The sequence below is a fragment of the Salmo salar genome, unplaced genomic scaffold (genome assembly GCF_905237065.1).
Source record: "Salmo salar unplaced genomic scaffold, Ssal_v3.1, whole genome shotgun sequence".
NCBI lineage: Eukaryota > Metazoa > Chordata > Actinopteri > Salmoniformes > Salmonidae > Salmo > Salmo salar.
The window spans coordinates 15,340-140,905 of record NW_025547608.1 but is presented as its reverse complement, the minus strand read 5'-3'; the positions used below and the strand labels follow the sequence as shown (position 1 = coordinate 140,905).

Below are 125,566 nucleotides of genomic sequence, written 5' to 3'. Positions count from 1 at the left end.
ACCAGTCCTCTACTGACTGTACTGGGTAGAGAGGAACCAGGCTCTGAGGGGTGACCAGTCCTCTACTGGCTGTACTGGGTAGACCAGAGGAACCAGGCTCTGAGGGGTGACCAGTCCTCTACTGACTGTACTGGGTAGAGAGGAACCAGGCTCTGAGAGGTGGCCAGTCCTCTTCTGGCTGTACTGGGTAGACCAGAGGAACCAGGATATGAGGGTGGCCAGTCCTCTACTGACTGTACTGGGTAGAGAGGAACCAGGCTCTGAGAGGTGGCCAGTCCTCTTCTGGCTGTACTGGGTAGACCAGAGGAACCAGGCTCTGAGGGGTGGCCAGTCCTCTTCTGGCTGTACTGGGTAGACCAGAGGAACCAGGCTCTGAGGGGTGACCAGTCCTCTACTGACTGTACTGGGTAGAGAGGAACCAGGCTCTGAGAGGTGGCCAGTCCTCTTCTGGCTGTACTGGGTAGACCAGAGGAACCAGGCTCTGAGGGGTGGCCAGTCCTCTTCTGGCTGTACTGGGTAGACCAGAGGAACCAGGCTCTGAGGGGTGGCCAGTCCTCTTCTGGCTGTACTGGGTAGACCAGAGGAACCAGGCTCTGAGGGGTGGCCAGTCCTCTTCTGGCTCTGCCACGTGGAGATTATAACAGTACATGGCCAAGATGTTCAAATGTTCATAGATGACCAGCAGGGTCAAATAATAATAATCACAGTGGTTGTAGAAGGTGCAACAGGTCAGCACCTCAGGAGTAAATGGCAGTTTGCTTTTCATAGCCGATCATTCGGAGTATCTCTACCGCTCCTGCTGTCTCTAGAGTTGAAAACAGCAGGTCTGGGACAGGTAGCACGTCCGGTGAACAGGTCAGTGTTCCATAGCCGCAGGCAGAACAGTTGAAACTGGAGCAGCAGCACAACCAGGTGGACTGGGGGACAGCAAGGAGTCATCAGGCCAGATAGTCTTGAGGCATGGTCCTAGGCCTCAGGTCCTCTGAGAGAAGAGAAAGAGGGAGACCTCACTAATGCTCTTGTGGCTGAATGGAAGCAAGTCCCCACAGCAATGTTCCATCATCTAGTGGAAAGCCTTCCCAGAATAGTGGAGGCTGTTATAGCAGCAAAGGGGGACCAACTCCATATTAATGCCCATGATTTTGGAATGAGATGTGCAATGAGCAGGTGTCCACATACTTTTGGTCATGTAGTGTATAAATCTCATGATTCAATGAGTGTTTAATTATCACTATCTCACTATCTTTATTTAATTTTTACACCAGATGGACTACAAGGACTGCTGAGTAAGTAGTGTGTGTCTGTGTGTGTCTGTGTGTTAACGTGTGTTCACGTTTGTCTGTGTGTGTCTGTGTGTGTCTTTTTGTGTCTGTGTCTGTCTGTCTATGTTCCTGTCTGTCTGTCTATCTATGTTCCTGTCTGTCTGTCTATGTTCCTTTCTGTCTCTCTGTGTTCCTGTCTGTTTGTGTTCCTGTCTGTCTGTCTGTCTGTCTGTCTGTCTGTCTGTCTGTCTGTCTGTCTGTCTGTCTGTCTGTCCGTCTGTCTGTCTGTCTGTCTGTCTGTCTGTCTGTCTGTCTGTCTGTCTGTCTGTCTGTCTGTCTGTCTGTCTGTTCTAGTACCCATAATACATCATGTTTTATCTTCTCTGTCTCCAGATGATGTCACAAGAGAGAAGGGTGAGTTGCACAACTGCATGTATTTCATTGATTTAAGTGAAGGCACTTAACTTAAAAAATATATACTGTATGAATCTCATGATTCAATGATTTTTAAGTGAAAACACTTGCCTTAAAATATTTACACTATATAGTACACTGATTAACTATGCTATATATACAAAAGTATGTGGACAACTATTTAAATTAGTGTATTTGGCTATTTCAGCCACACCCTTTGCTGACATGTGTATAAAATCAAGCACACAGCCATGCAATCTCCATAGACAAACACTGACAGTAGAATGGCCTTACTGAAGAGCTCAGTGACTTTCAACGTGGCACTGTCTTAGGATGCCACCTTTCCAACAAGTCAGTTGGTAAAGTGTCTGCCCTGCTAGAGCTGCCCCGGTCAACTGTATGTGCTGTCATTGTGGAGTGGAAACATCTAGGAGCAAAAATGTGTCAGCCGTTTAGTGGTAGGCCACAGAATCTCACAGAATGAGACCGGCAAGTGTTGAAGGGTGTAAAAATCGTCTGTCCTCGGTTGCAACACTCACTACAGAGTTCCCAACTGCCTCTGGATGCAACGTCAACACAATAACTGTTTGTCTGGAGCTTCATGAAATGGGTTTCCATGGCTGAGCAGCCGCACACAAGCCTAAGATCACCATGCTCAATGCCAAGTGTAAGGTGGAGTGGTGTAAAGCTCGCCGCCATTGGACTCTGGACTAGTGGAAATATGTTCTCAGGAGTGTAGAATCACGCTTCACCATCTGGCAGTCTGACAGATGAATCTGGGTTTGGCGGATGCCAGGAGAACACTACCTGCCCCAATGCATAGTGCCAACTGTAAAGTTTGGTGGAGGTGGAATAATGGTCTGGGGCTGTTTTTCATGGTTCTGGCCCCTTAGTTCCAGGGAAGGGAAATCTTAACATTACAGGATACAATGACACTCTAGAAGATTATGTGCTTACAACTTTGTTTCAACAGTTTGGGGAAGGCCCTTCGCTGTTTTAGTATGACAATGTCCCCTTGCACAAAGCCAGGTCCATACAGAAAGGGTTTGTTGAGATCGGGTGTGGAAGAACTTGACTGGCCTGCACAGAGCCCTGACCTCAACCCCCATCGAACACCTTTGGGACGAATTGGAATGCCGACTGCGAGCCAGGCCTAATCGCCCAGCATCAATCGATCAATCAAATGTATTTATGAAGCCCTTTTTACATCAGCCGATGTCACAAAGTGCTGTACAGAAACCCAGCCTAAAACCCCAAACAGCAAGCAATGCAGATGTAGAAGAACGGTGGCTAGGAAAAACTCCCTAGAAAGGCAGGAACCCAGGAAGAAACCTAGAGAGGAACCAGGCTCTGAGGATTGACCAGTCCTCTACTGACTGTACTAGGTAGAGAGGAACCAGGCTCTGAGGGGTGACCAGTCCTCTACTGGCTGTACTGGGTAGACCAGAGGAACCAGGCTCTGAAGGGTGACCAGTCCTCTACTGGCTGTACTTGGTAGAGAGGATCCAGGCTCTGAAGGGTGACCAGTCCTCTACTGGCTGTACTGGGTAGAGAGGAACCAGGCTCTGAGGGGTGACCAGTCCTCTACTTTCTGTACTGGGTAGACCAGAGGAACCAGGCTCTGAAGGGTGACCAGTCCTCTACTGGCTGTACTTGGTAGAGAGGATCCAGGCTCTGAAGGGTGACCAGTCCTCTACTGGCTGTACTGGGCAGACCAGAGGAACCAGGCTCTGAGGTGTCACCAGTCCTCTACTGACTGTACTGGGTAGAGAGGAACCAGGCTCTGAGGTGTGACCAGTCCTCTACTGGCTGTACTGGGTAGAGAGGAACCAGGCTCTGAGGGGTGACCAGTCCTCTACTATCTGTACTGGGTAGACCAGAGGAACCAGGCTCTGAAGGGTGACCAGTCCTCTACTGGCTGTACTTGGTAGAGAGGATCCAGGCTCTGAAGGGTGACCAGTCCTCTACTGGCTGTACTGGGCAGACCAGAGGAACCAGGCTCTGAGGTGTCACCAGTCCTCTACTGACTGTACTGGGTAGAGAGGAACCAGGCTCTGAGGTGTGACCAGTCCTCTACTGGCTGTACTGGGTAGAGAGGAACCAGGCTCTGAGGGGTGACCAGTCCTCTATTGGCTGTACTGGGCAGACCAGAGGAACCAGGCTCTGAGGGGTGACCAGTCCTCTACTGGCTGTACTGGGTAGAGAGGAACCAGGCTCTGAGGTGTGACCAGTCCTCTACTGGCTGTACTGGGTAGACTAGAGGAACCAGGCCCTTGATGTTCTGTCTATGTTACTGTCTGTATGTCTATATTTATTTTTGACAAGTTGAGTTAATATATTTCCCTCCCTAGATGATCTTCAAAAGCAGACTGGACAGCTGGGTAAGTTTTGACTCTGTGTTTACTATATTCATGTGATTTTCAACATTATCAAAGGACATAGAGGACATGTGTTCTCTGTCTTTATGTTCTAGTACCCATAATACATCATGTTTTATCTTCTGTCAACAGAGGTCAGAATAGGGAGGTGTAGTCTGTCTTCATGTTCTAGTACCCATAATACATCATGTTTTATCTACTGTCTACAGAGGAGGTCAGAATAGAGAGGATGTTGTCTGTCTTCATGTTCCAGTACCCATAATACATCATGTTTTTTTCTTCTCTGTCTTCTGTCTACAGTGGCGGCCAAAAAAGCAGATTGGTGAGTTGTGTGTGAAAGTCTGTCCTGGTGTTTTTCTGAATAAACTAATATAAATAATATAATGGGATTACATACAGACTTTTATAGCTTCCAGCTTCTCCTTAAAAAAATATCATTCAATGATTATTTCATTAAACTGGTTAACTACACTATATATTATACTGATTAACTACACTATATATTACACTGATTAACTACACTATATATTACAATATATATTACACTGATTAACTGCACTATATATTACACTGATTAACTGGACTATATATTATACTGATTAACTACACTATATATTAAACTGGTTCACTACACTATATATTAAACTGGTTAACTACATAGACAGCTATGTTCCTGTCTGTCTGTCTGTCTGTGTTCATGTCTGTCTGTCTATGTTCATGTCTGCTCATGTTCCTGTCTGTCTGTCTGTCTGTCTGTCTGTCTGTCTGTCTGTCTGTCTGTCTGTCTGTCTGTCTGTCTGTCTGTCTGTCTGTCTGTGTTCCTGTCTGTCTATGTTCCTTTCTGTCTGTCTGTCTGATTTGTTCCTGTCTGTCTATGTACCTGCCTGTCAGTCTATGTACCTGTCTGACAGTCTATGTTCCTGACTGTCAGTCTATTTTCCTGTCTGTCTGTCTGTCTGTCTGTCTGTCTGTCTGTCTGTCTGTCTGTCTGTCTGTCTGTCTCGTCTGTCTGTCTGTCTGTCTGTCTGTCTGTCTGTCTGTCTGTCTGTCTGTCTGTCTGTCTGTCTGTCTGTCTGTCTGTCTGTCTGTCTGTCTGTCTGTGTTCCTGTCTGTCTGTCTGTCTATATATATATTTTTGACAAGTTGAGTGAATATATTTCTCCCCCTAGATGAACTCAATCAAAACCTTACTGGACAGCTGGGTAAATGTTGTCTCTGTGTTTTGTTATATTCATGTAATTCTCAACATTACCAACATTATCAAAGGAAATAGAGGAAATTACCCATAATTCATCATGTTTTATCTACTGTCTACAGAGGAGGTCAGAATAGAGAGGATGTAGTCTGTCTTCATGTTCTAGTACCCATAATACATCATGTTTTATCTACTGTCTACAGAGGAGGTCAGAATAGAGAGGATGTAGTCTGTCTTCATGTTCTAGTACCCATAATACATCATGTTTTATCTACATCTGTCTATGTTCCTATATATTGCACTTTATATTACACTGATTAACTACACTATATATTACACTATATATTACACTGATTAACTACACTATATATTACACTTTATATTACACTGATTAACTACACTATATAATACACTATATATTACACTGGTTAACTACACTATATATTATACTGATTAACTACACTATATATTATACTGATTAACTACACTATATATTAGACTGGTTAACTACACTATATATGACACTGGTTAACTACACTATATATTACACTGATTAACTACACTATATATTACACTGATTAACTATACTATATATTACACTATATATTATACTGATTAACTACACTATATATTACACTGGTTAACTATATACACTATATATTACACTGACTAACTATATACACTATATACTACACTGATTAAATACACTATATATTACACTGATTAACTACACTATATATTACTCTGGTTAACTACACTAAATATTACACTGATTAACTACACTATATATTAACTACACTATATATTACACTCATTAACTACACTATATATTACACTGATTAACTACACTATATATTACACAGGTTAACTACACTATATATTACACTATATATTACACTGATTAACTAAACTATATAATACACTGATTAACTACACTATATAATACACTGGTTAACTGTACTATATATTAATTGCACTATACATTACACTGATTAACTACACTATATATTACACTGGTTAACTACACTATATATTACACTGGTTAACTACACTATATATTAGACTGGTTAACTACACTATATATTACACTATATATTACAATGGTTAACTACACTATATAATACACTGGTTAACTACACTATATATTACACTATATATTACAATGGTTAACTACACTATATAATACACTGATTAACTACACTATATAATACACTGGTGAACTGCACTATATATTAATTGCACTATACATTACACTGATTAACTACACTATATACTACACTGGTTAACTACACTATATATTACACTGGTTAACTACACTATATATTACACTACAGCGGAAGTCAGAAGAGAGAGGATGTAGTCTGTCTTCATGTTCTAGTATTCATAATACATCTTGTTTTATCATCTGTCTACAGAGATGCTCAGTAAAGATAAAGGTAAGTTGTGTGTGAAAGTCTGTGTGCTTCCACACCTGCATGCATGTATTTCATTAATGTAAGTGAAAACTGTGTTCCTGTCTGTCTGTCTGTCTGTCTGTCTGTCTGTCTGTCTGTCTGTCTGTCTGTCTGTCTGTCTGTCTGTCTGTCTGTCTGTCTGTCTGTCTGTCTGTCTGTCTGTCTGTCTGTGTTCCTGTCTGTCTGTCTGTCTGTCTGTCTGTCTGTCTGTCTGTCTGTCTGTCTGTCTGTCTGTCTGTCTGTCTGTCTGTCTGTCTGTCTGTCTGTCCGTCTGTCTGTCTGTCTGTCTGTCTGTCTGTCTGTCTGTCTGTCTGTCTGTCTGTCTGTCTGTTCTAGTACCAATATTCATCATGTTTTATCTTCTCTGTCTCCAGATGATGTCACAAGAGAGAAGGGTGAGTTGCACAACTGCATGTATTTCATTGATTTAAGTGAAGGCACTTAACTTAAAAAATATATACTGTATGAATCTCATGATTCAATGATTTTTTAAGTGAAAACACTTGCCTTAAAATATTTACACTATATAGTACACTGATTAAGTACGCTATATATACAAAAGTATGTGGACAACTATTTAAATTAGTGTATTTGGCTATTTCAGCCACACCATTTGCTGACATGTGTATAAAATCAAGCACACAGCCATGCAATCTCCATAGACAAACATTGTCAGTAGAATGGCCTTACTGAAGAGCTCAGTGACTTTCAATGTGGCACTGTCTTAGGATGCCACCTTTCCAACAAGTCAGTTCGTCAAGTTTCTGCCCTGCTAGAGCTGCCCCGGTCAAGTGTAAGTGCTGTTATTGTGGAGTGGAAACATCTAGGAGCAAAAATGTGTCAGCCGTTTAGTGGTAGGCCACAGAATCTCACAGAATGGGACCGCCATGTGTTGAAGCGTGTAAAAATCATCTGTCCTCGGTTGCAACACTCACTACAGAGTTCCAAACTGCCTCTGGATGCAACGTCAACACAATAACTGTTTGTCTGGAGCTTCATGAAATGGATTTCCATGGCCGAGCAGACGCACACAAGCCTAAGATCACCATGCTCAATGCCAAGTGTAAGGTGGAGTGGTGTAAAGCTCGCCACCATTGGACTCTGGACTAGTGGAAATACGTTCTCTGGAGTGATGAATCACGCTTCACCATCTGGCATTCCGACAGATGAATCTGGGTTTGAGGATGCCAGGAGAACACTACCTGCCCCAATGCATAGTGCCAACTGTAAAGTTTGGTGGAGGTGGAATAATGGTCTGGGGCTGTTTTTCATGGTTCGGGCCCCTTAGTCCCAGTGAAGGGAAATCTTAACATGACAGGATACAATGACATTCTAGACGATTCTGTGCTTCCAACTTTGTTGCAACAGTTTGGGGAAAGCCCTTCGCTGTTTTAGTATGACAGTGTCCCAGTGCACAAAGCGAGGTCCATACAGAAATGGTTTGTTGAGATCGGTATGGAAGAACTTGACTGGCCTGCACAGAGCCCTGACCTCAACCCCATCGAACACCTTTGGGATGAATTGGAACGCCGACTGCGAGCCAGGCCTAATCATCCAACATCAGTACCTGACCTTACGAATGCTCTTGTGGTTGAGTGGAAGCAAGTCCCCACAGCAATGTTCCAACATTGAGAGGAGGCTGTTATAGCAGCAAAGGGGGACCAACTCCATATTAATGCCCATGATTTTGGAATGAGATGTTCAATGAGCAGGTGTCCACATACTTTTGGTCATGTAGTGTTTCTACCTAATGTTAGATAATAGCAGGTGTCCACATACATTTGGTCATGTAGTGTATAATTCTCATGATTCAATGATTATTTAAAAATCACTATCTCACTATCTTTATTTAATTTTTACACCAGATGGACTACAAGGACAGCTGAGTAAGTAGTGTGTGTCTATGTTCCTGTCTGTCTGTCTGTCTGTCTGTCTGTCTGTCTGTCTGTCTGTCTGTCTGTCTGTCTGTCTGTCTGTCTGTCTGTCTGTCTGTCTGTCTGTCTGTCTGTCTGTCTGTCTGTCTGTCTGTCTGTCTGTCTGTCTGTCTGTCTGTCTGTCTGTCTGTCTGTTCTAGTACCAATATTCATCATGTTTTATCTTCTCTGTCTCCAGATGATGTCACAAGAGAGAAGGGTGAGTTGCACAACTGCATGTATTTCATTGATTTAAGTGAAGGCACTTAACTTAAAAAATATATAGTGTATGAATCTCATGATTCAATGATTATTTAAGTGAAAAAAACTTGCCTTAAAATATTTACACTATATTGTACACTGATTAAGTACGCTATATATACAAAAGTATGTGGACAACTATTTAAATTAGTGTATTTGGCAATTTCAGCCACACCATTTGCTGACATGTGTATAAAATCAAGCACACAGCCAGGCAATCTCCATAGACAAACATCGTCAGTAGAATGGCCTTACTGAAGAGCTCAGTGACTTTCAACGTGGCACTGTCTTAGGATGCCACCTTTCCAACAAGTCAGTTCGTCAAGTTTCTGCCCTGCTAGAGCTGCCCCGGTCAAGTGTAAGTGCTGTTATTGTGGAGTGGAAACATCTAGGAGCAAAAATGTGTCAGCCGTTTAGTGGTAGGCCACAGAATCTCACAGAATGGGACCGCCAAGTGTTGAAGCGTGTAAAAATCGTCTGTCCTCGGTTGCAACACTCACTACAGAGTTCCAAACTGCCTCTGGATGCAACGTCAACACAATAACTGTTTGTCTGGAGCTTCATGAAATGGGTTTCCATGGCCGAGCAGACGCACACAAGCCTAAGATCACCATGCTCAATGTCAAGCGTAAGGTGGAGTGGTGTAAAGCTCGCCGCCATTGGACTCTGGACTAGTGGAAATACGTTCGCAGGAGTGATGAATCACGCTTCACCGTCTGGCAGTCTGACAGATGAATCTGGGTTTGGCGGATGCCAGGAGAACACTACCTGCCCCAATGCATAGTGACAACTGTAAAGTTTGGTGGAGGTGGAATAATGGTCTGGGGCTGTTTTTCATGGATCGGGCCCCTTAGTTCCAGTGAAGGCAAATCTTAACCTTACAGGATACAATGACATTCTAGACGATTCTGTGCTTCCAACTTTGTGGCAACAGTTTGGGGAAGGCCCTTCGCTATTTTAGTATTTTATTTATTTATTTTTTATTTCACCTTTATTTAACCAGGTAGGCAAGTTGAGAACAAGTTTTCATTTACAATTGCGACCTGGCCAAGATAAAGCAAAGCAGTTAGACAATATACAACAACACAGAGTTACACATGGAGTAAAACAACATACAATCAATAATACAGTAGAAAAATAAGACTATATACAATGTGAGCAAATGAGGTGAGATAAGGGAGGTAAAGGCAAAAAGGCCATGGTGGCAGAGTAAATACAATTTAGCAAGTAAAACACTGGAATGGTAGATTTGTAGAAGAAAGTGCAAAGTAGAAATAGAAATAATGGGGGTGCAAAGGAGCAAAATAAATAAAATAAATAAATACAGTAGGGGAAGAGGTAGTTGTTTGGGATAAATTATAGATGGGCTATGTACAGGTGGAGTGATCTGTGAGCTGCTCTGACAGCTGGTGCTTAAAGCTAGTGAGGGAGATAAGTGTTTGCAGTTTCAGAGATTTTTGTAGTTCGTTCCAGTCATTGGCGGCAGAGAACTGGAAGGAGAGACGGCCAAAGGAGGAATTGGCTTTGGGGGTGACCAGAGAGATATACCTGCTGAAGCGCGTGCTACAGGTGGGTGCTGCTATGGTGACCAGTGAGCGGAGATAAGGGGGGACTTTACCTAGCAGGGTCTTGTAGTTGACCTGGAGCCAGTGTGTTTGGCGACGATTATGAAGCGAAGGCCAGCCAATGAGAGCGTACAGGTCGCAGTGGTGGGTAGTATATGGGACTTTGGTGACAAAACGGATGGCACTGTGATAGACTGCATCCAGCTTGTTGCGTAAGGTATTGGATGCTATTTTGTAAATGACATCGCCGAAGTCGAGGATTGGTAGGATGGTCAGTTTTACGAGGGTATGTTTGGCAGCATGAGTGAAGGATGCTTTGTTGCGAAATAGGAAGCCAATTCTAGATGTAACTTTGGATTGGAGATGTTTGATGTGAGTCTGGAAGGAGAGTTTACAGTCTAACCAGACACCTAGGTATTTGTAGTTGTCCACATATTCTAAGTCAGAACCGTCCAGAGAAGTGATGCTGGACAGGCGGGCAAGTGCAGGCAGCGATCGGTTGAAGAGCATGCATTTAGTTTTACTTGTATTTAGGAGCAGTTGGAGGCCACGGAAGGAGAGTTGTATGGCATTGAAGCTCGTATGACAATGTCCGGCCTGCACAGAGCCCTGACCTCAACCCCATCGAACACCTTTGGGATGAATTGGACCGCCGACTGCGAACCAGGCCTTATCGCCCAGAATCCATCGATCAATCAAATGTATTTATGAATCCCTTTTACATCAGCCGATGTCACAAAGTGCTGTACAGAAACCCAACCTAAATCTCCAAACAAAAAGCAATGCAGGTGTAGAAGCACGGTGGCTAGGAAAAACTCCCCTAGAAAGGCGGGAACCTAGGAAGAAACCTAGAGAGGAACCAGGCTCTGAGGGGTGACCAGTCCTCTACTGACTGTACTGGGTAGAGAGGAACCAGGCTCTGAGGGGTGACCAGTCCTCTACTGGCTGTACTGGGTAGACCAGAGGAACCAGGCTCTGAGGGGTGACCAGTCCTCTACTGACTGTACTGGGTAGAGAGGAACCAGGCTCTGAGAGGTGGCCAGTCCTCTTCTGGCTGTACTGGGTAGACCAGAGGAACCAGGATATGAGGGGTGGCCAGTCCTCTACTGACTGTACTGGGTAGAGAGGAACCAGGCTCTGAGAGGTGGCCAGTCCTCTTCTGGCTGTACTGGGTAGACCAGAGGAACCAGGCTCTGAGGGGTGGCCAGTCCTCTTCTGGCTGTACTGGGTAGACCAGAGGAACCAGGCTCTGAGGGGTGACCAGTCCTCTACTGACTGTACTGGGTAGAGAGGAACCAGGCTCTGAGAGGTGGCCAGTCCTCTTCTGGCTGTACTGGGTAGACCAGAGGAACCAGGCTCTGAGGGGTGGCCAGTCCTCTTCTGGCTGTACTGGGTAGACCAGAGGAACCAGGCTCTGAGGGGTGGCCAGTCCTCTTCTGGCTCTGCCACGTGGAGATTATAACAGTACATGGCCAAGATGTTCAAATGTTCATAGATGACCAGCAGGGTCAAATAATAATAATCACAGTGGTTGTAGAGGGTGCAACAGGTCAGCACCTCAGGAGTAAATGGCAGTTTGCTTTTCATAGCCGATCATTCGGAGTATCTCTACCGCTCCTGCTGTCTCTAGAGAGTTGAAAACAGCAGGTCTGGGACAGGTAGCACGTCCGGTGAACAGGTCAGTGTTCCATAGCCGCAGGCAGAACAGTTGAAACTGGAGCAGCAGCACAACCAGGTGGACTGGGGGACAGCAAGGAGTCATCAGGCCAGATAGTCTTGAGGCATGGTCCTAGGCCTCAGGTCCTCTGAGAGAAGAGAAAGAGGGAGACCTCACTAATGCTCTTGTGGCTGAATGGAAGCAAGTCCCCACAGCAATGTTCCATCATCTAGTGGAAAGCCTTCCCAGAATAGTGGAGGCTGTTATAGCAGCAAAGGGGGACCAACTCCATATTAATGCCCATGATTTTGGAATGAGATGTGCAATGAGCAGGTGTCCACATACTTTTGGTCATGTAGTGTATAAATCTCATGATTCAATGAGTGTTTAATTATCACTATCTCACTATCTTTATTTAATTTTTACACCAGATGGACTACAAGGACTGCTGAGTAAGTAGTGTGTGTGTGTGTGTGTGTCTGTGTGTTAACGTGTGTGTTCACGTTTGTCTGTGTGTGTCTGTGTGTGTCTTTTTGTGTCTGTGTCTGTCTGTCTATGTTCCTGTCTGTCTGTCTATCTATGTTCCTGTCTGTCTGTCTATGTTCCTTTCTGTCTCTCTGTGTTCCTGTCTGTTTGTGTTCCTGTCTGTCTGTCTGTCTGTCTGTCTGTCTGTCTGTCTGTCTGTCTGTCTGTCTGTCTGTCTGTCTGTCTGTCTGTCTGTCTGTCTGTCTGTCTGTCTGTCTGTCTGTCTGTCTGTCTGTCTGTCTGTTCTAGTACCCATAATACATCATGTTTTATCTTCTCTGTCTCCAGATGATGTCACAAGAGAGAAGGGTGAGTTGCACAACTGCATGTATTTCATTGATTTAAGTGAAGGCACTTAACTTAAAAAATATATACTGTATGAATCTCATGATTCAATGATTTTTTAAGTGAAAACACTTGCCTTAAAATATTTACACTATATAGTACACTGATTAACTATGCTATATATACAAAAGTATGTGGACAACTATTTAAATTAGTGTATTTGGCTATTTCAGCCACACCCTTTGCTGACATGTGTATAAAATCAAGCACACAGCCATGCAATCTCCATAGACAAACACTGACAGTAGAATGGCCTTACTGAAGAGCTCAGTGACTTTCAACGTGGCACTGTCTTAGGATGCCACCTTTCCAACAAGTCAGTTGGTAAAGTGTCTGCCCTGCTAGAGCTGCCCCGGTCAACTGTATGTGCTGTCATTGTGGAGTGGAAACATCTAGGAGCAAAAATGTGTCAGCCGTTTAGTGGTAGGCCACAGAATCTCACAGAATGAGACCGGCAAGTGTTGAAGGGTGTAAAAATCGTCTGTCCTCGGTTGCAACACTCACTACAGAGTTCCCAACTGCCTCTGGATGCAACGTCAACACAATAACTGTTTGTCTGGAGCTTCATGAAATGGGTTTCCATGGCTGAGCAGCCGCACACAAGCCTAAGATCACCATGCTCAATGCCAAGTGTAAGGTGGAGTGGTGTAAAGCTCGCCGCCATTGGACTCTGGACTAGTGGAAATATGTTCTCAGGAGTGTAGAATCACGCTTCACCATCTGGCAGTCTGACAGATGAATCTGGGTTTGGCGGATGCCAGGAGAACACTACCTGCCCCAATGCATAGTGCCAACTGTAAAGTTTGGTGGAGGTGGAATAATGGTCTGGGGCTGTTTTTCATGGTTCTGGCCCCTTAGTTCCAGGGAAGGGAAATCTTAACATTACAGGATACAATGACACTCTAGAAGATTATGTGCTTACAACTTTGTTTCAACAGTTTGGGGAAGGCCCTTCGCTGTTTTAGTATGACAATGTCCCCTTGCACAAAGCCAGGTCCATACAGAAAGGGTTTGTTGAGATCGGTGTGGAAGAACTTGACTGGCCTGCACAGAGCCCTGACCTCAACCCCATCGAACACCTTTGGGACGAATTGGAATGCCGACTGCGAGCCAGGCCTAATCGCCCAGCATCAATCGATCAATCAAATGTATTTATGAAGCCCTTTTTACATCAGCCGATGTCACAAAGTGCTGTACAGAAACCCAGCCTAAAACCCCAAACAGCAAGCAATGCAGATGTAGAAGAACGGTGGCTAGGAAAAACTCCCTAGAAAGGCAGGAACCCAGGAAGAAACCTAGAGAGGAACCAGGCTCTGAGGATTGACCAGTCCTCTACTGACTGTACTAGGTAGAGAGGAACCAGGCTCTGAGGGGTGACCAGTCCTCTACTGGCTGTACTGGGTAGACCAGAGGAACCAGGCTCTGAAGGGTGACCAGTCCTCTACTGGCTGTACTTGGTAGAGAGGATCCAGGCTCTGAAGGGTGACCAGTCCTCTACTGGCTGTACTGGGTAGAGAGGAACCAGGCTCTGAGGGGTGACCAGTCCTCTACTATCTGTACTGGGTAGACCAGAGGAACCAGGCTCTGAAGGGTGACCAGTCCTCTACTGGCTGTACTTGGTAGAGAGGATCCAGGCTCTGAAGGGTGACCAGTCCTCTACTGGCTGTACTGGGCAGACCAGAGGAACCAGGCTCTGAGGTGTCACCAGTCCTCTACTGGCTGTACTGGGTAGACTAGAGGAACCAGGCTCTGAGGTGTCACCAGTCCTCTACTGGCTGTACTGGGTAGACCAGAGGAACCAGGCTCTGAGGGGTGACCAGTCCTCTACTGGCTGTACTGGGTAGAGAGGAACCAGGCTCTGAGGTGTGACCAGTCCTCTACTGGCTGTACTGGGTAGACTAGAGGAACCAGGCCCTTGATGTTCTGTCTATGTTACTGTCTGTATGTCTATATTTATTTTTGACAAGTTGAGTTAATATATTTCCCTCCCTAGATGATCTTCAAAAGCAGACTGGACAGCTGGGTAAGTTTTGACTCTGTGTTTACTATATTCATGTGATTTTCAACATTATCAAAGGACATAGAGGACATGTGTTCTCTGTCTTTATGTTCTAGTACCCATAATACATCATGTTTTATCTTCTGTCAACAGAGGTCAGAATAGGGAGGTGTAGTCTGTCTTCATGTTCTAGTACCCATAATACATCATGTTTTATCTACTGTCTACAGAGGAGGTCAGAATAGAGAGGATGTTGTCTGTCTTCATGTTCCAGTACCCATAATACATCATGTTTTTTCTTCTCTGTCTTCTGTCTACAGTGGCGGCCAAAAAGCAGATTGGTGAGTTGTGTGTGAAAGTCTGTCCTGGTGTTTTTCTGAATAAACTAATATAAATAATATAATGGGATTACATACAGACTTTTATAGCTTCCAGCTTCTCCTTAAAAAATATCATTCAATGATTATTTCATTAAACTGGTTAACTACACTATATATTATACTGATTAACTACACTATATATTACACTGATTAACTACACTATATATTACAATATATATTACACTGATTAACTGCACTATATATTACACTGATTAACTGGACTATATATTATACTGATTAACTACACTATATATTAAACTGGTTCACTACACTATATATTAAACTGGTTAACTACATAGACAGCTATGTTCCTGTCTGTCTGTCTGTCTGTGTTCATGTCTGTCTGTCTATGTTCATGTCTGCTCATGTTCCTGTCTGTCTGTCTGTCTGTCTGTCTGTCTGTCTGTCTGTCTGTCTGTCTGTCTGTCTGTCTGTCTGTCTGTCTGTCTGTCTGTCTGTCTGTCTGTCTGTCTGTCTGTCTGTCTGTCTGTCTGTCTGTCTGTCTGTCTGTCTGTCTGTGTTCCTGTCTGTCTATGTTCCTTTCTGTCTGTCTGTCTGATTTGTTCCTGTCTGTCTATGTACCTGCCTGTCAGTCTATGTACCTGTCTGACAGTCTATGTTCCTGACTGTCAGTCTATTTTCCTGTCTGTCTGTCTGTCTGTCTGTCTGTCTGTCTGTCTGTCTGTCTGTCTGTCTGTCTGTCTGTCTGTCTGTCTGTCTGTCTGTCTGTCTGTCTGTCTGTCTGTCTGTCTGTCTGTCTGTCTGTCTGTCTGTGTTCCTGTCTGTCTGTCTGTCTATATATATATTTTTGACAAGTTGAGTGAATATATTTCTCCCCCCTAGATGAACTCAATCAAAACCTTACTGGACAGCTGGGTAAATGTTGTCTCTGTGTTTTGTTATATTCATGTAATTCTCAACATTACCAACATTATCAAAGGAAATAGAGGAAATTACCCATAATTCATCATGTTTTATCTACTGTCTACAGAGGAGGTCAGAATAGAGAGGATGTAGTCTGTCTTCATGTTCTAGTACCCATAATACATCATGTTTTATCTACTGTCTACAGAGGAGGTCAGAATAGAGAGGATGTAGTCTGTCTTCATGTTCTAGTACCCATAATACATCATGTTTTATCTACATCTGTCTATGTTCCTATATATTGCACTTTATATTACACTGATTAACTACACTATATATTACACTATATATTACACTGATTAACTACACTATATATTACACTTTATATTACACTGATTAACTACACTATATAATACACTATATATTACACTGGTTAACTACACTATATATTATACTAATTAACTACACTATATATTATACTGATTAACTACACTATATATTAGACTGGTTAACTACACTATATATGACACTGGTTAACTACACTATATATTACACTGATTAACTACACTATATATTACACTGATTAACTACACTATATATTACACTATATATTATACTGATTAACTACACTATATATTACACTGGTTAACTATATACACTATATATTACACTGACTAACTATATACACTATATACTACACTGATTAAATACACTATATATTACACTGATTAACTACACTATATATTACTCTGGTTAACTACACTAAATATTACACTGATTAACTACACTATATATTAACTACACTATATATTACACTCATTAACTACACTATATATTACACTGATTAACTACACTATATATTACACAGGTTAACTACACTATATATTACACTATATATTACACTGATTAACTAAACTATATAATACACTGATTAACTACACTATATAATACACTGGTTAACTGTACTATATATTAATTGCACTATACATTACACTGATTAACTACACTATATATTACACTGGTTAACTACACTATATATTACACTGGTTAACTACACTATATATTAGACTGGTTAACTACACTATATATTACACTATATATTACAATGGTTAACTACACTATATAATACACTGGTTAACTACACTATATATTACACTATATATTACAATGGTTAACTACACTATATAATACACTGATTAACTACACTATATAATACACTGGTGAACTGCACTATATATTAATTGCACTATACATTACACTGATTAACTACACTATATACTACACTGGTTAACTACACTATATATTACACTGGTTAACTACACTATATATTACACTACAGCGGAAGTCAGAAGAGAGAGGATGTAGTCTGTCTTCATGTTCTAGTATTCATAATACATCTTGTTTTATCATCTGTCTACAGAGATGCTCAGTAAAGATAAAGGTAAGTTGTGTGTGAAAGTCTGTGTGCTTCCACACCTGCATGCATGTATTTCATTAATGTAAGTGAAAACTGTGTTCCTGTCTGTCTGTCTGTCTGTCTGTCTGTCTGTCTGTCTGTCTGTCTGTCTGTCTGTCTGTCTGTCTGTCTGTCTGTCTGTCTGTCTGTCTGTCTGTCTGTCTGTCTGTCTGTCTGTGTTCCTTTCGTCTGTCTGTCTGTCTGTCTGTCTGTCTGTCTGTCTGTCTGTCTGTCTGTCTGTCTGTCTGTCTGTCTGTCTGTCTGTCTGTCTGTCTGTCTGTCTGTCTGTCTGTCTGTCTGTCTGTCTGTCTGTTCTAGTACCAATATTCATCATGTTTTATCTTCTCTGTCTCCAGATGATGTCACAAGAGAGAAGGGTGAGTTGCACAACTGCATGTATTTCATTGATTTAAGTGAAGGCACTTAACTTAAAAAATATATACTGTATGAATCTCATGATTCAATGATTTTTTAAGTGAAAACACTTGCCTTAAAATATTTACACTATATAGTACACTGATTAAGTACGCTATATATACAAAAGTATGTGGACAACTATTTAAATTAGTGTATTTGGCTATTTCAGCCACACCATTTGCTGACATGTGTATAAAATCAAGCACACAGCCATGCAATCTCCATAGACAAACATTGTCAGTAGAATGGCCTTACTGAAGAGCTCAGTGACTTTCAATGTGGCACTGTCTTAGGATGCCACCTTTCCAACAAGTCAGTTCGTCAAGTTTCTGCCCTGCTAGAGCTGCCCCGGTCAAGTGTAAGTGCTGTTATTGTGGAGTGGAAACATCTAGGAGCAAAAATGTGTCAGCCGTTTAGTGGTAGGCCACAGAATCTCACAGAATGGGACCGCCATGTGTTGAAGCGTGTAAAAATCATCTGTCCTCGGTTGCAACACTCACTACAGAGTTCCAAACTGCCTCTGGATGCAACGTCAACACAATAACTGTTTGTCTGGAGCTTCATGAAATGGATTTCCATGGCCGAGCAGACGCACACAAGCCTAAGATCACCATGCTCAATGCCAAGTGTAAGGTGGAGTGGTGTAAAGCTCGCCACCATTGGACTCTGGACTAGTGGAAATACGTTCTCTGGAGTGATGAATCACGCTTCACCATCTGGCATTCCGACAGATGAATCTGGGTTTGAGGATGCCAGGAGAACACTACCTGCCCCAATGCATAGTGCCAACTGTAAAGTTTGGTGGAGGTGGAATAATGGTCTGGGGCTGTTTTTCATGGTTCGGGCCCCTTAGTCCCAGTGAAGGGAAATCTTAACATGACAGGATACAATGACATTCTAGACGATTCTGTGCTTCCAACTTTGTTGCAACAGTTTGGGGAAAGCCCTTCGCTGTTTTAGTATGACAGTGTCCCAGTGCACAAAGCGAGGTCCATACAGAAATGGTTTGTTGAGATCGGTATGGAAGAACTTGACTGGCCTGCACAGAGCCCTGACCTCAACCCCATCGAACACCTTTGGGATGAATTGGAACGCTCGACTGCGAGCCAGGCCTAATCATCCAACATCAGTACCTGACCTTACGAATGCTCTTGTGGTTGAGTGGAAGCAAGTCCCCACAGCAATGTTCCAACATTGAGAGGAGGCTGTTATAGCAGCAAAGGGGGACCAACTCCATATTAATGCCCATGATTTTGGAATGAGATGTTCAATGAGCAGGTGTCCACATACTTTTGGTCATGTAGTGTTTCTACCTAATGTTAGATAATAGCAGGTGTCCACATACATTTGGTCATGTAGTGTATAATTCTCATGATTCAATGATTATTTAAAAATCACTATCTCACTATCTTTATTTAATTTTTTACACCAGATGGACTACAAGGACAGCTGAGTAAGTAGTGTGTGTCTATGTTCCTGTCTGTCTGTCTGTCTGTCTGTCTGTCTGTCTGTCTGTCTGTCTGTCTGTCTGTCTGTCTGTCTGTCTGTCTGTCTGTCTGTCTGTCTGTCTGTCTGTCTGTCTGTCTGTCTGTCTGTCTGTCTGTCTGTCTGTCTGTCTGTCTGTCTGTCTGTCTGTTCTAGTACCAATATTCATCATGTTTTATCTTCTCTGTCTCCAGATGATGTCACAAGAGAGAAGGGTGAGTTGCACAACTGCATGTATTTCATTGATTTAAGTGAAGGCACTTAACTTAAAAAATATATAGTGTATGAATCTCATGATTCAATGATTATTTAAGTGAAAAAACTTGCCTTAAAATATTTACACTATATTGTACACTGATTAAGTACGCTATATATACAAAAGTATGTGGACAACTATTTAAATTAGTGTATTTGGCAATTTCAGCCACACCATTTGCTGACATGTGTATAAAATCAAGCACACAGCCAGGCAATCTCCATAGACAAACATCGTCAGTAGAATGGCCTTACTGAAGAGCTCAGTGACTTTCAACGTGGCACTGTCTTAGGATGCCACCTTTCCAACAAGTCAGTTCGTCAAGTTTCTGCCCTGCTAGAGCTGCCCCGGTCAAGTGTAAGTGCTGTTATTGTGGAGTGGAAACATCTAGGAGCAAAAATGTGTCAGCCGTTTAGTGGTAGGCCACAGAATCTCACAGAATGGGACCGCCAAGTGTTGAAGCGTGTAAAAATCGTCTGTCCTCGGTTGCAACACTCACTACAGAGTTCCAAACTGCCTCTGGATGCAACGTCAACACAATAACTGTTTGTCTGGAGCTTCATGAAATGGGTTTCCATGGCCGAGCAGACGCACACAAGCCTAAGATCACCATGCTCAATGTCAAGCGTAAGGTGGAGTGGTGTAAAGCTCGCCGCCATTGGACTCTGGACTAGTGGAAATACGTTCGCAGGAGTGATGAATCACGCTTCACCGTCTGGCAGTCTGACAGATGAATCTGGGTTTGGCGGATGCCAGGAGAACACTACCTGCCCCAATGCATAGTGACAACTGTAAAGTTTGGTGGAGGTGGAATAATGGTCTGGGGCTGTTTTTCATGGATCGGGCCCCTTAGTTCCAGTGAAGGCAAATCTTAACCTTACAGGATACAATGACATTCTAGACGATTCTGTGCTTCCAACTTTGTGGCAACAGTTTGGGGAAGGCCCTTCGCTATTTTAGTATTTTATTTATTTATTTTTTATTTCACCTTTATTTAACCAGGTAGGCAAGTTGAGAACAAGTTTTCATTTACAATTGCGACCTGGCCAAGATAAAGCAAAGCAGTTAGACAATATACAACAACACAGAGTTACACATGGAGTAAAACAACATACAATCAATAATACAGTAGAAAAATAAGACTATATACAATGTGAGCAAATGAGGTGAGATAAGGGAGGTAAAGGCAAAAAAGGCCATGGTGGCAGAGTAAATACAATTTAGCAAGTAAAACACTGGAATGGTAGATTTGTAGAAGAAAGTGCAAAGTAGAAATAGAAATAATGGGGTGCAAAGGAGCAAAATAAATAAAATAAATAAATACAGTAGGGGAAGAGGTAGTTGTTTGGGATAAATTATAGATGGGCTATGTACAGGTGGAGTGATCTGTGAGCTGCTCTGACAGCTGGTGCTTAAAGCTAGTGAGGGAGATAAGTGTTTGCAGTTTCAGAGATTTTTGTAGTTCGTTCCAGTCATTGGCGGCAGAGAACTGGAAGGAGAGACGGCCAAAGGAGGAATTGGCTTTGGGGGTGACCAGAGAGATATACCTGCTGAAGCGCGTGCTACAGGTGGGTGCTGCTATGGTGACCAGTGAGCGGAGATAAGGGGGGACTTTACCTAGCAGGGTCTTGTAGTTGACCTGGAGCCAGTGTGTTTGGCGATGATTATGAAGCGAAGGCCAGCCAATGAGAGCGTACAGGTCGCAGTGGTGGGTAGTATATGGGACTTTGGTGACAAAACGGATGGCACTGTGATAGACTGCATCCAGCTTGTTGCGTAAGGTATTGGATGCTATTTTGTAAATGACATCGCCGAAGTCGAGGATTGGTAGGATGGTCAGTTTTACGAGGGTATGTTTGGCAGCATGAGTGAAGGATGCTTTGTTGCGAAATAGGAAGCCAATTCTAGATGTAACTTTGGATTGGAGATGTTTGATGTGAGTCTGGAAGGAGAGTTTACAGTCTAACCAGACACCTAGGTATTTGTAGTTGTCCACATATTCTAAGTCAGAACCGTCCAGAGAAGTGATGCTGGACAGGCGGGCAAGTGCAGGCAGCGATCGGTTGAAGAGCATGCATTTAGTTTTACTTGTATTTAGGAGCAGTTGGAGGCCACGGAAGGAGAGTTGTATGGCATTGAAGCTCGTATGACAATGTCCGGCCTGCACAGAGCCCTGACCTCAACCCCATCGAACACCTTTGGGATGAATTGGACCGCCGACTGCGAACCAGGCCTTATCGCCCAGAATCCATCGATCAATCAAATGTATTTATGAATCCCTTTTTACATCAGCCGATGTCACAAAGTGCTGTACAGAAACCCAACCTAAATCTCCAAACAAAAAGCAATGCAGGTGTAGAAGCACGGTGGCTAGGAAAAACTCCCTAGAAAGGCGGGAACCTAGGAAGAAACCTAGAGAGGAACCAGGCTCTGAGGGGTGACCAGTCCTCTACTGACTGTACTGGGTAGAGAGGAACCAGGCTCTGAGGGGTGACCAGTCCTCTACTGGCTGTACTGGGTAGACCAGAGGAACCAGGCTCTGAGGGGTGACCAGTCCTCTACTGACTGTACTGGGTAGAGAGGAACCAGGCTCTGAGAGGTGGCCAGTCCTCTTCTGGCTGTACTGGGTAGACCAGAGGAACCAGGATATGAGGGGTGGCCAGTCCTCTACTGACTGTACTGGGTAGAGAGGAACCAGGCTCTGAGAGGTGGCCAGTCCTCTTCTGGCTGTACTGGGTAGACCAGAGGAACCAGGCTCTGAGGGGTGGCCAGTCCTCTTCTGGCTGTACTGGGTAGACCAGAGGAACCAGGCTCTGAGGGGTGACCAGTCCTCTACTGACTGTACTGGGTAGAGAGGAACCAGGCTCTGAGAGGTGGCCAGTCCTCTTCTGGCTGTACTGGGTAGACCAGAGGAACCAGGCTCTGAGGGGTGGCCAGTCCTCTTCTGGCTGTACTGGGTAGACCAGAGGAACCAGGCTCTGAGGGGTGGCCAGTCCTCTTCTGGCTCTGCCACGTGGAGATTATAACAGTACATGGCCAAGATGTTCAAATGTTCATAGATGACCAGCAGGGTCAAATAATAATAATCACAGTGGTTGTAGAAGGTGCAACAGGTCAGCACCTCAGGAGTAAATGGCAGTTTGCTTTTCATAGCCGATCATTCGGAGTATCTCTACCGCTCCTGCTGTCTCTAGAGAGTTGAAAACAGCAGGTCTGGGACAGGTAGCACGTCCGGTGAACAGGTCAGTGTTCCATAGCCGCAGGCAGAACAGTTGAAACTGGAGCAGCAGCACAACCAGGTGGACTGGGGGACAGCAAGGAGTCATCAGGCCAGATAGTCTTGAGGCATGGTCCTAGGCCTCAGGTCCTCTGAGAGAAGAGAAAGAGGGAGACCTCACTAATGCTCTTGTGGCTGAATGGAAGCAAGTCCCCACAGCAATGTTCCATCATCTAGTGGAAAGCCTTCCCAGAATAGTGGAGGCTGTTATAGCAGCAAAGGGGGACCAACTCCATATTAATGCCCATGATTTTGGAATGAGATGTGCAATGAGCAGGTGTCCACATACTTTTGGTCATGTAGTGTATAAATCTCATGATTCAATGAGTGTTTAATTATCACTATCTCACTATCTTTATTTAATTTTTACACCAGATGGACTACAAGGACTGCTGAGTAAGTAGTGTGTGTCTGTGTGTGTCTGTGTGTTAACGTGTGTGTTCACGTTTGTCTGTGTGTGTCTGTGTGTGTCTTTTTGTGTCTGTGTCTGTCTGTCTATGTTCCTGTCTGTCTGTCTATCTATGTTCCTGTCTGTCTGTCTATGTTCCTTTCTGTCTCTCTGTGTTCCTGTCTGTTTGTGTTCCTGTCTGTCTGTCTGTCTGTCTGTCTGTCTGTCTGTCTGTCTGTCTGTCTGTCTGTCTGTCTGTCTGTCTGTCTGTCTCGTCTGTCTGTCTGTCTGTCTGTCTGTCTGTCTGTCTGTCTGTCTGTTCTAGTACCCATAATACATCATGTTTTATCTTCTCTGTCTCCAGATGATGTCACAAGAGAGAAGGGTGAGTTGCACAACTGCATGTATTTCATTGATTTAAGTGAAGGCACTTAACTTAAAAAATATATACCGTATGAATCTCATGATTCAATGATTTTTTAAGTGAAAACACTTGCCTTAAAATATTTACACTATATAGTACACTGATTAACTATGCTATATATACAAAAGTATGTGGACAACTATTTAAATTAGTGTATTTGGCTATTTCAGCCACACCCTTTGCTGACATGTGTATAAAATCAAGCACACAGCCATGCAATCTCCATAGACAAACACTGACAGTAGAATGGCCTTACTGAAGAGCTCAGTGACTTTCAACGTGGCACTGTCTTAGGATGCCACCTTTCCAACAAGTCAGTTGGTAAAGTGTCTGCCCTGCTAGAGCTGCCCCGGTCAACTGTATGTGCTGTCATTGTGGAGTGGAAACATCTAGGAGCAAAAATGTGTCAGCCGTTTAGTGGTAGGCCACAGAATCTCACAGAATGAGACCGGCAAGTGTTGAAGGGTGTAAAAATCGTCTGTCCTCGGTTGCAACACTCACTACAGAGTTCCCAACTGCCTCTGGATGCAACGTCAACACAATAACTGTTTGTCTGGAGCTTCATGAAATGGGTTTCCATGGCTGAGCAGCCGCACACAAGCCTAAGATCACCATGCTCAATGCCAAGTGTAAGGTGGAGTGGTGTAAAGCTCGCCGCCATTGGACTCTGGACTAGTGGAAATATGTTCTCAGGAGTGTAGAATCACGCTTCACCATCTGGCAGTCTGACAGATGAATCTGGGTTTGGCGGATGCCAGGAGAACACTACCTGCCCCAATGCATAGTGCCAACTGTAAAGTTTGGTGGAGGTGGAATAATGGTCTGGGGCTGTTTTTCATGGTTCTGGCCCCTTAGTTCCAGGGAAGGGAAATCTTAACATTACAGGATACAATGACACTCTAGAAGATTATGTGCTTACAACTTTGTTTCAACAGTTTGGGGAAGGCCCTTCGCTGTTTTAGTATGACAATGTCCCCTTGCACAAAGCCAGGTCCATACAGAAAGGGTTTGTTGAGATCGGTGTGGAAGAACTTGACTGGCCTGCACAGAGCCCTGACCTCAACCCCATCGAACACCTTTGGGACGAATTGGAATGCCGACTGCGAGCCAGGCCTAATCGCCCAGCATCAATCGATCAATCAAATGTATTTATGAAGCCCTTTTACATCAGCCGATGTCACAAAGTGCTGTACAGAAACCCAGCCTAAAACCCCAAACAGCAAGCAATGCAGATGTAGAAGCACGGTGGCTAGGAAAAACTCCCTAGAAAGGCAGGAACCCAGGAAGAAACCTAGAGAGGAACCAGGCTCTGAGGATTGACCAGTCCTCTACTGACTGTACTAGGTAGAGAGGAACCAGGCTCTGAGGGGTGACCAGTCCTCTACTGGCTGTACTGGGTAGACCAGAGGAACCAGGCTCTGAAGGGTGACCAGTCCTCTACTGGCTGTACTTGGTAGAGAGGATCCAGGCTCTGAAGGGTGACCAGTCCTCTACTGGCTGTACTGGGTAGAGAGGAACCAGGCTCTGAGGGGTGACCAGTCCTCTACTATCTGTACTGGGTAGACCAGAGGAACCAGGCTCTGAAGGGTGACCAGTCCTCTACTGGCTGTACTTGGTAGAGAGGATCCAGGCTCTGAAGGGTGACCAGTCCTCTACTGGCTGTACTGGGCAGACCAGAGGAACCAGGCTCTGAGGTGTCACCAGTCCTCTACTGACTGTACTGGGTAGAGAGGAACCAGGCTCTGAGGTGTCACCAGTCCTCTACTGGCTGTACTGGGTAGACTAGAGGAACCAGGCTCTGAGGTGTGACCAGTCCTCTACTGGCTGTACTGGGTAGACCAGAGGAACCAGGCTCTGAGGGGTGACCAGTCCTCTACTGGCTGTACTGGGTAGACCAGAGGAACCAGGCTCTGAGGTGTGACCAGTCCTCTACTGGCTGTACTGGGTAGACTAGAGGAACCAGGCCCTTGATGTTCTGTCTATGTTACTGTCTGTATGTCTATATTTATTTTTGACAAGTTGAGTTAATATATTTCCCTCCCTAGATGATCTTCAAAAGCAGACTGGACAGCTGGGTAAGTTTTGACTCTGTGTTTACTATATTCATGTGATTTTCAACATTATCAAAGGACATAGAGGACATGTGTTCTCTGTCTTTATGTTCTAGTACCCATAATACATCATGTTTTATCTTCTGTCAACAGAGGTCAGAATAGGGAGGTGTAGTCTGTCTTCATGTTCTAGTACCCATAATACATCATGTTTTATCTACTGTCTACAGAGGAGGTCAGAATAGAGAGGATGTTGTCTGTCTTCATGTTCTAGTACCCATAATACATCATGTTTTATCTACTGTCTACAGAGGAGGTCAGAATAGAGAGGATGTAGTCTGTCTTCATGTTCTAGTACCCATAATACATCATGTTTTATCTACTGTCTACAGAGGAGGTCAGAATAGAGAGGATGTAGTCTGTCTTCATGTTCTAGTACCCATAATACATCATGTTTTATCTTCTCTGTCTTCAGAGAAGCTCAAAAAAGATAAAGGTAAGTTGTGTGTGAAAGTAGGTGTGCTTCCACAACTGCATGCATGTATTTCATTAATTTAAGTGAAAACGGTGTTCCTGTCTGTCTGTCTGTCTGTCTGTCTGTCTGTCTGTCTGTCTGTCTGTCTGTCTGTCTGTCTGTCTGTCTGTCTGTCTGTCTAGCTGTCTGTCTGTCTAGCTGTCTATGTTCCTGTCTGTCTGTCTGTCTGTCTGGCTGGCTGGCTGTCTGTCTGGCTTGCTGGCTGGCTGTCTCTGTTCCTGTCTGTCTGTCTGTCTGTGTTCATGTCTGTCTGTCTATTTTCATGTCTGCTCATGTTCCTTTCTGTCTGTCTGTCTGTCTGTCTGTCTGTCTGTCTGTCTGTCTGTCTGTCTGTCTGTCTGTCTGTCTGTCTGTCTGTCTGTCTGTCTGTCTGTCTGTCTGTCTGTCTGTCTGTCTGTCTGTCTGTCTGTCTGTCTGTCTGTCTGTGTACCTGTCTTCATGTCCTAGTACCCATAATACATCATGTTTTATCTACTGTCTACAGAGGAGGTCAGAATAGAGAGGATGTAGTCTGTCTTCATGTTCTAGTACCCATAATACATCATGTTTTATCTACTGTCTACAGAGGAGGTCAGAATAGAGAGGATGTAGTCTGTCTTCATGTTCTAGTACCCATAATACATCATGTTTTATCTACTGTCTACAGAGGAGGTCAGAATAGAGAGGATGTAGTCTGTCTTCATGTTCTAGTACCCATAATACATCATGTTTTATCTACTGTCTACAGAGGAGGTCAGAATAGAGAGGATGTAGTCTGTCTTCATGTTCTAGTACCCATAATACATCATGTTTTATTTTCTGTCTACAGAGAAGCTCAGAAACGAGAAAGGTAAGTTGTGTGTGAAAGTCTGTGTGCTTCCATAACTTCATGCATGAATTTCATTAATTTAATTGAAAACAGTGTTCCTGTCTGTCTGTCTATGTTCCTGTCTGTCTGTCTGTCTGTCTGTCTGTCTGTCTGTCTGTCTGTCTGTCTGTCTGTCTGTCTGTCTGTCTGTCTGTCTGTCTGTCTGTCTGTCTGTCTGTCTGTCTGTCTGTCTGTCTGTCTGTGTACCTGTCTTCATGTTCTAGTACCCATAATACATCATGTTTTATATTCTCTCTTTACAGACAAGGTCATAAGAGAGAGGGGTGAGTTGCACAACTGCATGCATTTCATTGATTTATGTGAAAACACTTTCCTTAAAAAGTATTTACACTATATATTACACTGATTAACTACACTATATATTACACTGATTAACTACACTATATATTACACTGGTTAACTACACTATACATTACATTCATTAACTACACTATATATTACACTGATTAAATACACTATATATTACATTGATTAACTACATTGATTAACTACACAATATATTACACTGGTTAACTACACTATATATTACAGTGTTTAACTACACTATATATTACACTGGTTAACTACACTATATATTACACTGATTAACTACACTATATATTACACTGGTTAACTACACTATATATTACACTGATTAACTACAATATATTTTACACTGATTATCTACACTATATATTACACTGGTTAACTACACTATATATTACATTGATTAACTACACTATATATTATACTGGTTAACTACACTATATATTACATTGATTAACTACACTATATATTACACTGATTAACTACACTATATACTACACTGATTAACTACACTATATATTACACTGATTAACTACACTATATACTACACTATATATTACAGTGGTTAACTACACTATATATTACACTGATTAACTACGCTATATATTACACTGATTAACTACACTATATATTACACTATATATTACACTGCTTAACAACACTATATATTACACTGATTACCTACACTATATATTACAATATATATTACACTGATTAACTACACTATATATTACACTGATTAACTATACTATATATTACACTTTATAATACACTGATTAACTATACTATATATTACACTATATATTACACTGATTAACTACACTATTTATTGCATTTATTAACTACACTATATATTACACTGATTAACTACACTATATATTACACTGGTTAACTACACTATATATTACACTGATTAGCTACAATATATTTTACACTGATTATCTACACTATATATTACACTGGTTAACTACACTATATATTACATTGATTAACTACACTATATATTACACTGATTAACTACACTATATATTACACTGATTAACTACATTGATTAACTACACTATATAATTACACTGGTTAACTACACTATATATTACACTGGTTAACTACACGATATATTACACTGGTTAACTACACTACATATTACACTGATTAACTACACTAAATATTACACTGATTAACTACACTATATATTACACTGGTTAACTACACTATATATTACACTATATATTACACTGATTAACTACGCTATATATTACACTGATTACCTACACTATATATTACACTGATTAACTACACTAGTTAACTACACTATATATTACACTGCTTATCTACACTATATATTAAACTGGTTCACTACACTATATATTACACTGATTAACTACACTATATATTACACTATATATTACACTGGTTAACTACACTATATATTACACTGCTTAACTACACTATATATTACACTGTTTACCTACACCATATATTACACTATATATTACATTATATATTTCACTGGTTAACTACACTATATAATACACTGATTAACTCTGCTATATGTTACACTGGTTAACTACACTATATATTACACTGATTAACAACGCTATATATTACACTGGTTAACTACACTATATATTACACTGCTTAACTACACTATATATTACACTGATTAACTACACTATATATTACATTGGTTAACTACACTATATATTACACTGTTTAACTACACTATATATTACACTATATATTACATTGATTAACTACGCTATATATTACACTGATTACCTACACTATATATTACACTATATATTACACTGGTTAACTACACTATATATTACACTGGTTAACTACACTATATATTACACTGCTTAACTACACTATATATTACACTGGTTAACTACACTATATATTACACTGGTTAACTACACTATATATTACACTGGTTAACTACACTATATATTACACTGGTTAACTACGCTATATATTATACTGGTTAACTACACTATATATTACACTGATTACCTACACTATATATTACACTGATTAACTACACTATATATTACACTGGTTAACCTCACTATATATTACACTGCTTATCTACACTATATATTAAACTGGTTCAATACACTATATATTACACTGATTAACTACACTATATATTACACTATATATTACACTGGTTAACTACACTATATATTACACTGGTTAACTACAATATATATTACACTGCTTAACTACACTATATATTACACTGTTTACCTACACCATATATTACACTATATATTACATTATATATTTCACTGGTTAACTACACTATATAATACACTGATTAACTATGCTATATGTTACACTGGTTAACTACACTATATATTACACTGCTTAACTACACTATATATTACACTGATTAACTACACTATATATTACACTGGTTAACTACACTATATATTACACTGATTAACTACGCTATATATTACACTGGTTAACTACACTATATATTACACTGCTTAACTACACTATATATTACACTGATTAACTACACTATATATTACACTGGTTAACTACACTATATATTACACTGATTAACTACACTATATTTTACACTGGTTAACTACACTATATATTACACTGACTAACTACACTATATATTACACTATATATTACACTGATTAACTACGCTATATATTACACTGATTACCTACACTATATATTACACTATATATTACACTGGTTAACTACACTATATATTACACTGATTAAGTACACTATATATTACACTGATTAACTGCACTATATATACAAAAGTATGTAGACAACTCTTTAAATTAGTGGATTCTATTTCAGCCACACCTGTTGCTGACAGGTTTATAAAATCAAGCACACAGCCATGCAATCTCCATAGACAAACATTGTCAGTAGAATGGCCTTACTGAAGAGCTCAGTGACTTTCAACGTGGCACTATCTTAGGATGCCACCTTTCCAACAAGTCAGTTCGTCAAGTTTCTGCCCCGCTAGAGCTGCCCCGGTCAACTGTATGTGCTGTTATTGTGGAGTGGAAACATCTAGGAGCAAAAATGTGTCAGCAGTTTAGTGGTAGGCCACAGAAGCTCACAGAATGGGACCGCCAAGTGTTGAAGCGCCTAAAAATCGTCTGTCCTCGGTTGCAACACTCACTATACAGTTCCAAACTGCCTCTGGATGAAACGTCAACACAATAACTGTTTGTCTGGAGCTTCTTGAAATGGGTTTCCATGGCCGAGCAGACGCACACAAGCCTAAGATCACCATGCTCAATGCCAAGCATCGGGTGGAGTGGTGTAAAGCTCGCCACCATTGGACTCTGGACTAGTGGAAATATGTTCTCTGGAGTATAGAATAACGCTTCACCATCTGGCAGTCTGCCAGATGAATCTGGATTTGGCGGATGCCAGGAGAACACTACATGCACCAATGCATAGTGCCAACTGTAAAGTTTGGTGGAGGTGGAATAATGGTCTGGGGCTGTTTTTTCATGGATTGGGCCCCTTAGATCCAGTGAAGGGAAATCTTAACATGACAGGATTGTCACGGGTGTCGAAGGGATTAGACCAAGGCTTAGCGGGTTGCGTGCTCATCATATTTTTATTTATAAAGTGAACACGAAAAAACAATAACAAAAGAATGACAGCTAACATATTTGCAGGATAAACAAACAGCAGTGCAAATACAATCTCCCACAAAGGGACAGGTGGAAAACAGTCTCCCTAAGTATGACTCTCAATCAGAAACAACGATGTACAGCTGTTCCTGATTGAGAGCCACACCAGGCCAACAAAGAAATACACAACATAGAAACCCTAGAATACAAAACAAGAACATAAACCAAAACCCCGGAACACATAAATCCAACACCCCTCTACATACACACACACCCCGAACCATATAAAACAAATACCGTTCTACCTAAATACATAGCCCGAACCACACCAAACAAACACCCCCTGCCACGTCCTGACCAAACTATTATAACAAATAACCCCTATTACTGGTCAGGATGTGACAAGGATACAATGACATTCTAGACGATTATGTGCTTCCAACTTTGTTGCAACAGTTTGGGGAAGGCCCTTCGCTGTTTTGGTATGACAATGTCCCCGTGCACAAAGCCAGGTCCATACTGAAATGGTTTGTTGAGATCGGTGTGGGAGAACTTGACTGGCCTGCACAGAGCCCTGACCTCAACCCCATCGAACACCTTTGGGACGAATTGGAACGCCGACTGCGAGCCAGGCCTAATCTCCCAGCATCAATCGATCAATCTAAAGTATTCATAAAGCCATTTTTACATCAGCCGTTGTCGCAAAGTGCTGTACAGAAACCCAGCCTAAAACCCAAAACAGCAAGCAATGCAGATGTAGAAGCACAGTTGCTAGGAAAAACTCCCTAGAAAGGAGGGAACCTAGGAAGAAACCTAGAGAGGAACCAGGCTCTGAGGGGTGACCATTCCTCTACTGGCTGTACTGGGTAGACCAGAGGAACCAGGCTCTGAGGGGTGACCAGTCCTCTACTGGGTAGACCAGAGGAACCAGGCTCTGAGTGGTGACCAGTCCTCTACTGGGTAGACCAGAGGAACCAGGCTCTGAGGGGTGACCAGTCCTCTACTGGCTGTACTGGGTAGAGAGGAACCAGGCTCTGAGGGGTGACCAGTCCTCTACTGGCTGTACTGGGTAGACCAGAGGAACCAGGCTCTGAGGGGTGACCAGTCCTCTACTGGCTGTACTGGGTAGAGAGGAACCAGGCTCTGAGGGGTGACCAGTCCTCTACTGGCTGTACTGGGTAGACCAGAGGAACCAGGCTCTGAGGGGTGACTAGTCCTCTACTGGCTGTACTGGGTAGAGAGGAACCAGGCTTTGAGGGGTGACCAGTCCTCTACTGGCTGTACTGGGTAGACCAGAGGAACCAGGCTCTGAGGGGTGACCAGTCCTCTACTGGCTGTACTGGCTAGACCAGAGGAACCAGGCTCTGAGGGGTGACCAGTCCTCTACTGGCTGTACTGGGTAGAGAGGAACCAGGCTCTGAGGGGTGACCAGTCCTCTACTGGCTGTACTGGGTAGACCAGAGGAACCAGGCTCTGAGGGGTGACCAGTCCTCTACTGGCTGTACTGGGTAGACCAGAGGAACCAGGCTCTGAGGGGTGACCAGTCCTCTACTGGCTGTACTGGGTAGAGAGGAACCAGGCTCTGATGGGTGACCAGTCCTCTACTGGCTGTACTGGGTAGAGAGGAACCAGGCTCTGAGGGGTGACCAGTACTCTACTGGCTGTACTGGGTAGAGAGTAACCAGGCTCTGAGGGGTAACCAGTCCTCTACTGGCTGTACTGGGTAGAGAGGAACCAGGCTCTGAGGGGTGACCAGTCCTCTACTGGCTGTACTGGGTAGAGAGGAACCAGGCTCTGAGGGGTGACCAGTCCTCTACTGGCTGTACTGGGTAGACCAGAGGAACCAGGCTCTGAGGGGTGACCAGTTCTCTAATGGCTGTACTGGGTAGACCAGAGGAACCAGGCTCTGAGGGGTGACCAATCCTCTACTGGCTGTACTGGGTAGAGAGGAACCAGGCTCTGAGGGGTGACCAGTCCTCTACTGGCTGTACTGGGTAGACCAGAGGAACCAGGCTCTGAGAAGTGACCAGTCCTCTACTGGCTGTACTGGGTAGACCAGAGGAACCAGGCTCTGAGGGGTGACCAGTCCTCTATTGGCTGTACTGGTTAGACCAGAGGAACCAGGCTCTGAGGGGTGACCAGTCCTCTACTGGCTGTACTGGGTAGAGAGGAACCAGGCTCTGAGGGGTGACCAGTCCTCTACTGGCTGTACTGGGTAGACCAGAGGAACCAGGCTCTGAGGGGTGACTAGTCCTCTACTGGCTGTACTGGGTAGAGAGGAACCAGGCTTTGAGGGGTGACCAGTCCTCTACTGGCTGTACTGGGTAGACCAGAGGAACCAGGCTCTGAGGGGTGACCAGTCCTCTACTGGCTGTACTGGCTAGACCAGAGGAACCAGGCTCTGAGGGGTGACCAGTCCTCTACTGGCTGTACTGGGTAGAGAGGAACCAGGCTCTGAGGGGTGACCAGTCCTCTACTGGCTGTACTGGGTAGACCAGAGGAACCAGGCTCTGAGGGGTGACCAGTCCTCTACTGGCTGTACTGGGTAGACCAGAGGAACCAGGCTCTGAGGGGTGACCAGTCCTCTACTGGCTGTACTGGGTAGAGAGGAACCAGGCTCTGATGGGTGACCAGTCCTCTACTGGCTGTACTGGGTAGAGAGGAACCAGGCTCTGAGGGGTGACCAGTCCTCTAGTGGCTGTACTGGGTAGACCAGAGGAACCAGGCTCTGAGGGGTGACCAGTCCTCTACTGGCTGTACTGGGTAGAGAGGAACCAGGCTCTGAGGGCTGACGAGTCCTCTACTAGCTGTACTGGGTAGACCAGAGGAACCAGGCTCTGAGGGGTGACCAGTCCTCTACTGGCTGTACTGGGTAGACCAGAGGAACCAGGCTCTGAGGGGTGACCAGTCCTCTATTGGCTGTACTGGTTAGACCAGAGGAACCAGGCTCTGAGGGGTGACCAGTCCTCTACTGGCTGTACTGGGTAGAGAGGAACCAGGCTCTGAGGGGTGACCAGTCCTCTACTGGCTGTACTGGGTAGACCAGAGGAACCAGGCTCTGAGGGGTGACCAGTACTCTACTGGCTGTACTGGGTAGAGAGGAACCAGGCTCTGAGGGGTGACCAGTCCTCTACTGGCTGTACTGGGTAGACCAGAGGAACCAGGCTCTGAGGGGTGACCAGTACTCTACTGGCTGTACTGGGTAGAGAGTAACCAGGCTCTGAGGGGGTAACCAGTCCTCTACTGGCTGTACTGGGTAGAGAGGAACCAGGCTCTGAGGGGTGACCAGTCCTCTACTGGCTGTACTGGGTAGAGAGGAACCAGGCTCTGAGGGGTGACCAGTCCTCTACTGGCTGTACTGGGTAGACCAGAGGAACCAGGCTCTGAGGGGTGACCAGTTCTCTAATGGCTGTACTGGGTAGACCAGAGGAACCAGGCTCTGAGGGGTGACCAGTCCTCTACTGGCTGTACTGGGTAGAGAGGAACCAGGCTCTGAGGGGTGAACAGTCCTCTACTGGCTGTACTGGGTAAACCAGAGGAACCAGGCTCTGAGGGGTGACCAGTCCTCTACTGGCTGTACTGGGTAGACCAGAGGAACCAGGTTCTGAGGGGTGACCAGTCCTCTACTGGCTGTACAGGGTAGACCAGAGGAACCAGGCTCTGAGGGGTGACCAGTCCTCTACTGGCTGTACTGGGTAGAGAGGAACCAGGCTCTGAGGGTGACCAGTCCTCTACTGGCTGTACTGGGTAGACCAGAGGAACCAGGCTCTGAGGGGTGACCAGTCCTCTACTGGCTGTACTGGGTAGACCAGAGGAACCAGGTTCTGAGGGGTGACCAGTCCTCTACTGGCTGTACTGGGTAAACCAGAGAACCAGGCTCTGAGGGGTGACCAGTCCTCTAGTGGCTGTACTGGGTAGAGAGGAACCAGGCTCTGAGGGGTGACCAGTCCTCTACTGGCTGTACTGGGTAGACCAGAGGAACCAGGCTCTGAGGGGTGACCAGTCCTCTACTGGCTGTACTGGGTAGACCAGAGGAACCAGGTTCTGAGGGGTGACCAGTCCTCTACTGGCTGTACTGGGTAAACCAGAGGAACCAGGCTCTGAGGGGTGACCAGTCCTCTAGTGGCTGTACTGGGTAGAGAGGAACCAGGCTCTGAGGGGTGACCAGTCCTCTACTGGCTGTACTGGGTAGACCAGAGGAACCAGGCTCTGAGGGGTGACCAGTCCTCTACTGGCTGTACTGGGTAGACCAGAGGAACCAGGCTCTGAGGGGTGACCAGTCCTCTACTGGCTGTACTGGGTAGATCAGAGGAACCAGGCTCTGAGGGGTGACCAGTCCTCTACTGGCTGTACAGGGTGGAGAGGAACCAGGCTCTAAGGAGTGACCAGTACTATACTGGCTGTACTTGGTAGACCAGAGGAACCAGGCTCTGAGGGGTGACGAGTCCTCTACTGGCTGTACTGGGTAGACCAGAGGAACCAGGCTTTGAGGGGTGACCAGTCCTCTACTGGCTGTACTGGGTAGAGAGGAACCAGGCTCTGAGGGGTGACCAGTCCTCTACTGACTGTACTGGGTAGAGAGGAACCAGGCTCTGAGGGCTGACGAGTCCTCTACTGGCTGTACTGGGTAGACCAGAGGAACCAGGCTCTGAGGGGTGACCAGTCCTCTACTGGCTGTACTGGGTAGAGAGGAACCAGGCTCTGAGGGGTGACCAGTCCTCTACTGGCTGTACTGGGTAGAGAGGAACCAGGCTCTGAGGGGTGACCAGTCCTCTACTGGCTGTACTGGATAGACCAGAGGAACCAGGCTCTGAGGGGTGACCAGTCCTCTATTGGCTGTACTGGTTAGACCAGAGGAACCAGGCTCTGAGGGGTGACCAGTCCTCTACTGGCTGTACTGGATAGACCAGAGGAACCAGGCTCTGAGGGGTGACCAGTCCTCTATTGGCTGTACTGGTTAGACCAGAGGAACCAGGCTCTGAGGGGTGACCAGTCTTCTACTGGCTGTACTGGATAGACCAGAGGAACCAGGCTCTGAGGGGTGACCAGTCCTCTATTGGCTGTACTGGTTAGACCAGAGGAACCAGGCTCTGAGGGGTGACCAGTCCTCTACTGGCTGTACTGGGTAGACCAGAGGAACCAGGCTCTGAGGGGTGACCAGTACTCTACTGGCTGTACTGGGTGAGAGGAACCAGGCTCTGAGGGGTGACCAGTCCTCTACTGGCCGTACTGGGTAGACCAGAGGAACCAGGCTCTGAGGGGTGACCAGTCCTCTACTGGCTGTACTGGGTAGAGAGGAACCAGGCTCTGAGGGGTGACCAGTCCTCTACTGGCTGTACTGGGTAGACCAGAGGAACCAGGCTCTGAGGGGTGACCAGTCCTCTAATGGCTGTACTGGGTAGACCAGAGGAACCAGGCTCTGAGGGGTGACCAGTCCTCTACTGGCTGTACTGGGTAGAGAGGAACCAGGCTCTGAGGGGTGAACAGTCCTCTACTGGCTGTACTGGGTAAACCAGAGGAACCAGGCTCTGAGGGGTGACCAGTCCTCTACTGGCTGTACTGGGTAGACCAGAGGAACCAGGCTCTGAGGGGTGACCAGTCCTCTACTGGCTGTACTGGGTAGACCAGAGGAACCAGGTTCTGAGGGGTGACCAGTCCTCTACTGGCTGTACTGGGTAGACCAGAGGAACCAGGCACTGAGGGGTGACCAGTCCTCTACTGGCTGTACTGGGTAGAGAGGAACCATGCTCTGAGGGGTGACCAGTCCTCTACTGGCTGTACTGGGTAGACCAGAGGAACCAGGCTCTGAGGGGTGACCAGTTCTCTACTGGCTGTACTGGGTAGACCAGAGGAACCAGGCTCTGAGGGGTGACCAGTCCTCTACTGGCTGTACTGGGTAGACCAGAGGAACCAGGTTCTGAGGGGTGACCAGTCCTCTACTGGCTGTACTGGGTAGACCAGAGGAACCAGGCTCTGAGGGGTGACCAGTCCTCTAGTGGCTGTACTGGGTAGAGAGGAACCAGGCTCTGAGGGGTGACCAGTCCTCTACTGGCTGTACTGGGTAGACCAGAGGAACCAGGCTCTGAGGGGTGACCAGTCCTCTACTGGCTGTACTGGGTAGACCAGAGGAACCAGGCTCTGAGGGGTGACCAGTCCTCTACTGGCTGTACTGGGTAGATCAGAGGAACCAGGCTCTGAGGGGTGACCAGTCCTCTACTGGCTGTACTGGGTAGACAGAGGAACCAGGCTCTGAGGGGTGACCAGTCCTCTACTGGCTGTACTGGGTAGACCAGAGGAACCAGGCTCTGAGGGGTGACGAGTCCTCTACTGGCTGTACTGGGTAGACCAGAGGAACCAGGCTTTGAGGGGTGACCAGTCCTCTACTGGCTGTACTGGGTAGACCAGAGGAACCAGGCTCTGAGGGGGTGACCAGTCCTCTACTGGCTGTACTGGGTAGACCAGAGGAACCAGGCTCTGAGGGGTGACCAGTCCTCTACTGGCTGTACTGGGTAGACCAGAGGAACCAGGCTCTGAGGGGTGACCAGTCCTCTACTGGCTGTACTGGGTAGACCAGAGGAACCAGGCTCTGAGGGGTGACCAGTCCTCTACTGGCTGTACTGGGTAGAGAGGAACCAGGCTCTGAGGGGTGACCAGTCCTCTACTGGCTGTACTGGGTAGACCAGAGGAACCAGGCTCTGAGGGGTGACCAGTCCTCTACTGGCTGTACTGGGTAGACCAGAGGAACCAGGCTCTGAGGGGTGACCAGTCCTCTACTGGCTGTACTGGGTAGACCAGAGGAACCAGGCTCTGAGGGGTGACCAGTCCTCTACTGGCTGTACTGGGTAGAGAGGAACCAGGCTCTGAGGGGTGACCAGTCCTCTACTGGCTGTACTGGGTAGACCAGAGGAACCAGGTTCTGAGGGGGTGACCAGTCCTCTACTGGCTGTACTGGGTAGACCAGAGGAACCAGGCTCTGAGGGGTGACCAGTCCTCTACTGGCTGTACTGGGTAGACCAGAGGAACCAGGCTCTGAGGGGTGACCAGTCCTCTACTGGCTGTACTGGGTAGACCAGAGGAACCAGGCTCTGAGGGGTGACCAGTCCTCTACTGGCTGTACTGGGTAGACCAGAGGAACCAGGCTCTGAGGGGTGACCAGTCCTCTACTGGCTGTACTGGGTAGACCAGAGGAACCAGGCTCTGAGGGGTGACCAGTCCTCTACTGGCTGTACTGGGTAGACCAGAGGAACCAGGCTCTGAGGGGTGACCAGTCCTCTACTGGCTGTACTGGGTAGACCAGAGGAACCAGGCTCTGAGGGGTGACCAGTCCTCTACTGGCTGTACTGGGTAGACCAGAGGAACCAGGCTCTGAGGGGTGACCAGTCCTCTACTGGCTGTACTGGGTAGACCAGAGGAACCAGGCTCTGAGGGGTGACCAGTCCTCTACTGGCTGTACTGGGTAGACCAGAGGAACCAGGCTCTGAGGGGTGACCAGTCCTCTACTGGCTGTACTGGGTAGACCAGAGGAACCAGGCTCTGAGGGGTGACCAGTCCTCTACTGGCTGTACTGGGTAGACCAGAGGAACCAGGCTCTGAGGGGTGACCAGTCCTCTACTGGCTGTACTGGGTAGACCAGAGGAACCAGGCTCTGAGGGGTGACCAGTCCTCTACTGGCTGTACGGGCAGACCAGAGGAACCAGGCTCTGAGGGGTGACCAGTCCTCTACTGGCTGTACTGGGTAGACCAGAGGAACCAGGCTCTGAGGGGTGACCAGTCCTCTACTGGCTGTACTGGGTAGACCAGAGGAACCAGGCTCTGAGGGGTGACCAGTCCTCTACTGGCTGTACTGGGTAGACCAGAGGAACCAGGCTCTGAGGGGTGACCAGTCCTCTACTGGCTGTACTGGGTAGACCAGAGGAACCAGGCTCTGAGGGGTGACCAGTCCTCTACTGGCTGTACTGGGTAGACAGAGGAACCAGGCTCTGAGGGGGTGACCAGTCCTCTACTGGCTGTACTGGGTAGACCAGAGGAACCAGGCTCTGAGGGGTGACCAGTCCTCTACTGGCTGTACTGGGTAGATCGAGGAACCAGGCTCTGAGGGGTGACCAGTCCTCTACTGGCTGTACTGGGTAGAAGAGGAACCAGGCTCTGAGGGGTGACCAGTCCTCTACTGGCTGTACCGGGTAGACCAGAGGAACCAGGCTCTGAGGGGTGACCAGTCCTCTACTGGCTGTACTGGGTCAGAGGAACCAGGCTCTGAGGGGGTGACCAGTCCTCTACTGGCTGTACTGGGTAGACCAGAGGAACCAGGCTCTAAGGGGTGACCAGTCCTCTACTGGCTGTACTGGGTAGACAGAGGAACCAGGCTCTGAGGGGTGACCAGTCCTCTACTGGCTGTACTGGGTAGACCAGAGGAACCAGGCTCTGAGGGGTGACCAGTCCTCTACTGGCTGTACTGGGTAGACCAGAGGAACCAGGCTCTGAGGGGTGACCAGTCCTCTACTGGCTGTACTGGGTAGACCAGAGGAACCAGGCTCTGAGGGGTGACCAGTCCTCTACTGGCTGTACTGGGTAGAGAGGAACCAGGCTCTGAGGGGTGACCAGTCCTCTACTGGCTGTACTGGGTGGACCAGAGGAACCAGGCTCTGAGGGGTGACCAGTCCTCTACTGGCTGTACTGGGTAGACCAGAGGAACCAGGCTCTGAGGGGTGACCAGTCCTCTACTGGCTGTACTGGGTAGAGAGGAACCAGGCTCTGAGGGGTGACCAGTCCTCTACTGGCTGTACTGGGTAGACCAGAGGAACCAGGCTCTGAGGGGTGACCAGTCCTCTACTGGCTGTACTGGGTAGACCAGAGGAACCAGGCTCTGAGGGGTGACCAGTCCTCTACTGGCTGTACTGGGTAGACCAGAGGAACCAGGCTCTGAGGGGTGACCAGTCCTCTACTGGCTGTACTGGGTAGACCAGAGGAACCAGGCTCTGAGGGGTGACCAGTCCTCTACTGGCTGTACTGGGTAGACCAGAGGAACCAGGCTCTGAGGGGTGACCAGTCCTCTACTGGCTGTACTGGGTAGACCAGAGGAACCAGGCTCTGAGGGGTGACCAGTCCTCTACTGGCTGTACTGGGTAGACCAGAGGAACCAGGCTCTGAGGGGTGACCAGTCCTCTACTGGCTGTACTGGGTAGACCAGAGGAACCAGGCTCTGAGGGGTGACCAGTCCTCTACTGGCTGTACTGGGTAGACCAGAGGAACCAGGCTCTGAGGGGTGACCAGTCCTCTACTGGCTGTACTGGTAGACCAGAGGAACCAGGCTCTGAGGGGTGACCAGTCCTCTACTGGCTGTACTGGGTAGACCAGAGGAACCAGGCTCTGAGGGGTGACCAGTCCTCTACTGGCTGTACTGGGTAGACCAGAGGAACCAGGCTCTGAGGGGTGACCAGTCCTCTACTGGCTGTACTGGGTAGACCAGAGGAACCAGGCTCTGAGGGGTGACCAGTCCTCTACTGGCTGTACTGGGTAGACCAGAGGAACCAGGCTCTGAGGGGTGACCAGTCCTCTACTGGCTGTACTGGGTAGACCAGAGGAACCAGGCTCTGAGGGGTGACCAGTCCTCTACTGGCTGTACTGGGTAGACCAGAGGAACCAGGCTCTGAGGGGTGACCAGTCCTCTACTGGCTGTACTGGGTAGACCAGAGGAACCAGGCTCTGAGGGGTGACCAGTCCTCTACTGGCTGTACTGGGTAGACCAGAGGAACCAGGCTCTGAGGGGTGACCAGTCCTCTACTGGCTGTACTGGGTAGACCAGAGGAACCAGGCTCTGAGGGGTGACCAGTCCTCTACTGGCTGTACTGGGTAGACCAGAGGAACCAGGCTCTGAGGGGTGACCAGTCCTCTACTGGCTGTACTGGGTAGACCAGAGGAACCAGGCTCTGAGGGGTGACCAGTCCTCTACTGGCTGTACTGGGTAGACGAGGAACCAGGCTCTGAGGGGTGACCAGTCCTCTACTGGCTGTACTGGGTAGACCAGAGGAACCAGGCTCTGAGGGGTGACCAGTCCTCTACTGGCTGTACTGGGTAGACCAGAGGAACCAGGCTCTGAGGGGTGACCAGTCCTCTACTGGCTGTACTGGGTAGACCAGAGGAACCAGGCTCTGAGGGGTGACCAGTCCTCTACTGGCTGTACTGGGTAGACCAGAGGAACCAGGCTCTGAGGGGTGACCAGTCCTCTACTGGCTGTACTGGGTAGAGAGGAACCAGGCTCTGAGGGGTGACCAGTCCTCTACTGGCTGTACTGGGTAGACCAGAGGAACCAGGCTCTGAGGGGTGACCAGTCCTCTACTGGCTGTACTGGGTAGACCAGAGGAACCAGGTTCTGAGGGGTGACCAGTCCTCTACTGGCTGTACTGGGTAGACCAGAGGAACCAGGCTCTGAGGGGTGACCAGTCCTCTACTGGCTGTACTGGGTAGACGAGGAACCAGGCTCTGAGGGGTGACCAGTCCTCTACTGGCTGTACTGGTAGACCAGAGGAACCAGGCTCTGAGGGGTGACCAGTCCTCTACTGGCTGTACTGGGTAGACCAGAGGAACCAGGCTCTGAGGGGTGACCAGTCCTCTACTGGCTGTACTGGGTAGACCAGAGGAACCAGGCTCTGAGGGGTGACCAGTCCTCTACTGGCTGTACTGGGTAGAGAGGAACCAGGCTCTGAGGGGTGACCAGTCCTCTACTGGCTGTACTGGGTAGAGAGGAACCAGGCTCTGAGGGGTGACCAGTCCTCTACTGGCTGTACTGGGTAGACCAGAGGAACCAGGTTCTGAGGGGTGACCAGTCCTCTACTGGCTGTACTGGGTAGAGAGGAACCAGGCTCTGAGGGGTGACCAGTCCTCTACTGGCTTTACTGGGTAGACCAGAGGAACCAGGCTCTGAGGGGTGACCAGTCCTCTACTGGCTGTACTGGGTAGACCAGAGGAACCAGGCTCTGAGGGGTGACCAGTCCTCTACTGGCTGTACTGGGTAGAGAGGAACCAGGCTCTGAGGGGTGACCAGTCCTCTACTGGCTGTACTGGGTAGACCAGAGGAACCAGGCTCTGAGGGGTGACCAGTCCTCTACTGGCTGTACTGGGTAGACCAGAGGAACCAGGCTCTGAGGGGTGACCAGTCCTCTACTGGCTGTACTGGGTAGACCAGAGGAACCAGGCTCTGAGGGGTGACCAGTCCTCTACTGGCTGTACTGGGTAGACCAGAGGAACCAGGCTCTGAGGGGTGACCAGTCCTCTACTGGCTGTACTGGGTAGACCAGAGGAACCAGGCTCTGAGGGGTGACCAGTCCTCTACTGGCTGTACTGGGTAGAGAGGAACCAGGCTCTGAGGGGTGACCAGTCCTCTACTGGCTGTACTGGGTAGACCAGAGGAACCAGGCTCTGAGGGGTGACCAGTCCTCTACTGGCTGTACTGGGTAGACCAGAGGAACCAGGCTCTGAGGGGTGACCAGTCCTCTACTGGCTGTACTGGGTAGACCAGAGGAACCAGGCTCTGAGGGGTGACCAGTCCTCTACTGGCTGTACTGGGTAGACCAGAGGAACCAGGCTCTGAGGGGTGACCAGTCCTCTACTGGCTGTACTGGGTAGACCAGAGGAACCAGGCTCTGAGGGGTGACCAGTCCTCTACTGGCTGTACTGGGTAGACCAGAGGAACCAGGCTCTGAGGGTGACCAGTCCTCTACTGGCTGTACTGGGTAGAGAGGAACCAGGCTCTGAGGGGTGACCAGTCCTCTACTGGCTGTACTGGGTAGACCAGAGGAACCAGGCTCTGAGGGGTGACCAGTCCTCTACTGGCTGTACTGGGTAGACCAGAGGAACCAGGCTCTGAGGGGTGACCAGTCCTCTACTGGCTGTACTGGGTAGACCAGAGGAACCAGGCTCTGAGGGGTGACCAGTCCTCTACTGGCTGTACTGGGTAGACCAGAGGAACCAGGCTCTGAGGGGTGACCAGTCCTCTACTGGCTGTACTGGGTAGAGAGGAACCAGGCTCTGAGGGTGACCAGTCCTCTACTGGCTGTACTGGGTAGACCAGAGGAACCAGGCTCTGAGGGGTGACCAGTCCTCTACTGGCTGTACTGGGTAGAGAGGAACCAGGCTCTGAGGGGTGACCAGTCCTCTACTGGCTGTACTGGGTAGACCAGAGGAACCAGGCTCTGAGGGGGTGACCAGTCCTCTACTGGCTGTACTGGGTAGAAGAGGAACCAGGCTCTGAGGGGTGACCAGTCCTCTACTGGCTGTACTGGGTAGACCAGAGGAACCAGGCTCTGAGGGGTGACCAGTCCTCTACTGGCTGTACTGGGTAGACAGAGGAACCAGGCTCTGAGGGGTGACCAGTCCTCTACTGGCTGTACTGGGTAGAGAGGAACCAGGCTCTGAGGGGTGACCAGTCCTCTACTGGCTGTACTGGGTAGAGAGGAACCAGGCTCTGAGGGGTGACCAGTCCTCTACTGGCTGTACTGGAGACCAGAGGAACCAGGCTCTGAGGGGTGACCAGTCCTCTACTGGCTGTACTGGGTAGACCAGAGGAACCAGGCTCTGAGGGGTGACCAGTCCTCTACTGGCTGTACTGGGTAGACCAGAGGAACCAGGCTCTGAGGGGTGACCAGTCCTCTACTGGCTGTACTGGGTAGAGAGGAACCAGGCTCTGAGGGGTGACCAGTCCTCTACTGGCTGTACTGGGTAGAGAGGAACCAGGCTCTGAGGGGTGACCAGTCCTCTACTGGCTGTACTGGGTAGACCAGAGGAACCAGGCTCTGAGGGGTGACCAGTCCTCTACTGGCTGTACTGGGTAGAGAGGAACCAGGCTCTGAGGGGTGACCAGTCCTCTACTGGCTGTACTGGGTAGACCAGAGGAACCAGGCTCTGAGGGGTGACCAGTCCTCTACTGGCTGTACTGGGTAGACCAGAGGAACCAGGCTCTGAGGGGTGACCAGTCCTCTACTGGCTGTACTGGGTAGAGAGGAACCAGGCTCTGAGGGGTGACCAGTCCTCTACTGGCTGTACTGGGTAGACCAGAGGAACCAGGCTCTGAGGGGTGACCAGTCCTCTACTGGCTGTACTGGGTAGACCAGAGGAACCAGGCTCTGAGGGGTGACCAGTCCTCTACTGGCTGTACTGGGTAGACCAGAGGAACCAGGCTCTGAGGGGTGACCAGTCCTCTACTGGCTGTACTGGGTAGACCAGAGGAACCAGGCTCTGAGGGGTGACCAGTCCTCTACTGGCTGTACTGGGTAGAGAGGAACCAGGCTCTGAGGGGTGACCAGTCCTCTACTGGCTGTACTGGGTAGAGAGGAACCAGGCTCTGAGGGGTGACCAGTCCTCTACTGGCTGTACTGGGTAGACCAGAGGAACCAGGCTCTGAGGGGTGACCAGTCCTCTACTGGCTGTACTGGGTAGACCAGAGGAACCAGGCTCTGAGGGGTGACCAGTCCTCTACTGGCTGTACTGGGTAGAGAGGAACCAGGCTCTGAGGGGTGACCAGTCCTCTACTGGCTGTACTGGGTAGACCAGAGGAACCAGGCTCTGAGGGGTGACCAGTCCTCTACTGGCTGTACTGGGTAGACCAGAGGAACCAGGCTCTGAGGGGTGACCAGTCCTCTACTGGCTGTACTGGGTAGACCAGAGGAACCAGGCTCTGAGGGTGACCAGTCCTCTACTGGCTGTACTGGGTAGACCAGAGGAACCAGGCTCTGAGGGGTGACCAGTCCTCTACTGGCTGTACTGGGTAGACCAGAGGAACCAGGCTCTGAGGGGTGACCAGTCCTCTACTGGCTGTACTGGGTAGACCAGAGGAACCAGGCTCCGAGGGGTGACCAGTCCTCTACTGGCTGTACTGGGTAGACCAGAGGAACCAGGCTCTGAGGGGTGACCAGTCCTCTACTGGCTGTACTGGTAGACCAGAGGAACCAGGCTCTGAGGGGTGACCAGTCCTCTACTGGCTGTACTGGGTAGAAGAGGAACCAGGCTCTGAGGGGTGACCAGTCCTCTACTGGCTGTACTGGGTAGACCAGAGGAACCAGGCTCTGAGGGGTGACCAGTCCTCTACTGGCTGTACTGGGTAGACCAGAGGAACCAGGCTCTGAGGGGTGACCAGTCCTCTACTGGCTGTACTGGGTAGACCAGAGGAACCAGGCTCTGAGGGGTGACCAGTCCTCTACTGGCTGTACTGGGTAGACCAGAGGAACCAGGTTCTGAGGGGTGACCAGTCCTCTACTGGCTGTACTGGGTAGAAGAGGAACCAGGCTCTGAGGGGTGACCAGTCCTCTACTGGCTGTACTGGGTAGACGAGGAACCAGGCTCTGAGGGGTGACCAGTCCTCTACTGGCTGTACTGGGTAGACCAGAGGAACCAGGCTCTGAGGGGTGACCAGTCCTCTACTGGCTGTACTGGGTAGACCAGAGGAACCAGGCTCTGAGGGGTGACCAGTCCTCTACTGGCTGTACTGGGTAGACCAGAGGAACCAGGCTCTGAGGGGTGACCAGTCCTCTACTGGCTGTACTGGGTAGACCAGAGGAACCAGGCTCTGAGGGGTGACCAGTCCTCTACTGGCTGTACTGGGTAGACCAGAGGAACCAGGCTCTGAGGGGTGACCAGTCCTCTACTGGCTGTACTGGGTAGACCAGAGGAACCAGGCTCTGAGGGGTGACCAGTCCTCTACTGGCTGTACTGGGTAGACCAGAGGAACTAGGCTCTGAGGGGTGACCAGTCCTCTACTGGCTGTACTGGGTAGACCAGAGGAACCAGGCTCTGAGGGTGACCAGTCCTCTACTGGCTGTACTGGGTAGACCAGAGGAACCAGGCTCTGAGGGGTGACCAGTCCTCTACTGGCTGTACTGGGTAGACCAGAGGAACCAGGCTCTGAGGGGTGACCAGTCCTCTACTGGCTGTACTGGGTAGACGAGGAACCAGGCTCTGAGGGGTGACCAGTCCTCTACTGGCTGTACTGGGTAGACCAGAGGAACCAGGCTCTGAGGGGTGACCAGTCCTCTACTGGCTGTACTGGGTAGACCAGAGGAACCAGGTTCTGAGGGGTGACCAGTCCTCTACTGGCTGTACTGGGTAGACCAGAGGAACTAGGCTCTGAGGGGTGACGAGTCCTCTACTGGCTGTACTGGGTAGACCAGAGGAACCAGGCTCTGAGGGGTGACCAGTCCTCTACTGGCTGTACTGGGTAGACCAGAGGAACCAGGCTCTGAGGGGTGACCAGTCCTCTACTGGCTGTACTGGGTAGAGAGGAACCAGGCTCTGAGGGGTGACCAGTCCTCTACTGGCTGTACTGGTAGACCAGAGGAACCAGGCTCTGAGGGGTGACCAGTCCTCTACTGGCTGTACTGGGTAGACCAGAGGAACCAGGTTCTGAGGGGTGACCAGTCCTCTACTGGCTGTACTGGGTAGAGAGGAACCAGGCTCTGAGGGGTGACCAGTCCTCTACTGGCTGTACTGGGTAGAGAGGAACCAGGCTCTGAGGGGTGACCAGTCCTCTACTGGCTGTACTGGGTAGAGAGGAACCAGGCTCTGAGGGGTGACCAGTCCTCTACTGGCTGTACTGGGTAGACGAGGAACCAGGCTCTGAGGGGTGACCAGTCCTCTACTGGCTGTACTGGGTAGACCAGAGGAACCAGGCTCTGAGGGGTGACCAGTCCTCTACTGGCTGTACTGGGTAGACCAGAGGAACCAGGCTCTGAGGGGTGACCAGTCCTCTACTGGCTGTACTGGGTAGACAGAGGAACCAGGCTCTGAGGGGTGACCAGTCCTCTACTGGCTGTACTGGGTAGAGAGGAACCAGGCTCTGAGGGGTGACCAGTCCTCTACTGGCTGTACTGGGTAGAGAGGAACCAGGCTCTGAGGGGTGACCAGTCCTCTACTGGCTGTACTGGGTAGAGAGGAACCAGGCTCTGAGGGGTGACCAGTCCTCTACTGGCTGTACTGGGTAGACCGGAGGAACCAGGCTCTGAGGGGTGACCAGTCCTCTACTGGCTGTACTGGGTAGACCAGAGGAACCAGGTTCTGAGGGGTGACCAGTCCTCTACTGGCTGTACTGGGTAGACCAGAGGAACCAGGCTCTGAGGGGTGACCAGTCCTCTACTGGCTGTACTGGGTAGAGAGGAACCAGGCTCTGAGGGGTGACCAGTCCTCTACTGGCTGTACTGGGTAGACCAGAGGAACCAGGTTCTGAGGGGGTGACCAGTCCTCTACTGGCTGTACTGGGTAGACCAGAGGAACCAGGCTCTGAGGGGGTGACCAGTCCTCTACTGGCTGTACTGGGTAGACAGAGGAACCAGGCTCTGAGGGGTGACCAGTCCTCTACTGGCTGTACTGGGTAGACCAGAGGAACCAGGTTCTGAGGGGTGACCAGTCCTCTACTGGCTGTACTGGGTAAACCAGAGGAACCAGGCTCTGAGGGGTGACCAGTCCTCTAGTGGCTGTACTGGGTAGAGAGGAACCAGGCTCTGAGGGGTGACCAGTCCTCTACTGGCTGTACTGGGTAGACCAGAGGCACCAGATTCTGAGGGGTGACCAGTCCTCTACTGTCTGTACTGGGTAGACCAGAGGAACCAGGCTCTGAGGGGTGACCAGTCCTCTACTGGCTGTTCTGGATAGACCAGAGGAACTAGGCTCTGAGGGGTGACCAGTCCTCTACTGGCTGTACTGGGTAGACCAGAGGAACTAGGCTCTGAGGGGTGACCAGTCCTCTACTGGCTGTACTGGGTAGAGAGGAACCAGGCTCTGAGGGGTGACCAGTCCTCTACTGGCTGTACTGGGTAGACCAGAGGAACCAGGCTCTGAGGGGTGACCAGTTCTCTACTGGCTGTACTGGGTAGACCAGAGGAACCAGGCTCTGAGGGGTGACCAGTCCTCTACTGGCTGTACTGGGTAGACCAGAGGAACCAGGCTCTGAGGGGTGACCAGTCCTCTACTGGCTGTACTGGGTAGACCAGAGGAACCAGGCTCTGAGGGGTGACCAGTCCTCTACTGGCTGTACTGGATAGACCAGAGGAACCAGGTTCTGAGGGGTGACCAGTCCTCTACTGGCTGTACTGGGTAGAGAGGAACCAGGCTCTGAGGGGTGACCAGGCCTCTACTGGCTGTACTGGGTAGAGAGGAACCAGGCTCTGAGGGGTGACCAGTCCTCTACTGGCTGTACTGGATAGACCAGAGGAACCAGGCTCTGAGGGGTGACCAGTCCTCTACTGGCTGTACTGGGTAGAGAGGAACCAGGCTCTGAGGGGTGACCAGTCCTCTACTGACTTTACTTGGTAGACCAGAGGAACCAGGCTCTGAGGGGTGACCAGTCCTCTACTGGCTGTACTGGGTAGACCAGAGGAACCAGGCTCTGAGGGGTGACCAGTCCTCTACTGGCTGTACTGGGTAGAGAGGAACCAGGCTCTGAGGGGTGACCAGTCCTCTACTGGCTGTACTGGGTAGACCAGAGGAACCAGGCTCTGAGGGGTGACCAGTCCTCTACTGGCTGTACTGGGTAGACCAGAGGAACCAGGCTCTGAGGGGTGACGAGTCCTCTACTGGCTGTACTGGGTAGACCAGAGGAACCAGGCTCTGAGGGGTGACCAGTCCTCTACTGGCTGTACTGGGTAGACCAGAGGAACCAGGCTCTGAGGGGTGACCAGTCCTCTACTGGCTGTACTGGGTAGACCAGAGGAACCATGCTCTGAGGGGTGACCAGTCCTCTACTGGCTGTACTGGGTAGAGAGGAACCAGGCTCTGAGGGGTGACCAGTCCTCTACTGGCTGTACTGGATAGACCAGAGGAACTAGGCTCTGAGGGGTGACCAGTCCTCTACTGGCTGTACTGGGTAGACCAGAGGAACTAGGCTCTGAGGGGTGACCAGTCCTCTACTGGCTGTACTGGGTAGAGAGGAACCAGGCTCTGAGGGGTGACCAGTCCTCTACTGGCTGTACTGGGTAGACCAGAGGAACCAGGCTCTGAGGGGTGACCAGTCCTCTACTGGCTGTACTGGGTAGAGAGGAACCAGGCTCTGAGGGGTGACCAGTCCTCTACTGGCTGTACTGGGTAGACCAGAGGAACCAGGCTCTGAGGGGTGACCAGTCCTCTACTGGCTGTACTGGGTAGACCAGAGGAACCAGGCTCTGAGGGGTGACCAGTCCTCTACTGGCTGTACTGGGTAGACCAGAGGAACCAGGCTCTGAGGGGTGACCAGTCCTCTACTGGCTGTACTGGGTAGACCAGAGGAACCAGGCTCTGAGGGGTGACCAGTCCTCTACTGGCTGTACTGGGTAGACCAGAGGAACCAGGTTCTGAGGGGTGACCAGTCCTCTACTGGCTGTACTGGGTAGAGAGGAACCAGGCTCTGAGGGGTGACCAGGCCTCTACTGGCTGTACTGGGTAGAGAGGAACCAGGCTCTGAGGGGTGACCAGTCCTCTACTGGCTGTACTGGATAGACCAGAGGAACTAGGCTCTGAGGGGTGACCAGTCCTCTACTGGCTGTACTGGGTAGAGAGGAACCAGGCTCTGAGGGGTGACCAGTCCTCTACTGACTTTACTTGGTAGACCAGAGGAACCAGGCTCTGAGGGGTGACCAGTCCTCTACTGGCTGTACTGGGTAGACCAGAGGAACCAGGCTCTGAGGGGTGACCAGTCCTCTACTGGCTGTACTGGGTAGAGAGGAACCAGGCTCTGAGGGGTGACCAGTCCTCTACTGGCTGTACTGGGTAGAGAGGAACCAGGCTCTGAGGGGTGACCAGTTCTCTACTGGCTGTACTGGGTAGACCAGAGGAACCAGGCTCTGAGGGGTGACCAGTCCTCTACTGGCTGTACTGGGTAGACCAGAGGAACCAGGCTCTGAGGGGTGACCAGTCCTCTACTGGCTGTACTGGGTAGACCAGAGGAACCAGGTTCTGAGGGGTGACCAGTCCTCTACTGGCTGTACTGGGTAGACCAGAGGAACCAGGCTCTGAGGGGTGACCAGTCCTCTAGTGGCTGTACTGGGTAGAGAGGAACCAGGCTCTGAGGGGTGACCAGTCCTCTACTGGCTGTACTGGGTAGAGAGGAACCAGGCTCTGAGGGGTGACCAGTCCTCTACTGGCTGTACTGGGTAGACCAGAGGAACCAGGCTCTGAGGGGTGACCAGTCCTCTACTGGCTGTACTGGGTAGAGAGGAACCAGGCTCTGAGGGGTGACCAGTCCTCTACTGGCTGTACTGGGTAGACCAGAGGAACCAGGCTCTGAGGGGTGACCAGTCCTCTACTGGCTGTACTGGGTAGACCAGAGGAACCAGGTTCTGAGGGGTGACCAGTCCTCTACTGGCTGTACTGGGTAAACCAGAGGAACCAGGCTCTGAGGGGTGACCAGTCCTCTAGTGGCTGTACTGGGTAGAGAGGAACCAGGCTCTGAGGGGTGACCAGTCCTCTACTGGCTGTACTGGGTAGACCAGAGGCACCAGATTCTGAGGGGTGACCAGTCCTCTACTGTCTGTACTGGGTAGACCAGAGGAACCAGGCTCTGAGGGGTGACCAGTCCTCTACTGGCTGTACTGGGTAGAGAGGAACCAGGCTCTGAGGGGTGACCAGTCCTCTACTGGCTGTACTGGGTAGATCAGAGGAACCAGGCTCTGAGGGGTGACCAGTCCTCTACTGGCTGTACAGGGTGGAGAGGAACCAGGCTCTAAGGGGTGACCAGTCCTCTACTGGCTGTACTGGGTAGACCAGAGGAACCAGGCTCTGAGGGGTGACCAGTCCTCTACTGACTTTACTGGGTAGACCAGAGGAACCAGGCTCTGAGGGGTGACCAGTCCTCTACTGGCTGTACTGGGTAGAGAGGAACCAGGCTCTGAGGGGTGACCAGTCCTCTACTGGCTGTACTGGGTAGACCAGAGGAACCAGGTTCTGAGGGGTGACCAGTCCTCTACTGGCTGTACTGGGTAGACCAGAGGAACCAGGCTCTGAGGGGTGACCAGTCCTCTAGTGGCTGTACTGGGTAGAGAGGAACCAGGCTCTGAGGGGTGACGAGTCCTCTACTGGCTGTACTGGGTAGACCAGAGGAACCAGGCTTTGAGGGGTGACCAGTCCTCTACTGGCTGTACTGTGTAGACCAGATGAACCAGGCTTTGAGGGGTGACCAGTCCTCTACTGGCTGTACTGGGTAGACCAGAGGAACCAGGCTCTGAGGGGTGACCAGTCCTCTACTGGCTGTACTGGGTAGAGAGGAACCAGGCTCTGAGGGGTGACCAGTCCTCTACTGGCTGTACTGGATAGACCAGAGGAACTAGGCTCTGAGGGGTGACCAGTCCTCTACTGGCTGTACTGGGTAGACCAGAGGAACTAGGCTCTGAGGGGTGACCAGTCCTCTACTGGCTGTACTGGGTAGAGAGGAACCAGGCTCTGAGGGGTGACCAGTCCTCTACTGGCTGTACTGGGTAGACCAGAGGAACCAGGCTCTGAGGGTTGACCAGTCCTCTACTGGCTGTACTGGGTAGAGAGGAACCAGGCTCTGAGGGGTGACCAGTTCTCTACTGGCTGTACTGGGTAGACCAGAGGAACCAGGCTCTGAGGGGTGACCAGTCCTCTACTGGCTGTACTGGGTAGACCAGAGGAACCAGGCTCTGAGGGGTGACCAGTCCTCTACTGGCTGTACTGGGTAGACCAGAGGAACCAGGCTCTGAGGGGTGACCAGTCCTCTACTGGCTGTACTGGGTAGACCAGAGGAACCAGGTTCTGAGGGGTGACCAGTCCTCTACTGGCTGTACTGGGTAGACCAGAGGAACCAGGCTCTGAGGGGTGACCAGTCCTCTAGTGGCTGTACTGGGTAGAGAGGAACCAGGCTCTGAGGGGTGACCAGTCCTCTACTGGCTGTACTGGATAGACCAGAGGAACCAGGCTATGAGGGGTGACCAGTCCTCTACTGGCTGTACTGGGTAGACCAGAGGAACCAGGCTCTGAGGGGTGACCAGTCCTCTACTGGCTGTACTGGGTAGACCAGAGGAACCAGGCTCTGAGGGGTGACCAGTCCTCTACTGGCTGTACTGGGTAGACCAGAGGAACCAGGCTCTGAGGGGTGACCAGTCCTCTACTGGCTGTACTGGGTAGACCAGAGGAACCAGGTTCTGAGGGGTGACCAGTCCTCTACTGGCTGTACTGGGTAGACCAGAGGAACCAGGCTCTGAGGGGTGACCAGTCCTCTACTGGCTGTACTGGGTAGACCAGAGGAACCAGGTTCTGAGGGGTGACCAGTCCTCTATTGGCTGTACTGGGTAGACCAGAGGAACCAGGCTCTGAGGGGTGACCAGTCCTCTACTGGCTGTACTAGGTAGACCAGAGGAACCAGGCTTTGAGGAGTGACCAGTCCTCTACTGGCTGTACTGGGTAGACCAGAGGAACCAGGCTCTGAGGGGTGACCAGTCCTCTACTGGCTGTACTAGGTAGACCAGAGGAACCAGGCTCTGAGGGGTGACCAGTCCTCTACTGACTTTACTGGGTAGACCAGAGGAACCAGGCTCTGAGGGGTGACCAGTCCTCTACTGGCTGTACTGGGTAGACCAGAGGAACCAGGTTCTGAGGGGTGACCAGTCCTCTACTGGCTGTACTGGGTAGAGAGGAACCAGGCTCTGAGGGGTGACCAGTCCTCTACTGGCTGTACTGGGTGGAGAGGAACCAGGCTCTGAGGGGTGACCAGTCCTCTACTGGCTGTACTGGGTAGAGAGGAACCAGGCTCTGAGGGGTGTCCAGTCCTCTACTGGCTGTACTGGGTAGAGAGGAACCAGGCTCTGAGGGGTGACCAGTCCTCTACTGGCTGTACTGGGTAGAGAGGAACCAGGCTCTGAGGGGTGACCAGTCCTCTATTGGCTGTACTGGTTAGACCAGAGGAACCAGGCTCTGAGGGGTGACCAGTCCTCTACTGGCTGTACTGGGTAGAGAGGAACCAGGCTCTGAGGGGTGACCAGTACTCTACTGGCTGTACTGGGTAGACCAGAGGAACCAGGCTCTGAGGGGTGACCAGTCCTCTACTGGCTATACTGGGTGGAGAGGAACCAGGCTCTGAGGGGTGACCAGTCCTCTACTGGCTGTACTGGGTAGACCAGAGGAACCAGGCTCTGAGGGGTGACCAGTCCTCTACTGGCTGTACTGGGTAGAGAGGAACCAGGCTCTAAGGGGTGACCAGTCCTCTACTGGCTGTACTGGGTAGACCAGAGGAACCAGGCTCTGAGGGGTGACCAGTCCTCTATTGGCTGTACTGGGTAGACCAGAGGAACCAGGCTCTGAGGGGTGACCAGTTCTCTACTGGCTGTACTGGGTAGACCAGAGGATCCAGGCTCTGGTCTTACCTTCAGACCTGTATTAGATCAGGATATAACTAGGAATGACCCATATCCTGTCCATTAGACTCTATTCATTTATACCAGGTTACCTTCAGACCAGTCCTGTATTAGATCAGGATATAACTAGGAATGATCCATATCCTGTCCATTAGACTCTATTCATTTATACCAGGTTACCTTCAGTCCTGTATTGGATCAGGATATAACTAGGAATGATCCATATCCTGTCCATTAGACTCTATTCATTTATACCAGGTTACCTTCAGTCCTGTATTGGATCAGGATATAACTAGGAATGATCCATATCCTGTCCATTAGACTCTATTCATTTATACCAGGTTACCTTCAGACCAGTCCTGTATTAGATCAGGATATAACTAGGAATGATCCATATCCTGTCCATTAGACTCTATTCATTTATACCAGGTTACCTTCAGTCCTGTATTAGATCAGGATATAACTATATATAGGTACCAGTGTGAAGCATGTAGAGCAAAACGGGTGAAATACCTTTTTAGACCCCCAGACACTAAAGTCAGAGTTTAGTTTAGCATTATGCTAATTAGATTACCGAGTGGAACAGACATCCAGGCTTTTAATGATTATTAATTATTATTGTACTTTTTACTATTGTGCTTATACACATTTGTTTTCTTTTGTCTACAGAGGAGCTCATGGTTTATTACTATAATACTGATGGGTCAACTGTTAATCACAGACCTCATGGTTTATTACTATAATACTGATGGGTCAACTGTTAATCACAGACCTCATGGTTTATTACTATAATACTGATGGGTCAACTGTTAATCACAGACCTCATGGTTTATTACTATAATACTGATGGGTCAACTGTTAATCACAGACCTCATGGTTTATTACTATAATACTGATGGGTCAACTGTTAATCACAGACCTCATGGTTTATTACTATAATACTGATGGGTCAACTGTTAATCACAGACCTCATGGTTTATTACTATAATACTGATGGGTCAACTGTTAATCACAGACCTCATGGTTTATTACTATAATACTGATGGGTCAACTGTTAATCACAGACCTCATGGTTTATTACTATAATACTGATGGGTCAACTGTTAATCACAGACCTCATGGTTTATTACTATAATACTGATGGGTCAACTGTTAATCACAGACCTCATGGTTTATTACTATAATACTGATGGGTCAACTGTTAATCACAGACCTCATGGTTTATTACTATAATACTGATGGGTCAACTGTTAATCACAGACCTCATGGTTTATTACTATAATACTGATGGGTCAACTGTTAATCACAGACCTCATGGTTTTGTCTTGTTCTACAGTATATAACTCTACATCTAACCTGACTAGTAATGTCCTCTTGTTCTACAGTATATAACTCTACATCTAACCTGACTAGTAATGTCCTCTTGTTCTACAGTATATAACTCTACATCTAACCTGACTAGTAATGTCCTCTTGTTCTACAGTATATAACTCTACATCTAACCTGACTAGTAATGTCCTCTTGTTCTACAGTATATAACTCTACATCTAACCTGACTAGTAATGTCCTCTTGTTCTACAGTATATAACTCTACATCTAACCTGACTAGGTGATGCCCTGTTTGTGGACAGACACAAGGATCACCTCATTCAGAAGGTTTCCGAGGGGAAATCTATAGCATCTGAGCTGCACCAGAAGGACTTGATCCCTGATGAGATGAACTCTCAGATCAGTGCTGCCGGGACCAGCCAGGACCAGATGAGACTGTTGTTCTTGGCCCTAGAAGAAGCAGAAAACACAACAAGAGTGAAATCAGCATTTTACAGGATTCTACTGGATCTGGAACCTGACGCTGTCAAAGACCTGGGTAAGAACCTCTCTACCTCTGGTTACATATCACTGGAATATAAACCTTATCTAGTCTATCACCTGGGTAAGAACCTCTCTACCTCTGGTTACATATCACTGGAATATAAACCTTATCTAGTCTATCACCTGGGTAAGAACCTCTCTACCTCTGGTTACATATCACTGGAATATAAACCTTATCTAGTCTATCACCTGGGTAAGAACCTCTCTACCTCTGGTTACATATCACTGGAATATAAACCTTATCTAGTCTATCACCTGGGTAAGAACCTCTACTGGCTGTACTGGGTAGACCAGAGGAACCAGGCTCTGAGGGGTGACCAGTCCTCTACTGGCTGTACTGGGTAGAGAGGAACCAGGCTCTGAGGGGTGACCAGTCCTCTACTGGCTGTACTGGGTAGAGAGGAACCAGTCTCTGAGGGGTGACCAGTCCTCTACTGGCTGTACTGGATAGACCAGAGGAACCAGGCTCTGAGTGGTGACCAGTCCTCTACTGGCTGTACTGGGTAGAGAGGAACCAGGCTCTGAGGGGTGACCAGTCCTCTACTGGCTGTACTGGGTAGAGGGGAACCAGGCTCTGAGTGGTGACCAGTCCTCTACTGGCTGTACTGGGTAGAGAGGAACCAGGCTCTGAGGGGTGACCAGTCCTCTACTGGCTGTACTGGGTAGAGGGGAACCAGGCTCTGAGGGGTGACCAGTCCTCTACTGGCTGTACTGGGTAGAGAGGAACCAGGCTCTGAGGGGTGACCAGTCCTCTACTGGCTGTACTGGGTAGAGAGGAACCAGGCTCTGAGGGGTGACCAGTCCTCTACTGGCTGTACTGGGTAGAGAGGAACCAGGCTCTGAGGGGTGACCAGTCCTCTACTAGCTGTACTGGGTAGAGGGGAACCAGGCTCTGAGGGGTGACCAGTCCTCTACTGGCTGTACTGGGTAGAGAGGAACCAGGCTCTGAGGAGGTACCAGCAGGGTTTGATAATAACATGATGGTTTTATGTGTCAACATGTCTCCTAACTGACTTTCTTGTTCTTTGTCTTATCATCCACAGATATATGTGATGACGACATTGGTAAGTAGTGTGTTTGTGTCTGATGTTCCTACCTGTCTGTCTTTGTTCCTGTCCATCTGTTTTGGTTGCAAGATGAATTTATATACCCCCCCCCCCCATCCCTAAATATATACTGTATATTTTATATTCATATATTTAACCTTTTTTAACTAGGAAAGTCAGTTCAGAATAAATTGTTATTGACATAGACGTCCTACCAAAAGGCTAAAGGACTCCTGCTGGGACGGGGCTGGGATTAAAAATACAAAACAAATATAGGACAAAACACACATCACGACAAGAGAGACAACACAACACTACATACAGAGATACCTAAGACAACAACACAGCATGGTAGCAACACATGACAACACAGCATGGTAGAAACACAGCATGGTAGAAACACATAACACAGCATGGTAGCAACACATGACAACACAGCATGGTAGCAACACATGACAACACAGCATGGTAGCAACACATGACAACACAGCATGGTAGCAACACATGACAACACAGCATGGTAGAAACACAGCATGGTAGAAACACATAACACAGCATGGTAGAAACACATAACACAGCATGGTAGCAACACATAACACAGCATGGTAGAAACACATAACACAGCATGGTAGCAACACATGACAACACAGCATGGTAGCAACACAGCATGGTAGAAACACATAACACAGCATGGTAGAAACACATAACACAGCATGGTAGAAACACATGACAACACAGCATGGTAGCAACACATGACAACACAGCATGGTAGAAACACAGCATGGTAGAAACACATAACACAGCATGGTAGAAACACATAACACAGCATGGTAGCACCACATGACAACACAGCATGGTAGCAACACAGCATGGTAGCAACACATGACAACACAGCATGGTAGCAACACAGCATGGTAGAAACACAGCATGGTAGCAACACAGGACAACACAGCATGGTAGCACCACATGACAACACAGCATGGTAGCAACACATGACAACACAGCATGGTAGCATACAGCATGGTAGAAACACATAACACAGCATGGTAGCAACACATGACAACACAGCATGGTAGAAGCACATGACAACACAGCATGGTAGAAACACAGCATGGTAGAAACACATAACACAGCATGGTAGCAACACATGACAACACAGCATGGTAGCAACACAGGACAACACAGCATGGTAGCAACACAGCATGGTAGAAACACATAACACAGCATGGTAGCAACACATGACAACACAGCATGGTAGCAACACAGCATGGTAGCAACACATGACAACACAGCATGGTAGCAACACAGCATGGTAGAAACACATAACACAGCATGGTAGAAACACATAACACAGCATGGTAGCAACACATGACAACACAGCATGGTAGAAACACAGCATGGTAGAAACACATAACACAGCATGGTAGCAACACAGCATGGTAGCAACACAGCATGGTAGCAACACAGCATGGTAGCAACACAGCATGGTAGCAACACAGCATGGTAGCAACACAGCATGGTAGCAACACATAACAACACAGCATGGTAGCAACACAGCATGGTAGCAACACATGACAACACAGCATGGTAGCAACACATGACAACACAGCATGGTAGCAACACATGACAACACAGCATGGTAGCAACACATAACAACACAGCATGGTAGCAACACAGCATGGTAGCAACACAGCATGGTAGCAACACAGCATGGTAGCAACACAGCATGGTAGCAACACATGACAACACAGCATGGTAGCAACACAGCATGGTAGCAACACAGCATGGTAGCAACACATGACAACACAGCATGGTAGCAACACAGCATGGTAGCAACACAGCATGGTAGCAACACATAACACAGCATGGTAGAAACACAGCATGGTAGCAACACATGACAACACAGCATGGTAGAAACACATGACAACACAGCATGGTAGCAACACATGACAACACAGCATGGTAGCAACACATGACAACACAGCATGGTAGCAACACATGACAACACAGCATGGTAGCAACACATAACAACACAGCATGGTAGCACATAGCAACACAGCATGTAGCAACACAGCATGGTAGAAACACAGCATGGTAGCAACACATGACTACACAGCATGGTAGCAACACAGCATGGTAGCAACACATAACAACACAGAATGGTAGCAACACAGCATGATAGCAACACATAACAACACAGAATGGTAGCAACACAGCATGGCAGCAACACATGACAACACAGCATGGTAGCAACACATGACAACACAGCATGGTAGCAACACATGACAACACAGCATGGTAGCAACACATGACAACACAGCATGGTAGCAACACAGCATGGTAGAAACACATAACAACACAGAATGGTAGCAACACAGCATGGTAGAAACACATGACAACACAACATGGCAGCAACACAGCATGGTAGCAACATGCCAACACAGCATGGTAGCAACACAGCATGGTAGCAACACATAACAACACAGCATGGCAGCAACACAGCATGGCAGCAACACAGCATGGCAGCAACACAGCATGGCAGCAACACAGCATGGTAGAAACACAGCATGGTAGAAACACATGACAACACAGCATGGTAGCAACACATGACAACACAGCATGGTAGCAACACTTGACAACACAGCATGGTAGCAACACTTGACAACACAGCATGGCAGCAACACTTGACAACACAGCATGGCAGCAACACATGACAATACAGCATGGTAGCAACACAGCATGGTAGAAACACATGACAACACAGCATGGTAGCAACACATGACAACACAGCATTGTAGAAACACAGCATGGTAGCAACACAGCATGGTAGAAACACAGCATGGTAGCAACATTATTGGGCACAGACAACAGCACAAAGGTCAAGAAGGTAGAGACACCAATACATCACACAAAGCATCCAATGATTATTTCATGGGTAGACCAGAGGAACCAGGCTCTGAGGGGTGACCAGTCCTCTACTGGCTGTACTGGGTAGAGAGGAACCAGGCTCTGAGGGGTGACCAGTCCTCTACTGGCTGTACTGGGTAGACCAGAGGAACCAGGCTCTGAGGGGTGACCAGTCCTCTACTGGCTGTACTGGGTAGACCAGAGGAACCAGGCTCTGAGGGGTGACCAGTCCTCTACTGGCTGTACTGGGTAGACCAGAGGAACCAGGCTCTGAGGGGTGACCAGTCCTCTACTGGCTGTACTGGGTAGAGAGGAACCAGGCTCTGAGGGGTGACCAGTCCTCTACTGGCTGTACTGGGTAGACCAGAGGAACCAGGCTCTGAGGGGTGACCAGTCCTCTACTGGCTGTACTGGGTAGACCAGAGGAACCAGGCTCTGAGGGGTGACCAGTCCTCTACTGGCTGTACTGGGTAGACCAGAGGAACCAGGCTCTGAGGGGTGACCAGTCCTCTACTGGCTGTACTGGGTAGACCAGAGGAACCAGTCTCTGAGGGGTGACCAGTCCTCTACTGGCTGTACTGGGTAGACCAGAGGAACCAGGCTCTGAGGGGTGACCAGTCCTCTACTGGCTGTACTGGGTAGACCAGAGGAACCAGGCTATGAGGGGTGACCAGTCCTCTACTGGCTGTACTGGGTAGAGAGGAAGCAGGCTCTGATGGGTGACCAGTCCTCTACTGGCTGTACTGGGTAGAAAGGAACCAGGCTCTGAGGGGTGACCAGTCCTCTACTGGCTGTACTGGGTAGAGAGGAACCAGGATCTGAGGGGTGGCCAGTCCTCTACTGGCTGTCCTGGGTAGACCAGAGGAACCAGGCTCTGAGGGGTGACCAGTCCTCTACTGGCTGTACTGGGTAGACCAGAGGAACCAGGCTCTGAGGGGTGACCAGTCCTCTACTGGCTGTACTGGGTAGAGGGGAACCAGGCTCTGAGGGGTGACCAGTCCTCTACTGGCTGTACTGGGTAGAGAGGAACCAGGCTCTGAGGGGTGGCCAGTCCTCTACTGGCTGTACTGGGTAGAGGGGAACCAGGCTCTGAGGGGTGACCAGTCCTCTACTGGCTTTACCGGGTAGACCAGAGGAACCAGGCTCTGAGGGGTGACCAGTCCTCTACTGACTGTACTGGGTAGACCAGAGGAACCAGGCTCTGAGGGGTGACCAGTCCTCTACTGGCTGTACTGGGTAGAGAGGAACCAGGCTCTGAGGGGTGACCAGTCCTCTACTGGCTGTACTGGGTAGACCAGAGGAACCAGGCTCTGAGGGGTGACCAGTACTCTACTGGCTGTACTGGGTAGAGAGGAACCAGGCTCTGAGGGGTGACCAGTCCTCTACTGGCTGTACTGGGTAGAGAGGAACCAGGCTATGAGGGGTGACCAGTCCTCTACTGGCTGTACTGGGTAGACCAGGGGAACCAGGCTCTGAGGGGTGACCAGTCCTCTACTGGCTGTACTGGGTAGACCAGAGGAACCAGGCTCTGAGGGGTGACCAGTCCTCTGCTGGCTGTACTGGGTAGACCAGAGGAACCAGGCTCTGAGGGGTGACCAGTCCTCTACTGGCTGTACTGGGTAGACCAGAGGAACCAGGTTCTGAGGGGTGACCAGTCCTCTACTGGCTGTACTGGGTAGACCAGAGGAACCAGGCTCTGAGGGGTGACCAGTCCTCTACTGACTGTACTGGGTAGAGGGGAACCAGGCTCTGAGGAGGTACCAGCAGGGTTAGATAATAACATGATGGTTTAATGTGTCAACATGTCTTCTAACTGACTGTTTTGTCTTATCATCCACAGGTGGATCTGATGACGACATTAGTAAGTAGTGTGTTTGTGTCTGATGTTCCTACCTGTCTGTCTTTGTTCCTGTCCATCTGTTCTGGTTGCAAGATGAATTTATATCCCCCCCCCCCATCCCTAAATATATACTGTATATTTTATATTCATATATTTAACCTTTTTTAACTAGGAAAGTCAGTTCAGAATAAATTGTTATTGACATAGACTTCCTACCAAAAGGCTAAAGGACTCCTGCTGGGACGGGGGCTGGGATTAAAAATACAATACAAATACAGGACAAAACACACATCACGACAAGAGAGACAACACAACACTACATACAGAGATACCTAAGACAACAACACAGCATGGTAGCAACACATGACAACACAGCATGGTAGCAACACAGCATGGTAGCAACACAGCATGGTAGCAACACAGCACGTTAGCAACACAGCATGGTAGCAACACATAACACAGCATGGTAGAAACACATAACACAGCATGGTAGCAACACATAACACAGCATGGTAGCAACACATAACACAGCATGGTAGCAACACATAACACAGCATGGTAGCAACACATGACACAGCATGGTAGCAACACATGACACAGCATGGTAGAAACACATGACACAGCATGGTAGCAACACAGCATGGTAGAAACACATAACACAGCATGGTAGCAACACATGACAACACAGCATGGTAGCAACACAGCATGGTAGCAACACAGCATGGTAGCAACACAGGACAACACAGCATGGTAGCAACACAGCATGGTAGAAACACATAACACAGCATGGTAGCAACACATGACAACACAGCATGGTAGCAACACAGCATGGTAGCAACACATGACAACACAGCATGGTAGAAACACATAACACAGCATGGTAGAAACACATAACACAGCATGGTAGCAACACATGACAACACAGCATGGTAGCAACACATAACAACACAGCATGGTAGCAACACAGCATGGTAGCAACACATGACAACACAGCATGGTAGCAACACAGCATGGTAGCAACACATGACAACACAGCATGGTAGCAACACAGCATGGTAGCAACACATGACAACACAGCATGGTAGCAACACAGCATGGTAGCAACACAGCATGGTAGCAACACAGCATGGTAGCAACACAGCATGGTAGCAACACATGACAGCACAGCATGGTAGCAACACAGCATGGTAGAAACACATGACAACACAGCATGGTAGCAACACAGCATGGTAGAAACACATGACAACACAGCATGGTAGCAACACAGCATGGTAGCAACACATAACAACACAGCATGGTAGCAACACAGCATGGTAGCAACACATGACAGCACAGCATGGTAGCAACACAGCATGGTAGCAACACATGACAACACAGCATGGTGGCAACACATGACAACACAGCATGGTAGCAACACATGACAACACAGCATGGTAGCAACACAGCATGGTAGCAACACATGACAACACAGCATGGTAGCAACACAGCATGGTAGCAACACAGCATGGTAGCAACACAGCATGACAACACAGCATGGTAGCAACACATGACAACACAGCATGGTAGCAACACATGACAACACAGCATGGTAGCAACACATGACAACACAGCATGGTAGCAACACATGACAACACAGCATGGTAGCAACACATGACAACACAGCATGGTAGCAACACAACATGACAACACAGCATGGTAGCAACACAACATGACAACACAGCATGGTAGCAACACAACATGACAACACAGCATGGTGGCAACACATGACAACACAGCATGGTGGCAACACATGACAACACAGCATGGTAGCAACACATGACAACACAGCATGGTAGCAACACAACATGACAACACAGCATGGTGGCAACACAACATGACAACACAGCATGGTGGCAACACAACATGACAACACAGCATGGTGGCAACACATGACAACACAGCATGGTGGCAACACATGACAACACAGCATGGTGGCAACACATGACAACACAGCATGGTAGCAACACATGACAACACAGCATGGTAGCAACACATAACAACACAGAATGGTAGCACCACAGCATGGTAGCAACACATAACAACACAGAATGGTAGCAACAAAGCATGGTAGCAACACATGACAACACAGCATGGTAGCAACACAGCATGGTAGCAACATGACAACACAGCATGGTAGCAACACAGCATGGTAGCAACACATAACAACACAGCATGGTAGCAACACATGACAACACAGCATGGTAGCAACACATCACAACACAGCATGGTAGCAACACATGACAACACAGCATGGCAGCAACACAGCATGGTAGCAACACATGACAGCACAGCATGGTAGCAACACATGACAACACAGCATGGTAGAAACACAGCATGGTAGAAACACGTGACACCACAGCATGGTAACAACACAGCATGGTAACAACACAGCATGGTAACAACACAGCATGGTAACAACACAGCATGGTAGCAACACAGCATGGTAGCAACACAGCATGGTAGCAACACATGACAACACAGCATGGTAACAACACAGCATGGTAGAAGCACGTGACACCACAGCATGGTAGCAACACTTGACAACACAGCATGGTAGAAACACAGCATGGTAGAAACACATAACACAGCATGGTAGCAACACATAACACAGCATGGTAGCAACACATGACAACACAGCATGGTAGCAACACATGACAACACAGCATGGTAGAAACACATCATGGTAGAAACACATAACACAGCATGGTATAAACACATAACACAGCATGGTAGCAACACATGACAACACAGCATGGTAGCAACACAGCATGGTAGAAACACATAACACAGCATGGTAGAAACACATGACAACACAGCATGGTAGCAACACATGACAACACAGCATGGTAGAAACACAGCATGGTAGAAACACATAACACAGCATGGTAGAAACACATAACACAGCATGGTAGCAACACATGACAACACAGCATGGTAGCAACACAGCATGGTAGAAACACATAACACAGCATGGTAGAAACACATAACACAGCATGGTAGAAACACATAACACAGCATGGTAGAAACACATAACACAGCATGGTAGAAACACATAACACAGCATGGTAGAAACACATAACACAGCATGGTAGAAACACATAACACAGCATGGTGAAACACATAACACAGCATGGTAGCAACACATGACAACACAGCATGGTAGCAACACAGCATGGTAGAAACACATAACACAGCATGGTAGAAACACATAACACAGCATGGTAGAAACACATAACACAGCATGGTAGAAACACATAACACAGCATGGTAGAAACACATAACACAGCATGGTAGAAACACATAACACAGCATGGTAGAAACACATAACACAGCATGGTAGCACCACATAACACAGCATGGTAGCACCACATGACAACACAGCATGGTAGCAACACAGCATGGTAGCAACACAGGACAACACAGCATGGTAGCAACACAGGACAACACAGCATGGTAGCAACACATGACAACACAGCATGGTAGCAACACATAACACAGCATGGTAGCAACACATAACACAGCATGGTAGCAACACATAACACAGCATGGTAGCAACACATAACACAGCATGGTAGCAACACATAACACAGCATGGTAGCAACACATAACACAGCATGGTAGCAACACATGACAACACAGCATGGTAGCAACACAGCATGGTAGCAACACAGCATGGTAGAAACACATAACACAGCATGGTAGAAACACATAACACAGCATGGTAGAAACACATAACACAGCATGGTAGAAACACATAACACAGCATGGTAGAAACACATAACACAGCATGGTAGCACCACATGACAACACAGCATGGTAGCAACACAGCATGGTAGCAACACAGGACAACACAGCATGGTAGCAACACATAACACAGCATGGTAGCAACACATAACACAGCATGGTAGCAACACATAACACAGCATGGTAGCAACACATGACAACACAGCATGGTAGCAACACATGACAACACAGCATGGTAGCAACACAGCATGGTAGAAACACATAACACAGCATGGTAGCAACACATGACAACACAGCATGGTAGCAACACAGCATGGTAGCAACACATAACACAGCATGGTAGCAACACATGACAACACAGCATGGTAGCAACACAGCATGGTAGCAACACAGGACAACACAGCATGGTAGAAACACAGCATGGTAGAAACACATAACACAGCATGGTAGCAACACAGCATGGTAGCAACACATAACAACACAGCATGGTAGCAACACAGCATGGTAGCAACACATGACATCACAGCATGGTAGCAACACATGACATCACAGCATGGTAGCAACACATGACAACACAGCATGGTAGCAACACATGACAACACAGCATGGTAGCAACACATGACAACACAGCATGGTAGCAACACATAACAACACAGCATGGTAGCAACACAGCATGGTAGCAACACAGCATGGTAGCAACACATGACAACACAGCATGCTAGAAACACAGCATGCTAGCAACACAGCATGCTAGCAACACAGCATGCTAGCAACACAGCATGCTAGCAACACAGCATGCTAGCAACACAGCATGGTAGCAAGACAGCATGGTAGCAACACATGACAACAAAGCATGGTAGCAACACATGACAACACAGCATGGTAGCAACACATGACAACACAGCATGGTAGCAACACATGACAACACAGCATGGTAGCAACACATGACAACACAGCATGGTAGCAACACATAACAACACAGCATGGTAGCAACACAGCATGGTAGCAACACATGACAGCACAGCATGGTAGCAACACAGCATGGTAGAAACACATAACAACACAGCATGGTAGCAACACATGACAACACAGCCTGGTAGCAACACAGCCTGGTAGCAACACAGCATGGTAGCAACACAGCATGGCAGCAACACATGACAACACAGCATGGTAGCAACACATGACAACACAGCCTGGTAGAAACACAGCATTGTAGCAACACATAACAACACAGCATGGTAGCAACACATAACAACACAGCATGGTAGCAACACATAACAACACAGCATGGTAGCAACACATAACAACACAGCATGGTAGCAACACATAACAACACAGCATGGTAGCAACACATAACACAGCATGGTAGCAACACATAACACAGCATGGTAGCAACACATAACACAGCATGGTAGCAACACATAACACAGCATGGTAGCAACACATAACACAGCATGGTAGCAACACATAACACAGCATGGTAGCAACACATAACACAGCATGGTAGCAACACATAACACAGCATGGTAGCAACACATAACACAGCATGGTAGCAACACATAACACAGCATGGTAGCAACACATAACACAGCATGGTAGCAACACAGCATGGTAGCAACACATGACAACACAACATGGTAGAAACACAGCATGGTAGCAGAACACATGACAACACTGCATGGTAGCAACACAGCATGGTAGCAACACATGACAGCACAGCATGGTAGAAACACAGCATTGTAGCAACACATAACAACACAGCATGGTAGCAACACATAACAACACAGCATGGTAGCAACACATAACAACACAGCATGGTAGCAACACAGCATGGTAGCAACACATAACACAGCATGGTAGCAACACATGACAACACAGCATGGTAGCAACACAGCATGGTAGAAACACATAACAACACAGCATGGTAGCAACACAGCATGGTAGCAACACATAACAACACAGCATGGTAGCAACACAGCATGGTAGCAACACATGACAGCACAGCATGGTAGCAACACATAACAACACAGCATGTAGCAACACAGCATGGTAGAAACACAGCATGGTAGCAACACATGACTACACAGCATGGTAGCAACACAGCATGGTAGCAACACATAGCAACACAGCATGGTAGCAACACATAACAACACAGAATGGTAGCAACACAGCATGGTAGCAACACATGACAACACAGCATGGTAGCAACACATGACAACACAGCATGGTAGCAACACATGACAACACAGCATGGTAGCAACACAGCATGGTAGAAACACATAACAACACAGAATGGTAGCAACACAGCATGGTAGAAACACATAACACAGCATGGTAGTAACACAGCATGGTAGAAACACATAACACAGCATGGTAGCAACACATGACAACACAGCATGGTAGCAACACAGCATGGTAGAAACACATAACAACACAGAATGGTAGCAACACAGCATGGTAGAAACACATGACAACACAGCATGGTAGCAACACAGCATGGTAGAAACACATAACACAGCATGGTAGCAACACATGACAACACAGCATGGTAGCAACACAGCATGGTAGAAACACATAACACAGCATGGTAGCAACACATGACAACACAGCATGGTAGAAGCACATGACAACACAGCATGGTAGAAACACAGCATGGTAGAAACACATAACACAGCATGGTAGCAACACATGACAACACAGCATGGTAGCAACACAGCATGGTAGCAACACAGGACAACACAGCATGGTAGCAACACATAACACAGCATGGTAGCAACACATAACACAGCATGGTAGCAACACATAACACAGCATGGTAGCAACACATGACAACACAGCATGGTAGCAACACATGACAACACAGCATGGTAGCAACACAGCATGGTAGAAACACATAACACAGCATGGTAGCAACACATGACAACACAGCATGGTAGCAACACAGCATGGTAGCAACACAGGACAACACAGCATGGTAGAAACACAGCATGGTAGAAACACATAACACAGCATGGTAGCAACACAGCATGGTAGCAACACATAACAACACAGCATGGTAGCAACACAGCATGGTAGCAACACATGACATCACAGCATAGTAGCAACACATGACAACACAGCATGGTAGCAACACATAACAACACAGCATGGTAGCAACACAGCATGGTAGCAACACAGCATGGTAGCAACACAGCATGGTAGCAACACAGCATGGTAGCAACACAGCATGGTAGCAACACATGACAACACAGCATGGTAGCAACACAGCATGGTAGCAACACATGACAACACAGCATGCTAGCAACACAGCATGCTAGCAACACAGCATGGTAGCAACACAGCATGGTAGCAACACAGCATGGTAGCAACACAGCATGGTAGCAACACATAACAACACAGCATGGTAGCAAGACAGCATGGTAGCAACACATGACAACACAGCATGGTAGCAGCACATGACAACACAGCATGGTAGCAACACATGACAACACAGCATGGTAGCAACACATGACAACACAGCATGGTAGCAACACATGACAACACAGCATGGTAGCAACACATGACAACACAGCATGGTAGCAACACATGACAACACAGCATGGTAGCAACACAGCATGGTAGAAACACATAACACAGCATGGTAGCAACACATAACACAGCATGGTAGCAACACATAACACAGCATGGTAGCAACACATAACACAGCATGGTAGCAACACATGACAACACAGCATGGTAGCAACACAGCATGGTAGCAACACAGGACAACACAGCATGGTAGAAACACAGCATGGTAGAAACACATAACACAGCATGGTAGAAACACAGCATGGTAGAAACACATAACACAGCATGGTAGCAACACAGCATGGTAGCAACACATAACAACACAGCATGGTAGCAACACAGCATGGTAGCAACACAGCATGGTAGCAACACAGCATGGTAGCAACACAGCATGGTAGCAACACATGACAACACAGCATGGTAGCAACACAGCATGGTAGCAACACATGACAACACAGCATGGTAGCAACACAGCATGGTAGCAACACATGACAACACAGCATGCTAGCAACACAGCATGCTAGCAACACAGCATGCTAGCAACACAGCATGGTAGCAACACAGCATGGTAGCAACACAGCATGGTAGCAACACAGCATGGTAGCAACACAGCATGGTAGCAACACAGCATGGTAGCAACACATGACAACACAGCATGGTAGCAACACATGACAACACAGCATGGTAGCAACACATGACAACACAGCATGGTAGCAACACATGACAACACAGCATGGTAGCAACACATGACAACACAGCATGGTAGCAACACATGACAACACAGCATGGTAGCAACACATGACAACACAGCATGGTAGCAACACATGACAACACAGCATGGTAGCAACACATAACACAGCATGGTAGCAACACATAACACAGCATGGTAGCAACACAGCATGGCAGCAACACATGACAACACAGCATGGTAGCAACACATGACAACACAGCATGGTAGCAACACATGACAACACAGCATGGTAGCAACACATGACAACACAGCATGGTAGCAACACATGACAACACAGCCTGGTAGAAACACAGCATTGTAGCAACACATAACAACACAGCATGGTAGCAACACAGCATGGTAGCAACACAGCATGGTAGCAACACAGCATGGTAGCAACACAGCATGGTAGCAACACATAACACAGCATGGTAGCAACACATAACACAGCATGGTAGCAACACATAACACAGCATGGTAGCAACACAGCATGGTAGCAACACAGCATGGTAGCAACACATGACAACACAACATGGTAGAAACACAGCATGGTAGTAACACATGACAACACAGCATGGTAGCAACACAGCATGGCAGCAACACATGATAACACTGCATGGTAGCAACACAGCATGGTAGCAACACATGACAGCACAGCATGGTAGAAACACAGCATTGTAGCAACACATAACAACACAGCATGGTAGCAACACATAACAACACAGCATGGTAGCAACACAGCATGGTAGCAACACAGCATGGTAGCAACACATAACACAGCATGGTAGCAACACATGACAACACAGCATGGTAGCAACACAACATGGTAGAAACACATAACAACACAGCATGGTAGCAACACAGCATGGTAGCAACACATAACAACACAGCATGGTAGCAACACAGCATGGTAGCAACACATGACAGCACAGCATGGTAGCAACACATAACAACACAGCATGTAGCAACACAGCATGGTAGAAACACAGCATGGTAGCAACACATGACTACACAGCATGGTAGCAACACAGCATGGTAGCAACACATAGCAACACAGCATGGTAGCAACACATAACAACACAGAATGGTAGCAACACAGCATGGCAGCAACACATGACAACACAGCATGGTAGCAACACATGACAACACAGCATGGTAGCAACACATGACAACACAGCATGGTAGCAACACAGCATGGTAGAAACACATAACAACACAGAATGGTAGCAACACAGCATGGTAGAAACACATAACAACACAGCATGGTAGTAACACAGCATGGTAGCAACACATGACAACACAACATGGCAGCAACACAGCATGGTAGCAACATGACAACACAGCATGGTAGCAACACAGCATGGTAGCAACACATAACAACACAGCATGGCAGCAACACAGCATGGCAGCAACACAGCATGGTAGAAACACAGCATGGTAGAAACACATGACAACACAGCATGGTAGCAACACATGACAACACAGCATGGTAGCAACACTTGACAACACAGCATGGCAGCAACACATGACAATACAGCATGGTAGCAACACAGCATGGTAGAAACACATGACAACACAGCATGGTAGCAACACATGACAACACAGCATGGTAGAAACACAGCATGGTAGCAACACAGCATGGTAGAAACACAGCATGGTAGCAACATTATTGGGCACAGACAACAGCACAAAGGTCAAGAAGGTAGAGACACCAATACATCACACAAAGCATCCAATGATTATTTCATGGATAGACCAGAGGAACCAGGCTCTGAGGGGTGACCAGTCCTCTACTGGCTGTACTGGTTAGAGAGGAACCAGGCTCTGAGGGGTGACCAGTCCTCTACTGGCTGTACTGGGTAGAGAGGAACCAGGCTCTGAGGGGTGACCAGTCCTCTACTGGCTGTACTGGGTAGACCAGAGGAACCAGGATATGAGGGGTGACCAGTCCTCTACTGGCTGTACTGGTTAGAGAGGAACCAGGCTCTGAGGGGTGACCAGACCTCTACTGGCTGTACTGGGTAGACCAGAGGAACCAGGCTCTGAGGGGTGACCAGTCCTCTACTGGCTGTACTGGGTAGACCAGAGGAACCAGGCTATGAGGGGTGACCAGTCCTCTACTGGCTGTACTGGGTAGACCAGAGGAACCAGGCTCTGAGGGGTTATCAGTCCTCTACTGGCTGTACTGGGTAGAGAGGAAGCAGGCTCTGAGGGGTGACCAGTCCTCTACTGGCTGTACTGGGTAGAAAGGAACCAGGCTATGAGGGGTGACCAGTCCTCTACTGGCTGTACTGGGTAGACCAGAGGAACCAGGCTCTGAGGGGTAACCAGTCCTCTACTGGCTGTACTGGGTAGACCAGAGGTACCAGGCTCTGAGGGGTGGCCAGTCCTCTACTGGCTGTACTGGGTAGAGGGGAACCAGGCTATGAGGGGTGACCAGTCCTCTACTGGGTAGACCAGGGGAACCAGGCTCTGAGGGGTGACCAGTCCTCTACTGGCTGTACTGGGTAGACCAGAGGAACCAGGCTCTGAGGGGTGACCAGTCCTCTACTGGCTGTACTGGGTAGACCAGAGGAACCAGGTTCTGAGGGGTGACCAGTCCTCTACTGGCTGTACTGGGTAGACCAGAGGAACCAGGCTCTGAGGGGTGACCAGTCCTCTACTGACTGTACTGGGTAGAGAGGAACCAGGCTCTCAGGGGTGACCAGTCCTCTACTGGCTGTACTGGGTAGAGGGGAACCAGGCTCTGAGGAGGTACCAGCAGGGTTTGATAATAACATGATGGTTTTATGTGTCAACATGTCTTCTAACTGACTGTTTTGTCTTATCATCCACAGGTGGATCTGATGACGACATTAGTAAGTAGTGTGTTTGTGTCTGATGTTCCTACCTGTCTGTCTTTGTTCCTGTCCATCTGTTCTGGTTGCAAGATGAATTTATATCCCCCCCCCCATCCCTAAATATATACTGTATATTTTATATTCATATATTTAACCTTTTTTAACTAGGAAAGTCAGTTCAGAATAAATTGTTATTGACATAGACGTCCTACCAAAAGGCTAAAGGACTCCTGCTGGGACGGGGCTGGGATTAAAAATACAAAACAAATATAGGACAAAACACACATCACGACAAGAGAGACAACACAACACTACATACAGAGATACCTAAGACAACAACACAGCATGGTAGCAACACATGACAGCACAGCATGGTAGCAACACAGCATGGTAGAAACACATAACACAGCATGGTAGAAACACATAACACAGCATGGTAGCAACACATGACAACACAGCATGGTAGCAACACATGACAACACAGCATGGTAGCAACACATGACAACACAGCATGGTAGAAACACAGCATGGTAGAAACACATAACACAGCATGGTAGAAACACATAACACAGCATGGTAGCAACACAGCATGGTAGCAACACATGACAACACAGCATGGTAGCAACACATGACAACACAGCATGGTAGTAACACATAACAACACAGCATGGTAGCAACACAGCATGGTAGCAACACATGACAGCACAGCATGGTAGCAACACAGCATGGTAGCAACATATAACAACACAGCATGGTAGCAACACAGCATGGTAGAAACACATGACAACACAGCATGGTAGCAACACATGACAACACAGCATGGTAGCAACACATGACAACACAGCATGGTAGCAACACATAACAACACAGCATGGTAGCAACACAGCATGGTAGCAACACATGACAGCACAGCATGGTAGCAACACAGCATGGTAGCAACATATAACAACACAGCATGGTAGCAACACAGCATGGTAGAAACACATGACAACACAGCATGGTAGCAACACAGCATGGTAGCAACACATAACAACACAGCATGGTAGCAACACAGCATGGTAGCAACACATGACAGCACAGCATGGTAGCAACACAGCATGGTAGCAACACATAACAACACAGCATGGTAGAAACACATGACAACACAGCATGGTGGCAACACATGACAACACAGCATGGTAGCAACACATGACAACACAGCATGGTAGCAACACATGACAACACAGCATGGTAGCAACACAGCATGACAACACAGCATGGTAGCAACACATGACAACACAGCATGGTAGCAACACATGACAACACAGCATGGTAGCAACACATGACAACACAGCATGGTAGCAACACATGACAACACAGCATGGTAGCAACACATGACAACACAGCATGGTAGCAAAACATGACAACACAGCATGGTAGCAACACATGACAACACAGCATGGTAGCAACACATGACAACACAGCATGGTAGCAACACATGACAACACAGCATGGTAGCAACACATGACAACACAGCATGGTAGCAACACACGACAACACAGCATGGTAGCAACACATGACAACACAGCATGGTAGCAACACATGACAACACAGCATGGTAGCAACACATGACAACACAGCATGGTAGCAACACATGACAACACAGCATGGTAGCAACACATGACAACACAGCATGGTAGCAACACAACATGACAACACAGCATGGTGGCAACACAACATGACAACACAGCATGGTGGCAACACAACATGACAACACAGCATGGTGGCAACACAACATGACAACACAGCATGGTAGCAACACAACATGACAACACAGCATGGTAGCAACACAACATGACAACACAGCATGGTAGCAACACAACATGACAACACAGCATGGTAGCAACACATGACAACACAGCATGGTAGCAACACATAACAACACAGAATGGTAGCAACACAGCATGGTAGCAACACATAACAACACAGCATGGTAGCAACACATAACAACACAGCATGGTAGAAACACAGCATGGTAGCAACACATGACAACACAGCATGGTAGAAACACAGCATGGTAGCAACATGACAACACAGCATGGTAGCAACACAGCATGGTAGCAACACATAACAACACAGCATGGTAGCAACACATGACAACACAGCATGGTAGCAACACATGACAACACAGCATGGCAGCAACACAGCATGGTAGCAACACATGACAGCACAGCATGGTAGCAACACATGACAACACAGCATGGTAGCAACACTGCATGGTAGAAACACGTGACACCACAGCATGGTAACAACACAGCATGGTAACAACACAGCATGGTAACAACACAGCATGGTAACAACACAGCATGGTAGCAACACAGCATGGTAGCAACACGTGACAACACAGCATGGTAGAAACACGTGACACCACAGCATGGTAACACCACAGCATGGTAACACCACAGCATGGTAACACCACAGCATGGTAACAACACAGCATGGTAACAACACAGCATGGTAGCAACACAGCATGGTAGAAACACATGACAACACAGCATGGTATCAACACAGCATGGCAGCAACATAGCATGGTAGCAACACATGACAACACAGCATGGTAACAACACAGCATGGTAGAAACACGTGACAACACAGCATGGTAGCAACACAGCATGGTAGCAACACATGACAACACAGCATGGTAGAAACACATGACAACACACCATGGTAGCAACACATGACAGCACAGCATGGTAGAAACACAGCATGGTAAAATCACACGACAACACAGCATGGTAGAAAAACAGCAAGGCAGCATCACATGACAACACAGCATGGTAGCAACACAGCATGGTATAATCACATGACAGCACAGCATGGTAGCAACACATGACAACACAGCCTGGTAGCAAAACAGCATGGTAGCAACACATAACAACACAGCATGGTAGCAACACAGCATGGTATAATCACATGACAACACAGCATGGTAGCAACACATGACAGCACAACATGGTAGAAACACATGACAACACTGCATGGTAGCAACACAGCATGGCAGCAACACATGATATCACTGCATGATAGCAACACAGCATGGCAGCAACACATGATATCACTGCATGATAGCAACACAGCATGGTAGCAACACATGACAGCACAGCATGGTAGAAACACAGCATGGTAGCTGCACATGACAACACAGCATGGTAGAAACACAGCATGGTGTCATCACAACATTGTAGCAACACATGACAACACAGCCTGGTAGCAACACAGCATGGCAGCAACACATGACAACACAGCATGGTAGAAACACATGACAACACAGCATGGTAGAAACACATGACAACACAGCCTGGTAGCAACACAGCATGGTAGCAACACATGACAACACAGCCTGGTAGCAACACAGCATGGTAGCAACACATGACAACACAGCATGGTAGCAACACATGACAACACAGCCTGGTAGCAACACAGCATGGTAGCAACACATGACAACACAACATGGTAGAAACACAGCATGGTAGTAACACATGACAACACAGCATGGTAGCAGAACACATGACAACACAGCATGGTAGCAACACAGCATGGCAGCAACACATGATAACACTGCATGGTAGCAACACAGCATGGTAGAAACACATGACAGCACAGCATGGTAGAAACACAGCATTGTAGCAACACATAACAACACAGCATGGTAGAAACACATAACAACACAGCATGGTAGCAACACATAACAACACAGCATGGTAGCAACACAGCATGGTAGCAACACATAACAACACAGCATGGTAGCAACACAGCATGGTAGCAACACATAACACAGCATGGTAGCAACACATGACAACACAGCATGGTAGCAACACAGCATGGTAGAAACACATAACAACACAGCATGGTAGCAACACAGCATGGTAGCAACACATAACACAGCATGGTAGCAACACAGCATGGTAGCAACACATGACAGCACAGCATGGTAGCAACACATAACAACACAGCATGGTAGCAACACAGCATGGTAGAAACACAGCATGGTAGCAACACATGACTACACAGCATGGTAGCAACACAGCATGGTAGCAACACATAACACAGAATGGTAGCAACACAGCATGGTAGCAACACATAACAACACAGAATGGTAGCAACACAGCATGGCAGCAACACATGACAACACAGCATGGCAGCAACACATGACAACACAGCATGGTAGCAACACATGACAACACAGCATGGTAGCAACACATGACAACACAGCATGGTAGCAACACATGACAACACAGCATGGTAGCAACACATGACAACACAGCATGGTAGCAACACAGCATGGTAGAAACACATAACAACACAGAATGGTAGCAACACAGCATGGTAGAAACACATAACACAGAATGGTAGCAACACAGCATGGTAGCAACACAGCATGGTAGAAACACATGACAACACAACATGGCAGCAACACAGCATGGTAGCAACATGACAACACAGCATGGTAGCAACACAGCATGGTAGCAACACAGCATGGTAGCAACACAGCATGGTAGCAACACAGCATGGTAGCAACACATAACAACACAGCATGGCAGCAACACAGCATGGTAGAAACACAGCATGGTAGAAACACATGACAACACAGCATGGTAGAAACACATGACAACACAGCATGGTAGCAACACTTGACAACACAGCATGGTAGCAACACTTGACAACACAGCATGGCAGCAACACATGACAATACAGCATGGTAGCAACACAGCATGGTAGAAACATGACAACACAGCATGGTAGCAACACAGCATGGTAGCAACACATAACAACACAGCATGGTAGCAACACAGCATGGCAGCAACACAGCATGGTAGAAACACAGCATGGTAGAAACACATGACAACACAGCATGGTAGCAACACTTGACAACACAGCATGGCAGCAACACATGACAATACAGCATGGTAGCAACACAGCATGGTAGAAACACATGACAACACAGCATGGTAGCAACACATGACAACACAGCATGGTAGAAACACAGCATGGTAGAAACACAGCATGGTATAAACACAGCATGGTAGCAACATTATTGGGCACAGACAACAGCACAAAGGTCAAGAAGGTAGAGACACCAATACATCACACAAAGCATCCAATGATTATTTCATGGGTAGACCAGAGGAACCAGGCTCTGAGGGGTGACCAGTCCTCTACTGGCTGTACTGGGTAGAGAGGAACCAGGCTCTGAGGGGTGACCAGTCCTCTACTGGCTGTACTGGTTAGAGAGGAACCAGGCTCTGAGGGGTGACCAGTCCTCTACTGGCTGTACTGGGTAGACCAGAGGAACCAGGCTCTGAGGGGTGACCAGTCCTCTACTGGCTGTACTGGGTAGACCAGAGGAACCAGGCTATGAGGGGTGACCAGTCCTCTACTGGCTGTACTGGGTAGACCAGAGGAACCAGGCTCTGAGGGGTTATCAGTCCTCTACTGGCTGTACTGGGTATAGAGAGGAAGCAGGCTCTGAGGGGTGACCAGTCCTCTACTGGCTGTACTGGGTAGAAAGGAACCAGGCTCTGAGGGGTGACCAGTCCTCTACTGGCTGTACTGGGTAGAGAGGAACCAGGATCTGAGGGGTGGCCAGTCCTCTACTGGCTGTACTGGGTAGACCAGAGGAACCAGGCTCTGAGGGGTGACCAGTCCTCTACTGGCTGTACTGGGTAGAGAGGAAGCAGGCTCTGAGGGGTGACCAGTCCTCTACTGGCTGTACTGGGTAGACCAGAGGAACCAGGCTCTGAGGGGTGGCCAGTCCTCTACTGGCTGTACTGGGTAGAGGGGAACCAGGCTCTGAGGGGTGACCAGTCCTCTACTGGCTGTACTGGGTAGACCAGAGGAACCAGGCTCTGAGGGGTGACCAGTCCTCTACTGGCTGTACTGGGTAGAGGGGAACCAGGCTCTGAGGGGTGACCAGTCCTCTACTGGCTGTACTGGGTAGAGAGGAACCAGGCTCTGAGGGGTGGCCAGTCCTCTACTGGCTGTCCTGGGTAGAGGGGAACCAGGCTCTGAGGGGTGACCAGTCCTCTACTGGCTTTACCGGGTAGACCAGAGGAACCAGGCTCTGAGGGGTGACCAGTCCTCTACTGACTGTACTGGGTAGAGAGGAACCAGGCTCTGAGGGGTGACCAGTCTTCTACTGGCTTTACCGGGTAGACCAGAGGAACCAGGCTCTGAGGGGTGACCAGTCCTCTACTGGCTGTACTGGGTAGACCAGAGGAACCAGGCTCTGAGGGGTGACCAGTCCTCTACTGGCTGTACTGGGTAGACCAGAGGAACCAGGCTCTGAGGGGTGACCAGTCCTCTACTGACTGTACTGGGTAGAGAGGAACCAGGCTCTGAGGGGTGACCAGTCCTCTACTGGCTTTACCGGGTAGACCAGAGGAACCAGGCTCTGAGGGGTGACCAGTCCTCTACTGGCTGTACTGGGTAGACCAGAGGAACCAGGCTCTGAGGGGTGGCCAGTCCTCTTCTGGCTGTGCCGGGTGGAGATTTAAACAGAACATGGCCAAGATGTTCAAATGTTCATAGATGACCAGCAGGGTCAAATAATAATAATCACAGTGGTTGTAGATGATGCAACAGGTCAGCACCTCAGGAGTAAAGGTCAGTTGGCTTTTCATAGCCGATCATTCAGAGTTAGAGACAGCAGGTGCAGTAGAGAGAGAGGAGAGTTGAAAACAGCAGGTTTGGGACAGGTAGCACGTCCAGTGAGCAGGTCAGGGTTCCATAGCCGCAGGCAGAACAGTTGAAACTGGAGCAGCAGCACAACCAGGTGGACTGGGGGCCAGCAAGGAGTCATCAGGCCAGATAGTCCTGAGGCATGGTCCTAGGGCTCATGTCCTCTGAGAGAAGAGAGAGAGGGAGACCTCACTAATGCTCTTGTGGCTGAATGGAAGCAAGTCCCCACAGCAATGTTCCATCATCTAGTGGAAAGCCTTCCCTGAAGAGTGGAGGCTGTTATAGCAGCAAAGGGGGGGACCAACTCCATATTAATGACTTCCCAGAAGAGTGGAGGCTGTTATAGCAGCAAAGGGGGGACCAACTCCATATTAATGACTTCCCAGAAGAGTGGAGGCTGTTATAGCAGCAAAGGGGGGGACCAACTCCATATTAATGCCATTGATTTTGGAATGAGATGTTCAATGAGCAGGTGTCCACATACTTCTGGTCATGTAGTGTATAAATCTCATGATTCAATGATTATTTAATTACACTATCCCACTATCTTTATTTAATTTTTACACCAGATGAACAGCTGAGTAAATAGTTTGTGTCTGTCTATGTTCCTGTCTGCCTATGTGTCTATGTACTTGTCTTCATGTTCTTGTACCCATAATGCATCATGTTTTATCTACTGTCTACAGAGGTCAGAAAGGAGAGGATGTAGTCTGTCTTCATTTACGTCATTTAGCAGACGCTCTTATCTAGAGCGACTTACAGTAATGAATGAATACATTTCATTTCATACATTTATTTTCTTCTGTGCTGGCCCCCCGTGGGAATCGAACCCACAAGCCTGGCGTTGCAAACACCATGCTCCACCAACTGAGCTACAGAGAAGGCTGTCTGTCTGTCTGTCTGTCTGTTCTAGTACCCATAATACATCATGTTTTATCTTCTGTCTACAGAGAACCTCAAAAAAGAGAACGGTAAGTTGTGTGTGAAAGTCTGTGTGCTTCCACACCTGCATGCATGTATTTCAAACTGTGTTCCTGTCTGTCTATGTTCCTTTCTGCCTGTCTGTCTGTCTGTCTGTCTGTCTGTCTGTCTGTCTGTCTGTCTGTCTGTCTGTCTGTCTGTGTACCTGTCTGTGTACCTGTCTTCATGTTCTACTACCCATAATACATCATGTTTTATCTACTGTCTACAGAGGTCAGAATAGAGAGGATGTAGTCTGTCTTCATGTTCTAGTACCCATAATACATCATGTTTTATCTACTGTCTACAGAGGAGGTCAGAATAGAGAGGATGTAGTCTGTCTCCATGTTCTAGTACCCATAATACATCATGTTTTATCTACTGTCTACAGAGGAGGTCAGAATAGAGAGGATGTAGTCTGTCTTCATGTTCTAGTACCCATAATACATCATGTTTTATCTTCTGTCTACAGAGAAGCTCAAAAAAGAGAACGGTAAGTTGTGTGTGAAAGTCTGTGTGCTTCCACACCTGCATGCATGTATTTCAAACTGTGTTCCTGTCTGTCTGTCTGTCTATGTTCCTTTCTGCCTGCCTGCCTGCCTGCCTGTCTGCCTGTCTGCCTGTCTGCCTGTCTGCCTGTCTGCCTGTCTGCCTGTGTTCCTGTCTGTCTGTGTTCCTGTCTGTCTGTGTTCCTGTCTGTCTGTGTTCCTGTCTGTCTGTGTTCCTGTCTGTCTGTGTTCCTGTCTGTGTGTTCCTGTCTGTCTGTGTTCCTGTCTGTCTGTGTTCCTGTCTGTCTGTGTTCCTGTCTGTGTTCGTGTCTGTCTGTCTGTGTTCCTGTCTGTCTGTCTGTGTTCCTGTCTGTCTGTCTGTGTTCCTGTCTGTCTGTCTGTGTTCCTGTCTGTCTGTCTGTGTTCCTGTCTGTCTGTCTGTGTTCCTGTCTGTCTGTCTGTCTGTGTTCCTGTCTGTCTGTCTGTCTGTGTTCCTGTCTGTCTGTCTGTCTGTGTTCCTGTCTGTCTGTCTGTCTGTGTTCCTGTCTGTCTGTCTGTCTGTGTTCCTGTCTGTCTGTCTGTCTGTGTTCCTGTCTGTCTGTCTGTCTGTGTTCCTGTCTGTCTGTCTGTCTGTGTTCCTGTCTGTCTGTCTGTCTGTGTTCCTGTCTGTCTGTCTGTCTGTCTGTGTTTCTGTCTGTCTGTCTGTCTGTGTTTCTGTCTGTCTGTCTGTCTGTCTGTGTTCCTGTCTGTGTTCCTGTCTGTGTTCCTGTCTGTGTTCCTGTCTGTGTTCCTGTCTGTCTGTCTGTGTTCCTGTCTGTCTGTGTTCCTGTCTGTCTGTCTGTGTTCCTGTCTGTCTGTCTGTGTTCCTGTCTGTCTGTCTGTGTGTCTGACTGTCTGTATGTCTGTGTGTCTGACTGTCTGTCTGTCTGTGTGTCTGACTGTCTGTCTGTCTGTGTTCCTGTCTGACTGTCTGTCTGTCTGTGTTCCTGTCTGACTGTCTGTCTGTCTGTGTTCCTGTCTGTCTGTCTGTGTTCCTGTCTGTCTGTCTGTGTTCCTGTCTGTCTGTCTGTCTGTGTTCCTGTCTGTCTGTCTGTCTGTGTTCCTGTCTGTCTGTCTGTCTGTGTTCCTGTCTGTCTGTCTGTCTGTGTTCCTGTCTGTCTGTCTGTCTGTGTTCCTGTCTGTCTGTCTGTCTGTGTTCCTGTCTGTCTGTCTGTGTTCCTGTCTGTGTTCCTGTCTGTGTTCCTGTCTGTCTGTCTGTGTTCCTGTCTGTCTGTCTGTGTTCCTGTCTGTCTGTGTGCCTGTCTGACTGTCTGTGTGTCTGTCTGACTGTCTGTGTGTCTGTCTGACTGTCTGTCTGTGTTCCTGTCTGACTGTCTGTCTGTGTTCCTGTCTGACTGTCTGTCTGTGTTCCTGTCTGACTGTCTGTCTGTGTTCCTGTCTGTCTGTCTGTCTGTGTTCCTGTCTGTCTGTCTGTCTGTGTTCCTGTCTGTCTGTCTGTCTGTGTTCCTGTCTGTGTTCCTGTCTGACTGTCTGTCTGTCTGTGTTCCTGTCTGTCTGTGTTCCTGTCTGTGTTCCTGTCTGTCTGTCTGTCTGTGTTCCTGTCTGTCTGTGTTCCTGTCTGTGTTCCTGTCTGTGTTCCTGTCTGTGTTCCTGTCTGTGTTCCTGTCTGACTGTCTGTCTGTGTTCCTGTCTGACTGTCTGTCTGTGTTCCTGTCTGTCTGACTGTCTGTCTGACTGTCTGACTGTCTGTCTGACTGTCTGTCTGTCTGTGTTCCTGTCTGTCTGTCTGTCTGTCTGTCTGTCTGTCTGTCTGTGTTCCTGTCTGTCTGTCTGACTGTCTGTCTGTGTTCCTGTCTGTCTGTCTGTCTGTCTGTCTGTCTGTGTTCCTGTCTGTCTGTCTGACTGTCTGTCTGTGTTCCTGTCTGTCTGTCTGACTGTCTGTCTGTCTGTGTTCCTGTCTGTCTGTCTGACTGTCTGTCTGACTGTCTATGTTCCTTTCTTCCTGCCTGTCTGCCTGCCTGCCTGTCTGTCTGTCTGTCTGTCTGTCTGTCTGTCTGTCTGTCTGTCTGTCTGTCTGTCTGTCTGTCTGTCTGTCTGTCTATGTTCCTTTCTGTCTGTCTGTCTATGTACCTGTCTCCATGTTCTAGTACCCATAATACATCATGTTTTATCTACTGTCTACAGAGGAGGTCAGAATAGAGAGGATGTAGTCTGTCTTCATGTTCTAGTACCCATAATACATCATGTTTTATCTACTGTCTACAGATGATGTCACAAGAGAGAGGGGTGAGTTGAACAACTGCATGGATTTCATTGATTTAAGTGAAAACACTTGCCTTAAAAAATATATACACTATATATTACACTGATTAACTACACTATATATTACACTGATTAACTACACTATATATTACACTGATTAACTACACTATATATTACACTGATTAACTACGCTATATATTACACTGATTAACTACGCTATATATTACACTGATTAACTACGCTATATATTACACTGATTAACTACACGATATATTACACTGATTAACTACACTATATATTACACTGATTAACTACACTATATATTACACTGATTAACTACACTATATATTACACTGATTAACTACGCTATATATTACACTAATTAACTACGCTATATATTACACTATATATTACACTGATTAACTACACGATATATTACACTGATTAAATACGCTATATATTACACTATATATTACACTGATTAACTACGCTATATATTACACTATATATTACACTGATTAACTACACTATATATTACACTGGTTAACTACACTATATATTACACTGATTAACTACACTATATATTACACTGATTAACTACACGATATATTACACTGATTAACTACACGATATATATTACACTATATATTACACTGATTAACTACACTATATATTACACTATATATTACACTGATTAACTACACTATATATTACACTATATATTACACTGATTAACTACGCTATATATTACACTGATTAACTACACTATATAGTACACTGATTAACTACACGATATATTACACTGATTAACTACACGATATATTACACTGATTAACTACACGATATATTACACTGATTAACTACACGATATATTACACTGATTAACTACACGATATATTACACTGATTAACTACACTATATATTACACTGATTAACTACACGATATATTACACTGATTAACTACACGATATATTACACTGATTAACTACACTATATATTACACTGGTTAACTACACTATATATTACACTATATATTACACTGATTAACTACACGATATATTACACTGATTAACTACACGATATATTACACTGATTAACTACACGATATATTACACTGATTAACTACACTATATATTACACTGATTAACTACGCTATATATTACACTATATATTACACTGATTAACTACACGATATATTACACTGATTAACTACGCTATATATTACACTATATATTACACTGATTAACTACACTATATATTACACTATATATTACACTGATTAACTACACTATATATTACACTGGTTAACTACACTATATATTACACTGATTAACTACACTATATATTACACTGATTAACTACACGATATATTACACTGATTAACTACACGATATATTACACTATATATTACACTGGTTAACTACACTATATATTACACTATATATTACACTGATTAACTACACTATATATTACACTATATATTACACTGATTAACTACGCTATATATTACACTGATTAACTACACTATATAGTACACTGATTAACTACACTATATATTACACTGATTAACTACGCTATATATTACACTATATATTACACTGATTAACTACACTATATATTACACTGATTAACTACACTATATATTACACTGATTAACTACACTATATATTACACTGATTAACTACACGATATATTACACTGATTAACTACACGATATATTACACTGATTAACTACACTATATATTACACTGGTTAACTACACTATATATTACACTGGTTAACTACACGATATATTACACTGATTAACTACACGATATATTACACTGATTAACTACACGATATATTACACTGATTAACTACACGATATATTACACTGATTAACTACACTATATATTACACTGATTAACTACACTATATATTACACTGGTTAACTACACTATATATTACACTGGTTAACTACACTATATATTACACTGGTTAACTACACTATATATTACACTGGTTAACTACACGATATATTACACTGATTAACTACACGATATATTACACTGATTAACTACACGATATATTACACTGATTAACTACACGATATATTACACTGATTAACTACACTATATATTACACTGGTTAACTACACTATATATTACACTATATATTACACTGATTAACTACACTATATATTACACTATATATTACACTGATTAACTACACTATATATTACACTGGTTAACTACACTATATATTACACTGATTAACTACGCTATATATTACACTGGTTAACTACACTATATATTACACTGGTTAACTACACTATATATTACACTGATTAACTACACGATATATTACACTGATTAACTACACTATATATTACACTGGTTAACTACACTATATATTACACTATATATTACACTGATTAACTACACTATATATTACACTATATATTACACTGATTAACTACACTATATAGTACACTGATTACCTACACTATATAGTACACTGATTAACTACACTATATATTACACTGATTAACTACGCTATATATTACACTGATTAACTACACTATATATTACACTGATTAACTACACTATATATTACACTAGTTAACTACACGATATAATACACTGATTAACTACACTATATATTACACTGGTTAACTACACTATATATTACACTGGTTAACTACACTATATATTACACTGGTTAACTACACTATATATTACACTGGTTAACTACACTATATATTACACTGGTGAACTACGCTATATATTACACTATATATTACACTGATTAACTACACTATATATTACACTGGTTAACTACACTATATATTACACTGATTAACTACACGATATATTACACTGATTAACTACACTATATATTACACTGGTTAACTACACTATATATTACACTAGATTAACTACACTATATATTACACTGATTAACTACACTATATATTACACTGATTAACTACGCTATATATTACACTATATATTACACTGATTAACTACACTATATATTACACTGGTTAACTACACTATATATTACACTGATTAACTACACTATATATTACACTGATTAACTACACTATATATTACACTGATTAACTACGCGATATATTACACTGATTAACTACACGATATATTACACTATATATTACACTGATTAACTACACTATATATTACACTATATATTACACTGATTAACTACACTATATATTACACTATATATTACACTGATTAACTACGCTATATATTACACTGATTAACTACACTATATATTACACTGATTAACTACGCTATATATTACACTATATATTACACTGATTAACTACACTATATATTACACTGATTAACTACACGATATATTACACTGATTAACTACACTATATATTACACTGGTTAACTACACTATATATTACACTGGTTAACTACACGATATATTACACTGATTAACTACACGATATATTACACTGATTAACTACACGATATATTACACTGGTTAACTACACTATATATTACACTGGTTAACTACACTATATATTACACTGGTTAACTACACGATATATTACACTGATTAACTACACGATATATTACACTGATTAACTACACTATATATTACACTGGTTAACTAGACTATATATTACACTATATATTACACTGATTAACTACACTATACATTACACTGGTTAACTACACTATATATTACACTGATTAACTACGCTATATATTACACTGGTTAACTACACTATATATTACACTATATATTACACTGATTAACTACACTATATATTACACTGGTTAACTACACTATATATTACACTGATTAACTACACGATATATTACACTGATTAACTACACTATATATTACACTGGTTAACTACACTATATATTACACTATATATTACACTGATTAACTACACTATATATTACACTGGTTAACTACACTATATATTACACTGATTAACTACACTATATATTACACTGGTTAACTACACTATATATTACACTGGTTAACTACACTATATATTACACTGGTTAACTACACTATATATTACACTGGTTAACTACACTATATATTACACTGGTTAACTACACTATATATTACACTATATATTACACTGATTAACTACACGATATATTACACTGATTAACTACACTATATATTACACTGGTTAACTACACTATATATTACACTGGTTAACTACACTATATATTACACTGATTAACTACACTATATATTACACTGATTAACTACACTATATATTACACTAGTTAACTACACTGATTAACTACACTATATATTATACTGATTGACTACACTATATATTACACTGATTAACTACACTATATATTACACTTATTAACTACACTATATATTACACTTATTAACTACACTATATATTACACTATATATTACACTGGTTAACTACACTATATATTACACTGATTAACTACACTATATATTACACTGATTAACTACACCATATATTACACTGGTTAACTACACTATATATTACACTTATTAAGTACACTATATATTACACTATATATTACACTGGTTAACTACACTATATATTACACTGATTAACTACACCATATATTACACTATATATTACACTATATATACACATTATATTTACACTGTATATTACACTGGTTAACTACACTATATATTACACTGATTAACTGCACTATATATACTAAAGTATGTGGACAACTCTTTAAATTAGTGGATTCTATTTCAGCCACACCTGTTGCTGACAGGTGTATAAAATCAAGCACACAGCCATGCAATCTCCATAGACAAACATTGTCAGTAGAATGGCCTTACTGAAGAGCTCAGTGACTTTCAACGTGGCACCGTCATAGGATGCCACCTTTCCAACAAGTCAGTTGGTCAAGTTTCTGCCCTGCTAGAGCTTCCCCAGTCAAGTGTAAGTGCTGTTATTGTGGAGTGGAAACATCTAGGAGCAAAAATGTCTCAGCCGTTTAGTGGTAGGCCACAGAATCTCACAGAATGGGACCGCCAAGTTTTGAAGCGCGTAAAAATCGTCTGTCCTCGGTTGCAACTCTCACTACCGAGTTCCAAACTGCCTCTGGATGCAACGTCAACACAATAACTGTTTGTCTGGAGCTTCATGAAATGGGTTTCCATGGCCGAGCAGCCGCACACAAGCCTAAGATCACCATGCTCAATGCCAAGCGTCGGGTGGAGTGGTGTAAAGCTCGCCGCCATTGGACACTGGACTAGTGGAAATATGTTCTCAGGAGTGATGAATCACGCTTCACCATCTGGCAGTCTGACAGATGAATCTGGGTTTGGCGGATGCCAGGAGAACACTACCTGCCCCAATGCATAGTGCCAACTGTAAAGGTTGGTGGAGGAGGAATAATGGTCTGGGGCTGTTTTTCATGGTTCGGGCCCCTTAGTTCCAGTGAAGGGAAATCTTAACACTACATCATACAATGACGTTCTAGATGATTCTGTGCTTCCAACTTTGTGGCAACAGTTTGGGGAAAGCCCTTCGCTGTTTTAGTATGACAATGTCCCCGCGCACAAAGCCAGGTCCATACAGAAATGTTTTGTTGAGATCGGTGTGGAAGAACTTGACTGGCCTGCATAGAGCCCTGACCTCAACCCCATTGAACACCTTTGGTATGAATTGGAACGCCGACTGCGAGCCAGGCCTAATCGCCCAGCATCAATCGATCAATCAAATATATTTATGAAACCCTTTTTACGTCAGCCGATGTCACAAAGTGATGTACAGAAACCCAGCCTAAAACCCCAAACAGCAAGCAATGCAGATGTAGAAGCACAGTGGCTAGGAAAAACTCCCTAGAAAGGCAGGAACCCAGGAAGAAACCTAGAGAGGAACCAGGCTCTGAGGATTGACCAGTCCTCTACTGGCTGTACTGGGTAGACCAGAGGAACCAGGCTCTGAGGGGTGACCAGTCCTCTACTGACTGTACTGGGTAGGACAGAGGAACCAGGCTCTGAGGGGTGACCAGTCCTCTACTGGCTGTACTGGGTAGACCAGAGGAACCAGGCTCTGAGGGGTGACCAGTCCTCTACTGACTGTACTGGGTAGGACAGAGGAACCAGGCTCTGAGGGGTGACCAGTCCTCTACTGGCTGTACTGGGTAGAGAGGAACCAGGCTCTGAGGGGTGACCAGTCCTCTACTGGCTGTACTGGGTAGACCAGAGGAACCAGGCTCTGAGGGGTGACCAGTCCTCTACTGGCTGTACTGGGTAGAGAGGAACCAGGCTCTGAGGGGTGACCAGTCCTCTACTGGCTGTACTGGGTAGAGAGGAACCAGGCTCTGAGGGGTGACCAGTCCTCTACTGGCTGTACTGGGTAGAGAGGAACCAGGCTCTGAGGGGTGACCAGTCCTCTTCTGGCTGTACTGGGTAGGACACAGGAACCAGGCTCTGAGGGGTGACCAGTCCTCTTCTGGCTGTACTGGGTAGGACACAGGAACCAGGCTCTGAGGGGTGACCAGTCCTCTTCTGGCTGTGCCGGGTGGAGATTTAAACAGAACATGGCCAAGATGTTCAAATGTTCATAGATGACCAGCAGGGACAAATAATAATAATCACAGTGGTTGTAGAGGGTGCAACAGGTCAGCACCTCAGGAGTAAAGGTCAGTTGGCTTTTCATAGCCGATCATTCAGAGTTAGAGACAGCAGGTGCAGTAGAGAGAGAGAAGGAGAGTTGAAAACAGCAGGTCTGGGACAGGTAGCACGTCCGGTGAGCAGGTCAGGGTTCCATAGTCGCAGGCAGAACAGTTGAAACTGGAGCAGCAGCACAACCAGGTGGACTGGGGGACAGCAAGGAGTCATCAGGCCAGATAGTCCTGAGGCATGGTCCTAGTGCTCAGGTCCTCTGAGAGAAGAGAGAGAGGGAGACCTCACTAATGCTCTTGTGGCTGAATGGAAGCAAGTCCCCACAGCAATGTTCCATCTTCTAGTGGAAAGCCTTCCCTGAAGAGTGGAGGCTGTTATAGCAGCAAAGGGGGGGACCAACTCCATATTAATGCCCATGATTTTGGAATGAGATGTTCAATGAGCAGGTGTCCACATACTTTTGGTCATTTAGTGTTTCTACCTAATGTTAGATAATAGCAGGTGTCCACATACTTTTGGTCATGTAGTGTCTAAATCTCATGATTCAATGATTATTTAATTATCACTATCTCACTATCTTTATTTAATTTTACAGATGAACTCAAAGAAGAGCTGAGTAAGTTGTGTGTGTGTGTGTGTGTGTGTGTGTGTGTGTGTGTGTGTGTGTGTGTTCACATGCGTCTGTGTCTGCATTGTCATGTTTTTAAGGTTTGCTCACCAACATGTGGGTTCTGACTATCTGTTCTTGTCCTCAGGGGAAGCTAAAGAAACCATCCAATCCCTCTCCACCTCTCCAGATGGTCAACAGAAAACACAGACTCCTTCCCAAAGTAATCAGTCTTTATGATTCTAATGTTTCCTAGAATTACTGGTCAGTTTATTATCTCTATCTGTCTCTCTCTCTGTCTGGTCAGTTTATTATCTCTATCTTTCTCTCTCTCTCTCTCTGGTCAGTTTATTATCTCTATCTGTCTCTCTCTCTGTCTGGTCAGTTTATTATCTCTCTCTCTCTGTCTGGTCAGTTTATTATCTCTATCTGTCTCTCTCTGTCTGGTCAGTTTATTATCTCTATCTGTCTCTCTCTCTGTCTGGTCAGTTTATTATCTCTATCTGTCTCTCTCTCTGTCTGGTCAGTTTATTATCTCTATCTGTCTCTCTCTCTGTCTGGTCAGTTTATTATCTCTATCTGTCTCTCTCTCTCTGTCTGGTCAGTTTATTATCTCTATCTGTCTCTCTCTCTGTCTGGTCAGTTTATTATCTCTATCTGTCTCTCTCTGTCTGGTCAGTTTATTATCTCTATCTGTCTCTCTCTCTGTCTGGTCAGTTTATTATCTCTATCTGTCTCTCTCTCTCTGTCTGGTCAGTTTATTATCTCTATCTGTCTCTCTCTCTCTGTCTGGTCAGTTTATTATCTCTATCTGTCTCTCTCTCTGTCTGGTCAGTTTATTATCTCTATCTGTCTCTCTCTCTGTCTGGTCAGTTTATTATCTCTATCTGTCTCTCTCTCTGTCTGGTCAGTTTATTATCTCTATCTGTCTCTCTCTCTGTCTGGTCAGTTTATTATCTCTATCTGTCTCTCTCTCTGTCTGGTCAGTTTATTATCTCTATCTGTCTCTCTCTCTGTCTGGTCAGTTTATTATCTCTATCTCTCTCTGTCTGGTCAGTTTATTATCTCTCTCTCTCTGTCTGGTCAGTTTATTATCTCTATCTGTCTCTCTCTCTGTCTGGTCAGTTTATTATCTCTATCTGTCTCTCTCTGTCTGGTCAGTTTATTATCTCTATCTGTCTCTCTCTGTCTGGTCAGTTTATTATCTCTATCTGTCTCTCTCTCTCTGTCTGGTCAGTTTATTATCTCTATCTGTCTCTCTCTCTGTCTGGTCAGTTTATTATCTCTATCTGTCTCTCTCTGTCTTGTCAGTTTATTATCTCTATCTGTCTCTCTGTCTGGTCAGTTTATTATCTCTATCTGTCTCTCTCTCTGTCTGGTCAGTTTATTATCTCTATCTGTCTCTCTCTCTGTCTGGTCAGTTTATTATCTCTATCTGTCTCTCTCTCTGTCTGGTCAGTTTATTATCTCTATCTGTCTCTCTCTCTGTCTGGTCAGTTTATTATCTCTATCTGTCTCTCTCTCTGTCTGGTCAGTTTATTATCTCTATCTGTCTCTCTCTCTGTCTGGTCAGTTTATTATCTCTATCTGTCTCTCTCTCTGTCTGGTCAGTTTATTATCTCTATCTGTCTCTCTCTCTGTCTGGTCAGTTTATTATCTCTATCTGTCTCTCTCTGTCTGGTCAGTTTATTATCTCTATCTGTCTCTCTCTCTGTCTGGTCAGTTTATTATCTCTATCTGTCTCTCTCTCTGTCTGGTCAGTTTATTATCTCTATCTGTCTCTCTCTCTGTCTGGTCAGTTTATTCTGATGTTGTTCCTTCATCCTCTCTGTCTTTAATAGAGTCTGAGGGGATTGAAGGGATGGAGATGGAGTCTATACCAGGGAGGAAGTCTGGTCCTGGTCCAGGGAGGGAGTCTGCTCCTGGTCCAGGGAGGAAGTCTGCTCCTGAGATGGAGTCTATACCAGGGAGGAAGTCTGCTCCTGGTCCAGGGAGGAAGTCTGCTCCTGGTCCAGGGAGGAAGTCTGCTCCTGAGATGGAGTCTTTACCAGGGAGGAAGTCTGCTCCTGGTCCAGGGAGGAAGTCTGCTCCTGGTCCAGGGAGGAAGTCTGCTCCTGAGATGAAGCCTTTACTGGCTGCTGGACCACAGAAGGAATATCTGTATGATCTGGAGAGGGGAGGAAGAGATACTACAGAATTTAACTATAGAGAGACAATACCTTCAGGGAGGAAGTCTGGTCCAGAGAAGGAGATGGAGATGAAGCCTTTACTGGGTCCTGGACCACAGAAGGATGATCTGGATGAGCTGGAGAGGGGAGGAAGAGTTACTACAGAATTTAACTATGTGCTATAGGGTTACTATAGAGAGACTATAACTATAGAGCTGAGTTACTATAGAGAGACTATAACTATAGAGCTGAGTTACTATAGAGAGACTATAACTATAGAGCTGAGTTACTATAGAGAGACTATAACTATAGAGCTGAGTTACTATAGAGAGACTATAACTATAGAGCTGAGTTACTATAGAGAGACTATAACTATAGAGCTGATTTACTATAGAGAGACTATAACTATAGAGCTGAGTTACTATAGAGAGACTATAACTATAGAGCTGAGTTACTATAGAGAGACTATAACTATAGAGCTGAGTTACTATAGAGAGACTATAACTATAGAGCTGAGTTACTATAGAGAGACTATAACTATAGAGCTGAGTTACTATAGAGAGACTATAACTATAGAGCTGAGTTACTATAGAGAGACTATAACTATAGAGCTGAGTTACTATAGAGAGACTATAACTATAGAGCTGAGTTACTATAGAGAGACTATAACTATAGAGCTGAGTTACTATAGAGAGACTATAACTATAGAGCTGAGTTACTATAGAGAGACTATAACTATAGAGCTGAGTTACTATAGAGAGACTATAACTATAGAGCTGAGTTACTATAGAGAGACTAACTATAGAGCTGAGTTACTATAGAGAGACTATAACTATAGAGCTGAGTTACTATAGAGAGACTATAACTATAGAGCTGAGTTACTATAGAGAGACTATAACTATAGAGCTGAGTTACTATAGAGAGACTATAACTATAGAGCTGAGTTACTATAGAGAGACTATAACTATAGAGCTGAGTTACTATAGAGAGACTATAACTATAGAGCTGAGTTACTATAGAGAGACTATAACTATAGAGCTGAGTTACTATAGAGAGACTATAACTATAGAGCTGAGTTACTATAGAGAGACTATAACTATAGAGCTGAGTTACTATAGAGAGACTATAACTATAGAGCTGAGTTACTATAGAGAGACTATAACTATAGAGCTGAGTTACTATAGAGAGACTATAACTATAGAGCTGAGTTACTATAGAGAGACAGTAACTTTCTATAGAGACCTATCCCTCCTAACAAAGCTGAGTTTCTGAGTATATAACTGAGTGATATGAATCTTGGTGAGACAGAGTCCTCTGATCAACGTGTTGGTCACTACTCTATAATCCACTTCCAGTAGTTAGTTCTTTACTTTTTGAAGTTTTACTACCCATGTTTGTATTATGGGTTTATATCCATTTCCTGGTTATTCTATACATGTGTTCCCCATAAACAATGTCTTTCTAATCCCCCTCAGGAATTGATAGTGTTGAATTGAATGGAACGATGGACTAAGGTCTCCTGTTAGAATCTGTTACAGACCCTCTTATGTCCAGTACCTGATAATCACAGGTAGATCAACAGGACCACAGGAGGCTGGTGGCACAGCATCAAATTATTGACATCCTTGTTGAAGATTAGCAATAATGACTATATTAAATAAAATAGTGACCGATTCTATGCTCAAAATAAATGGTAAAATATATTATTTTAAACTAATACAATTGCTCAGAAATATACATTTTTTGTAATGTTTCTTTAAAAAAAAAGTACACCCCTAAAGCTTCAGAATCTAAATGTAGTCATGAATGGGACCAAATACTTTTGACTACTTTAATTATTAGAATCTTTAGGGTGGTCAATAATTTAGACCCCTACCTTTTTGGGAAAATAAATATTACGTGTTAAACAAAACATTTTTCTCAGCTCAATTGTATTGGTATAAAATAATACACTGCTCAAAAAATAAAGGGAACACTTAAACAACACAATGCAACTCCAAGTCAATCACACTGTGAAATCAAACTGTCCACTTAGGAAGCAACACTGATTGACAATAAATTTCACATGCTGTTGTGCAAATGGAATAGACAACAGGTGGAAATTATAGGCAATTAGCAAGACACCCCCAATAAAGGAGTGGTTCAGCAGGTGGGAACCACAGACCACTTCTCAGTTCCTATGCTTCCTGGCTGATGTTTTGGTCACTTTTGAATGCTGGCGGTGCTTTCACTCTAATGGTAGCATGAGACAGAGTCTACAACCCACACAAGTGGCTCAGGTAGTGCAGCTCATCCAGGATGACACATCAATGCGAGCTGTGGCAAGAAGGTTTGCTGTGTCTGTCAGCGTAGTGTCCAAAGCATGGAGGCGCTACCAGGAGACAGGCCAGTACATCAGGAGACGTGGAGGAGGCCGTAGGAGGGCAACAACCCAGCAGCAGGACCGCTACCGCCGCCTTTGTGCTAGGAGGAGCAGGAGGAGCACTGCCAGAGCCCTGCAAAATGACCTCCAGCAGGCCACAAATGTGCATGTGTCTGCTCAAACGGTCAGAAACAGACTCCATGAGGGTGGTATGAGGGCCCGACGTCCACAGGTGGGGGTTGTGCTTACAGCCCAACACCGTGCAGGACGTTTGGCATTTGCCAGAGAACACTAAGATTGACAAATTTGCCACTGGCACCCTGTGCTCTTCACAGATGAAAGCAGGTTCACACTGAGCACGTGACAGACGTGATAGTCTGGAGACGGCGTGGAGAACGTTCTGCTGCCTGCAACATCCTCCAGCATGACCGGTTTGGCGGTGGGTCATTCATGGTGTGGGGTGGCATTTCTTTGGGGGCCGCACAGCCCTCCATGTGCTCGCCAGAGGTAGCCTGACTGCCATTAGGTACCGAGATGAGATCCTCAGACCCCTTGTGAGACCATATGCTGGTGCGGTTGGCCCTGGGTTCCTCCTAATGCAAGACAATGCTAGACCTCATGTGGCTGGAGTGTGTCAGCAGTTCCTGCAAGAGGAAGGCATTGATGCTATGGACTGGCCCGCCCGTTCCCCAGACCTGAATCCAATTGAGCACATCTGGGACATCATGTCTCGCTCCATCCACCAACGCCACGTTGCACCACAGACTGTCCAGGAGTTGGCGGATGCTTTAGTCCAGGTCTAGGAGGAGATCCCTCAGGAGACCATCTGCCACCTCATCAGGAGCATGCCCAGGCATTGTAGGCAGGTCATACAGGCACGTGGAGGCCACACACACTACTGAGCCTCATTTTGACTTGTTTTAAGGACATTACATCAAAGTTGGATCAGCCTGTAGTGTGGTTTTCCACTTTAATTTTGAGTGTGACTCCAAATCCAGAACTCCATTGGTTTGTTAAATTGGATTTCCATAATTTTTTTGTGTGATTTTGTTGTCAGCACATTCAACTATGTAAAGAAAAAAGTATTTAATAAGATTACTTCATTAATTCAGATCTAGGATGTGTTATTTTAGTGTTCCCTTTATTTTTTTGAGCAGTGTATAATTGACACATGTTGTTGAGCAGATGATAGAGCTCAGTATTTAAATTATTTATTTTAGTCATAATTGCTCATATTTATGAAGGGTGTCAATAATTCCAGACCTACTGTATATTATATATTTATGTATTTTATACAGTCATTATTATCTTTATCAAGGGTGTCAATAATTCCAGACCTACTGTATATTATATATTGATGTATTTTATACAGTCATTATTATCTTTATCAAGGGTGTCAATAATTCCAGACCCACTGTATGTTATATATTGATCATGTATATGCAGTTGAATGGTATTTTCCATGTATTGATGATTTCTTGTTTTAATAAACTAGGACATCGTTGTGTGAGAACGTGACTCCAGTGTAATATTTTAACATTATTGAATGTCAGTAGGTAGTGGTACCTTACTGTTTCCTTGGTGACCTGTGGTAGAGACAGGTATGGAGACAGGTCATCAGTCTGTTATATAGAGCTATGGAGACAGGTCATCAGTCTGTTATATAGAGCTATGGAGACAGGTCATCAGCCTGTTATATAGAGCTATGGAGACAGGTCATCAGTCTGTTATATAGAGCTATGGAGACAGGTCATCAGTCTGTTATATAGAGCTATGGAGACAGGTCATCAGCCTGTTATATAGAGCTATGGAGACAGGTCATCAGTCTGTTATATAGAGCTATGGAGACAGGTCATCAGTCTGTTATATAGAGCTATGGAGACAGGTCATCAGTCTGTTATATAGAGCTATGGAGACAGGTCATCAGTCTGTTATATAGAGCTATGGAGACAGGTCATCAGCCTGTTATATAGAGCTATGGAGACAGGTCATCAGTCTGTTATATAGAGCTATGGAGACAGGTCATCAGTCTGTTATATAGAGCTATGGAGACAGGTCATCAGTCTGTTATATAGAGCTATGGAGACAGGTCATCAGTCTGTTATATAGAGCTATGGAGACAGGTCATCAGTCTGTTATATAGAGCTATGGAGACAGGTCATCAGTCTGTTATATAGAGCTATGGAGACAGGTCATCAGCCTGTTATATAGAGCTATGGAGACAGGTCATCAGTCTGTTATATAGAGCTATGGAGACAGGTCATCAGTCTGTTATATAGAGCTATGGAGACAGGTCATCAGGAGACAGGTCATCAGCCTGTTATATAGAGCTATGGAGACAGGTCATCAGTCTGTTATATAGAGCTATGGAGACAGGTCATCAGTCTGTTATATAGAGCTATGGAGACAGGTCATCAGTCTGTTATATAGAGCTATGGAGACAGGTCATCAGTCTGTTATATAGAGCTATGGAGACAGGTCATCAGTCTGTTATAAAGAGCTATGGAGACAGGTCATCAGTCTGTTATATAGAGCTATGGAGACAGGTCATCAGTCTGTTATATAGAGCTATGGAGACAGGTCATCAGTCTGTTATATAGAGCTATGGAGACAGGTCATCAGTCTGTTATATAGAGCTATGGAGACAGGTCATCAGTCTGTTATATAGAGCTATGGAGACAGGTCATCAGTCTGTTATATAGAGCTATGGAGACAGGTCATCAGTCTGTTATATAGAGCTATGGAGACAGGTCATCAGTCTGTTATATAGAGCTATGGAGACAGGTCATCAGTCTGTTATATAGAGCTATGGAGACAGGTCATCAGTCTGTTATATAGAGCTATGGAGACAGGTCATCAGCCTGTTATATAGAGCTATGGAGACAGGTCATCAGTCTGTTATATAGAGCTATGGAGACAGGTCATCAGCCTGTTATATAGAGCTATGGAGACAGGTCATCAGCCTGTTATATAGAGCTATGGAGACAGGTCATCAGTCTGTTATATAGAGCTATGGAGACAGGTCATCAGTCTGTTATATAGAGCTATGGAGACAGGTCATCAGTCTGTTATATAGAGCTATGGAGACAGGTCATCAGTCTGTTATATAGAGCTATGGAGACAGGTCATCAGTCTGTTATATAGAGCTATGGAGACAGGTCATCAGTCTGTTATATAGAGCTATGGAGACAGGTCATCAGTCTGTTATATAGAGCTATGGAGACAGGTCATCAGTCTGTTATATAGAGCTATGGAGACAGGTCATCAGCCTGTTATATAGAGCTATGGAGACAGGTCATCAGTCTGTTATATAGAGCTATGGAGACAGGTCATCAGGAGACAGGTCATCAGTCTGTTATATAGAGCTATGGAGACAGGTCATCAGTCTGTTATATAGAGCTATGGAGACAGGTCATCAGTCTGTTATATAGAGCTATGGAGACAGGTCATCAGTCTGTTATATAGAGCTATGGAGACAGGTCATCAGGAGACAGGTCATCAGTCTGTTATATAGAGCTATGGAGACAGGTCATCAGTCTGTTATATAGAGCTATGGAGACAGGTCATCAGTCTGTTATATAGAGCTATGGAGACAGGTCATCAGTCTTGTATATAGAGCTATGGAGACAGGTCATCAGTCTGAGACCTATAAGCAGCAGGTAATGACATGCAGTTAAAGATATTACACAAGGACTATAAGCAGCAAGGAAATGTATGGATAGGTCAACCTTAGGTTCAGTGGATTGATGATGATTGGAACCCAGTTTCTCTGTGTTATTAGGTAGTTGCTGTAGCTAGCTTCCACCTCAGATAGTCAATTACTGTAATAGTTACTGTAGCTAGCTTCCACCTCAGATAGTCAATTACTGTAATAGTTACTGTAACTAGCTTCCACCTCAGATAGTCAATTACTGTAATAGTTACTGTAGCTAGCTTCCACCTCAGATAGTCAATTACTGTAATAGTTACTGTAGCTAGCTTCCACCTCAGATAGTCAATTACTGTAATAGTTACTGTAGCTAGCTTCCACCTCAGATAGTCAATTACTGTAATAGTTACTGTAACTAGCTTCCACCTCAGATAGTCAGGTACTGTAATAGTTACTGTAACTAGCTTCCACCTCAGATAGTCAGGTACTGTAATAGTTACTGTAGCTAGCTTCCACCAGAGTCTTCATTAACCTGTTGAGGATAGGGGGCAGAATTTGCACGGCCGGATAAAAAACGTACCCGATTTAATCTGGTTATTACTACTGCCCAGAAACTAGAATATGCATATAATTATTGGCTTTGGATAGAAAATACCCTAAAGTTTCTAAAACTGTTTGAATGGTGTCTGTGAGTATAACAGAACTCATATGGCAGGCAAAAACCTGAGAAGATTCCTTACAGGAAGTGCCCTCTCTGACCATGTGGGGGGCTGTAATAGGTGGTGACATGACAGTGTGTTATCAGAGGACTGAGACCAGATGGGGGGTGTAATAGGTGGTGATATGACAGTGTGTTATCAGAGGCCTGAGACCAGATGGGGGGGTGTAATAGGTGGTGACATGACAGTGTGTTATCAGAGGACTGAGACCAGATGGGGGTGTAATAGGTGGTGACATGACAGTGTGTTATCAGAGGACTGAGACCAGATGGGGGTGTAATAGGTGGTGACATGACAGTGTGTTATCAGAGGACTGAGACCAGATGGGGGTGTAATAGGTGGTGACATGACAGTGTGTTATCAGAGGACTGAGACCAGATGGGGGGTGTAATAGGTGGTAACATGACAGTGTGTTATCAGAGGACTGAGACCAGATGGGGGGGTGTAATAGGTGGTAACATGACAGTGTGTTATCAGAGGACTGAGACCAGATGGGGGGGGTGTAATAGGTGGTGACATGACAGTGTGTTATCAGAGGACTGAGACCAGATGGGGGGTGTAATAGGTGGTGACATGACAGTGTGTTATCAGAGGACTGAGACCAGATGGGGGGTGTAATAGGTGGTGACATGACAGTGTGTTATCAGAGGCCTGAGACCAGATGGGGGGTGTAATAGGTGGTGACATGAGGGTGGGTATAATTTGTGGAACGTTCCAACAGGAATCTGTTCCAAAAACTTTGTAAATATCCAGGTTACCAACAAACAACGCAAAAAAAGTCATATAACGGTAGAATGAGATACCGGGTAGAGAGTGAACAATGTAATAACGTTTTTCAACCACCACGTTTATTCTGAAAAATGTCTCTCTTCGTTCTGGTAGCCTCCACCATTCCTCGTTCGTTGGTTTAGTTATTATTTCCGGGGTTCCTGCATTCGCCAGGTGAACTCTGTTGCGCCTCAATTAGGGAATCGCTATGGTTGAAATGTAACTAATCACTGCCAGCCCCAGTATTTTATTAGCTAGGTGGCTTGGACACAATTGTTACCGATGATACTGTATACACCAGCCTACTCCTACTACAGAAACATACATTGTATTTTGCCAAGTTCTCTCTGTGTTAGTCCTGTTTCCCAAATATATCAGCTAACTTGTGTCTGTGTCGATGTTGTTTAGTTCAAGGTGCCTAGTTAAATAAAGATTAAATAAATTAGAACATATAAAATATATGCTTTGACCTATTCCAGGTAACCTAAAGATGCTTGATTCACTACAGCTGCTTTTGAAGAACTTTCCAGTCGTTTTTGCTTTACATTCCGACTCTACATTCCGACTCTACATTCTGACTCTACATTCTGACTCTACATTCTGACTCTACATTCTGACTCTACATTCTGACTCTACATTCCGACTCTACATTCCGACTCTACATTCCGACTCTACATTCTGACTCTACATTCTGACTCTACATTCCGACTCTACATTCTGACTCTACATTCTGACTCTACATTCTGACTCTACATTCTGACTCTACATTCCGACTCTACATTCCGACTCTACATTCCGACTCTACATTCCGACTCTACATTCCGACTCTACATTCTGACTTTTGAACGTGTGTTTATTGGACATATATATTAGTGTCTAATAAAACAGAGCAACGTATGTAAAGCATCCCATCTGTTTTAAGGTTATAGTTTGTGTGATGTAGTTCCTCTTGATGTCCACTAGGTGTCAGCACAGTTTCAATAATGTCACACCAGGTTACTACATGTTTTCATGTTGTGAATACTACATGTGTAGACCTTACAGTGAAATGCTGACTTACAAGCCCTTAACCAACAATTTAGTTTTAAGAAATATGTGTTAAGTAAAAAATAAGAAATAAAAGTAACATAACTAAAGAGCAGCAGTAAAATCAAAATAGCGAGGCTCTATACATGGGGTACCGGTTAGTCGAGGTAATTGAGGTGTTCCTTTCAAGTCCAGTGGTGTAAATTACTTAACAAAAATGTATTTAAACTACTCCACTACATTCCGTTTATATATCTGTTTATTTTGTATCTGTACTTTTACTCTGTTTCTTTACAACTTGAATTTTACTTCACTACATTTCTAAATAAATTTATGTATTTTTTACTCCATAGAGTTTCCCTGGCATACAAAAGTACTTGTTTCATTTCGAATGCTGAGCCGGACAGGAAAATGGTCCAATTCACACACTGATCAAGACAACATCCCTGGTCGTCCCTACTGCCTCTGATCTGGAGGACTCACTAAACAGAGAACATCCCTGGTCATCCCTACTGCCTCTGATCCGGAGGACTCACTAAACAGAGAACATCCCTGGTCATCCCTACTGCCTCTGATCCGGAGGACTCACTAAACAGAGAACATCCCTGGTCGTCCCTACTGCCTCTGATCTGGAGGACTCACTAAACAGAGAACATCCCTGGTCGTCCCTACTGCCTCTGATCTGGTGGACTCACTAAACAGAGAACATCCCTGGTCATCCCTACTGCCTCTGATCTGGAGGACTCACTAAACAGAGAACATCCCTGGTCATCCCTACTGCCTCTGATCTGGAGGACTCACTAAACAGAGAACATCCCTGGTCATCCCTACTGCCTCTGATCTGGAGGACTCACTAAACAGAGAACATCCCTGGTCATCCCTACTGCCTCTGATCTGGAGGACTCACTAAACAGAGAACATCCCTGGTCGTCCCTACTGCCTCTGATCTGGTGGACTCACTAAACAGAGAACATCCCTGGTCGTCCCTACTGCCTCTGATCTGGAGGACTCACTAAACAGAGAACATCCCTGGTCATCCCTACTGCCTCTGATCTGGAGGACTCACTAAACAGAGAACATCCCTGGTCATCCCTACTGCCTCTGATCTGGTGGACTCACTAAACAGAGAACATCCCTGGTCATCCCTACTGCCTCTGATCTGGAGGACTCACTAAACAGAGAACATCCCTGGTCATCCCTACTGCCTCTGATCTGGTGCTCTCACTAAACAGAGAACATCCCTGGTCATCCCTACTGCCTCTGATCTGGAGGACTCACTAAACAGAGAACATCCCTGGTCATCCCTACTGCCTCTGATCTGGAGGACTCACTAAACAGAGAACATCCCTGGTCATCCCTACTGCCTCTGATCTGGAGGACTCACTAAACAGAGAACATCCCTGGTCATCCCTACTGCCTCTGATCTGGAGGACTCACTAAACAGAGAACATCCCTGGTCATCCCTACTGCCTCTGATCTGGAGGACTCACTAAACAGAGAACATCCCTGGTCATCCCTACTGCCTCTGATCTGGAGGACTCACTAAACAGAGAACATCCCTGGTCATCCCTACTGCCTCTGATCTGGAGGACTCACTAAACAGAGAACATCCCTGGTCATCCCTACTGCCTCTGATCTGGAGGACTCACTAAACAGAGAACATCCCTGGTCATCCCTACTGCCTCTGATCTGGAGGACTCACTAAACAGAGAACATCCCTGGTCATCCCTACTGCCTCTGATCTGGAGGACTCACTAAACAGAGAACATCCCTGGTCATCCCTACTGCCTCTGATCTGGAGGACTCACTAAACAGAGAACATCCCTGGTCATCCCTACTGCCTCTGATCTGGAGGACTCACTAAACACATGCTTCATTTGTAAATGATGTCTGATTGTTGGAGTGTTCCCCTGGTTATTTCTTAAATAAAATAACAAGAGAATCGTGCTGTCTGGTTTGCTTAATGTATGGAAGGTCAAATCATTTATACTTTTACCACTGTACTTAAGTATATTTTAGCAATGACGTTTACTTAGTATTTTACTGGGTGACTTTCACTTTTACTTGAGTCATTTTCTATTAACATATTATTATTGTACCTTTTTCCCTTCATTTGCCTACTACTGTCTATAAGCTGTCATAACATGTGGGTTTTTTCATGGGGACCAGGTATCGGAACGCCTTTGAAGGGTCTACAAAGCCCCCAGGTAAAAGTTGGCTTTTGCAGACAAGGATTGTATTGTTACTCCACGACATAATATGTTATCACAACTCTATTAAAAGGACATTCTACACAAGGTGTCACTTCATTCCTTCTATTTGATGGGAACTCCTGGTTAGGAATGGGGAACGAGTGCTCTCTCTGGGGAAAAAACATGTTTATACCTATGCAGTACCTTTAGCATTAATAAACCTCTACTTTAGTAAAGTTAATAATTATGACAGGTGTGTTGTAATAAAAATGAGTGGTGTCCACTGACTAAATGCAGTCTTTCTGGAAAACCCAGATATTCACAAAGTGTTTGATGAATGACACGTTGCTTCTTCATGCAAAATAGATTTGACCTTTAAAATTCAATTAAGCTGCTTTATTTTCAGGGTTTAGTGAAGGTGGGTCATTTTTTACCCTTGGGACAATGGGAGTAAACAGACTGCTAAGACTACACAAGGGTTAAGTCAAGTATTTACAAGGTGTCTAGTCATTTCTGGTCGTTAATGTCTAATTGACCACACATTAGTGCAAGTTGAAGTGTTGTCAGTGCTACACAGGTGTCTGTAGTCTAGGTGCTCGTTATAAGTGCTTGAAATCATAGATTGCCGTGTTCCAGAGCATCAAGACTGTGATCGAAGGGTGAATTGTGACTGAATTACTGAGCTACAAATAATATTAAGTAGTTATTTATAAGTCAAGGTTACTCTACATCACTCTCGACTCGCCTTAAAAGTCATCTGCAATGTGGAACGTCCAACAATTCATTGACACAGTTGTGACTGGTAAGGTTTATTTGTTATAGCATCACATTTTACACTAAACATGCCAAAATTCATATAAAGATCATTTTAACATACACATGCCATTGTCATGTCTCATTGTTCCTCCTCCAGACTCCTTCATAGCCGTCGGCCAGCTCTTTCACATCCACCATCTAATTGAAGTGAAAGGACAGAAATGTTGAAAGTGTGTTTTCTGCAGCACCAGTAAGGACCGTTCTCCTATGATGTAGTCGACCCTATCAGAAAACATTTACTCACTTTTTGCTTTTATACAAAAAACATGCCATTTCTCCATTTTGGTGAAAAGTGGGCCATTAGCTAAACCACAACCTTCCTGTCCAAAGACCTTCATGAACTAATGAAACTATATCTGACAGTTTGGGGAGGAATTCATTCTAACGGGTGAAAATGAACCAGGTCTTTTCTGTGTATGTGCCGGTCTTTAAGCATAAATGTAAATATATAAAATATACTAATAATGCATCCAGTCTCTGGTTATTGGTGATACTTCCCATTCTGCACAATTGTGACCTTTGACCCCTTGCACGTGGTCTTAAATGTCCACATTCTGGATGACATCCTGCCAGACTTTGTTGGTATTTCACTGTTTGATCTAGCATGTGACTGTTTTTCCCCCCCAGCACTTGTCCCATGTTAGCTGGCCCACTATGCAGTTAAATGGAAAGGTTTCTCCCCATCACTTGTCCCATGTTGGCTGGCCCACTATGCAGTTAAATGGAAAGGTTTCTCCCCAGCACTTGTCCCATGTTGGCTGGCCCACTATGCAGTTAAATGGAAAGGTTTCTCCCCAGCACTTGTCCCATGTTGGCTGGCCCACTATGCAGTTAAATGGAAAGGTTTCTCCCCAGCACTTGTCCCATGTTGGCTGGCCCACTATGCAGTTAAATGGAAAGGTTTTTCCCCAGCACTTGTCTCATGTTGGCTGGCCCACTATGCAGTTAAATGGAAAGGTTTTTCCCCAGCACTTGTCCCATGTTGGCTGGCCTACTATGCAGTTAAATGGAAAGGTTTCTCCCCAGCACTTGTCCCATGTTGGCTGGCCTACTATGCAGTTAAATGGAAAGGTTTTTCCCCAGCACTTGTCCCATGTTGGCTGGCCCACTATGCAGTTAAATGGAAAGGTTTTTCCCCAGCACTTGTCCCATGTTGGCTGGCCCACTATGCAGTTAAATGGAAAGGTTCTACAGATGTAGACGTGTGAATTGGGATGAGGGGAAATGACAATCAATGACAACTGAAATAGCAAACATTATCTGTATATCGCTATATTTGTTCTTGTAGATGTACTTTGAATATGTTTAATATGTGGGGGAAGCATTTCATTTGTAGTCTTTCTTAATTTGTCGTTTTCAGTGGCCTGTGAATATTTTTACATAATTTGGTCGGATGTCTGTGTAACTAATAACTAATTATCATGATTTCAATTCAGTTTAATGACATCACTCACTTCTCCTGAAGGGCGCACATAATACCATTCACTATTCACCATAAATGTAAAAGCATTAGATTGGCTATGCATTAGTATATATGTTATATATTAGTATATATATATATGCATTAGTATATATGTTATATAGTATATATGTTATATATTAGTATACCAATTCTCTTAACCAGCTTCATGAGGTAATCACTTGGAAAATATATTTTGATTCGTTTAACACTTTTTTTGGTTACAACTATACAGTATGTGTTATTTCATAGTTTTCATGTCTTTACTATTATTCTGTAGAAAATAGCATAAATGAAGGAAACCCCTTCCCCTCACACATGGTTTAGATGGTAAATATTTATGTTCCCTTAGAGGTTCATCACGTCAGCTAAAGGGAATATGTTCCATCATCTATGTTTATTTACATTAGTGCAAATGGTCCACTGATATTGGTGTAATTTCTCACCCCTTTTGGCTGGAAGTTAATTTCCCCTCAGGGGGACACATTTGTTATTATGAAGGTAATTTGTGTAGAATGTACTTTTCCCACTCATTCACCCCATCTCTTTACATTGCTGATTTATATGCAGTGGCCCAGACCTCAAACCCAATGAAAGTCATGGGGGGAAATGAGGCTGAACGCTACACACACACACACACACACACACACACACACACACACACACACACACGCGTAAACACACCAGCACACACACACAACCAGCGCACACATCTACAGGAAGAGAGAGGGAAAGAGTGTCTGTGTGTTTACACGTGCACTTGTTTTATGTCTGTGCCTTTTCATGTGTGTACACGTGTTAGACTTCCTGTTTGTCCTCGTTCAATGCTGTTGTTTCCCCTTCTAGCAGATACTGTGTGAACTAATTTAAATACTATTGGTATATAAATTAGAGTAGTGTTTAACCAAAATGTGATACAGCACTGTGTGTAATTACAAACTGTATGGAGAAACAGTCATGTAGAAAACGCTACAGAAACAAACAACTATTTGTACATACGGTATGTGTTTATAGGTTTGCTTGAGCTGTTCTATGCATGTATGAGAGTGTGCCTGTGGTTGAGGATGACTATATTATTGAGAGCCATTAAACGAGTATATACTTAATTACAACCTTGTTGGTCAACTGCAATTTACAGAGTTATTTAATGAGCTGGTAGAGATATAACGTAGGATAGTATCACCTCTAACATCAGACAGGGATGTCTGGGAGAAAACACGAGTGTTCTCTTTGAAACCACCAGATGGCAGTGCATCCAAATCAAATCAAATTTATTAATATAGCCCTTCGTACATCAGCTGATATCTCAAAGTGCTGTACAGAAACCCAGCCTAAAACCCCAAACAGCAAGCAATGCATGTGAAAGAAGCACGGTGGCTAGGAAAAACTCCCTAGGAAAAACTCCCTAGAAAGGCCAAAAACCTAGGAAGAAACCTAGAGAGGAACCAGGCTATGAGGGGTGGCCAGTCCTCTTCTGGTTGTGCCGGGTGGATATTATAACAGAACATGGTCAAGATGTTAAAATGTTCATAAATGACCAGCATGGTCAAATAATAATAATCATAGTAGTTGTCGAGGGTGCAACAAGCACGTCCGGTGAACAGGTCAGGGTTCCATAGCCGCAGGCAGAACAGTTGAAACTGGAGCAGCAGCACGGCCAGGTGGACTGGGGACAGCAAGGAGTCATCATGCCAGGTAGTCCTGAGGCATGGTCCTAGGGCTCAGGTCCTCTGAAAGAAAGAAAGAAAGAAAGAAAGAAAGAAAGAAAGAGAGAATTAGAGAGAGCATATTTAAATTCACACAGGACACCGGATAAGACAAGAGAAATACTCCAGATGTAACAGACTGACCCTAGCCCCCGACACAAACTACTGCAGCATAAATACTGGAGGCTGAGACAGGAGGGATCAGAAGACACTGTGGCCCCATCCGATGATACCCCCGGACAGGGCCAAACAGGCAGGATATAACCCCACCCACTTTGCCAAAGCACAGCCCCCACACCACTAGAGGGATGTCTCCAACCACCAACTTACCATCCTAAGACAAGGCCGAGTATAGCCCACAACGATCTCAGCCATGGCACAACCCAAGGGGGGCGCCAACCCAGACAGGAAGACCACGTCAGTGACTCAACCCACTCAAGTGAGGCACCCCTCCCATGGACGGCATGGAAGAACACCAGTAAGCCAGTGACTCAGCCCCTGTAATAGGGTTAGAGGCAGAGAATCCCAGTGGAAAGAGGGGAACCGGCAAGGCAGAGACAGCAAGGGCGGTTCGTTGCTCCAGCCTTTCCGTTCACCTTCACACTCCTGTGCCGGACTATACTTAATCATAGGACCTACTGAAGAGATAAGTCTTCAGTAAAGACTTAAAGGTTGAGACTGAGTCTGCGTCTCTCACATTGGTAGGCAGACCATTCCATAAAAATGGATCTCTATAGGAGAAAGCCCTACCTCCAGCCGTTTGCTTAGAAATTCTAGAGACAATAAGGAGGCCTGCGTCTTGTGACCGTAGCGTACGTGTAGGTATGTACGGCAGGACCAAATCGGAAAGATAGGTAGGAGCAAGCCCATGTAATGCTTTGTAGGCTAGCAGTAAAAGCTTGAAATCAGCCCTTGCCTTAACCAGCCCGTCTGGTGTTCAACCTTCCCAATTTCTCTCACGTCACCCCGCTCCTCCGCTCTCTCCACTGGCTTCCAGTTGAAGCTCGCATCCGCTACAAGACCATGGTGATTGCCTACGGAGCTGTGAAGGGAACGGCACCTCCATACCTTCAGGCTCTGATCAGGCCCTACACCCAAACAAGGGCACTGCGTTCATCCACCACTGGCCTGCTGGCCCCCCTACCTCTGAGGAAGCACAGTTCCCGCTCAGCCCAGTCAAAACTGTTCGCTGCTCTGGCACCCCAATGGTGGAACAAGCTCCCTCACGACGCCAGGACAGCGGAGTCAATCACCACCTTCCGGAGACACCTGAAACCCCACCTCTTTAAGGAATACCTAGGATAGGATAAAGTAATCCTTCTAACCCCCCCTTAAAAGATTTAGATGCACTATTGTAAAGTGGTTGTTCCACTGGATATCATAAGGTGAATGCACCATTTTGTAAGTCGCTCTGGATAAGAGCGTCTGCTAAATGACTTAAATGTAAATGTAAATGTAAACCTCTTACATCTAGACGTTCCGCTAGCGGAACACCTGCTCCAATATCCAATGATAGGCGTGGCGCGAATTACAAATTCCTCAAAAATACAAAAACTTCAATTTTTCAAACATATGACTATTTCACAGCATTTTAAAGACAAGACTCTCCTTTATCTAACCACACTGTCCGATTTCAAAAAGGCTTTACAGCGAAAGCAAAACATTAGATTATGTCAGCAGAGTACCAAGCCAGAAATAATCAGACACCCATTTTTCAAGCCAGCATATAATGTCACAAAAACCCAGAAGACAGCTAAATGCAGCACTAACCTTTGATGATCTTCATCAGATGACACACCTAGGACATTATGTCATACAATACGTGCATGTTTTGTTCAATCAAGTTCATATTTATATCAAAAAACAGCTTTTAACATTAGCATGTGACGTTCAGAACTAGCATACAGTAGTATGATTTGATATGTTTTCTTATTTCTCTTAAAAATTTTATCCTGTTTTAGCATATAAAAAATGCTTGGAAAGATCAGAGGTTGGACCTAAGCAAGTGTTTAAATACTTCCCTACACATATAGAATAGGTTAACCTGTTAGGGCTAGGGGGCAGTATTTGCACGGCTGGATAAAAAAAATGTACCCGATTTAATCTGGTTACTAATCCTACCCAGTAACTAGAATATGCATATACTTATTATATATGGATAGAAAACACTCTAAAGTTTCTAAAACTGTTTGAATGGTGTCTGTGAGTATAACAGAACTCATTTGGCAGGCAAAACCCTGAGACATTTTCTGACAGGAAGTGGATACCTGATGTGTTGTATTACCTTTAAACCTATGCCATTGAAAAACACAGGGGCTGAGGAATATTTTGGCACTTCCTATTGCTTCCACTAGATGTCACCAGCCTTTACAAAGTGTTTTGAGTCTTCTGGAGGGAGATCTGACCGAACAAGAGCCATGGAACAATGATGGCCCATTAGACACCTGGCGCGCGAGTTCATGTTGGGTACCCTCGTTCCAACACGTTATAAAAGAGTATGCATTCGTCCACCTTGAATATTATTCATGTTCTGGTTAAAAAGGCCCTAATGATTTATGCTATACAACGTTTGACATGTTTGAACGAACGTAAATATATTTTTTCCCCTCGTTCATGAAGTGAAGTCCGGCGGGCTTAGATCATGTGCTAACAAGACGGAGATTTTTGGACATAAATGATGAGCTTTTTTGAACAAAACTACATTCGTTATGGACCTGTGATACCTGGAAGTGACATCTGATGAAGAGAATCAAAGGTAATGGATTATTTACATAGTATTTTCGATTTTAGATCTCCCCAACATGACGACTAGTCTGTATCGCAACGCGTATTTTTCTGGGCGCAGTGCTCAGATTATTGCAAAGTGTGAATTCCCAGTAAGGTTATTTTTAAATCTGGCAAGTTGATTGCGTTCAAGAGATGTAAATCTATAATTCTTTAAATGACAATATAATATTTTACCAATGTTTTCTAATTTTAATTATTTAATTTGTGATGCTGACTTGACTGCCCGGTTATTGGAGGGAAACGATTTCCTCAACATCAATGCCATAGTAAAACGCTGTTTTTGGATATAAATATGAACTTGATAGAACTAAAAATGCATGCATTGTCTAACATAATGTCCTAGGAGTGTCATCTGATGGAGATTGTAAAAGGTTAGTGCATCATTTTAGCTGGTTTTATGGTTTTGGTGACCCTGTCTTTGAATTGACAAAACATTACACACAACTCTTGTAAATGTACTGTCCTAACATACTCTAAATTTATGCTTTCGCCATAAAACCTTTTTGAAATCGTAAAACGTGGTTAGATTAAGGAGATGTTTATCTTTCAAAGGGTGTAAAATAGTTGTATGTTTGAAAAATTTGAATTTTGACATTTATTTGGATTCAAATTTGCCGCTCTTGAAATGCACCTGCTGTTGATGGAGTGCACCACGGGGGACGCCTGCGTCCCACCTAGCCCATAGAGGTTAACAGGAAGCCAGTGTAGGGAGGCTAGCACTGGAGTAATATGATCAAATTTTTTGGTTCTAGTCAGGATTCTAGCAGCCGTATTTAGCACTAACTGAAGTTTCTTTAGTGCTTTATCCGGGTAGCCGGAAAGTAGAGCATTGCAGTTGTCCAGCCTAGAAGTAACAAAAGCATGGATTAATTTTTCTGCGTCATTTCTGGACAGAAAGTTTCTGATTTTTGCAATGTTACGTAGATGGAAAAAAGCTGTCCTTGAAACAGTCTTGATATGTTCTTCAAAAGAGAGATCAGGGTCCAGAGTAACGCCGAGGTCCTTCACAGTTTTATTTGAGACGACTGTACAACCATCCAGATTAATTGTCAGATTCAACAGAAGATCTCTTTGTTTCTTGGGACCTATCAACATTCAATCTAACCTATCAAGTGTCTGTGGCGGATGAATCAGAATTAGTTGGGTAACATAGATAATTAAGATGTCTTATCTGTATAATGTGCAGATGTGATATACTTGTTATTAGAATGTATCCCTTCGGACTCTGGTGTTGGCAGTTGCACTTCTTCCCTCAGCTGGGGCTCAGTCACACTGGGGCTTAGTCACACTGGGGCTCAGTAACACTGGGGCTTAGTCACACTGGGGCTCAGTCACACTGGGGCTCAGTCTCACTGGGGCTCAGTCACCTGGGGCTCAGTCACACTGGGGCTCAGTCACACTGGGGCTCAGTCACACTGGGGCTCAGTCACCTGGGGCCCAGTCACCTGGGGCTCAATCACCTGGGGCCCAGACAGAGGAGAAGTCAGGCTTGTCTTTCACATATCCCTGCTGCTATGCAGAATATCAGGAAGGGAAGAGGACAGGATGGAACATTGTCTTCATATGTGAATGTATCTGTTAAACCATGTGAAGGGATGGTGTGATTAATGGGGAACCAATTACTTGTCTCCACAATGTCTGTGAGCAAGTCACTCCCTCCTTTGGCATTGGGGAGGTGTATGGCGGTGTCTGGACCATTGGATGTCCTCTGATGTTGCACTTATCCTGGGATAGTGTATGACCTAGAGGCTCACTCTCCTCAGTGAGCTTGTCCAGGAGAGGGGTCAAGAAGGGGTTTTACTTGAGATGGGAGTATCTAGAGTTGACAATTGAGTTATGCCATTGGATGAGTTGGTGTTTTTGTGCTATGAAGTACCAGGAATGAGATTAGAACCTCGTTTTAGGGACCAAACTGAACGATCATTTATAGTGAATGCTATCTGGCTACGGGATACTCCTTTCTCATTATAAAGTCTTCCTTTGTGAACTGTTCATTATATCTGTGGTTTGTTATGTCGACTAGGGGGGGGTGGATCTTTGCTATAAAATATCTCAGTAGCCGTTGTGTTGTCACTCTAAACGGATCATTCGAAATGGTGAATCGTTGAAAGTCATTGCTATTGCAAAGCTCTTATTATTAAAGATCTAGTTATAAGTAGAACTCTGACTGTGTGAAGTTTGTTTCTCCTCATTTGGTAATGCAGAAATGAACCACCACATGTCTCAGAGTAGAAGTGTTCCTCTCGGATCAGTTTTGCAGTTTACAACAAGAATGAGATTATAGACACATCCTAGATCAGCAATTACTGTGAGATGATTTGTGGATGAAGTCCCAGGTCCCCCCTCTGTCCATGTTCTGATGTTCGTTTGGATCTTAACATGCCTTTTGGGGGCCCTAACTGAGATTTTGTTGGGGTGCCCCCCACCTCACTGGCAAAACATTTTACCTCCCCCTCCCTCCTGACGGTGGAGTGAAATAGACATTTATAATACATTTCATGCAATTAGACTCATTTTGCCATGGAGCAGTATTGCAGGGAATTTCCTGCGATTCTACACATTTTGCCAAGACTTATGTTTGTTAACCATATCTGAGAGTGACTTAACAAAATTGGTATTGGGGCATTATTACCAGAAGTTTAGACAACTGGCTAGACTAACTTACCAATCTAAATGTTTGTAGCTGACATGTGACTCAGTGACTTACACAACTTGTTCTGATATTTATTATATACATTTTTAAGATTGTGTTTTCTATTGTTAGGTATTACTGTGTATGTGGGAGCTACAAACAAACCTTTTGTTGGGTATTACTGTGTATGTGGGAGCTACAAGCCTTTTTGAAATCGGACCATGTGTTTAGATTAACGAGAGTCTTATCTTTCAAATGGTGTAAAATAGTCGTATGTTTGAAATATTGAAATTATAGCATTTTTGAGGTTTCGAATTTCGCGCCACGCTCTACCACTGGCTGTTGAATAGAGTGGGACGCTCACGTCCCACCTAGCCCAGAGAAGTTAAAATGTAACTAAATGACTGCCAGCTCCAATATTTTATTAGCTAGGAGGCTCTACTCGTACTACAGAAACATACAATGTATTTTGCCAAGTTCTCTCTGTGTTAATCCTGTTGCCCAAATATAGCAGGTAACTTATGTCTGTGTTGAAGATGTTGTTGAGTTGTATTTAATATATGCTTTGACCCATTTCAGGTAACCTCAAGATACTTCACTCACTACAGCTGCTTTTGAAGAACTTTCCAGGTGTTTGTGATTTACATTCCGACTTTTGAAATGTCTCCTTGATTGGACATATTTAGCTAATAAAAAAGAACAATATATAAAGCATGCATCTGTTTTAAGGTTATTGTGTTTGTGTGTGTGGTGTAGTTCCTCTTGGTGTCCACTAGGTGGCATTACAGTTTCAATATTGTCACACCAGGTTTTCATGTGTAACAATGTTCCTTTTATGTCCAGTGGTGTAAATTACTGAAGTAAAAATACTTTAAAGTACTACTTAAGTCGTTTTTTGGTGTATCTGTATTTATATTTATAAAATGTATATTTTGACAACTTTTACTTTTGCAAAAATTCTAGATCACCTTTACTCCACACAGAGACGCGTACAAAGCTCTCCCTCGCCCTCCATTTGGTAAATCCGACCACAACTCTATCCTCCTGATTCCTGCTTACAAGCAAAAATTATAGCAGGAAGCACCAGTGACTCTGTCTATAAAAAAAGTGGTCAGATGAAGCAGATGCTAAACTACAGGACTGTTTTTCTATCACAGACTGGAACATGTTCTGGGTTTCTTCCGATGGCATTGAGGAGTACACCACATCAGTCACTGGCTTTATCAATAAGTGCATCGAGGACGTCGTCCCCACAGTGACTGTACCTACATACCCCAACCAGAAGCCATGGATTACAGGCAACATTCGCACTGAGCTAAAGGGTAGAGCTGCCGCTTTCAAGGTGCGGGACTCTAACCCGGAAGCTTACAAGAAATCCTGGTATGCTCTGCGACGGACCATCAAACTGGCAAAGCGTCAATACAGGGCTAAGATTGAATCATACTACACCTGCTCTGACGCTCGTCTTATGTGGCAGGGCTTGCAAACTATTACAGACTACAAAGGGAAGCCCAGCCGCGAGCTGCCCAGTGACACGAGACTACCAGACGAGCTAAACCACTTCTATGCTCGCTTCAAGGCAAGCAACACTGAGGCATGCATGAGAACATCAGCTGTTCCGGAAGACTGTGTTCACGCTCTCCGTAGCCGACGTGAGAAAGACCTTGAAACAGGCCAACATGCACAAGGCTGCGGTGCCAGACGGATTACCAGGATGTGTGCTCCGGGCATGTGCTGACCAACTGGCAGGTGTCTTCACTGACATTTTCAACATGTCCCTGATTGAGTCTGTTATACCAACATGTTTCAAGCAGACCACCTTAGTCCCTGTTCCCAAGAACACCAAGACAACCTGCCTAAATCACTACAGACCCGTGGCACTCAGGTCCATAGCCATGAAGTGCTTTGAAAGGTTGGTAATGGCTCACATCAACACCATTATCCCAGAAACCCTAGACCCACTCCAATTTGCATACCGCCACAGATCCACAGATGATGCAATCTCCATTGCACTCCACACTGCCCTTTCCCACCTGGACAAAAGGAACACTTATGTGAGAATAATATTCATTAACTACAGCTCAGCGTTCAATACCATAGTACCCTCAAAGCTCATCGCTAAGGATCCTGGGACTAAACACCTTCCTCTGCAACTGGATCCTGGACTTCCTGACGGGCCGCCCTCAGGTGGTGAGGGTAGGTAGCACATCTGCCACGCTGATCCTCAACACCGGAGCTCCCCAGGGGTGCGTGCTCAGTCCCCTCCTGTACTCCTTGTTCACTCACAACTGCATGGCCAGGCACGACTCCAAATCCATCATTAAGTTTGCAGACGACACAACAGTGGTAGGCCTGATCACCGACAACGACGAGGCAGCCTATAGGGAGGAGGTCAGAGACCTGGCCGGGTGGTGTCAGAATAACAACCTATCCCTCAACGTAACCAAGACTAAGAAGATGATTGTGGACTACAGGAAAAGGAGGACCGAGCACGCCCCCATTCTCATCGACGGGGCTGTAGTGGAGCAGGTTGAGAGCTTCAAGTTCTTTGGTGTCCACATCAACAACAAACTAGAATTGTCCAAACACACCGAGACAGTCGTGAAGAGGGCACGACAAAGCCTATTCCCCCTCAGGAAACTAAAAAGATTTGGCATGGGTCCTGAGATCCTCAAAGGGTTCTACAGTTGCAACATCAAGAGCATCCTGACTGGTTGCATCACTGCCTTGTATGGCAATTGCTCGGCCTCTGACCGCAAGGCACTACAAAGGGTAGTGCGTATGGCCCAGAACATCACTGGGGCTAAGCTGCCTGCCATCCAGGACCTCTACACCAAGCGGTGTCAGAGGAAGGCCCTAAAAATTGTCAAAGACCCCAGCCACCACAGTCATAGACTGTTCTCTCTATTACCGCAATGCAAGCAGTACCGGAGTGCCAAGTCTAGGACAAAAGGCTTCTCAACAGTTTTTACCCCCAAGCTTTAAGACTCCTGAACATGTAATCAAATGGCTTCCTGGACTATTTGCATTGTGAGCATAATGTCAAAGAAAGTAAATTCACGTGAGCACCACAATGCCTTCTACACCCATGCTCTACCAAGGTTTTCCAACACACAGATTTCACCTACTACGGTAGCTATGTTGGTCTATTTTACTTCAAACAATGTGTTGGCAGGTTGCTTAGGATTCAAACCTTCTCAGATCATGCTAATACCCACCAGACATTTCTAAACCAAGAGGCACAATATCGCCAGACTTTGGGGAATGCTTGTGAAACAGACCAATGAGACCAGGTTGGGGTTTGGGGTTAGAGAAGTCACAAAGAGAAGTGAAACATTCTTCCTGAGTTGTTCATTTTCTCTAAATATAAAGGCACAACCTAGATTAGAGCCAATGTCTTCAGTAGTGGAACATGTTATTACTCTAAACTCATGAAAGTGACAAACTGACTGTAACGGCTGTCGTAGAGAGGGGACCAAAGTGCAGCGTGTTGATTGCTCATGATGAATATTTATTTTAACTCAGAACACTAAAGAAAAAATAACGACAAGAAAACAAAAGCACACAGTTCTGTCAGGTACAGAAAACTAAGCAGAAGACAACTACCCAAAAACACAGGTGTAAAAAAACATACTTAAGTATGATCTCCAATTAGAGACAACGAGGACCAGCTGCCTCTAATTGGAGATCATCCCAAATAAACAACATAGAAATACAAAACATAGAAAAACACAACACCCCTTGTCACACCCTGCTCTAAAAATAACATCTTACTATGGTCAGGACGTGACATTAGTATAGTTGTGACACTGACACATTCTCTAACAAATTTTAGGAAGCTTAATTTGACAAGTTAGCAACCATACAATGGTGTTGCTCAAGGTAAACACACACAATGACATTACATCATGGACATAACACTACAACTTTCCTTCTGTTAGTAGTAATGAAGCCTTTTCATCATGGACATAACACTACAACTTTCCTTCTGTTAGTAGTAATGAAGCCTTTACAACTGATACTGTCAGCTGGTTCCAGTCAGTGGTGTCTGTATGTTCTCATGATAAACTAACTCTAACTCTGTTGATGGAGGTCAAGGCTGCAGCATCTAAAGAGAAGTACATGATAAACTGACTCTAACTCTGTTGTGGAAACTTCACACCTCTCTGTTGCTGATACTGTTGATGGAGGTCAAGGCTGCTGCATCTAAAGATAAGTGTGCTGGTGTGAAAAGGGAAGGGGGAGAGAGAAAATAAGAGAAATGAGAAGTAAAGAGATGGACTGACAGGGTTGTGGTTATTCACCGCTGCTGAAGAGAGCATCTTTTTCCACCCACCATGACGTTCTGATGAACAGGGTCACTAGGTAAAGAGAGAGGAGAGAGAGATGAGTGAGGGACAGAGGAGCTGATCCAGTCTACTACAGTTAAGACCTCCAACACCACAGGAACATTGATACACCCCTACAGGTCTCAGTGTTTAATGTGTAGTTAGATACATTTATACACCCCAACATACAGTCCAATTATAATGACTGATTCAATCAGATGTTTGACTGGTGTTTTAAGTGTTTAGAACTCTGAATGTACATCATACAGAATACGTACAGTTGAAGTTGGAAGTTGACATACACCTTAGCAAACTACATTTAAACTTAGTTTTTCACAATTCCTGACATTTAATCCCAGTAAAACGTTCCTGTCTTAGATCAGTTAGGATCACCACTTTATTTTAAGAATGTGAAATGTCAGAATAATAGTTGAGAGAATGATTTCTTTCAGCTTTTATTTCTTTCATCACATTCCCAGTGTGTCAGAAGTTTACATCCACTCAATTATTATTTGGTTGTTTAAATTGTTTAACTTGGGTCAAACGTTTCAGGTAGCTTCCCACAATAAGTTGGGTGAATTTTGGCCCATTCTTCCTGACAGAAATGGTGTAACTGAGTCAGGTTTGTAGGCCTCCTTGCTCGCACACACTTTTTCAGTTCTGCCTACACATTTTCTATAGGATTGATGGCAGGGCTTTGTGATGGCCACTCCAATACCTTGACTTTGTTGTCCTTAAGCCATTTTGCCACAACTTTGGACGTATGCTTGGGGTCATTGTCCATTTGGAAGACCCATTTGCGACCAAGCTTTAACTTCCTGACTGATGTCTTGATATGTTCAATATATCCACATAATTTTCCCACCTCATGATGCCATCTATTTTGTGAAGTGCACCAGTCACTCCTGCAGCAAAGCACCCTCATAACATGATGCTGCCACCCCCGTGCTTCACGGTTGGGATGGTGTTCGTTGGCTTGCAAGCCTCCCCCTTTTCCTCCAGACAAAACAATGGTCATTATGACCAAACAGTTCTATATTTGTTTCATCAGACCAGAGGACATTTCTCCAAAAAGTACGATATTTTTCCCCATGTGCAGTTGCAAACCGTAGTCTGGCTTTTTTATGGCGGTTTTGGAGCAGTGGCTTTTTCCTTGCTGAGCGGCCTTTCAGGTTATATCGATATAGGTGTAACGCCCTGGCCATAGAGAGGGTTTTTTTGTTCTCTATTTTGGTTAGGCCAGGGTGTTACATGGGTGGGCGTTCTATGTTTATTTTTCTATGTTGGTTTGTTTCTTTGGTTAGGCCGTGTGTGGCTCTCAATCAGGAATAGCTGTAGATCGTTGTTGCTGATTGAGAGTCATACATAGGCAGCCTGTTTTTCCTTTGGGGTTTGTGGGTGATTATTTTCTGTCTAGGTTTGTGTTAATCCTGACAGGACTGTTTGGCTGTCGTTTCTTTTCGTGTTTTGTTTGTAGTGTTCATTCGTTTATTAAAATCCTTTATGATGAACACATCCTCCGCTGCACCTTGGTCTCATTACGACGACGGTTGTTACAGAATCACCCACCAGAAAAGGACCAAGCAGCGGAGGAAGGAGCTGCACCAGGAGAAGAGCATGGTCTCCAGTGCGCCGTTTCGGTCCAGGTTATCCTGCACCGGCTCTGCGCACTGTGTCTCCGGGGGTGCTGGGAGGGCTCAATTCGCCCTATGCCTGCGCTCCGCCCGTGCCGGCCAAGAGTGGGCATTCAGCCTGGAGTATGGGTGGCAAGCCTACGCACTAGAACTCCAGTGCTCCCCCACAGCCCGGTTTATCCTGTGCCTCCTCCCAGGACCAGGCCTCCAGGGGGTCTCACCAGCCTGGTCTATTGTGTGCCTCCTCCCAGGACCAGGCCTCCTGTGGGTCTCCCCAGCCTGGTGAGTCCTGTGCCTGCGCCCAGAGCCAGGCCTCCTGCATGTCTCCCCAGCCTGGTGAATCCTAGTCCGGAGCCGCCAGAGCCGCCCGCCAGTCCGGAGCTGCCAGAGCCGCCCCGCCAGTCCGGAGCCGCCAGAACCGCCCGCCAGTCCGGGCCGCCAGAGCCGCCCGCCTGTCCGGAGCCGCCAGAGCCTCCCGCCAGCCGGGCACAGCCAGAGTCGCCCGCCATCCGGGCGCGGCCAGAGTCGCCCGCCAGCCGGGCGCGGCCAGAGTCGCCCGCCAGCCCGGAGCTGCCAGAGCCGCCCGCCAGCCGGGCGCGGACGAATTGTCCCACCTACGCATCAGCCAGTGTAATCCAGTGGCGCGATTTTCAAATACCTTAGAAATGCTATTACTTAAATTTCTCAAACATATGACTATTTTACAGCATTTTAAAGACAAGACTCTCGTTAATCTAACCACACTGTCCGATTTCAAAAAGGCTTTACAACGAAAGCAAAACATTAGATTATGTCAGCAGAGTATCCAGCCCAGCCAGAAATAATCAGACACCCATTTTTCAAGCTAACATATAATGTCACAAAAACCCAGAAGACAGCTAAATGCAGCACTAACCTTTGATGATCTTCATCAGATGACACACCTAGGACATTATGTTATACAATACATGCATGTTTTGTTCAATCAAGTTCATATTTATAGCAAAAAACAGCTTTTTACATTAGCATGTGACGTTCAGAACTAGCATACCCCCCGCAAACCTCCGGTGAATTTACTAAATTACTCACGATAAACGTTCACAAAAAACATAACAATTATTTTAAGAATTATAGATACAGAACTCCTTTGTGCAATCGAGGTGTTCGATTTTAAAATAGCTTTTCGGTGAAAGCACATTTTGCAATATTCTCAGTAGATAGCCCAGCCATCACGGCTAGCCATTTAGACACCGACCAAGTTTAGCCCTGACCAAACTCCGATTTACTATTACAAAAGTTTGATTACCTTTGTTGTCTTCGTCAGAATGCACTCCCAGGACTGCTACTTCAATAACAAATGTTGGTTTGGTCCAAAATAATCCATCGGTATATCCAAATAAGCGGCGTTTTGTTCGTGCGTTCCAAGACACTATCCGAAGTGTAAATAAGGGTTACGAGCATGGCGCAAATCGTGACAAAAAAAATTCTAAATATTCCATTACCGTACTTGAAGCATGTCAACCGCTGTTTAAAATCCATTTTTATGCCATTTTTCTCGTCAAAAAGCGATAATATTCCGACCGGGAATCTGCGTTTAGGTAAACAGAGGAAAGAAAACAAAGCATTCGGTCGACGCGGGCACGCGCCTGAGTCTCACAGTACTGTAACCAGCTACTACCCAAACGCGCTACTTTTTTTTCAGCCAGAGCCTGCAAAGCCACGATTCAGCTTTTTTCCTCCTTCTGAGAGGCAATTGGAGCCGTAGGAAGTGTCACGTAACAGCAGAGATCCTTTGTTTTGGATAGAGATGACAAAGAAGGCCAAGAAATGGTCAGACAGGGTACTTCCTGTACAGAATCTTCTCAGGTTTTGACCTGCCATTTGAGTTCTGTTATACTCACAGACACCATTCAAACAGTTTTAGAAACTTTGGAGTGTTTTCTATCCAAAGCCAATAATTATATGCATATTCTATTTACTGGGCAGGAGTAGTAACCAGATTAAATCGGGTACGTTTTTTATCCAGCCGTGTCAATACTGCCCCCTAGCCCTAACAGGTTAATCTCTAGGAAACAGAATGTGTCTCCATCCTGAGCGGTATGATGGCTTCGTGGTCCCATTGTGTTTATACTTGCGTACTATAGTTTGTAGAGATGAACGTGGTACGTTCAGGCATTTGGAAATTGCTCCCAAGGATGAACTAGACTTGTGGAGGTCTTAAATTTTGTTTCTGAGGTCTTGGCTGATTTATTTTTATTTTCTCATGATGTCAAGCAAGGAGGCACTGGGTTTGAAGGTAGGCCTTGAAATACATCCACAGGTAATCCTCCAATAGTGTATGTAAACTTCTGACCCACTGGAATTGTGATACAAGTAATTATAAGTGAAATAATCTGTCTGTAAACAATTGTTGGAAAAATTACTTGTGTCATGCACAAAGTAGATGTCCTAACGGACTTGCCAAAACTATAGTTTGTTAACAAGAAATGTGTGGCGTGGTTAAAAAATGAGTTTTAATGACTCCAACCTAAGTGTATGTAAACTTCTGACTTCAACTGTACGTTCCCATTCAGACTAAAATAGACCTGCTGCAACAGTCAGCAAAGGCAAGAAGAGGGAGGTACATGTCTGGGCCTGTGCGTGTGCGTGTGTGTGTGTGTGTGTGTGTGTGTGTGTGTGTTTTTGTTTCTCTGCATGTGTGTCCTGTGTGGCTCAGTTGGTAGAGACTGGTGCTTAGAAAAGTACAAAAATGTATCCGCTCACTTCTGTAAGTCTCTCTGGACAAGAGCGTCTGCTAAATGACTCACTAGTGTAAGTCGCTAAATGACAAAAACATATAAAAATACATGTAAAATGTGTGACAGAGGGACAGAGGTGTTTAACAATGGGTGATGTTGTTCACATACAGCTATAACCTCAAACATACACAGATCTCCTGCTCTGATAAGTATCTATATGTGGTGGGGTGGAGACAGCCTCTATTTTTACTAATGCTTTCAGTTGTTCGCCTAGCTTCCTGAAACAGGTCACATCTGTGTGTGACAAAGGGACATTGGTGTTTAACTATGGGTGATGTTGTTCACATAAAGCTACTACTAATGCTCTCAGCTGTAAGCATCATGTTATACTGTTTAAATGTCAGCCACCAGACCAGAGCATCATGTTATACAGTTTAAATGGAACCAGTTATTACCATTTGGCTCTACTGGCTTTCTACTGGGCCCACCCATAACCACAGCCATAAAATAGACCTGGTTATTACCAAGGGGCTTTCTACTGGGCCCACCCATAACCACAGCCATAAAATAGACCTGTTTATTACCAAGGGGCTTTCTACTGGACCCACCCATAACCACAGCCATACTCTGGACCTGGTTATTACCAAGGGGCTTTCTACTGGGCCCACCCATAACCACAGCCATACTCTGGACCTGGTTATTACCAAGGGGCTTTCTACTGGGCCCACCCATAACCACAGCCATGCTCTGGACCTGGTTATAACCAAGGGTGTTTCTACTGGGCCCACCCATAACCACAGCCATACTCTGGACCTGGTTATTACCAAGGGGCTTTCTACTGGGCCCACCCATAACCACAGCCATACTCTGGACCTGGTTATTACCAAGGGGCTTTCTACTGAACCCACCCATAACCACAGCCATACTCTGGACCTGGTTATAACCAAGGGGGCTTTCTACTGGGCCAACCCATAACCACAGCCATACTCTGGACCTGGTTATTACCAAGGGGCTTTCTACTGGGCCCACCCATAACCACAGCCATACTCTGGACCTGGTTATTACCAAGGGGCTTTCTACTGGGCCCACCCATAACCACAGCCATACTATAGACCTGGTTATTACCAAGGGGCTTTCTACTGGGCCCACCGATAACCACAGCCATACTCTGGACCTGGTTATTACCAAGGGGCTTTCTATTGACATATCCTCTATTGTTGATGTTGCTTTCTCTGATCACCACTGGGGATTTTTTTACTAGCTTGTTGCCAGTCAACGTTAGTTAAATAAAAACATTGTAAATGAAGGGAAAACATTGATGCCATAGATCCAGTAAAGTTGAAAAAGGAGAGGCCCTTGGATGACTGAGGAAACTAATAAATTAAAGAGAAACTGCAGAAAGACGGAGTGGAATTGGATGAAGTCAAAGTTGCAGGTCCATTATGATATTCTGAGAGAGCATCATATATAACAAGGCCATTAGAAATGAGAGAGCATCATATATAAATCCTCTTACATCTAGAGCGTTCCGCTAGCGGAACACCTGCTCCAATATCCAATGATGGGCGTGGCGCGAAATACAAAGTCCTCGAAAATCCGAAAACTTCCATTTTTCAAACATATGACTTTTACACCATTTTAAAGACAAGAATCTCCTTTATCTAACCACACTGTCCGATTTCAAAAAGGCTTTACAGCGAAAGCAAAACATTAGATCATGTCAGCAGAGTACCCAGCCAGAAATAATCAGACACCCATTTTTTCAAGCTAGCATATAATGTCACAAAAAACAAAACCACAGCTAAATGCAGCACTAACCTTTGATGATCTTCAGCAGATGACACTCCTAGGACATTATGTTATCCTGTTAGGGCTAGGGGCAGCATTGGCACGGCTGGATAAAAAACATACCCGATTTAATCTGGTTACCACTCCTACTCAGTAACTAGAATATGCATATACTTATTACATATGGATAGAAAACACCTAAATTTTCTAAAACTGTTTGAATGGTGTCTGTGAGTATAACAGAACTCAAATGGCAGGTCAAAACCTGAGAGATTCCTTTACAGGAAGTGGCCTGTCTGACCATTTGTTGAACTTCTTTTCCATCTCTATCATTTACTAAGGATCTCTGCTCTAACGTGACACTTCCCACGTCGTCCATAGGCGCTCAGAGCCCGGGAAAAAACAGAATGTCGTCATTCCAGCCCCAGGCTGAAACACATTATCGCCTTTCTCAAGTGGCCCATCAAGAGACACTAGCTTATGCGCGTGACCCCGACCGCCCCCGCCTTTGGGATTTTTTCCTCTGTTTGCGAAAAGGAGATTCCCTGTCGGAATATTATCGCTTTTCTCACGAGAAAAATGTCGTAAAAATTGATTTTAAACAGCGGTTGACATGCTTCGAAGTGCGGTAATGGAATACTTAGGAATTTTATTGTCACGAATTGCGCCAAGCGCGTGACACTTCTTTACTATTTCGGATAGTGTCTGGACGCATACGAACAAAACGCCGCTATTCGGATATAACGATGGATTATTTTGGACCAAACCAACATTTGTTATTGAAGTAGCTGTCCTGGGTGTGTATTCTGACGAAGACAACAAAAGGTAATGACATTTTTATAATAGTAAATATGATTATGGTGAGTGCTAAACTTGCCGGGTGTCTAAATAGCGAGCCCGTGATGCCTGGGCTATGTACTTAGAATATTGCAAAATGTGCTTTCACCAAAAGCTATTTTAAAATCGGACATATCGAGTGCATAGAGGAGGTCTGTATCTATAATTCTTAAAATAATTGTTATGCTTTTTGTGAACGTTTATCGTGAGTAATTTAGTAAAATGTTAGCGAATTCCCGGAAGTTTGCGGAGGGTATGCTAGTTCTGAACGTCACATGCTAATGTAAAAAGCTGGTTTTTGATATAAATATGAACTTGATTGAACAAAACATGCATGTATTGTATAACATAATGTCCTAGGGTTGTCATCTGATGAAGATCATCAAAGGTGAGTGCTGCATTTAGCTGTCTTCTGGGTTTTGGTGACATTATATGCTGGCTTGAAAAATGGGTGTCTGATTATTTCTGGCTTGGTACTCTGCTGACATAATCTAATGTTTTACTTTCGTTGTAAAGCCTTTTTGAAATCGGACAGTGTGGTTAGATTAACGAGAGTCGTGTCTTTAAATGGCTGTAAAATAGTCATATGTTTGAGAAATTGAAGTAATAGGATTTTTAAGGTTTTGAAAATCGCGCCACCAGATAGCAGTGGCTGTTACGTAGGTGGGACGAATTCGTCCCGCCTAGCCTAGAGAGGTTAAACAATACATGCATGTTTTGTTCAATCAAGTTCATATTTATATAAAAAAATAGCTTTTTACATTAGCATGTGACGTTCAGAACTAGCATTCCCACCCGAACATTTCCGGTGAATTTACTAAATTACTCACGATAATTGTTCACAAAAAACATAACAATTATTTTAAGAATTATAGATACAGAACTCCTTTATGCAATCGCGGTGTCCGATTTTAAAATAGCTTTTCGGTGAAAGCACATTTTGCAATATTCTGAGTAGATAGCCCGGCCATCATGGCTAGCTATTTTGACACCCACCAAGTTTGGTATTCACCAAACTCAGATTTACTATAAGAAAAATTGGATTACCTTTGCTGTTCTTCATCAGAATGCACTCCCAGGACTTCTACTTCATCACCCAATGTTGTTTTGGTTTCAAATAATCCATAGTTATATCCAAATAGCGGCGTTTTGTTGTGCGTTCAAGACACTATCCGAAGGGTAATGAAGGGTGATACGCCCGGCGCGTTTCGTGACAATACATTTCAAAATATTCCATTACCGTACTTGAAGCATGTCAAACGCTGTTTAAAATCAATTTTTATGCAATTTTTCTCGTAAAAAAGCGATAATATTCCGACCCGGGAGTCGTTGTTTTCGTTCAAAGATAGAGAAAGTAAAATGGACTCTTCTCGTGCGCGTGTGCGCCAGTCTCATTGTTCTCAGATCGACCACTATCCAAATGCGCTACTGTTTTTCAGCCATGGCCTGCAAAGTCATCATTCAACGTTCTGGCGCCTTCTGAGAGCCTATGGGAGCATTAGAAAATGTCACGTTACAGCAGAGATCCCCTGTTTTGGATAGAGATGATCAAGAAGGCCAAGAAATGGTCAGAGAGGGCGCTTCCTGTTTGGAATCTTCTCAGGTTTTGGCCTGCCAAATGAGTTCTGTTATACTCACAGACACCATTCAAACAGTTTTAGAAACTTTGGAGTGTTTTCTATCCAAAGCTAATAATTATATGCATATTCTAGTTTCTGGGCAGGAGTAATAATCAGATTAAATCGGGTACGTTTTTTATCCGGCCGTAAAAATACTGCCCCCTATCCATAACAAGATAACAAGGCCATTAGAAATGAGAGAGCATCATATATAACAAGGCCGTTAGAAATGAGAGAGCATCATATATAACAAGGCCGTTAGAAATGAGAGAGCTTCATATATAACAAGGCCATTAGAAATGAGAGAGCATCATATATAACAAGGCCATTAGAAATGAGAGAGCATCATATATAACAAGGCCATTAGAAATGAGAGAGCATCATATATAACAAGGCCATTAGAAATGAGAGAGCATCATATATAACAAGGCCATTAGAAATGAGAGAGCATCATATATAACAAGGCCATTAGAAATGAGAGAGCATC

At 45.6% G+C, this 125,566-nt stretch overlaps 1 protein-coding gene across 1 annotated transcript; it reads left to right on the top strand.

Moving 5' to 3' along the window:
* The first annotated feature begins 4,369 nt into the window (after positions 1-4,369).
* LOC123732092 (golgin candidate 4) lies at positions 4,370-92,349 on the top strand. Its single transcript, XM_045711434.1, has 32 exons — positions 4,370-4,376; positions 5,224-5,256; positions 6,665-6,685; positions 7,078-7,098; positions 8,569-8,589; positions 8,816-8,836; positions 12,531-12,551; positions 12,913-12,933; positions 14,963-14,992; positions 15,289-15,309; positions 16,192-16,224; positions 17,633-17,653; positions 18,025-18,045; positions 19,518-19,538; positions 19,765-19,785; positions 23,479-23,499; positions 23,856-23,876; positions 25,961-25,990; positions 26,442-26,462; positions 27,310-27,330; positions 27,612-27,632; positions 55,236-55,493; positions 56,542-56,562; positions 61,292-61,312; positions 72,209-72,229; positions 79,879-79,899; positions 80,361-80,381; positions 82,642-82,662; positions 89,861-89,881; positions 90,021-90,095; positions 91,714-91,797; positions 92,128-92,349. The coding sequence occupies exons 3-32, from the start codon at positions 6,667-6,669 to the stop codon at positions 92,223-92,225; spliced, it is 1,089 nt and encodes a 362-aa protein (XP_045567390.1). The 5' UTR covers positions 4,370-4,376; positions 5,224-5,256; positions 6,665-6,666; the 3' UTR covers positions 92,226-92,349.
* Positions 92,350-125,566: the final 33,217 nt, after the last annotated feature.

Excerpts from the sequence above, each read along its gene's own strand:
- LOC123732092 (XM_045711434.1), top strand. Across the intron at positions 8,837-12,530 it reads TGATGTCACAAGAGAGAAGG|ATGGACTACAAGGACTGCTG; the intron begins GTGAGTTGCACA and ends TTTTTACACCAG. Across the intron at positions 19,539-19,764 it reads TGGACTACAAGGACAGCTGA|ATGATGTCACAAGAGAGAAG; the intron begins GTAAGTAGTGTG and ends CTCTGTCTCCAG.